A 144,179-nucleotide genomic window follows, 5' to 3' on the forward strand; every position below is an offset into this window, starting at 1 on the left:
TGAAAGTGTCTGGATTCTTCCCAGGTTTGTAGCCTCCTGCATGAAGCACGCTGGAGCACTCACCGCACCTGGTGGAAGTTTATGAACATAAAATTATGAATGCAATCAGTACAGTACATGACAGGACAGTATCAGTGAATATAGATTAAATTCTTACTTGAAACAGCTTCTGTGATAGAGCTTGCCTTCCACAAAGTGCCTCTGAACCAGATGAACGTGACTCTTGCATGCAATACATTTGCTATTGAGAGTCCCATTTTTGTTGCCGTTTTCTGCCAGAACCGCCTTCTGTGAAAGAAAACTAAAACTGAGGCAACGCTCTATCCAAAACGGTATTATACTTACCTTATTAACATTTACCTAACCCACTGAAAAAAAGGAAATTCCTCCTTGTTCTTAATATAGTAATCAAAACAGTAATAGTGTAAGACAACACAGACATAACTTCAAGTGTTTGATGATGTGTTTTGACATGAGTACTGACCTGAACAGCAGCTCTGGCCAACTTGGTCGAGGTCTGAGCAGTGAGAGTGGAGGGTAAACGATTCTCAATGGCTGTTTTGGACACAAACGTTTTGGCAACCACTGGGAGATTTTTCTTCTCTGACGGCTCTTCCTTGGAGCCCTCTGCTGGCCTTTTTACACCTCCCACTGAGGAAAAGTAAAACACCATTAGAGGCAAACATCACACTCTAGCACAGGAGAGAAGGAATATGCCTCAATCTAAACCTGAAAAAAAATATTTAAGAAAAAGCTCAGAATGAAAGAAACTCCTATTGGTTAGGAGGATGGACAACTCAATCTTAGCTATACGGTTTCTAAGGATATTTGAACTAGCCATGTTCTCACTGGGAGGCCGTCCTTTGAAGTAGTTGTAGTACTGGGAGACATAGGTAAGAATGCTCAGCCTGTCCGGGATCCTTAAAGCCACCATGTCTTCTGCATCTAACAAAGCTGGGATCCCCAACTTCTCCTCTGCGACCTGAAAAGCCTTGACAGAAAAAAAATAATACACAGTTTAACCAACAGCCATCAACTCCTGCCAAACAACATTTAAATGGTAGTGTATGATGGACCAAGTAAACAAATCCAAAGCATTTTTGCCATATAAAAACATGGTATTCACTGGGCGCAGTAATGTCAGCTCCTACAATTACAGCATGTGTAAAAATGTCAGACAATACAATCTCCTTTAAATAGACGAGCAGCAGTCTGTGGCTCGGCCCAGAGAGGTCTGAAAAGGGCTGTATAATGAATAGCGCACTTCCTGTGAGCTAGTAGGGATAAGAAAAAGGATGGAGGCAGAAGGATATCGGGGCATTGTTTCGGATCAGCCTGGACATGCTCATTAAATCTAAAGTAAAGTCTCACTGAATACCAAGTCTGTTGAAGCAAAGGAAAACCACTGAAAGCTGAAAACTAATGCTGGTTTTGCTACAAACAAACAGAGACAATTTCTTATTTAACAACTTGTGAAATAGCCACCTGTAAGAAACATGACACTATTCATGAAATATACAAGGGTGTGAATTACCACACTAGTCACATTCTCATGTTTCGGTACAGGGAGCATCTTCAACAGTTTATCACAACTAAAACTTGATCACACACATGATTCTCTGGCCACAAATCTGGTTTAAAATTATTCTTCTTGCATAACCCTGAAGAAGTATTCAACAGCAGTGGCTTTGAGCGAACCTTCATCATGGAGGATCGAGTGGCAGATGACAGCAAGCCTCATTCAAAATGAATAACCTGGAGAGCCTCTCCCCTGAGCTCAGGTTTGTTGCTGACAGGGCCAGGATCATCCAAGACAACAAGGAAGTCCTACAGAGTGCATACTGTAGCACTCTGCAGGGCCTGTAATCCTCAGAGGAAGCTGGTCAAATGGAAGAAGACTAAATAATGGAGAGGTCCCGGCTGTGCAGCTCAGGTCATGTAGGGGTTAACAAAATAAATGAGGTCAAGTGGACAGAGGCAGAGTAAAGATTCAGGATTTTTAAGTTTGAGAGGAGTCTAAAATTGGTTGTGGTTTTTGCTTTAACAGCTGTGCTGTTAAAATGTTGACACAGCTAAATATTTAACCGATCTGCTAGATAAATGTGAAGGCAAGAACAAATACTGTGTGTTGCTGGATGTGTCGTCATGTGTCTGGGGTTAATTAAGTGGATGTGTTGCTACATTTGAGTATGAAGTCAGTTCCACTTATTATGAGAAAAAGTTTGACAACTTGACATCTTACCAGTCTGTTGTTCTCAAACACATCCTCCTTTCTGAGTGAGTCATAGTCTCTGGGAAAACAGAAACACAATGAACAAAGAGAGAGAGACGTTAGACATGTAGGAGAAAACCTCATCTATCTTAGAATCAGGACTCTGAGGAGTTCAACTATAAAAAAAAATGATGTTATGTTATATTTATGAAGGCATCATCTGTCGTATTTAAGATGGATTCTCTTCCAATATTCATACATTTATAATAGCAGAACTAAACACCCCAAACTAAACTAAAAGGACCACTGAAAAAATATATCTTAAAATTAAACTCAGGTCAATCCTGAGTGTAGAAGACACAATGAAGGGACAAGCTACCCCAGGACATATCACTTTTGTCAAAGCTAATAATTTACTCAACCAAACCCCGGCAGAATTTCAGCTTCATTATAACAGATTTTTTTTCCAAAGTGAAATACTTACATCAGGTCCGGTCTATATTTGTGTATAAGCGCACAAAAAGCCAATCCGTTCCGGAATGAAGTCGTCATGTTGGTGATGGCCACATCTCGGTAGCCCTCACAGTGTGTTTTACACCACTGCTCCAAAGCCTTGATGGCAGCCATACTCCCAGCGCGACAGAGACACTGTTCACTCAGAGCAGACAAGTGTGCAACAGGCAGAGGTTTCGGTGTGGAAGAGTCGGAGGAAAGACAGATGAAAACAAAGTCTCTGCTCAGGATTTGACCGTGAACTGCGGCGCCGCAGCTGCGTCCTGTTTCCTTCTTGTACCTGAATGACCGCGAGTGTGCGGGACGAGCTGGTGGTGTGCGTTTCTCGGCTCATTACACTAATTGACACCGACTGCTGATTCGTCATTCACAACAGTTGAATAAAACTCAGCCAGAAAGGTAAATAATCGTTTTTTTCTAGCGTTTAGAGCTAAGTTGTCAATCACAGAAAGTAAATTCTTTAGTAAATTAGTGCAGAATTAGTCCCAATCAAAAAATGACCAAAAGTTACTGACCTGCATTTCAATGCAACAGAAAAAAACACAATATTTTACATTGTCGTTATTTAGTAGTCTGATCATATCCAACTGTGGTTATATTTTTGAACCATTTGACAATAACTACACTGTCTTCAAACTAAATTGTCCGCTTGTGCATCAGCTGCCAGTATGCAAGGTTCCAGTTAGTCCATCCTTTATGCTTAATCCTGCAGACAGAACCACAAATGAGTGACCAAGGCTGGGTTTGTCAGCCTTTGTCAGATGTGACTATGAAAGCCTCTTATGTTGAAAACACGGCCCTCAAATGTGACCTTTAGGCAAAAAGTTAGTTTTTGCTTCTGATTACTTTATTATTACTTACAGATCACTTCTGATCCTCCAGTCTGGAGTAGCCATCTGGATTTGGGGGAAATTAAATGCAAGCTGCAGTATTTCTATGGTTAAAGTCAAACTGAAAAGCGGCAAATGTCTCTCTGCATTTAATTTAATTTAATTATATTTTACGTTTCTCCTGGTGGGGCATAGAAACTCAAGCAGAATAGTCACTGTATTGTAATCTGACGAAGAATCCTGCTGTGCTTTTTTTATTTCTGCTGGAGACTCCTCTTGGGGCAAAAGCTTCAGCTGTCATTTCCCTATAGGTTATATGGACATTTACAATAATATTTTCATTTAATGCCTCATGAAATTAATCTTTTTTGGCGTCTCAGTAAAGGAGGAATATGCTGTAGGATTTCTGAAGTAATTAAACACCAGACTTGCTATCTCAGCCAGCATATCGGGGTCAGCGTGCAGTATGAGAACCAAGAACAGAATCTATGGTGTATACCTCAGTCATCTTTGTGTGGGGACTAATTGAGGCCAACTATTGTCATATAAGGATTCTGACCTAATTAGCCCATATTATGGTGTCCCACAAAATTTTAGGGAAAACTTGTGACTTGCTCTCTCAGCAACTTTCAAATAGTAAAGTGATTAAGAATTATAGTCATAAAGTTTGTTGGAGACATTTTACAGAAAGCTTGAAGAGTCATTCCACCTTAACAGGAAACAAAACAACACCTTCTCTGACCCATTTTGAAAAGAAGTCTCAAATTTGACCCAGACACCTCAGCAGTGAGTGTTCAAACCTCTGACATGGGAAATGTAATTAGTGAGAGTAGAGAGTCTTTGAAACGCGAGCGACCCACACTGACCTGTAAGACATAAATTGTTTATTTGTCTCAACAACAGGGTTTCCAAAGAACTAAGCAGAGTAACAGCTTTAAAAGTTTCACTATGGTCCAAACAACAAATAAGAGATGTGGCTGCAGTGAAAAGGGAAATGTATTTAAATGTATATATTTAAAAACACTTACTGCATGCCTTGTCTGAACTGCAGTATCTGTCTCAACTGTCCTGTCTGAGGACATCTTCATGTCCAGAAGGGGGCAGCGTCACACTACACTGTTAGAGGACTATCCCACCACTTCAAACTTGTGGTCAAATACATAAACAATGCATGCAAATAGACAGTGCTAGTATAATGTCAGTGCAGAAGTATGCAGCAAAACCTTGTGTAGGACTTCAACTAGAATTATGCCAGCACACAAACTATACAATGTGCCCATTCAGTACAAATATCATGAAAGATGTTATGACACCCATTACTTGTATGAGCTAATACTATCACTATTATCAGATACAAAACTGCAACCCTGGGAATGTTTAGTTGATTAGATGTTTTAAACCAGTATCCTCCTATCATGTTGTATTTTGTAAAGTATGATGTAAAACACTGTGTGCAGTAGTTGAAGACACACACATGGGATTATGAAATGCTTCCAGACTCACTGCTGTGTTTGTTTAATAAGATTAAAATGTGCAAATCACAAATAATTCACTCTCATGTCACTCAGAAACATTTTGTCTGCCGTTTGAGTTGTGATGGCTTTCATATCCTGAAACAGCGTTTGATGAAAGCTGTTTTAAGAAAAATGGTTCTGGTTAAATGGTTCTACATTATCTCACATTTTGTGACTCCATCATTTATTTATCACAGCTGTCATGAAATATTATTTCATCCTGATATCACTTTACATTTGTTGATGGTTTAACTCTGCGATTACATTTCCTTTGCTTTAGATTCGCAGCTCTTTATGGAACCGGTGTCACTATCAATGAAAACCAAAAACTCAGTATACTATGTCTTTGATGAATGTAGTTAGAAAAAAATAGACATGCATCATCTTTATAGACTCTCTTCATGATTTCATTTTTCAGCTATTTCCATTGTTTCCTTTGAGGACGTGTGGCTGCCTGCAGACATCCTGCCTGTCTGTGAAGGTAACCCGAGAGGTCAGGGATGAGCTTGTCATTTGTGAAATCATTTAGAAATGATTTGACTGTATCCCATTTCAGCTGTCCGCTGATAGACTGACATGATAAGGTGGCAGCATTTGTCATTTGTCACTGTTATCTGATAAAGACCTGGCGTGCAGTAGGTGTCATTCATTTGGTTGACAACCTAAACACTTTTAAGATGTGACAAAAATCACGTTCAGAATATAAACAGAACATGCATGTGATGTTAACTAAATAATGTAGGGTACAGAAACGTTTTACAGTTATACATTTTTTATCAAAATCGACAAAACAGAGATACATGAGATAAAGAACTTCAGTTTGAATAACAACGCCCAGAAAATGTCACAAAGATGTTAGATGTTACCATGAAGATGAAATTAAAAAATTGCGACAAGATGACAACTAGTTTATACATTTATAGAAAATTACTAACATGTTGTACTGCAAGAAATATTTAATTAATAATGGCTAAATGATAAAGCTCCTCATCCCAGAAAGGTTCAAAAAGTATGTTCCGGCGCAGTAATAGTATACACTGTTTTTTTGGTTAAGATTTTCTGTACAAACAGGAAGAAGGAAAATGATCAATCATTGTGCATGGCATCAGCTTCCTGTGTTTGTGACTGTGTGTCGCCTCCTGACATGTTTACAGTGCTGTGGATCTCGGCCTCATGCTCTCTGGCTTTGGCCCTCAGCTTGGCGATGCTGCAGGATCGGAGCTCCTCTGAGCTCGGCCCCTCCGGCCTCTCCCACTTCCCCGACCTCTGGGTCACAGGCTGCATATGCACACTCACATCTTTTGTCCATGAATAGTTTTCTCCTTCCTGTCGTCTCTCCCAGTGCTCGTTGTCTGAACTTTCTGTCTGCTGTTTTAGACTCCTGCTTGTTGTCTCAGACGTTTCATCATTGTCTCTTTTTACATAAGGCCCCGCAAGCTGGCCCTGGAGTTTCAGCTGTCGTCTCATCTTGGCACGGCGGTTTTGAAACCAAACCTAGAAACAAATTTAGGAATACTAAATATAAATAATCTGGAAATATAAATACACGTTTTGCAATAGCTACAAAAGATATTTTGCTAAAATTGTTTTGTTAGAAGAAAATAAGAAAGAGGAAAAAATCTTTCCACAATATTTAAAAAGGTAAATTCTGAATCCTGGTTTTTAGCACTTAATTAATGGATACAGTCAAATTCTTCAAGTCAACTCACATGTCTATATGTAAACTGAAAGAGTTAAGATGCTCTAGTCATCCCGCCTGTCCATAGCTGTGAAGATACCAACGTTATTTGACTGACTCAGACTGCTGAAGCCTCATATTGGTTTCAGCTGAACTTTTGAATGCATTTTTGAACAGAAGAAATACTGTAGATCTCTCACAGTATACGTAAGGAATCTCTTCACGGTCAGTATGGACAGGAGGAGCAAATACAGAAACCAGTAACTGTTTCAATGTACATATATGGTCTTCAGACAGACAAAAAATGTGAACCTATTCAAGGTATATTACATTTATATTGATAGAACCCAAGAGTACAAATAGTACCAAAATATAATGCGTTTCCCCAGAATTTATTATGACATTTTTGGTAATGTTGAAAACTTTGACATCTTGAATAGAATTGAATTAAGAAATCGGTCTGTGGGTTCAAATAATGTTGGTCAACACAGGGCTAAACAGATTAATTTGCACTGTACGGAAAAACGTATATCAGCTGAAAGAGTATGAACATATCCAGAATGAGTTCAATGTGCCAATTACCTGTACTCTGGCCTCGATGAGGTCCAGTCTGACGGCCAGGGCTTCCCTCATGAAGATGTCTGGGTAGTGGGTGGTCTCGAAGGCCTTCTCCAGCTCCTCCAGCTGCCAGCTGCTGTAGTTGGCTCGTGCACGACGCTGCTTCACTGGCCTCTGTTCATCTGGAAAGCACAGCGCAAGCACCAATTACACAATCGCCAACGGGTGACAACGAACTAATGGCTCTAGATTGGATAATTAGCGCAGCAATCATTAGGCCCACTTTCACTAACACTGCTTGATAATTGATTGTTAGTTACGAGCTGTTAGCTAATCTTTTGTAAACATTTACACTGCAATCAGATGGTGCTCACTGTCTTAGAGACTGTGGTCGTACAGTCCCAGTTTGGCTGTGCACTATCTGCACAAGTCCTGTATCATACAATCAAGCAGCTGTGGTTTGAACTCACCTATGCCCTCTGTGAGTGGCCCCATCCCGACCGCCTGTGTGGCCAGGAGCAAAGCTTCCTTGCATGTCTCTGGCTGCAGATAATTCCTCAAGGATTCATAGCTGATGAAGGGCCCCGGGATCAGGATCTGATGTTGGGAGCCCAGTCTGGTTGGGAATGCAGGGAAAAAGTGAGCTGCAGGTGAATGGAAAACTGCAGGCAGAAGAGTAGATACCAGCTGCCTTGGGCCAAACATGTCCAAGCTATTAAGTCCAATATTAAATGTCAGTCCACTGTAAAGGGCCAGGTTGAGTCCTACAGGGATCCTGGTGGATTGGTGAAATGCATCCCAATGTCCAGAGTAAAAAATAAAAAAGAATAAAGAATAAAGAATAATAAAGAAAATAAAACAGCTCTGATTGTCTACCAGATGTATCCAGTTGGTTGTTCGAGCTGCTGTATGTGGCTGAGGTGCTCAGCGCAGGTATAAGATGCTGCCTGAAGAGTAAAGGTAAGACTTGAATAGTGGAGGTGGTCTTACCTTAGCATGCTGCTCTTCTCCTCCAATCCTCTCCCCCTCCTTTCCCGGTCACATGACCTCCAAACAGACAGCAGGGCTTGGATTATAGGACGGAGGTGAAAATCCAACCTGTGATTCATCTCTCAGTGGATTATCAGCACTGCTCCATCAGTGTTTGCTGTATTCGTCATTACTTTCCCAGCCACATATTTCCTCAATCTATTTCTTACATTATATTGATAGGGTATGTTTCCCTCTCTGCCTTCCTGGGACAAGTTGCAACATCTTTGGCATGTGAAAGTTTAATCAGTGAGATGGACAGGAGCTCAGTGTGTGAAAAGTCAGTTTTGAAGATGTGTATGTTCATTTAGAAACATACCCCTCAAAGATTTGCACAACTCTTAGCTGACCAGTTTAATAGTTTTCAAAAACAATAAGAACAAATTACTGCAAAGGAGACATAATGAAAACACAAGTTGTTCAGTCCTATGGGATGAAAACAAGCACAAAGGCAGCAGACCCTGAACAGCAGGTTCCAGGATAAACACACTCTTCCTGACAACAAAGTGACAAACCTGAACGCTCATTTGCTTAATGTTTTTAATCCCTCCTAGCAACCCCGTGTTTACTCTATTGTTGATGTCATTGTATTGTTTTTTCTAAAGTTGTGATGTTTTATTTTCCACATCACCAAGAGACTGCAAAAAGGATCATGTCTGTCAGCCTTCATAGACAAATCCTTCTTTACAGGACAGCAGAAATCCACTAATGAAATATTAAACGAGGTAAACCAGGTGTAATGAAAAGTTGACACCTGTAAGAATAACTAAATTATTGTGCTTGACTACTGCAGTAGTACATAGGTGCATTTTGCATGTCATGCTTTTAATCCCTAGAAGACTTGTTATCCTTACACATTTATGTGGTGCCAAAGTGCTCGCCCCAGTTTGTGCCTCTCATGTATTTGCATGAGTGTTACATTAAAGTCACAGAGCTAAGCATTAGTTTCTTTAAGGTCGTTTAACAAGACTTACCGCTGTTCTGAAAGTATTTCCTGTCTCCTGAAAGACTGTCCTAAACATCTGAAAAATAAATCTGTCTGCTACATAAAACAAAGGTAGTAACTGGCTACCATCTTTGGGTTAGGAAACACAAATGTAACTTGAGAAATGGGTTAAAAATAATTTTTCTTGTGTAGTGTTTGGATTATTTTTCATCCACATGATCTGATTTGGTCAGACATCTTGATAAATGACCTTCTGGGTTTTTCAGACTGATATTTATCTGATTATTAGAAACTGATTTTTAGCACTGTGACTCGAATGTAACGCTAATAGATGAGAGGCACAAACTGGGGATGCCCAATTGCAAACTTAAGCTCAGACCTGAGGTAAAATGGAGACAGTCAGTTCAAACTTATTGAACTTTTAATTTGTGGCATATTTTTTTAACCAAACTTACCTGGAATACCACTTTTTGAAACTTGCTAACATGCGAACTAGTGAGATGTTGGAGGTTGGCCACATGGAGTGTCAGTGGAACAGCTGCTCCAGATAATTTGTAAAAACATTTGTCAGATGTTTGTACTTATTATTCATGTTATATCCTGGGTTTGTTAATAACTTACCATTGTTGCAAAGTATGTAGACAGTAGTCAAAGTGTTACCAAACACTTACAGAATTTTTCCATCTCAGATCAAAGCATACACATCAACACATTAGCAGCCAAGACAGGAAGATTATTAACAGTTTTTTTCTTTGAGCAAGGCAGCTGTAGCTTAGTGTTGATGGATCGCTGATGAGATGATCGCCAGCACTGTCTATGTGAATTAAACACAGGTGGGTCAATTAATCCGTAGATACATATCACCTAACAACACGTCTCGCTAACTGCTCATCAGCTCAGACGGCGGTGAAAACATTCAGCTGTCAATGTTGTCACCGCTGAACTGGCGTGCTGAGGCGGCTTTGATCAGCCTGGGACCTCTGCAGGAGGCAGCTGGTCAGAGCCGAGGTGAGTCACAGGATGGTCATTCCTCTGCAAGCAGCGAGGACTGCAACTCACTCACCTGTGGCCCTTTCATCTGCACCTGTTCAAACACAAAATTAAAGCCTTAGTGGAGGCAATACAGAGGTCAGTATTAGGGTTTGACCAGTGTGGATTTATTTAAAGCTCATGTTGAGACTGAATGCAGATATTTAGTTAGATTTATGTCTTTTTATGTCAAAAGAATTGAAGAAAGATTCACAGTTTCACTTCATAATTTGATTCCTGAAATTGTGAAAATATCTCTTTAACAGCATTGTTAACAAAACATTAGCATTAGCATCTTTTTATAAGGTAGCCATATCCCGCCCACATAATTACCTCAAAATACACTTTACTGAAGTGGTATATTGAATTAATAATATAAATAATTCAGGCTGTACATAACTTTAATGTAGGTGTAGTCAGGGAGGACCATCATCAATGGTCGACGACATTACCAGCTGATTAAAAACAACTTTTAACACTTCAGTCTGCTTGTGTGTATGCATGTGTGTGTGACAGAGGGAATGGACGGACTGAGATTGAAAGAAATAATTTCTTGGGTTTGCGAGTTCTGCGGGGAAACGCAAAACAGATTAAGAGTGTCTAGTTTGAGCTGTGGCTAAATAAACACTGTGTGTGGTGGGACTGACGACTGAATAGCCATCTCCGTTTGTCCCTGGCACACAGGTAGTTACAGGGATTTCTCGTCTGTTTGAAAGTAGACCCCCATCTCCCGCCCCCTCAAACTACTGTGTTTGTCTTTGCTTGGGTCCTTTAATGCCCATTGATCCAGATAATCAGGGACAAAAATTGGTGAAAAACCGGAGGGGGAGGTTCTGACAGTAGTTGCTCAAAGAGCTACTTGTGGATAATTGAAGGAGGCATTAAGACAACAATAGTAATGGCTAATGCCAGGCCTTATTGATCTCTCAGGTATTTCTAGCTCCCTGGATGACAAGGCAACACTGAAGATCTACATCATCAGCAGACCTTCACCTGCAGGGACAGAATGTGAATTATCCCGGGGGTTTACCAAGCCACCAATGGGATGCCCTTCGGATGGCTTAAGCCTGAAATGGACTTGTTTGAGCTTGCTTTCATTCATTGCAAAGTAGAGGGAAAGGGACATCTGAAATCCCCCTCAAATGTGTGTTTTTGGATCTCAGATAATGGAATGATTAAAACACTTAAAGTTCCCCGCCAAAAAAGGGGGTTTTTCTTATTGCTACTTCACTTCAATGTTTGACCTTCATTGTGCAGAATGATGCATGTGCAGAGTTTGACAATAGAAGGATGTTAAAGAGGGAAATTGTCGCTGTGCTTCAATCAGAGTTTAATATGGGTACATATGAGCATGATTTTGTGATATATATATATATATATATAACCAACTTACTTGTGTGGTGTGGAAACTTGAAGCCTCCCGTTCATTTCTGTAGAAAAAAACAAACAAATGGCAAATGGTCACATATTCAAAGCAGAATATTTTCATATAAACACAACACTGACATATCATCACCTTTTAAGTTGATATGTTAAACTTGTTAGCAAACAGTTGCTTATTGACACATCAGGCAGATATGGAGCAACATTATCATTAACTTGAAGTCATGTTTCTTACCTCTGCTGCTTAATGCTCCACTGTGTTCACCAGCGAGAAGCTAACTGTGTTCGTCTACCGTTTGGTGCTGAGCAGGTTGAGTACAGTGGGGTTTTAGAGCTTCAGCTCACTGAAAACAGCTGCCTGCTGCAGCTGAAAACGACTCTATAAGAGCGGTGAGAGTGAACCAAAACAGTAAAGTTGTGGGCTGGACAGCTAAACAAAGAGCTGAAACTCACTGTAAAGCTGAGGGGAACTGCAGATTTTGTTGATAATTCTCTGTAGTTTCATCACTACAAGTGGCCTCTTGACATTTGATACCTGTTATGACAAACACATTAATTATAACCCCTTAAAAGGAAAAAAAGACAAACAGAACACTCACAAATTGGTCTGAGCTCAATTTTGCAAAAGATATTCTAAATGTTTCAATTATAAATAATTTGTTGCAGAAAAACACTTTAAATTAGTTGAAATTTGAATTATGCTATTTACCCCCTTTTTGACTTGACAGACATGAATGAAGTGGATTAACTATCACACTCTGCCCTTAGTGTGATAAGATACAATCTAACATAATGGAGATCGAGAACACTGCACATTATTATTCTTTCTCATCCACTACAATGGCACTTTAGCTCATAAAACAAGAGTTCTGCCAAATGTCATGCGAAGATGGATGATTATCGTCATCTCCACTGTCATGGGAATATATCTATCTGGTGTAATTTGCAGACTGGAACAGCAACGAGCACAGATAAGATCAATATTTAATGAAAGTGTAAGTGAAGCTTAAGGGTTGTCACTTATGTCTCTGCTGTTAATGACATGTCACATTATCATACTTATCAGATTGGGTCAATCTTAACTGCAATTACTGGCCTCACTTCTTTTTAATTCATTACAAATGTTGAATCATTTCAGTCGTCCACCTCTGTGCAAACACACCGGGAATGTATTCTCTGGCTGCTTGCATATGTATTTTAGACTCAACTGCCTGCACAAACTTCAAACTAAAATCTATTAATGGGAGCGTGGATTGGTATAATTCAATCAACACACCTAAAATGTGTTTGTAACTTGGAAGGAAAGTGTATTTCATGGCTGAGGAAGCCCCTATGCTTGGTGCCTCACTCTCCTTGGTAATAGTATCCCACAGTGAGCAGGCTGATTGTTTTAGTCCCAGATCACTGGTCATGGGATAAACCTGAGAGCCCAGCCTGCTTTTCATGTCAAAACCTTCAAGGGAAAGCGGCCACAATCCAAGAGCAATCACACTTGAGACATCAAAGTGCCAGGGAGAAGAGAGGCGAGAGACGGTCCACATTTTTTCCACGCAAGCCAAGTGCAACTCAAGCGTGGAGGAAGAGGAGATGATCTAAGGCGAGGGTGCCATTGAGAGGAAGACGGAGAGCAGACAGATGTGCATGGGCAGGTAGCGGCACATCAGGGCCCCTCCTGTAGCTGAGAAGCCTCCGCTGGTCACATTCCTGCTCGCTGCTCATTCACTGTCCACTTTCACATGGGCAGGAAGACCCACTGACAACCACTTTGAAACAATATTTCACAATCTAACATTCCCATGGTGAGTGCTGGAAGAAGTATTCAAGTCCTTTACTCATAAGTTAAAGTGCAACAATGGAAAAATACTCCATTACATGTAAAAGTCTTGCATTCAACATTTTACGTAAAAGTAGGGAAACATACCAAAGTATTATCAGCCAAATATACTTAATCACAAGTGAAAGTTCTCGCTATGTACAAAAATGTCCCTTTAATGGACCAATGTTTAGAGGGGAAATCTTTGTTGGAACCGCTAAAAACTAAAAAAACAAGCCAAAAAGGATGCAAATCACTGATGCAATCTTTAACAATGTATTGTTTTTTAGATTTTTTATTAAGATTAACATTTGTTTTTTTATGTAAAATCTAAATTTGAAAAATAACTACTAACGAAAGATGTCTAATAAATGTAGTGGAGTAAAAAGTAGCATAAACAAGAAAAACTCAACCTCACAACTGTACTTGAGTAAATGTACTTATTTACTTTCTCCGACTGATCATGGTTCCTTCAATACATACAGTATGTGCTATGAAGATATTTTATTACCATGAAGCTAAATGTTCAGCGTGGACAAATGATCGGTTAGCTCTTAGCAGCTGCATTTGAGGGCATCCAGCCTGGTATGATGAATAAAGGCAGAGGTTGTTAACTTGTCAGTGGTCCGTCAGACTATTCAGCAACAGGCCCGGCACCCCCCTCTCCCTCCCACCACTTCCTCGTTAGCTGTCATTCATCTCTGTTCCGCCTCACTGCTGCCCAGCCAATAGGATGCTGGCGCCTGACCAAGAAAGCCCAGGCTGCTAAGACTTGTGCAGTAAGTTGATTGATAACCATAAACAGAGCTTTTGGCTAGTTATAGGACACCATACAGGTGCAATTAACACATCAGACAGAGCCAGCAGAGAGAGATCAGCAGGTATGAAGCATGATGGGTAGGACATGATCATGATTGGGTTTACATATGAACAAGTTAATTATAGGAATGGATGTGTGAAGACATATTCATTAAAGGGGATTTGGAGGTATCATGAGGGTTCAGAAGACAAAGGCAAATATATAATGTATTCACAATGTCTTGGGTTTGAATTCTGTACATGGCAGTTGTCACAACTCAGACTATTTATATTTATATTTTGTTGGCAAAGTAGATAGAAATCAGAATCAGAATTACTTTATTGATACCTGGGGGAAATTACACAACATGGTTTTACTTGTTTTACACAATACAATTTCCTTAATTCTGCAGTTAAGTCGGCAGTTTCTTATCAAAATTTAGAGCATTTTGACTTCTAGCCTTGCTGTTGCATCATAAAAAAAGCTGCATTAATGTAGTCTGAGACGACCTGCTTTCAGCCATCCAGCCCGTGTATCTTATTGAATGCCTGTTATTTCTGAATGACAGATTCCACTGACCCACCAGTGTGGGCATGTCTCACCCTCACTGAGGATCCTTAACCATGCTGTGGCTTCATCTTCCTCCTATGTAACAAAACACCAGCAGCAGTCTGTGTTGTAAAATGGCCTACCCACATCCCGTCTTCAAAGCACCCTTTGGTCTGTGTGATTGAACAATTACTGCCATGCTTAATTTACTATCAATAGGGACTTCCACTTTCCTAGTTTACCGGCACGACTACACAATGTTTAAGTTATCCCTTTGACTCCATCAAGAGGTTTTTAGATGAAGTCAGTGGCACCGGGCAAAACAACTCACACTTTCATGGCAAAATGGTTTCCATCACAGCATGTGCATCACGCCTTTAATTTGTCTGTTACACGCCAGTGAAGAGCAAGCATACCTATGACAGCTGTTTCCAGTTTTATCAGGATCCAAGAATTATTGGAATGAAATGAAAAGCCACAAACCTTGCGCCATTTATTTTTTCCCCTTCCATCTCGTTTGAGGTTCTAAAATATCATTCTGAAAGGTAATAACTGGTTCTTGTGAAATTTGTGTTTGTACAATTTCAACATTAAACTTTCCAATTAAAGAGTGGTAAAATGTCCCCACTGAATTTCTGAACTAGTGATTAAAACTGCTGAAATATGTTAAACTACTCACTTTTTGTCAGGTAAAGCTGAATGAAAAATAAAAAAAGGCATATTCCAAAAGTCATTTTATTAAGTTCACATCAAAGTGGCTCACAGATGGTGTTCAGGTGACAGTAAACCATTATGACTGCAAAAGAAATGACGGTTCTGTTAAGCTATTTAAGGAATTCCCAATTAATATTGTATTCATTCATTTTGGCTTCTTAGTCTTACTAATTTGAAAGTCAGTAAACAGTTACTAAATTACATCCTTTGTGTAATACAGTAAGTTGGTATCTAGTCAGATTCTACTGACTTTTAGATTTTGGACCCTGAAAATTATGGAGAAATTGCTACAATACAACACTGGATGGTGGACCACGAGCAGAAATATTTATGTCCATTAAATACAACTACTACTACAGTCAGCTTTTTAACCATACAATAATGTTGATATTTCATATTCATACAATTAAAAATATTAAGCCATAACAAATGTGTTATTTTCCAAAAATGCATTGAGCTCTGTAATTTGTAATAATGTATCTGTTAGTAATATACTAACTGTAGAAGTGCAAAAACTCCCACTAAAATGTCTGTCAATGCAATAAAAACTGTTTTAATTTCAATGTGATTAATTAGTATTGTTGACTATGACTCCAATTTCATATATTCTGTGTTGTCTTTAACTGATTATATAATAACACCACCTAATAATACTCAAATTCTTATCTTTTTTCATTATTGGTTAATGTATCATTACATCATCAGTTAAAAATGACTTACATCCCTTAAGAGGTAATAAATGCACTAATTGTGGCATTATTACAATAACAGCAATTTTATGGTTTCAATTATTACATTTTCAACTAATTTAGGGGGAATTTAAATGTATTCTTTGAAGTCACTAAATTATCCATAAGTTATTATATTACTGGTAGCTACCAGCTCACTGGAGGATCCTTTAATCTGAACCACTGAAGAGCCACAGAGTTTGTTCTCTGTCATGATGAAATTAGAGCAATGTTTGAACTAAAGGACATAAAATATAATTTTGATCTGGAATGCAGAAAATTAAAATGACACTGTTTTCAATCGGATGTGGAGTTGTACGATTGTTATGTTGTTGCTTCCATGTGAAGGACCTTCATAGACTCTGAGATCATTGAACTGGTGTCGATCTGTCCGTAGATACCCACTAAAAACGCCTTGTGGAGCAAGATGTCAGCGTGTTCTGTGAGAGGAAAAAAGCACATTACAACATGAAGCTATGGACGTGTGACTCTGACCAGGACTTTGGGTGCATGCTGCGTTAAATCACTTTTTCTTTTGATAAAAAATATTGCGCGGTCATGTGATTATAAGACAAGACAGGCACAGGAGTGACTGCTTCTTACCAGATCACTGTCAACAAGAATGTGACTAAAGAGTGTTGTCTTACCTTGACAGAGAAGCACATATTCTGGAAGATTCCTGAGAGCAGTCTGTACCACGTCGAAGTTACCACTGCCCATACAGTACATGAAGGTTGGCAGGAAGTCTGTTGCCAGGCTGCAACATAGAAAACATACACTATTACGTAAGAGAAACACTAAATGTTAACAGATAAAAGTCTGCAGAAAGATAGATTGAAGATTGATTGATAGACAGGTGGGTATTACTACACCATTATTATTTTAAAACATTGGCTTTTCTTTATTCGTCTCCACACATTTCCTCTCAGCTCCAGCTTGCTTTCTGTAGGTGGTTCGTCCCAGAGTTCTGTAAACTTACCAGGGATTATTCTGGATGCAGCGCAGGGCCAGACTGAAAGCCATGTTCCGACACAACTCCTCAGAGGAAGCCATGAGTCTCTGCAGATCATTCTACAAACAGTGACACAGGGTGGTGATTGACGTGTTACACAACGACGGGTACTACACTTGACCTTTTCTTTGTTTCTGTTGTTTATGACTCACAATGAAGTACTGGATGATCTCTGGGCTCCTCCTCGACTTCTCATCCACCTCTGTCAACACTTCCAACACATCTGTAACAGACGGGGGAAATAAAACACACATTACTCATTGTGATATAAGATTTATACATGTGAAATTGCTGCAGCAGAATGTTAGTTACCCTCGACTGCCTCTCCCCTCGACATCTTTTTCAGGTACATTGTCATGTCAGCCGCACTCAGTGAAACTGAGGCAGATATGTTGACTAGGGGCAGAGAACCAGTGGCCAAGTCGTCTGGTAAAGAGCGAAAACAATTATTTAGCAAAATTGTAGTTTGCAAGAAAAGGGTACAACAGTGGCTCTTTAGGTTTACACAAAATGTCATGGATGAAGACATACACAAATTATTGCAAGGTTTTTATGTGCAATGTTCTTCAGTCATATGTGGGCTCTGCAACAACTCTATGAACTCAGAAAATCCTCCTGTGCTTACCATCTCTATCTTCTGGCGCAACCTCTGCAGAAGAACTTCTCACTGGCAAAGTGAGTCCAGCCAGCAGAGATTTCAGTTGAACCAGGTCTGGGTTTTCTGCACACAGAACCCTGGCAGGAGAAACAGCAAAACAAATCTCTAATAAAGCCATAGTTGCTGTAAATACATGGTTTCATGGTTTGCCATTTAACTGTCACAATTTTATCATGCAAAGGATATTTTTGAGGATATGCTTACTGCAAGATGTCAGAGTGCTTCTGTAAATAGGGAATAGCGGCTGCTGCATCGTGGGTGATGTATTTCTGTGTGAACTGCAAAAACTTGTTGATGAAGACCAACGGAGAACGGGTCCTCTGAAAGTTCTACAAGAAGAAAGATGCATGTTCATACATGTAAGAACATTGTAAAACTCATTAAAACAAGTAGTGACGTCTGATCTCAATCCTAAATCCTATGGTGAAGATTTGACGGTGTATGAGCCGCCCACCTGAAGGACCTTCATAAAGGACAGAAGGCAGTCTTGAAGCGCCCTCTGGTGGTCGCTGTGGAACACAAGCGGCTGCAGCAGCTCCAGGATGGCGAGCGCATTACTAAAGAACGTCATGTGGTTTTGCTGCCGAAACTCTTGCATGTTAAGGTGAATGCGACCATGTAAGAGACCTGCAATCATAGGCAGGTGTCTGGAGAAAAAAAGAAAGGAAAAACAGGCTGAACCCTCTCTTATGGCAACAGAAAATCGAGTGTTTATAGACTACATATCAAAATACTACTGCATAGAGTATCACCTAGTTTTTTTACCTGAGCAAAAGGACGGGGTGCGACACAGCCAGCTTCCTACATGCAAGGTTGGCATCAGACACACGGCTCTCAGCAGACTTTGAGTCTCCTATATCAGCAAGCAGTGTGACCAGGCGATGCACCAGGATATCAAGCTGAGAAAAACACATAATTTAAGAATATACCATATACTGTACTGTGACATATCATGGTGAATATATGCAAATTCAATCCATAAAACAAAACCATTGTTTTCTTTGAGTTGTCAACAACAGACGAAATCCCAGATCCTAATTTTCAGCATTAAGTTCGCTTCCTGTGAAGTGTGCAGTTTATGGAACTCAGCGAAGGCTGTAGGTCATGACTTGTGATGTATTTTGTGATAAGCAATGGAATATTTAAGTGCATTTGTTTCTGTTGCTTGTCCTGTTGGTTTTAATTTTACAGCAATTACAAAATCAGTTTTTACTCTGTAATATCCAAATATATTTAAGAATCTAATCAGATATTTCACTCAATATGAAGAGCCTCTAGTCTAAGTACAGTATGACATTGCTACTATATTCACAAGAAGAATAAACAAACATATCATTATACCATGGTAGCAGGACATAGAAATTCAAATGTCACAACAAAATCACTTACATTTAGAAAACTATGTGGTCTTACCTTGCAGCTGCTGCCATATGCAGCTCCCCCACTGCTGAGGGTGCCTTCAGGCAGGGTAACATGCTGGATGACCTCAGGGAAATGCAGATAGATCTGCAGCAGCAAGTTCTGGCACCGCTTACTCATCGCACTGAAAGACAAAATAAACAAACTGGGATGTACACTGTATGCTATGGTTTAGACAGAAGGCATCAACTACAGGAATATGCCATTCACTTCAGGGAAAACACATTTTATTATTGGCTTAGGACAATTCAGCTGTCCATGGTAAACCTAGAAGCTTAGTAACATAATAATCAAGACTGTAATCCCTGATGTTATTGAGTTGTGTAGCTTGAAGCTATTTAATTGACAGTGACTGGTTGACCAATTCTGAGCAGCATAGAAAGTTTGTCACAGCTTTTCAACTCAAGTGAGTTTTACTCTATAGTGAGACTAACATCATAAAGCAAACAATATTCCCCGTTTCCCAGAAAATTTACCTTGGGTTTTGTCAAATTCACTGGATTACTTACTTCAATGGATTAGGAACAGAGCTGATATGAGATAACAGATTAGAGAGCATGATAAAGCACTCCTCTATTGTTTCTGTCAACAAGCGACAATAATTAATGTACATTAATACAAACTAGACACATGAATAACGTAATGTAATTCTGAGGCATTTGCCTTCAAGTCACTGTGGTTTCATAAAATCCTCTAAGGCTCTTGTCTCTTGTCATGTCAACTAACTGAAGAGTTTATTACAGCTACGAATTAAGCAAATCAGAGCGACCTTGACCAAGAGTAAAGACTCGCTCGTTGTTCAATGGTTGGTGTGTAATTGGAATAAACACCAGCTTATCTGACAGCGAGGTTTCACAAGAAGAATGGTCAACACACAATCAAGTGTTTATTCAACACAAGGCCAAAACCCTTTACTTTCAACATGTTTTTATCCTACCATATTTTCACTAGCAACAATTTTACCAGACAGCTTAACTGTACTTAAAATACTGTAATTCGGAAGCTAATTTTGCTTGACCTTGGCCAAAGTTTCCTCATTAAAGTGGTTTAATAACCAGAGACATATTCATGAAAGGAGGGTTTGCCTCCACAAAGAGTTGCACCCTGATCTCTGACAGCTAAGTCAGAGCAGGAATTCACAACACAGGCAAGTTTAGAGCTTCAGCCTTAATCCTCTTGGCTTCATTATAATACACTGAGCTTTTAAAGAGATCACAGTACAGACGACTTCTGCTGGTTTTAATTTCACACCAATAGACCTAATTATCGAGTTTTCCCTGGTCCACAGCATTGTGGCTGACAGAGGAAGTCTAAAAAGTTCATCTGCACTGAGAAGGAAAATCTACTGCGATTTACCCCAAGTTTATCAGCACACCCTAACAGGGAAAAAAGGGACTGGCCATAGCTGAGCTAATTAGAAAGAACAATACAATGTGTCGAAATGGATGGGCTGAGCATTTTGGTGAACCTTATACAACAAAATGTGATGAGCATATGTGTCTTCAAATATGGAGGGATAAGATGGAGGAAAGATTTGAGAATAGAAGTCAAGTTAACTCAAGTCAATCTTATTTATAAATAATATTGTAAATAATATCACAAATTTCCCTCAAGGGTCTTTACAATCTGTATATCATATGACACCCTCTGTGTTTAAACCCTTGATTGGTATAATGAACCCCCCCCCCAAAAAAAAATGGAAGAATCCTCAGAAAGAGCAACAGAGGAGAGATCCTTCTTCCAGGACGGACAGACATGCAATACAAGATGAGTGTTGAAACAATAACATGACCTTACCTGTCCTCCCATTTCTTTGTGCAGTTGATGAGATACTCTGAGACTTTCTTGATGTTTTCTAGATCTCCATTGCAGTAGGAGTGAAGGAGGGGCAGCCTGGACTGGATGAGGGAACAGGAGGCCTGGTCCAAGATGCTTTTGTCATCGCGGGGCGAGTCGCGACTGTTGAGTTCTGACTCTGACAAGATCAGGTCGACCAGGCTGATGAGCTCCTCCGAACTGAGTCGTAGCACAAACTTCTCCGTTTTCTTCTGCACAGAAAAAAAGAAAAATACACGAGTCATCAGCTTCAACAGAATGAACTCCCTCTGACCTCCGTCTCATCAAAACACAGAAAAAAAGGGTGACAACTAGGGATTTTGTATGTGGGCTTTTGATCTCACTTGAGGGATCTTCTGGTCGCGTCCTTGCCAGATACGCGGGATGTGGCTGCACGCCCACAGGAAATCCAGGGCCGATGATGGGTCAAGTCTGAAAAGTGTTACGCAGACAGTTAGAATAATCTCTCACTGTAAGAAACATCATGCTCAATAAAATTACTGTAGGTTAATCTACAAGTCATGCAAAACATAAAATGTTTTGAAAAATTGTGTACTTGTAGTCTCTGCGCTTGCTGAGAAGAGCACTGATGCACTGCAGGAGGGTGGACCAGTTTGACTGATGTGTAAGCAAAGCCAAAAGATAAGGTCTGTAGGCAGGGGTTCCGCGTGCCTGAAATAAGACAAACGGTAAGAAAGGATGCGTCAGTAACGCCAAGCAAACACTTACTCCGGTGTGATAAGACAAGAGAAGTACATTATCTGCAGGCAATGCTTATCTTACCTTGTTGAGCGCAAACAGCAGTTTCTGTTGAAGGTCTGGACACACTGAAGTGACCTCAGGGTCAAGATGCTCCAGCCAATCAACCAGCAGCCCAGAGCTCAGTCCCGACTTTGTCACCTCAGAGCTGCTGGCAAAGGTGAAACTGAAAAGTTACCTCAATGGAGATGTGATTGAACATCTATTCAATTCCTATAGCCTTAATAATCAAGACAGCAGAAAGATAATGTGTAGAATACAACAGAGCTAATACCCAATGTTCATGTGCTTCATGTAACCAACGTTCTGGTTCATTACAGCCAACAAATCCAAGTTTTTAAGAGACCTTATGTGTCAGTGAGCGACCTCTCAGTATGTACCTGCCTCACTGGCAGTGTTGCTTGAACCCAACATAGAAAAGATTGTGTAAACTGTTCTATGATTTTCACAGCGAGTGAATCTGCAAAGCCAATATAAAGCTGCAAACCCAATTAAACCTTTCCAAACCAAATCCAATAGCAGTTTCAGAGTACAAGGCCACGGACAGCAAACGCCACTTTGCCTATTTTGTCACAGGCAGCTGTGTTTGTCATCGAGCGCTGTCAAATATAAATGTTTCTTGCATGACTTGAGAGGGAAATAGAATTGCCGTGCTCACTTGTTGGAATCCACTTCCTTTTTCACAGCTCGCTCCTCACTTTCCTGAAGCAGCAAGGAAATCACCGTGGCAACGGGGCCAGCTGTCCCGTTCTGTGTACCAACAGTCATCAGCAGAGACAGCAGCTCCTCCAAATACGGCGACCTCACCTCCATCAGCCCTTGTAACACTGGAATATAATAAAAACAGCATGCTTAGCAATGGGCTTTGGATTGCCATTATGCTTCCTTGTGTAACAAAAATGTTAAATGTGGCAGCTAACTATGAGTGTAACAATATATTGTATTACATGAATCTTTTAGTACGAGGCTTTTGCTTCAGTTCATAGTCTATCAAACAATTCACCACTGGATTTGTTCTCAATTCAAGCTACTGTTTTTGTTACTACTTTTTATTGTAAAGCACTGTTTGTCTTTGAAAAATCTAAAATCCACAGATCAGTTTCTTATTACTTTTGCTGTACTGAAAAAATAACAAAACCCCTACACTGTAATGACAATAATGTATGTATCTAAGTTAAGTGGCCATTGCCAGTCACTTCTAAAAACCTTTGCAATTATGCAACAGTTGACATTTTACTTGATAAATGACAAAAAAAAGTTTTTTACCTGATAAAACAATATATCAGGTTTCAAAACTGTGACAAATTAACTCTGTCAATCAACTAATTATTTGACTAATGTTTGAAACACTAAATCTGATGCTCAGTTCGAACAAAAGCACATTCACATCCATACAATGACTCCATTAATACCTTTCCCAATGAGCTCTGCTTCTGCATTACATCTGTCTCCAGCTTTCAGCATTGCAATGATGGCTCTCAGGGGCACTTCAGTTTCTCTGTGATATGCCAAAGCCTCAGCCAGGTGGAGGAAACCTGTACGCACTGCAGGCCAGAGACACTTGTCACTCGCTGTTTATAGAACATGAATGAATCAACATTTGAAAAGATTAAGAGTTGAGGTGCTCACCATCATTGTGCCTGTGTTTGTGAGAGTTTTGACCAGCAAAGGATTTGAGCAGAGTCTTCAGTGGTCCTGCCTCCACAGTTGGGTTGTCTAACCAGATTAACATCTCAACAATGACTTTAAGGAATAGCGAGGAGAAGGCAATGTCCTGGGACACGAGACGCTGGAAGACATCAAGCAGGAGAAATAAGAAAGAATTCTTATATTCTAACGTTTTATGACTCAACATGGAATTATAAACTGATCGTCAGCAAGCCTTACCTGGTAAAGGTGAAGTTGGCGCATGAGAGGACAGGAGAGGGCATGGCTGCGGTGCATTGACATGACAACAGGCCCTGCGTGAGCAGAGGTGAGCAAGGCAGCAATAGCCTGTAGGAGCCGAAATGCCAACCCACCCTGCTGGAGTTGGCCCTGCTTGGCCCGCATCAGCTCTTTAGCCAGGGCCTGCTGCAAGGCCAGAGAGAGCTGGCTGGGAGGGGGGCCGTGCCAGCGAGGGTCCACGTTTAAGGGGAATATCTATGGAAGCAAAGGAAACAGAAACAGGTCAGTTTGACAAAGAAGTGACTCAACGCCAACTTGGAATAAACAAATGGAGGAAAAAATTGTTGTGAGGTGATTTTTTTTTACATTTAGCCCACAAAGAACTGCGTTTTAACCCCATGATATCCAAAAAGTCCAAACGGAAAACAAAACAAAACAATCATACCACAAAGAAATTAGATAAAAATAGCTGGTATATCCCACCTGGAGCAACATGCCAGTGAGATCATCGTCAGGCCCGACTGCAGGAAGCTGACTGGCTGCTCTCATCTTCACAGAGCTGTGGGGCGTTTCCACGGTAACTTTGGCCTTACTTGTTTCAGCAGAATCTGTCAGGGCATTGACTAATTTAGATTATTTTCATACATTTTTTAGTACATTTTTTGTCAGATACTTAATCGTATGTGTACCTATAACAAATCTTAATATTGTTTAACGCATTTACAATAATGTGAATAATCTAAACATTTAATAGAGACAATGACTTAAATGTAAAGTGTCATAAAATAAGCTGAAATTGCAGACAAACAACCATTTGGAGGCTAAAGTCACCAACCTGTGTCTGGAGGAAGAGAGGAGCTCAGTAATGAATGGAAAGTGTGCCCCCCAGTGGCACCTCGCTCATGCTGCACTTCAACCAGGTGTGCCATGTAGTCTATTGCAGGATAAATCGAAAATTAGATGAATCATAAATATCTTAAGACCACAAATCTCAAAATCCTAAACCACTTAAAAAGTAGGATATCTGCAGCACTCTTACGCTTGTCCATGATGTTCTCTTCCAGCGTCTGTGGATCATGGGAGACGGCCTGGTCCAAGTACTGCAGCAGTTTACTCATGCTGGATACTGGAATGCCAAAGGACTGTACAAACAACAGCAGCTGCTGAGGCTCCAGGTCTTGCAAAGCTGGGGGAAACACGTGTATTGTTCCGTTAAAAACGTAATAGAAAAACAGCAATACTTTTGTACACAACATTTTTGTGTAATATGACAAGTTGTACCTGCATCAACCAATCGAGAAACCTCTGACCGAATCATCCTCAGTTTCAACCAATCAGGCAGCAGAAGGGCCTCTTCTGAGGTGTCAACCAGGAAGGCAGTGGGTAGAGGTTTCTTGTCGGGAAACCAAATGTCCAAAAGAGCGTAGAAATCACTCTCTCCTGTAAAAATACGCAATAGTTTTATGTTCTTACAGGCCTTTTAACACTGCAAACATTGAACTGAAAAGTGAACAGGACTACCTTTGGGTGGCCCCAGAGTCAGCAGGATAACCATGGCATGGACGACAAGAATGTGCATCGTAGCGGTCTCTCCTGTGGTCCAACGCAGAAACACCTGGTCCTGAGATTCCGACTAAAACAAAACAAGACAAAAAAGTTGGTCAAGCACAAGTTTTATCATGCAGTTCCCTCCTTTTCATTACACATCCCCAACAAATGCCTACAGACATCAAACAGGTATTAATCTTCAAAAATGAAACTTCATTTCAAGGCCCAAAACATAGCTCTTACTTTTTATTGCAAGATTTTAGGGGATGTTTCACTTAAAAACTTCACTTGAGAGGATCAATAAAATGTTAGCCATAATATAAATGATGACTCAGTTAGAAACAGAACTCCTGCCAGTGCTCACCCAGCTGTACAGATCCTCTCCCTCTTTGGTTTTCCTCATCCTCTTGATGTATGTAGAGAAGATGGTGAGGAAAGCACTGAGCACAGCATCTGACTCAGGCCTGCAGGAATGTTTGGAGAACAGGCTGTTCATGATGGTGGAACGCTCGACGATTAACCGGGCAACGTCCTATAGAGGTTGAATGAGGATGAGATCCATGTCAGCACTGCTCCATGAAAACAAAACTGATTTGAGATTAAATAAAAGCATGTAATGTAAATGTAATTTAAGCAACTCGCCGTGATTACCAGAGCCAGGTCATTATGAGAAGCCTGCTCCTCCACTGGTGCATGCTGGGATAGGTAGATGAGATAGGCACTGATCGTCTGTGGATCTGTCTCCATGTGAATAGCCTTCAAGGAAGCAGACAGACAAGACATTCCCTTCAGACTCCTACTCATCTATCCTCCTAAAAAGGTTTACATTTATTCCCAGTTATTGGCAGTCGACTGTTGAGTCAGACACTGACCTGCTGCAGAGCAGTGGACGTCATGCCTCTGACGCTGTCAAACAACGGGAGCTTTGGGAGGTCTTGTAGCAGCCACTGGTACCCTGGCAAGAGCTCAGCATCTGCCGAGTCTTCTTCCATGGGCTGGTCGCGCTCCTCTCCATCCTTCAAGCCTCCTTCACTCAGCACCAATGACAAACCCTGCACACAAATATATAATGTAAATAGAATCATTCTTTAACACACAAAGCAACTAAAGATGATGTTTTCTGCTTCCAATACAATACCTTCATGGCTAGCACTCTCGATGCCACTTGAGAAGAGCTGAGACGACGCAGAAAGTAGTCCAGCACTTCACATGTCGTCTGTTCGTCAGCCTTAGGACCTAACAAAAGATCCTGGAGCCGTCCAAGTAGCTGCCTTTGCTTTTGTTGTCTCTAACAGGAAGAGAGATCATAATTCAGTATTAGTCAAAAGTCAGTACTACCAAGCTACAAGTGAGTATAAATAAGCATGAGCATAAATTTAGCATGTAGCACGTCAATTTGAGACCAAAGATGAATAAAGAGCAGTCATTAAGAACATTCAAAAACAAAAACAATGTACAAACAGGACCTTTTCAGTAATTACTGACTGCCAACAGTAAGATATGGTGTTATCAACTTACTTGTCTCTTCTTGGCTTTCTGCTCTTTGCTCTCTCCCTCTTCGTCATCCTCTATTGGCAGACTGTCATCCGCAGCATCATGCAGAAGGAATTCACACAGGCACTGCACTGGAAGCACATCCAAGGACCCCTCACTGGACTGGACCAAATCAGCCAACCACGGCATAGACTGAGAGGAAGCCTGTGAAGGATTGAAAATGCACTACAGTTACAGGATGCACACAGAACACAAAAGCACAAAAGAATCATGTGGTTTTTTTCCCTTTTAGGTCAGGCTCAATTTATGTTCTTGAACCAATGTTTTTGCTGCCAATAAATCACTCTGTCAACATTTTTCTCAAGTTGAAATCCAGCTTTGGTGGAAAAGCACAGGTTTACAATACTAGAGATTCTGGGTTCTAATCCAAAGCAAGTGCAGTGAAGTACCAAGCTGATATTTTACACAAGTGATGTGCTTGTTGAGACACAATCCCTATTTTGAAGGTAATACAGGCGTCAGCTACATCTGTAGCCTGACAAAGTCTCTGAGCTATTTTGAGACATTCATTCATTTTGTACTGTGAGCACTAGAACAATGTTACAGTACGTTTTGGGCAGTTGTGTAGTGTGTAGTAGTGTGTACATGGTATTACCTGTCTCTGGATGATATTCAGGAGGAAGTCTGGATTGCGGCTGCGGCAGAGAAGATGTCCCAGACGCAGAGACTGGTTGAGGGTTTTTACCTGCTCCTGGACCTGAGGAGGAGGTCGACGAGGAGGACCCCTGAACACAAACAAAAACCATCTTACCGTCACACAGCTGTCACAACACTTTTATCAAGTTTTTAAGTTCAAGTGCTAACTTACATTAATACAGGACTTCTTACATTATGATTACACTATATAAAAGTAGGATGGTGTAAGTTTACTGTGACCTCCCTTTGATCCAAATAAAGTTGAGGATTTGACTCTTATGGTCATGCGAAGTCTCAAGATCCAATTTGAATAACTTTTTTACTTTAGAACTGAGGCATTTCCTTTGAGAATACAATTTGTCAATCAAGGTAATTCCTCTTAGTCTCTTACTGTGGATCCAGACTGGTAAGCTGGGACAGCAGCAAGCTGTTGCTCTCTGTGATGGTCTGTTTGGTGGAGGCTGCTGCTAAGTGGCTCTCAAAGGCCAGGATCTCTTGTTTCTCTCTCTGGGAAATCTGCAGCTCCCTGTTGATCATCTCCGTCTTTGTGTCCTCATCGGCAACGGTGCACGGAGGGTAGGTATAGTTACTATGGAAACATAGAGAGATGTTTATTAGTTGTTCAGCAATATTATCTTGAAGCTACTCAATTCTAAATGATCTTCACCTACTTTGTCATAACCATCTCCATGAGCATTTTCAGTGTAGGATATCCATCCCAGGCAGCCAAACCTAAAGGAAATAAATGTCAGACAATATATTTAATAACTTAGAATATATACCATAGCTACTCTTTTGTATGCAACATAGAAAATAGTGTTCTGTACCTATTTTCTGAGGATTAAACGCAGCCACCACAAGCAGCAGCAGCCACGCCTTCCAATACAGTGTGGATATTGCCAAATTTGGCGGTTGGTACCTTAAACATTAAGAGTCGTTTGTTATTTTAAACTGTAAACTGTGTGACCTGAAACTGTTGTTAAAAGCCAGTGAAGACAGTTGAAGTACCCTGCAGGCAGCTGGATGTTCTCTGGGTGGTGGTATGTACACAGATTCAGCACTGCGTCAATGAGTTGAATCCTCTCCACTTTCAGGACCTCCAGATCTGTTTAGAGAGAAGCAGTCAGCTCTCTTCAAACAGATATGTCAAGAATCATGTCAAGAAGTATTCAAACAATTACAATGAAAACCATATTTGCTTTCCTAACGTGCAGTTTGCCGACTTGTGAGGATAAGATGTGAATATGCCCCATGGAAGAAAAGTTGGCTGCTCATTAAACTGAGGCACATGTGTTAACCAAATGCCCAAACATTCTGCCAGAGTAATATAAACAGCTTTAACTGTGATCATAAACATGAGTGACAGCCTAAGTGGAACTTCACACACCATCACCAACTCCAGCAGCCCTTTTAACCAGATGATCTGCGAGCTCCATGGCATCAGCTGGGCCCAGGGGCAAATCTCGTGACAGCCCGATCACCAGAATGCGCATCAGTGTGTCCTCCAACAGAGGCACCTCAGAGCAGAGGCGAAGGAAGAAACTGAGGAATTAAAAAAACAAACAAAAAAAAAACGCTTAGTAAGTTGACAGCGCTGGATACACTCGGATGGAAACATGATTAATTTTGAATAATGTAGGAAAACTCACTTTCTGTCACTCTCGGGAGGCCAGTTGTCCCACTTGTAATATGTCTCAGGTTGCTCTGTGAACAGCACTTTGTGAAGGCTGCAGACATAAAAGAGATCCATCGTATATAAGACAGCTGAAAACATGACTAGCTTGTGCAGTATGAACAATAAACACATCAGATATATGCAGTTACCGACCAGTGAACGTAGTCTTTTGCGCCGACTTTGCTGATGGTGGGAACCACGGTGTGAAGCCACCACACAGCGTCCCTCTGGATGGCAGCTATCTGACTCTGAAAAGCTCTCAGGACCTCCAGATCTGAAACAAACATGTCTAGGGTAAACCATAATCATGCATATTTTGGTTAATAAATACACCATTAATACAAACACACAGCACTCACTCTTCTTCTCTCCTTTGTCCCATGCAATGCCAGCTTCTTTGACCTGAGCGGTGATGCCCAACATCATGGAGACTGTCAGTAAATCTGTCACCTGGATAACAAATCGCTCCTATGGGGAAAAAAAGGATAAACAGTGTAAATACATGAAGATTAAAGCTGAAACTGACTGAGGGATTTTCATATATACTTACTTTGAACTCCATGTCCACGTAGGTGGTCTCCTTTCTCTCCTGCATTAAACCGAAGCAGAAGGACTGGAAGTTAATCTCATGCTTGGTCTGTTTGATGATTTCTCTCAGCAAGGCTCGGGAGGCACGGAGGTAGTCGTCCTTATTGGTTAGCAAGTCCTGGAACACCATCGCCAGGAACTACAGACACAAAGGAAGACAGGGAGATTTTGAGAAAACAATAGAATTTAAAAACAGATTTTAGAAGCCAAAAAATTAAAACAGAAGCAAATGAATGATTAAAATGGGAACATTATTTCCAAAGTACTATTTTGTTTAAATCTCTAATTTCACCTTTGGAGCCTGCTCTGGGCTGTGCTGCAGCACTGTGTGGAGGACTTGCATGTTGTTAGGATTCCTGGCATTGGACAGCTCATTGAAGATCACCAGCTTCACCATCGTGCCCAGGTTGTCTCTGTGTGCGTTAAGCAGCTCCCTGGAGAATCACCGCCAAAGCACCAGTTAGTGGAGGTCGCTGCGTGTAACAACAAGTTAGAAGTAAAAACTAAAGCAGACTCCACAGACCTGACACACAGCATGTAGTGGTTGAGGAGGACTTTAGGTTTGAGTCGGATCTTGATCAGGTTGGAAACCACTTCCATGTCATCTGCTCCATGGCTGTTGCAGTTCATACATAAAGACATGAGGAGGTCTTGAGCTGGTCGAGTCAGCTGTGCACACACAAAAACAAAGAAAGTGAGTTGAAACTCATTAATTACAGTAATCAACACTCGACTTTATATTCATGATGATTTCACATAAACACACAAAAAAGTGAAAATTAGAAAAATATTAGATACTGCCATTTTGCAGTATATTGTTGCTTCTCTTACATTTAATAATCAATACACTGGCACCACAGTGCAAGAGAATGTATGACTATTATAGGAAACCTTTTACCTTTCATTTAAAAAGACACTGTGACAAATGATCTGTTATTGCAGCACTGCCACTATCATCCTTCAATTCACTCACCAAATGCAGTATTTTACTACAGGTCGTGGACAGAAAATATATAGCCAATGAGACACTAGGAAATTGAGCATTGCACATGGTTTATTGCAGGATATTCGTTGCTCACCTTTGGGTTCTGGAGCCACATCTCCAGTCTCTGCACAGCCATGAGCCGAGCCTCTCTGTAACCACACGTGGCTGTGAGCAGACGCAGCAGGTTTCGGGACACATTGTCCATCGGCTGCCTGCGGTTCAACTGATCCCTGAGGACGTCAAGCACGTAGTCCTCCACGCTCTCTGCCAGTTCTTCATACCTACAGTACGCCAGAGGGTGAGACAAAAGACAAAATGGTGCAGGAAATCAGTACTTTTTTTTTTTACAAGAACAAATCAATAAAATATCAAAATCATCATCTTGTACACTGTAGCATCCCTCACATCTATGTGGGTAGTTTTCATACCTCGGCATAACCTGCCCATCATCCTCAGGGCTGAGTTTCTCCTCTGCTATCAGCAATTCAGTCTGGCTGTCGTCCTCGTCGGGGGTTGAGGGATGAGGGCTGCTACCTAAAATCAAAACGGAAAAAAAACAAACGCATCAGCACTTGTTTTCTGCATCAGCAATCCTAACACCCAACAGGCCAGTGGGTTTTCTCAATGTAGCCGTACCTGCACTGAGATCTCCACCAGAGCGGCTAGTGTCAGCCTGCAGCAGCATACTCTTAGGGGGCATCTTTGTCCCAAAAGCAGTCTGGATGTTGTCAACAAAATTCTTACAGTGAGAACTGTCCACCCAGATTCTTTCCCCCAGCGAGTCCTCAATGTACACCTGAAAAGACATTTCAGATTGACAAAATGTTCCTACTTGGCAAAACTAAAACGTTGTAAACAAAGGAATTTATAAAACTATTTTGGGTGTTTAGGAGACTCTTACTTTAACAAAGATTTCTGGCCAATTCTCATCTTCCTCGTAGGCCGCCATCAGCAGATTGCAAGCAAGAACAGACACAAGGCTGTTCCCCTTTGCTTTAAAGTTGATTGAAGCATCCCGACGCAGGAGGCTGCACAAGGCCTTGAGACAAGATGGAGACAGGTGGAAAATAATAAAATTCCAGTCAACTTCCAGACAGTCGTCACTTTCCTTATATGTATTACAGCCTTACTGTTAGAAATTTTACCTCAATAATTCCTTCAGTAGCAAAAACGTTGGGCTTGATTTTGGCCAGGAACATGAGACTGAGGTACAGTGTTATGTCAGGCTTGGCTCGGTTCATCTTGAGTTGTTTCACTGCTCCACACAGAAGTCCCTCGATGCGATCATCATTTCCTTCAGACTCTGCAGCTTCAATCTCATCCAGCAGCACTGCTGGTGACACTACAATACAAAAAAAAAAGAGTTTTAACTTTCATTGCAACTTTGACCATGTAAAATATACAGCATACATGTTGTAGCCATTTTTATGTTGTGAAAAAACAGGCACAGAGCCACTGATTTACCTTCAATAGGTACCACTGATGGCTCCTTTATTGAGGGCGATATTGCCCTCTTGTCCACAGCTGCGACATCAGCGAGTCGTCCCAGAGCACTGACCGGAGGGGTGGTGGATAGTTTGGGCCGCTTGGCGAGGCTGGACAGACCCGATGAGGAGGGCAGAGTGGAGGAAGTCTCTCTCTTACGGTCAGCAGGTAAACCTGTGGATGCTGGCTTCAGGAGGACAGCGGGGGCTTTGGGCTCTCCACCCTGACTCTTTGACCCAAGAGCAATGAAATCTCCTGGTGGAGGGTGACCTGGGAAAAGCAGGAAAAGCAGGTGTCACAGTAAGATGTGATTTTATCTTTATCTTAAAACAACACAAGGTGACTCTGGGGTTGGCATTATACCTGATGGTTTTGCAGCACTGGGGCGCCTGAGAGTTGTAGGCTTTGGTCGATTCATTTTGACCAACAGGCACAAGTAAAAACCAAATTCACAGCAGGTTAAGCGGGTGACATAACCTAGCGTGGAGTGGTCTGTGTATGAGAAAAACACGGAGAAACACGAGATTAGCACACGTAAAACACACACGTTTAGTACCGTTAGCTTAAGGAAACTTACCGGCTAGAGCTAACATCAATTAGCTATTTAAGATCCTAAATCACAATAACTAATGACTTGGCAAAGAAAACCAACATTAGCGTTACAGACCAAAAGACTGTTCAGTCTCAGTTGACAGCCTGCATGCTGTTAATAACATTTGTACTACATACTGCACAACATGCTAGGCTAACGACAATAAATAACGCTAAAGCTATATATGTGGCTGTTAGCAACCAGCTAGCTTAACGATGTCAAGCGTAGCACTGACTGGGAACTAGCGTTAATTGGCCAGCAAATTAACAAACATAAATGAAAAATGTCTCACATATTTATTCAGTCTCATTAAAATGATCGTGGTTAGTCTGACCGATGCACCTTAAAGCAAAAATGAACGTTTGCCGACTCAAAGCTATCAGACAGTCTAAGCCGTAATGGCTTCTTCTTCTCTGTATTGTGGTTGTTCGCTAACAAACATAAAAGGTCATACCGCCGCCTAGTGCCAGGAACTGTCAAGTGGTGATGTTGTTACACTGAAAGCAGTCCATTCGACACAGATCGACCTAATTTTCTCTAAATGTTTTATCATGAATTTATTCATCGTATCGTTGAGTGGATAGTTGTCATAAGTGTATACTGGTGAGTCTTCAGTGCCCAGTCACCATCGTGCGGAACTACACCTGTAAACGGAAGTATCACTATGCCTATTGTGTCCTGATTGTGTCTAACTTGGCGCTAGAGGCGTGCAGTTGTAGTTACTCACTGTTACCACCAGAGGGCAGGAAGAGAGGGCAGTGTATACAGTGTAAGTCATGCCAAGTCAATGGTGTGCCCTCTGGTGGCCACAGTGAGTAAATACAACTGCATTATAAAGTTAGACATACTAGCATAGTAAAACTTCCGGTCAACATTTTCAAAGTAAACTTTTCAAAACGACAGAGCTGTAGTTACGCACTGCGACCACTGGGTGGTACTAAAAAGTCATATTTTTCTTTTACACTGCACTATATACAAGACGTACAAACAAACACCGATAAATACCAGGGATATAACTGTAGAGTATGACAAGTAATTACTTATTTATTATTCATTTATTTATACGACCTTTAATAAGGAAACCACAGTGAAGCAGTGACTTCACCTATATTCTGACTTACAGTTTCTTCATAGGGTCTTGCATTGAATCCATGTGTACAAAGCAAGAATTGGCCAGCAGATGTGATTATTTTGACTGTATCAAATGCTTCAAAACAATGAGTCATTTTAAGCTCAATTGCTTTAATGTGGTTCAGTCAGTGCTTGGGAAAGCGTTTTCCTCATCACTAGTTTCACTGTCAGCAGATATTTTGCCATCTCATAATCATAATAAACAATCTATGAGATGTGCTACATGCACAAATCATCTACTTCTCTAATTACATTTTGTTTATATCCCACTTTGTATCCCACTGCAAGAAAAATGCAAAGCTACCTGTACCAAAATAAAATTCTAAAGACAACAAAATCACAGGTTTACCTTGAATTAATCTGATTCTGATTATCCCTGAAAAACAGCACGTGTTGTTTATTGCACAGCTTATATATAATAAGACTTCAGGATGAATCATTAAATAAAAGTACAAACAGAAGAGAAACGTGATTATGCACGAAGGCAAGTTTTGACAAAGATATTTCATTTTGGTTATATATTTTTTCCCATATTAATTAACTAGATTTACTTTCTTGCCTAGAAAAGCAAAGTAGACAACTTTACACTTGCATACTTTCTTTAAATACCACTAATTTAACACAAGGTGGCAGCAGTCTCCATTTTACTGCATTAAAATAGTAACATTTCTTCAATGTACAAATGTACAATTTTATCATTTGTGTAAATACATAAACATTAATGGAAACCTAAAAAAAACAAAACCTCAATCTAAACAGAATAATCAGCCGTCATAAAATAAGTGCATTTTGTGATGACTTAATCAAGGACCATGCACCTGAAAAGGAGCAGCACAATAACTCTTCACATTTCAATACAGACAACACAAAAGATTCAAATGCCATTCAACAACACAGCAGCCACAAAGTCCACCATCAGATCGAATACGAAAGAAAACGGGATGCAGATGTTTTTCAGTCTTAGGTCATCAAGGAAGTCGAGAAAACTAAGAACTTTGATAGTGAGTCAGACATGAAAGCAAGGTAGAGGAAGGTTTTCTGAGAAATCTCTCAAGCTGTTTTCATTCTTTAAAAATGTTCATGCCTCGAGGAAAACAAAGTCGGAGCATCAAAGCTTTACCATTTTCACATTTAGTGAGCGGCAGTGATTCTTTCATTCCTTAAACATTAATAATCACTATCAAGTATAGAAATAGGTAACTCAGCTGCTGTGTTTACAAGCTGCACTATTCTTGCTTGCTGCCCTCAAAAGTTTTACTTTGATAATCAAACAGTTTTCATTATGGTGAAGCGAAAAGAAAATATTACTGAGGCTGTAAACAGTCCACCGTGCTCCAGCTGCTGCCACCACTACTACTGTAACTTCACCGTGTTCGTTTCCATGCAGCTCTGAGCTGCCAGCTGCTTACGTAAAGTGTTTTCATATGAAACACATTTTGGTGAAGTCAGTGGAATGTGAAGTCAATGTTCCAAATTAAATCCTGTGTCAAATGGGAAGACTACAAATCTGCAAAAACAATTCTTTTACTTGTGAAATTGCGTACTGTCCGAGCTGCGCCAGAGGCAGCTGCCTCATGTGTCAGGCATTCTCAGTTATTCCTCAACAAAACACTTGGAGCAAGAAAATGTGATGTTTTTTTATCCGGAGTGATTTACTTGGCTCATTGGTAATGCTATTACTTCAGTTAAAAAAAACTCACTAATCATTTGGAGCATTTGGAAGAAAAGAAAAAAGAAAGATCCCCGTACAACAGGGGGCCTCTTTGTGCCAGATCAGATTTCTGAGTTCAACAGTCTGAGTCAGAAAGAAGGAAGATTAGTGACTCAATGTTACTTCCTGTAATCCAAACCTGCCTGTAAGACCTCAGACCCCACAGCATGTGGATCTGACGAAAACCCCGACAGGTCTGCCGCACATGGTCCCCTGTTTTTGTTTTGTCAGACACAATGGGTGTACTTCAGGTCATCTGTGGACGCTGTTGCCAGATGGACAGTATTTGGGTGGTGCGGCAGCTGGATGTCCGACTGGTCTAGAATATCAGTGTTGGTCCAGCAGAGACTCTGTCTTTCTCTTCGTCGGCTGCTGGCAGACATTATATCAACACTCAGCTTTAATGTAATGTAATATAATATCAAGTCTATTCTCAATGAATGTAATCCAGAGTTGATTCATATTTTATATTAATAATCTGACTAATAACTGATAATCTGCACAGTAACTAGTAACTAAAGCTGTCAGATACATGTGGTGAAATAGAACAAATGGAAATATTTGGGCACTTTACTGTTTAATTTTTTCTAGAAAATAAAGGAGAGCTGGTTCAACTCATTATGTTTATCTCATTACAGGAAGGCCACACAGAGGAAATGATGTGTCGCTTGTGGTGACACAAACTAACCAGAGCACATCTGAGGAAGTTTACAAGCTCCAGTTCAGATGAAAGAATCCACCATCTCTAGTAAGTAATTGATTCCTCATGGGATTCAGAGGAAGAGCTCGATCGGCTGAGTCACTAACCGTAAACTATGACAGTAACCTAAATCTACGACAGTCTGCGCATCTGGCACGAGGCTTATAAGAGATCAATTCTCAGGAGTTAGTCACTTTCTCTGGAATGTATTTTCAGAATAGTCAATATGTTTGTTGTCTAACGTCAATATTTTGGAAACACAAAAGCGTCTGTACAGTAAGAGTTCAACGTTTCTATTTCTAGTTCATCTCCAGCAACATGTCTCATGTATTCCCTCATCATGTATGAGTCACTCTTTATCTAAAGGTCAAAGTTGCATCGTGCATCAGAGACAAAGTGTGTGTCTCTGTTTCCTCTTCTGTCTGTCCAGCAGCTAAACATAGCACCATTAAACAGGAACCATCATGGAACAAAAATGATTCAATAATGAAGCTGCTTTTGGCCTCAAATGGGCAATTAAAAGGCTCGTAAAACCACAAGTCCTGTAGTCTGATGTTGGTCTGTACAGTTTATCTGTCCGTTACGATGGGATTTATACTTTTTAAAGAATGTGTTTGACAGTTTAGCATTTCATCTGCATAAATCTTGCTCAAATAGATAATAATATGGCTCTTTATGAAACTAACCAGATTCCATGTTTAATTTCATCATTTCTGCCACACAGGCTCCAGATCCAGATGCTTATGTTTCACATGTATGTGGGATGCTGATCTGAACTTTATTTCAAATGTGTTTTACATTTCTGCACATATACACTGAACATGTGTCAGTGATGGACAATATTATAATTTATATAAGCTCTGACATAAAGTTTACATTTACATTTAAAAGACCGTTTGTCCTGAAAGAAACTTTGCTGCCATGCTGGTCCAGTCAGCAGAAACAAAATGTGATGGTGCATTTTCCTGCTCTTTCTAGCCTCATTTGAACCGCTCAGCCCGCAGTGTTTATAGTGTCAACACACTGCGTCTGTGTCTAACTGAGGCTGAGGCCTTCTTATATCACATACGTGAAGAGGGAAACCTTTAGACTGCAGCCTTAAAAGGCGACTGACTTAACATATTTACATTCAGGACTTAATTACCCAGAAGAACCTGTGACGTTACTGGCAGCCGCGCAGTTAAAGGCAGAGAAATGCTGTGACTGCTGGGCTACTACAACGCATACTTTCCCCGGGACTGGAATGCAACTGCGGCTCCAGAGTCGGGCGGAGGGAGGAGGGCGCTGCTTTCTCTCCGTTAATGCACATTTTTGAAAAGCTTGTAGTGTAGAGCAGGCCATAAAGGAGGCTACTTATAGAGGGGGGGGGGGTCCGCAGACTGAGAGAGCAACGACTTCAGGACTTCCTTTCGAAACTCCCCTGAGTGCTAATATTAGCAGCACGAGCTGACTTTGTACAGATTAGTTTTGTAAAGTAAGCAAAAGCAGCCGCCAGCAGTATCTATCTTCTATTTATGGCCTCCCCCGGACCCCCCCTCCCTCCCCCCTCCCTCTCTTCCCAGACTGACGTCAGTAGAAAGTTATTTTCATGAATGGAGGGGGCGGTCACGAGGAATCAGTGACGTGAGTACTTGCGGAAGCAGCGCGTGGAATGTTGGTACATTGTTGTTGTTTTGTAGTTAATTTAGTACGAGGATACACCGCCGCCCGGTGCGGGACGCTCTACACGCACTGTGTCAGCTTACTGCGTCGCCTCGATCGGAAACCTACTCCGCCACTTTTTACACATTCCGGTCCACAGATACCCGCGTCCACAGAGGTGAGGCTGCTTTGTGTTTTGTTTTGTTTTTTTTTTTAGGGGGGGGGTGTTTTGACATTCCTTTTAAAATGTCTGAAGTTGTCACAGGGACATATCTGCGCATGCAGACAGGCTCGGGGTGGCCACCCTCGGTTTGATCCCGGTTCTGAAAGTCGATGTTGACTTTGTGGATTGTTTCAGTCGCGTGGACACGTGCTGTGTTGGAGTAACAGAATGCCCCGAAAGTGTCCCGGAGCTCGGTGTTCAGTCCGCGAGGGGGGGGGGGGGGGCAAAAACAGTCACAACAACTTGGAATAACTGCTTATTTTAGTTCTACTTTGATTATCTTTACCTTTTACAATATTTCAGCCTGTTATTTTGTTTAATTAATTGAAGTGGATTAATTGTGAAATCTGAAAGGCTTTTGACAATAACGAGCACAGAAAACGCGTCATTCAACGCATCCAATTAAGAAATATAATCAAGAAAGAAATCAAGAACAAGTACATTAAAATGAATGCTACGGTTATAATGTTACTTAATGTTGTTAACATAACTTTTATTACTGAGCGCCACTGAAGCTTTATTATAAGTTATTATAAGATAAGAAAATAGTGATTTTTGTTTGTCGGGGTTTGTTTATTTATAGCTAACCTACTTTCTGTCTGCGAATGAGCTTTTGGGGAAAATGGAAGTGAAATAAACTTGTTGAGTGTCCCGTTTTTAAAATAATTCACATCAAACATTTTCACTTCTCATATTCTGGAGCTCCTGTTCAGTTTAACGCGGGAGTTAACGTATTGCAAAAATATCAGCCTACTTTGACATTGGAAACAACACGTGGTCTGCATTTTCGACATGTGGGACAAAGGGCACTATGTGAAGTTAGACCACCAGGGCTGACTGGCCTCCACAGGAGAAACAAACAGTCACTAAACAGCAGGAGGGGCGCAAATTTCCACAAACCATGAATCACTCTGGAAGAAGAAAAGGCTTTATCTTATCTTTCTGTTCCGCCATCATACATCTTTATGACTGGGTAAAGATAGGGAAAGGTGTTTTTTGTAATTACCTCATAATAACAACACAATTTTACCTCAGACATAATACTGCTTGACTGTCTTGTATGTCCACATTTCAGTCTGTTCTTTGTCTTTTATTGTGATGAATAAATGGAAAATATTTGTCTAGTTTCACTCTGATGATCACAGGTTTGTGCTTTTCTGATTCACTGTTGTTTCTGGTGGGTGCACAGTGTGTCTGCTGCTTTCAGAGAGGCAGTGGGAGCGGGTGCACTCCTCTGTCATGAGGTTAACATGTGGTTCAATCGCCAAAGTGATGATGTCTTCTTCGGATGGAGAAGTAGCAGCAGTTGACTCATTTTATCACCACAATAGTCTGACGGTGACAAGGCACATCGGGAGAAATTCTCCTGAAAACACAGGATCTAGTTTAATTATCACCAGTTTTATACGGTTTCTCTTTTTGTTGGGCCGTGGTGACGGATGAAAGCGACACAAAATGCAAAACTTTTTTTGTGGTGGAGTGTTGTGAAAGTGAAATAGCTGTGGTTGGTGATGCGATGACTCACAGGGAACACGTTCGCTGTGATGTGTTTTGCTCCTCTGACTGGAAAAAAGAAGTCGAGTTTTGATTATTGACTCTGGAAGCCAGTGATTTTATCCACAGTTGAACATGCCAAACGGAGTGTATATAAAGGCAATAACAGATGAACGTGTGAACAGGCCTGTGGTGCATCTGTCCAAAGTGACTCCCTGACAGTTATATAGTGTCTGAGACTGCTCACTCTGCCACCCACAGTGATTTGCATCCTGTCTGTTCCTGCTTTTCTGTCAGAGTGACTGAATCTCAACCAGCTGCTTTCACCTCTCAATGCTCAGAGGTGTGTCAAGTGGCAAGTTTACTCATCTATTTATTTTGTAGGATTGTGTTATTGGGAATTCCTTGTTGGTTCTCAAAAGGGCTGACTCAATTGTTGATATTTTTCCTTCTCAACTTCCTGATTCCACCATGACTCAAATTGCATGTTCGCAGCAACACAAACAACCACTTTAAAGCTCCACAGCATTCAAATGTATGCTTGGCTGTCACATCCCGTCTGTCCTCGTGTCAGTGGCTCAGCTAACTGTTTTGAAGGAGAAGCACTGAAATCTGGATTATTGTTTTGGTATATCTTGTTGGAAAATGAGAGATGTGATAGTAAGACGTGGACAGGCATGTCCTTGTTTTTTTGCATTCTTGACATCTCTTTGAATCCCAGCGTCCCTGGTTGGGAGAATATCTTTGCTCAGATATTCGGTGAGTTCTCCTCCTTTTCCGCACAAACGTTTCGGTGGTCATGTAAATCATTTCCAAGGTTCTCTGTACTTTTCCTTCCTCCCCGTGAAACAACGGGATTTTCCAGGAAACGTCAGTTCGGGAGGGTGTGATTCCCTGCCGCTGGTCGTCGCTTTTAACAGTAAACAGCATGACTCACTGCTCAGCTATGCTCTCCATTTCCCTCACATAATATCCCACCAAATGTGCTGCGCTGGAGAAAGAGCAGAGTGCTGCGCGCCACAGTCTGTAGAGAAATCTCTCCACCCCCCTGAGAAAAATGCAAGAAAAGCAAGGAGCTTTCTTAGAGGAGTGTATCAGGCTGTCAAGGGCAGCAACAAGTCTGGTTTCTGCTTTGTGTACCCCAAAATTGAAACAAAAAGAGTAGAAAAACCAGACAAGCCAACTCTGCATTTATCACTGGAGCATGAGTGCAAGTCTTTGATATGCTGTTTATTTTAGGAGAAGGCTGGGCCCCACAGCTACCTGCTGTAACTGAAGTGCAGCCTTGAACTTGACCAGATGCCTGACTTTAAAAACATTAACATTTGGCATCAGTGAACAAATGGGTTTATTAAACTGACTTTGTCTCAAATATAGATTTAGTATACACAGTATTTTATGAATTTCCTCTTTAAGAGCGCTTTAACTTGTGCCCATGTTTTTCTTGCTTCTCTGTTTTTTAAGCATTCTCAAAAATAGTCTTGAAAGGGTCAGTTCATCTTCAAAGCAACGTGTACACCCAAAGAACAAAGTAGCATGTTTACCAGAAAACATTCTGCTTTCCACATCAAATAAGACACTGGCTTAACAAACAGCCATAGCCATAAAATGTGTGTATAGTGGTAGTAATGGACAGTTAGTTCAGGAGTTCCTCTCATGTCGGCTCTGATCTGCACTGTCGTGGCGCTCGGTCATAAACTAGAGATAACACTGTTGCTGAGTAAATAGCACATTCTTGGTTATCAGTCATCTCAGGATCATCTTGAGGGATGAAACGTTATTATCTGTTTGTATGAGAAAGTTAGGAAAGTAAAATGACAGAGAGACCTTTTCGTTTACGATCTCTCGCTCCTGACTTCCACACATCATGTGCACACAGGCTGCTTTTGATTTGTTTGGGCAAGTGAAAGATGTGAAACACTTCTGAATTCCAGACATTTTGTGAATTTTGCAGCCGTTGTTTTACAAGTGGGATTGTCTGAACTCCACCCCCATAGCTGAGTGCATCGCAGGACATATTCAGACTGAATGTTCCCCCTCCAGTTAAGAATTGCCTGCGTTGTGCATGTGAGGGTTTGCACATGTGTGTTCACTCAGGAATGTGGTTTTGTTCTTTACCCGCCATCTGTGGCTTTTCTTTGAGGCATTTTCCCAGCCTCCTTTTTCTTACTGAAAAACCTACCGGGATTTGTTTTGTTGACTATAGCGAGAAGCCATGATTTGTTGTGAACTCTTGTCTCGCCTGTGTGGCAAATTCATAAAGAGTGGCTTTGGCTGTGTAATGTAATTGCTGTTTTTCCTCTGCCATCTTGATCAGGAAAACCATGTCCCTCTGCGAGTTGCAAAAACATAAGCACATGCCTAAAGAATTTCAGGGAAACAACCTGGCCTCTTGGTTCAAGCTAGAGGCCTCTTGTGTGATGAGAGGGAGGCCCCACACCACATTTCCAAGATCTTTGCAAGGAATATACCCAGGGACCCCCTCTGACGCAATACCACTTAAATTAGGCTGTTCAGGCCAACTTGCTGTCGAGGAATGTTGTATTTTAATTCTTCATCTTTATTTGATGCTTCTGAAATCTCCATTATGCAATTTTTTGCTGCGTGTTTTGCAAAATGAATGAAGGACATCAGAGAGAGAGCAGCAGATGTTCTCTAAATCTCTAAACACAACTTTATGTGGCTCTGGGTTTTAGCTGTTTGCTTGGTACATTTATTTCTCATCTGTTTATTTTCCAAGTCAGGACTTTGAGGTTCAGCTGCTTGTGACAAAAACACAAAAGTACATTCTGTAGACAGTGATGTTGAATTTAAGCTATTATAAGAACAATGACTAATGTCCAGGTCCCATGAAAGACGGAGAGTAACAAACTTGTTTTTCATGCCGACTGTGCTGTTTCTTGCAATCAGCAACTGTAAATCAACAGTTACAAAGTCCTGAATGAACAATACAGCTATAGGGTGTGAAAACATGATAAACACCCCAAAAAGAACAGCCACACCCAGAGTACTTTCCTCCATGAAAGCTGCAGCTAACAGGACTGCAGAGAATATTTGCCCTCCTGCTGAGGTATCACTTATCGCATGCTCACTTAAATTGTTTAGTTGGCAGAAATTTGTGTCAGCACTGTGGGCTAAATATATCCGCCAGAGTTAAATAAGGGCATGGAGCAGCTCAGGAAAGCCCAGTGTAAGAGGATCTAACCAGCGAGACACAGCCCTGAATCGATAGACTACATTGTCTCACAGCAAAAATACATCAGTGACTATAAAGGAAACTATTTCTCTGTGACACTCTATCTCCAGGAATTTTTTCCACATGCGTATCTACTGCCCTGTAAAGTTCAGCATAACTGTAAATGTTATGCTGATGTGATGGTCTGTGTTAATGTCTGATGAGGAGGCAGAGTGGTGCTGACTGTGTCCCTGTAGACCCAGAGACATCAGATTGTGGGAATAAACAATCTACAAGGCTGAATTTAAGGGAAGGAACAGGATCATTTGTTTGATCTCTAGACAGATTGAAGAATTTCGTTCACAGGATGCCTTTAAGTTATCAGCACAAGTTAGAGCTTCTTATTTGTACTATGTATAGGCGGTGTTGCGGTTATGAATGAGACTTGTTTACCCTTTTGGTGACCATGTGACTCACACTCCCACGCCCATTTGCAGGGCGTTTCCATGGTAGCAGTCGAGCATGGAACAGTGCACTCGTAGTCAGGCTGGTCTGCAGGTCCTGAAATGGAGCCTTGGGGGATGTGTGCCTCTCACAGGATCACAGCCCAGCGCTCTCGCTTTTTTTGGTTATGGCAGCAGTCTGGGAAGCATGTGCCTCACTGTAATGAGTACAAAGAGGCTTTTCTCAAAAGTGCCCTGGCAAAATCGCTTAGGCGGAGAGCTTAAATGCAAAGTTCTATGAAGACAGAGGGAGAGTGGTTGCTTGTTTCTAATCTTGCTTGGTCTAGTGAACTACATTGTCAATCCTCCTTCTCCAACAAGTAAATATAGATTCTCTCCTTTGCTGGTGTTTAATGGTGTCGTGCCGCCCTCTGCTGGTCTGTGGCTCTCACAGGCAAACACAAATATTGACACATGACGTAACCCAGGAATGTTGTTGTGATGTCTTAAAGTGAATTTATGGGGAGGGTGCCAACATTATGTCGTACTCAGCATCTTCAATATACAAAGATATGTGTTAGTAGCAGAAGTACTCAGATCTGTTACTTACTACTTACGTACTAAGTATCAAATACCACATTTTAGAAATACTTCATTACTTACTGCTGTATACAAAATCCAGTTAAAAAATACGTTATGCAGCAAAATGGGCCCTGTCACTGATATACTATTACATATGACATTATTTAATTATTATTAGTGATTATCTTATTATTATCTTTATTATTATAAAGATGTAAGCAGCGTTTTAATGCTATAACTGGCCAAGAGGGAGCTAATTTAAACTACATTATAAACTTAACGTTCATCTGTAACAATGCATCATGTTTTAAAAACTGGTCAAATGTTTTATTTGTAAAATCTTAATCTGTAAGTGAAACTAGTTGCTAAAGCTGCCAAATAAATGTTGTGGATTGGATAATTGAGAACAATATTTCCTTCTTAAATGTAGTGGAGAAGTATAAAGAGGAAATGCAGCGCAAGTAGCTCTAAAGTACTTGAATAAATGTAAAACTGTAAAATAAATGTTACTTTCCACCACTGCTATATGTAGTGTTTCACTTAATTTAAGAAAACTATTCACACTATTTATTTTTTCTTTTCCTTTCTCAGTGTGTCTTCTGTGAGATTCTGGCCAGTTGTCTGCATGCAGGGAATGACGACTCATTTTAAGACGAGCAAAGCTGTAAAGGTAAGTGTGAGAAGTTTCATTGGACTTTGTCAGTATCCATACATGGTGCTGTTCTTCATCCACTGCTCATGTCCTGCAGGTCAAGAGGGAGGTGGGCGAGAATGCCCCGTCGGTCAGCGATGATGAGTTGGTGGCCATGTCCGTGCGGGAGCTCAACCAGCACCTGCGTGGTCTGACCAAGGAGGACGTCGTGCGGTTGAAGCAGCGGCGACGGACCCTGAAAAACCGGGGCTATGCCGCCAGCTGCCGCATCAAACGCGTCACCCAGAAGGAGGAGCTGGAGAGACAAAAGTCAGAGCTGCAGCACGAGGTGGACAAGCTGGCCCGCGAGAACGCCAGCATGAGGTTGGAGCTGGATGCCCTGAGAGCCAAGTATGAGGCCCTGCAGTGTTTTGCCCGGACTGTGACGCGCGGGCCCCTCTCGCCGGGCAAGGTGGCCACCACCAGTGTCATCACCATCGTCAAGTCCACCAACCACAACAACTCCAGCCCGACCCCCTTCTCAGCTCACTCCTAGTGTTGACAGGACTGGGCTCTCCTTCTCCTGCCTGGTCCTTCCCGGTTCTGACCCAGCCTGAACCCACTCATCCTGTACTGAGAGGACGCTCAGTAGTTAGACTGAGGGATTTAGTGGGGTGGCAAGCTCTATGTGATGTTATGTTGCATTCACAACTATGTCTCCCTCCTTCTGTCTCTCTTATACAATCTACATTGTCTGTGCACTGTGCAAACCCCCCTCCCCGACCCCCAGCACCGGCAGGGTATTGGGCCTCTGTGACCCTTCCTCCATGACTGATAGCAGAGGTTTGCTTTTACTCCAGTGTGAAAAAGTATTTGACATGCCTTACTGTGGCAGCACTGGCCTCGGACAGCTCTTACATGTAATGCTATTAAGCATAAAACATGAGAGATTTAAGTAGCACATATGTGACAGTAAAGCTATTTGTAAAGCCTACGCCAAATCACATTTTCTTCTTTTTCTTTCTATTGCCTTAAAAAGGATCTCCAAGTGATCTTTTAAATTATTATCTAATACCAGCATGTAATTGAACAGAAAGAGGTTTTATCGTTCCAGCTTTGAGGTCAGGTGGACACTTCTTCATAGCCACAATTACCACTGGTCTCCAACCAGTTGCCTTTAAGAGCCTGCCAAACATAGCAACAGATGTTTCCACTGATTAGTTCCTCTTCTCTTTTGGAAGGTGCTAAGCAGTAAAATCACCTGTTGGAGTGAAAAGCTGCTCTCTGTGGCCCGTTTGGAGAGCACTGCATTATGCAGTTTGATAACTGACCAATGTTTAGCTAAAGGGCTCTACTTGTGATACGTGACTGTTTATATTTCTGTCTTGGTTATGCAAAGTTTTACTCTGTGGTCAGTCACGCCCAATAGCTTATTTAGTAGTTAGGAAGTAATGCTGGAGAACAGCAGTCAGTACTCTCCAGTAAAGGCCTCCATACGTGTGCTGATGGTGGTTTAATTTGGCAGTTTTGAAGTAACATTTTTCATTTGTGTTTGAAAAGTTTGTCACTCAACCATGAGGCCAAATTTGTATGCAGGCCTTTGCTGGACTATGTTGACTTCCCTTGTAAAATATTAAAGGCCATTTGTGCCTTTTCTCTCATATTGGCAACTCATCCATGGAAGGCTTGACTTGCTATGCTAGCTGTGTTGTTGAAGACATCGGAGGGTGTTGGGAAGGTGCTGCAAGTGATTCTGTTGGTATCTTTGTGGCCCTTTGTCTAGAGAAATCACTCACAATTTCTGCTTCTAATATTTTGAGATGCCAAAGAGGGGAACACTTGTTTTCCATATTGGCAATACTATTTGCTTAAACAGGTAGATTTGGGAAGACTAACATGTAAAATTGAAAAGTGATAAAGGAGCATTTTGGGCCAAATTTGTTTAGATTCAGAGGATTTGACATTGCCCAGAGTCTATCATGATATAGCACTTAAAAGGAAACTGTTAAGATACAGTATAAAAGAAAACAATTCACAGGGCAACTGAAAATGACAGATAGAAGCCATTCTTGCATTTCTGAAGTTACTGGAGCTTAGTTGCATGATGATTAAATGTGGTGTGACCACCCAATGCAAGGTCAAGCCTAATGTAACTAAGGATGGTATACGCTGTGATATGTATGCCGCAGCACTGATGGGTGATGCCTCTTTCCTTTATATGCCACTCTTTGGTAGGTAATCCATATTGGATATAGTGATAATGAGAGAGGTCCTTACAAGTGAAATGCAGTTGAACTTACTTCCTGTATATTACAGATTACAGAAACAATAAAGCTCCCACTGCTTCCGTTGTCACTTTACATTGAGAACTCCGTCCAAATAGAAATCATTCCTACTGCTGGGTCACGAGAAGTGCTGCTGCTGCTGCTGGTGTTGGTAACTCTGAAACAGTAGCTATTTACCTTGCTTTTGACACACTCTTCTGCAAGAGAACTCCTGACACCCATCTCTAGAAACAGTGGTGTCATGACAACTAAATGCAGTAAACACCTTCCTTGTTGTACGTTTTGAGATATTTAAATATGAAATTCACTTGAAAGCAAGCCGTTCTTACCGAGGATCCATTCCTAATTTGGAGTGAAGTCAATAGAGATTGTTCATGTCAGGATTTTCTCTTGGCTAAGAGGACATGACTGTTCTTCCCCTGTTCCATAGCTGCAAAGAACAGTATGGGGAACTTTGCTGCTGTACAACCTGCTGTGATTTTTAAGCAGGGGCATTGCTGTGTTCTTACTCTCATTTTGTATTTTCACTTGGTTTCTATGTTGATACATCCTATGCCCTCTTTCTGATACTTAGTTTTATATGCATATACAGTATACATTATATATATAAACACATATATATATATGTATAAAAACATATATATATATAAACATATTTTTCTATATTTATGTCTTTTACTATCCTGGGAGTGGTGTGAATATGTAATCATTCTTTGATGTCTAATTATGTTGATGCTGACCCTTTTCTGAAAAAGTTGTATTCACATTTACAATGAGAAAACTATTCTCATAACTTAAGTCTTCTTTGTGAGTATTTATACCCCATCAATAGTTCTTCTCAGCACATTTACTTATTTGTCTAATTCACAAGTTGGGCAGACCGTGACTAGGGTTATATACAGCTGCAGCTAATTATCTGTAACAGTCAAGCATTAACTGTTTAAAAACAGGGGAATGACAGTTTGACTTCAGGTTCACACTGTTAGTAAAGAGCACATGTGCATCTGTCATTTTACTCAAATAGCTTGCAAATCTGTTATAATTACATTTGAGTGTTACAACACACACTACAAATTAAAATGTAATTAAGTGAGAGGTTGGAAGTCAAACTATCTATGCAAAAAGAACTCAAACTTAACAAATTTTAAATCATTTTTGGATCATTTAGCTGTAAATTGATGCCAAAACAATTGTACACAATTCAGCACAAGAGCACATTGGGCACATTTAAAATGAACATACTGAATGATGACGACGGTGATGCTTTTGTAACTGCTAAGAAACCTTACCAGAAAATAATCCCAAAGCTGCTAAACACTCTCCACCCAGACCGCTTATGTTTAAGGTCTGTTTTAAGCCTTATTAAAGGTCAGATGAATATATAGATACATATTACATGTTTACATGAGTCATTTTTCAGCACATTATCTTACAAGACAATACTGCTTGAAGTTTTTTTCTGACAAACATTACAGTGACCTCTTGTGGTAAAGTTTCAAAACATAATGCTGTAAAATGAGGCATTGTCTAATTTTTAGCACTTATTACTGTATTTGGATCTGCAGTGGATGCTTTATACCTTATAAATAATACAAAAAAAATGTTAAAAGTATATATTTCCGTACCATGCCATAATAAAAGACAAACCTCTCTCCAGGTGAATTAAGTACTTTGTTGTTAATCCAACATCCAGTGTGACCAAGCAGAGGTCCATTCATGCTCTCAAACACATGTTGCTCTTAAGCTAGCTTAGCACAGACAAATACCAATATAATACTATAATACCTGTGAAAGGTTTTTCAAGTAATTTTAGGGAGCGTTATAAGAAATATAGACACATAAATGGGCGAGGCATAAACATTACCTACCATGGATGTTTACTAAACTTGGTCTCAACAGCCTTCTTTCTTCCCACAGTTGAAGTGACTGAAGCTTGTTATACCAAGGAGCTGTAATGGAACCGTTTGAGATATCAGTGGTTATTTTTCGTTTTTTTTTATATGAACCATGAAAAATGCAAATGTATGTATAAAAATGATGTTGCTCGTTTATCTTGACTAGGTATTCAAGATTATTAATTTAAAGTTTCATCGTGAAAACATGTCTTTGATTCAATAAGCTTTCACACACAAGCTTTGCCAGTCCTACAAGCTGTAGTATTTAATTTTAGCCATGTAGAAAGTCAGTTTTAGTATTAATAGAAGGAATTGAGCATGTGTATGGATGATATGGTTGTGGGTGAAATACATTAAATATTAGTTCAACAGCAGCGGTTTCTATGTTAAGTTTGTACTTTACAGATAAATGGATTTCCTTGTTCTAGTCTCCTGGTAACATGGTTAGGTTGAATGAGTGACTGTCAATAAACAAGGACAGTAATGAGGCAGCATAAACTGAGTATGTACCCTTCACAACTTACTCTGCTCATATTTATTTCATTGAATTGTGTAATTTTATTAAAAACAAATACCTAAATTATTTTACATTCACTTATTTACATGTTTTCTCAATGAACTACCCTCATGTACAAATAAAATCTGTATTTGTTTCTGCTCTGATTTTAAGTATGGTAAATTATTCCTATAAATAGGTCTGCTGTGTCTGTTTTTGTACTTTCAAATAAAGCTTTTTCCTCATTGATAAGTGCAGATTTACTCAGTTCAACAAGTTACACAAGCAAAAACAATTCTTTAATTTGCATGAGTGCCAAACAGGACAAAGACATGAGTCAACTATTTTTAAATATTACTTTGTACCCAACTGTAAAGTAATTTACGCTTTCCCAGAAAGACAGCTATCATTGGCACAAGAGGGTATCAAAACTAAAACATCCTATGACTTAATGTACAAAATTGGTCTCCAATAACTAGTGAAACTAGACATTTCTAGTGAAAAACAAAGTGGGAGAAGAAACTACCAAGTCTCTGTGTTTCTCTTTTCCCCATACAGATTATGGTTTGGTTCGACTACACCTGAACTGCACACATTAAATACATAAAGATCTTCCCAATTCATAATCCAACCAGAGATTTCTTTTACACAAATAAAACATATTAAACACCACAATTTACACTAATCAAATTCTGAACATATTTCATAATCCCTGGAACATGGAATTAATGAACACGTCAAACACAAAAAGGTTCTGCCAAAAGCATTTACAATAGTGCAGAAGCTGCAAAAAGACTAATCGTTAGCGTCTGTGGAACGGTGGTGTAGTGGCACTGAATTACACTCTTTAGCATGATGGGAAAATTAATGAGAATACTACAACTCCCACCTTGTAGGAGACAGGTTTATGCAATTTGTCCATGCTACGGTAGATACAAAGGATTGCGAAGTGCTATAGTTTGCAGTTTGAAGTGCCTGCTCCAAAACGAATGTGTCTTTGAACGAATCTTTCCATTTGTCAGGAAACCATGCGGAGGAATGCTCAGCAAATACTTCAAACAAGCAGATGCGAGAGACGGTCCATGAAGTGTCATTTTCAGCCATCGCTGGCTTCCCTGCTTCACACCTGGAGTCACGTATTAATCATTTCCTTTTTGAAAGTGACATGAATCAGAGGGAACACACTTCAGACGGCCAGAGCACTGACATAATGACAGAAACAGAATCAGGATTAGGGACACTGCTGAACAATCAGCAGCTTGATTTAAAGAAAATGCATAGCTCCAGACTTCTCTGATAACAGTGAGGGTGACAATGTCATTTTCCTGTGATTGTCACTGCGGAGATGGAGACAGATCACTTCTCTGGTCATTGAGCTATCAATTCTAAAAACAATTATTCATTTCATCCTCCTCTTGGTGCTTAAATTATTCATTAAAACAGGACAGAAGTAAGCAGTCCATCTTAAATACTGGGATAATGAAAATTAAACACCTGGATTCAATCCAGCTCTGTGCGAGACGCGATACAGCGGTTTCCCCAGGGGGTCAGAGATACGGGTGGCAACACCACAAACACCTGGATCTTGCTGGAAAAACGCCTAAAACTCATCATCAGAGGTAATCAGCATGATTTTATCAGACTTGCGGCTCTTGGTGCCTGTGGCCACTTTTCCGTTCGTGCTGGGCTGGACCACCTCCTGTGTGGACTGCTGGGTGTACTGCTGGTAGGCCGGGGAGAAGTTGTGGATGGCATCCTGTACCATGTCCCCCGGGTTTATGGTCTCCTTCAGACCGCTGGAGATGCTCTGCATAGGAGGGATATTCTCTGTAGGAACAACACAGGAACAAGGACATTGGGAGATTAATGATTATCAATCATGTATGTGACTGCAATGTTATAGCTTTAAAGAAATTGACAGCATCTTCCTGGATCTCCTCTGGCTGCCTGGCAACTGCTGGTAGCCTTTACCTTAATGGCTTTTGAACAAATTAAACAACAAGATATAACTGTAATATATATATATATATAACTTAATTGGTGAGTTTTAGAGGTGCTGATAGGTCCAGACAGATCCAGGTTACATCTGTTTCCAGTCTTTATGCTAAGCTAACTGGCTGCTGAATCCAGCTACATATTTACCATAGAGATGTGAGAGTGATAGCCTATTTATCTTCTACTTTAACCTTTGGCAAGAAATGGAATAAGCGAATTTCATAAAATGTCGAACTGTTCCTTTAAATCCCAAATCAAAAGGATCAATCTGAACATCTAAATACAAATAAGAGGTGTGAATTTCCCCCCAAGGTGACATCTTTGTATTACTTGTTTTGTCCAAGAAACAGTCCAAAACCCAAATCTATTTAATTTACAATCATATAAAACAGAAATGCAGCAAATCCTCATACTCCAGAAGCCGGAACAACAAAGGGTTTTGCATTTTTGCAGAATAAATAAAATTTACTGGCTTGTCAAATATATTTTGTCTATCGATTAATTACCTACTTGTTTCCATGTTACTATAAATTATTCAACGTGAGAAAAAAAAATCACTATATTGGCATGATTTATTTCTTTCATCATGGCTTTTTCCCCCCAGGTGCAGTCTATAAATGGACTGAACAGAATTCAGTCACAGCCACCGTCTCCACTGACGGTCCCTTGGCACCCAGCTGTGAGCCAGGTTGAATTACCCCAAACTAAAAGTGTCCAAGGCAAAAAAGAAAGCCGCCAGACATCCACAGCCTCCTGTTTCAGGGTCACTAGCAATGCTATCTGGATTGGCTTATGGAGGTGGCAAAGAGAAGGGCAAGGTGGGGTGAAGGGGGGGGGGGGGGGGGTTACAGTGCAGTTAGGCACGGTCTGCTGAGTTTCTGGGCTGAAGCAGAGGAATGGTAAACCAGACATCAACACCTGAGTGTGTGGGGGGGGGGGGGCAACAGCAGAACTACAGTGGTAGTGCCACAAAGTTCAGTTGGCCAAGGCAATAAAACTAAAAAGTAAAATGTAACATTATTATTATACTTTAACTGGACAGCAAGATGAATAATGGATTTCTTTCCATACAGGTAGGAAGAATGGGTGAGGGTGAAAAACAATAATTTCACCCCATGACTTTCATTGATTTTAATCTTGATTGGAAAAAAAAAAGATCACATCAAGCTGACACAAAAATGTTTCAGTTTTCATCACTTCCAGTCCTTCTGCATGTTAAGCAGCTAAAGGGAACAGAGGGTACCCTACAGCAGGAATAAAGAGGCAAAATGATTGATATTGCTTTCCCTGGTTTCCATTTGTCTTTTACTTGCAAGCAGCATTGATATCAAAGGGGTGCCACACGCCCCCCACTAGCTATTGTACTGTGGTTGTGAATTCCACTTCATCTCCCTCTACATTGCTTTACTGGCAACTGTCCTCTGAGTTACTGGTAACAATGTGTGCCCTTGAAAGCCCCTACTGACTTCCAACATGACAGATATTCCAACGTGACACACTGATCACGGCAGCGCTACATTTAATATAAGGGCAAATTTGTAAATATGAAGACATTCCAGCTTGTGTATCAGTTAATATAGAGGGATTGAATGTCACTTTAAAAGTCAGTCTGACCGGGCTAAAGGGCTGCAAAAGGCACAGAGCAATGCAATTACTGTTACTGCAAACACTTTCAAGCCGGTGTCAGGGCAATTAGCTTCGGAACATGTCAACGTATTTCCAAGGTGAGGGCGACAAGTACTGATCAGTTCAACGGCTTACAGCTCTCACCTGGCACTTCATTTTTTTTCTCCTGATAGACGGTGCAGGTGAATGCATATCGGAGGGCAATAGCAGCAAAGAACATTTCGATGCAGATGATGAAGTTCTGCCAGCCTGCTGCCACGGTGCCGGCGCCGACTTCTTGTCCATCGATGAAGAGCGCGTTCGGTATGACTCCGCAGCGCTCCAGGATGGCAAGGACCATTCCTACAAAGCAGCAAAGATTTCATCAGCAATTTATACTTTTGTGTACTGGTACTGATACAACAAAAAGCAGAGGAGTGAACTTACCTTGCCAGAAGGATAAGAAGATGACAGATTTGATTGTGAGGAATTTGAGCACCGGTTCGTACGGCCTGAGCAGGTCACTTGTAGCGAAGAAGAAGAGGAAGAGAGCGTAGAGAGCGAGGCTGACAGAGAAGTTGTAGATGATTGTGATATATAGATATCCTCCATTTATACTGCACAGAAACAGAGTAGGAAAAGGCCCATTATTACATATTTGGTTAATTTACAACAATATGACATTTTTCTGTCTGCGTACAGCAACTTCTTTAACAATTTATTCATGTTTTGAATCCATTCATTACTTAATAACACTTTCAGCCATATTGCAAGAACCGCCAGAAATACAGACTTTTTGTCCTGTTATTTGAAGCAGTTAATAGAGCCTGTTTGTACATGGCCTTCTTATTTCAGGATGTATCCAACAGATTTGTCTATATTTCATTGTCAGACTGCCTTTACACCCTCTTTGCATTCCAGAGAGCCTCTCTAAGGAATCAGCTGTGACTACACTAATTACTCCCATGCAGTATAGAGTGCATGGTTGGCTGAAAGCGTATAAGTAAACAATCTGTGAATCATCATGGTCTTGCTACAGAGCTTAAAGAAAGACATGAAAAAAGACAGTTATTCCTGCCAGCTAATTTTGCTGTTGAAGTACATGAAGAAATAAGCAGGAATAGTTTAATCATGTCTTTTAGCTCGGCAGTAAGAGGGTGATGATATGGAGATGATCAGAAACTTCTGTCTCAAGCCCTTGTTGAACTCTGTGCATCATCTGAGTTGTTTAGAAACAAGTGTTGTCACAGCTGAATCTTCAGAAAGAGACGGAGAAGAGTACCAGAAAATAAGTCAGGCAGTGTTTATGGGCTGCAGATTTTGTAGCTTTTGATCACAAGCAAAAGACACTTTTATTGAGTGTATTACCCTCTTCATATTCTGTTGAGACCCTTATTGGCTCATCTGGTACAACTGAAAATACACTAAAATTGTCAGTCTGCAATGTATCCCCGTCTTTGTATCACTTGACATCTAAAGTGAAAGTATGAAATGAAACAATGCATTTTCCCTTATAACACTGTGTGTCACTGAGTGTAACATACAATAAGAATTAAGAGTCTTCATTTCAGAACACTTATTACATTTGGGGAAAACTAAGATATAAATTCTTTAGTCCATAATTCAAAAAGCCCTGTTATTTGCAATAAGAGAAATACCCAAAAGGCTGTGATTATGGCTGGGACAGCGACACAACTGGGACAACATGAAGTAAAGTACCTGCACTCTTTCGCAGGAAAGTTTGAACTCAACCCTTTCTGTTTGAAATGAAACCCCTTAATTCCAAACATTTTCATCGTGCCAACTGTGGAGAGGTGATATAATTATCTCCTTTTGCAAATTGTTTCCATGTGCACATAAACAGCAAACAAGCCTGCTGGCAATGACATGGATGCGTAAGATACATAAAGAATGAAATGGAAAGAGAGGTGCTGCTCACTTAAAATCTCCATCATGATATTTGCCAAAGGCCTGCAGGATGATAGTGATGACTGCCATGATGGGTTTGACAACGCAGAACTGGAGAGTCGCCTGGAGAACACATTACAATTCACAATGAGACACCCAAACAAGCAAGGACACCATGAAGGAGGAGGAGGACGAGGAAGGATGAAGAAGGACGTCAGAATCTGTTTGTACATCTAATTAGATGGAAAAGATCTGAGAACTGCTCACTGACGTTTTCAAACTTCAGCTTTTAGTGTTTTTAGCAGGGAATTAACAAACATGATATTGTTAATGGGTGAGCTTTAGAGGTGCTGGTAGGTGGATTTTGGATAGAGTGAGGCTAGATGTTTCCCCCCGTTTCCAGTCTTTGTGCTAAGCTAACTGGAGATTGGCTGTAGCCTTACACAACGTATGATCTTGTCATTTAACAAGAAAGCAAATAAGCGTATTTCATAAAATGTCAAACTATTGTTTTAATTAAAAGACTTAAAATACATAGAATGCATCCTTGTCTCTCCTTCAGTCTTAGAAAGTAAACCATACTGATGCTGATGTCTTAATGCTGATGTGGATAGGGACTGGCTGGGACAACAGAGGATGTGGTGGGGTGTAGACCTGCATGCAATATAAGACTGGAGGACAGGTGTCTTCTGTGTTGTGTATTGAAGCCTGAACCAACCAATTTGACAGAGGCTGCTTTAAACTCCCATCACTGCGGCGGCACTTGAAAGCAACAGACTGGGAGTGTTCAACTTGATTAGCCAGAGGGAGACTTTTTAGAATGGCCAGAGTCAGTGGTGGGCACAACAAAATGACATCAATAATCATTTATATTACTGATTTACTTTGAAGCTTTCAGTACTGGCAGTCTTTGGTTGCCCTATGCCTGTTCTAGTGCCAGCTTGTCACTCTGAATATTCTCAAAGCAAATATATTTTGCATGATAATTCCTGATGTGCTTGATATTCAAAACACAATGCACGTTCATAATGCAAGTGGATTAAAAGTCAACTGGGGTTTCAGCCTCAAATGAATTTAGATTGTAACTGCATCCATGCATACAGCCTCTACAGTATACAGACCTTGTTATACACGTTAACACTAAGCTACACATGAGAGTCGGTGTACACTGCGTGATACAAATGTAAGATAAGAGGATATGTTCATTCTACATACTTGTCAGTGGCTTGAATAACAGCTCTACTGCTGGTGCATCAAAGGGTTATATGAATTCAAGATAATATGCACATCTGTTACATTCACCACAAGGGGAGTGTTTTTTGTTGTCATGTTGCCTCACACTCTTCTCCCAGCCTCTGTGCTGCTGTCTACTCTTGCATCTTTAATTTCTGCAAGGAAACTCTCAGAGGCCTTTCTGATAAAACTTCTGCTCGACATCAATTTTTATATCAACTGCTTGTGTATTCTTGCTGCAGTTCTTCCCTTTAAGGAAAAAATAAAAATAAATAAAACAAAACGATCGTAAAAAAGAAGGGTAGTGAAAGAATGTACAAAAGCCAAATGTATTAAGGGTCTGATTTTCGTGGGTGCACATTCATCAGATGGCAGTCTACTTTCTTGCACTCGCACATGTTTGGTAATGTCCTGGCTTTTTTTTTTTTCCTAGCCACGGTATGAGTTCTAAATATGTAAACTAGGTTATTGTAGTTGTTGCCTCATTACAGTTGAAAGACTATTATACAAGACTATTGTAATGTATGGATGGTGATAGCATTTTCGTGTTGTATTAATTAATAATGTACAGTATGTTTTGGGTGATTCACAGAGGAGAATTTCTCTGTCGCATCTCTACACCAGGTCCATTTAATCTGCCTGCTGCTCTTGTGATTGGCCATTGTTTCAGCTCAACTCAACCTGTCGATTCTGTTTTCTTCCTACTCATAATGTATAATATAATAACTTATGTATACCAATAAATTAGCACCTGGTTTACGGCAACAAAATTGCAAAAATGAGTTGGTTACAGCCACGTGCACTTAGACTTTATTTCTTGTTTATTTATTTGGATCTCCAATGTCCCTCACCAGCACAACAGCTGCCCCTGGGGTCCACAGGATTACACTTTTGCCTAGTTTCAGGAAAATAAGACCCTAAAGTGTCCTACAATTTGATAAAGGACTTAAAACTGAAATGTCAAAAAACAGTTTAGGATGCAAGAGCAGCTTATTCTCTAACCTTATCTCCAAGAACCACCATAACTCCAGGCTGCTTTTCCATATCAGTGATTCAGTGATCATTTGTTAACCACTCTTCTAATCACACACTGAAGCTCCCCCAAAATGTGCAAAGAATTTTAATGGGTTTTTTTTACCCTCCCAACATTATGGGATCAATATAATCGAATATTTTAGTAATCCAATTAGAATAAATTAATATGTTCAATAGCAGTTAATCATTTTGAATCCAGTCTGTTTAATAATTTCTGAAGTGTTCGACATATTGATTTCTGAAATTTTCTGTTTAATGAATGTTAGTGAGGATGACTTCTTTTAAAAGCAGAAAACTCAGTGCCTAGAACTTCCTCTAGGCCAACACTTTGACAGCACTCAAACCAGCAAACCAAAAAAAAGTGATGGGAGTTTTAGCACAATGCTACAAAGTACAATACTCTAAATCTAAACTCTACTGTGCTGATATTCAATTGTCTTCTCAGAGGGAAAAATCCTTCAACTAAGATTCCTTTCAGATATGCCACCAGAGAAAACTTGCAAGTTTTGCCCTTTAAAACACTTCACGTAGGATTCCTGTGTAGGCACATTGAGCGTTTATCACTTGCTCCTCATAAAAAAAAATCATTTCACCATGTATTTTGTTTTGAAGACATAACTCTCACTTCCAATTTCCATCAGTGTTAGACTGAGAGCTTGAGCAGCATCCCAAGACACTGGGAGGGAGCTCTGCGCTGACAGCTCATATCATCTCTCTGTGTTTATTATCAAGCTGCTTTCACCTGGCCTCAACTGGTTTTGTTTTCCTTTTTTTAAGCAGTGGATGTTATCCTCCGAAACGCACAGAGCCAATTATAACAGCTGTCATTTCTAAGTAGTCTGGCGTTCTGGACAGAATGGTAATTTACAGCGCACTGATGTTTTCTTTTTCTAAAAGGAAATTTGATGCATTCTTATTTTCAACGTGTGTAAATTTATTTCAGTGGTCAAAAGGAGCATCTCTAGAGCGAAGATAAGGGGATGATTGAAGCTCACCTGTTTGCAGAATCTTAAAAAGCCGATGGAGTAGCTCATTCCAACGAGGCAGCAGGTACCATACAGACAACTTGACCTGTGAAGACAACAGGAAATAATGAGCTATTAAGTCATGTCAACACTGAAACATCATATATTTAGCATCAGATAACAGAAGAAAGTTAAAGTATACAAGCTGTATGTATTGAGTGACAAGTAAAACAGAAACACATATATACACATAAACACTATCTTGCTTAAATGTTGTTTTCTGTACATTTAGTTAGTAATGAGTTAATAACCATGAGTTGATTAAGCGTCAGGAAAATAATCCCCTCAACTAATCAACTATTTTGATAATCTATTAATCATTAGAGTAATTTTTCAAGCAAAAATGCAAAACATTTGTTTCTTCCAGCTTCTCCAGTGTCAGTGAGGATTTGCTGTTTTATATAAAACTATAACTATATATTATGATTATCTTTGCGTTTTGTACTGTTGGTCAGACATTTCAAGACGTCACCTTGGGCTCAGGGAAACGGTGATGGGCATTTTTTCCTGACATTTTATAGACAAAACAACTAACAATTAATCAAGAAAATAATCAGCAGATGAATCGATAATGAAAATAATTGCTAGTTGCAGCCCTAGTTGACATTACCGCTTTAGTTAGTTGTATGTTGATTCAGTTCTGTGGTACATTTTCTGGGTGGTGTACATGACTGCAATGTATTGAAAGGTGTTCCTAATATTTTGACCACATCATATATTTTTTTTTTATAGGAGCAAGAATATGAAAAACACAAAAGAATAAGAAAAAAACATAGGGTTCAAAATAAGTGCCAAGAATTTATAAAAAATGTTAAAAATTGAGACTATACTGTTCATGCGAAGCTGCCTAATGACAAAATCCCAGTTGGGAGTTATTTAGAGCTGTGCCCAAGCCACTCATGTAAACTGGAAGACAAGCAGCTTACACCACATTGTGTGCAGAAAATTCTTGATGCACATACAATACCTAGTTGTGATTAATTTGTAATTGAGAATACTGGTATTTGGAGGATTATTGGAAAACATAAATGTCGCTGTTATTTAACATGTCTAGAGAATAATATATGTAACATATAACATACATGTAGGTCAAGGTGTCATGTCAGACCGTGGATTTAAAGTATCTTTGGACTAAAACAACAGCATCAACAACACACTGGACTGGTCTCACAATACTGAGGAACTCGACAAAAGAAGTTAGTTCTTGAAGAAGCTCTGGTTTCAGCATATGTAATTAGATAATACTACTTTTTTTTATTGTATTGTGACTCCACATCAGTGGTGTTATGTTTAGGAAGCAGTTTATGGTGGATGGAATAAATAAACTGGTGAGAAAGACTGACTCTGCTGTAGGACTGAGCCTGGAGACAGAAGAGAGGAAGATTCAGACTCAGCCTCATCCTCAGCTCACAATCAATCTGATGCACCTACAGAGCCTCGTGCTGCTAACCATCAGACTGTGTGAATGTATTGTCCAATTTTACACATTATTTCATTACTTGTCTAATTGTTTTAATTAGCCTGTCTTTTTCCTCTTTGTAACCAATACAAATAGGTTGCAGATGCCCAAACATTCAAATGCATCCTCGTCACATGCAAATAAGAGCATGGATATTCAGTCAAATTGAATCTGAGAAACAAATTGGGATTTGCCTGCAGAGCGAAAATAGTCCAAGTATATTTATTCTCTGTGTTGATTCCCACAGAACCTGTGTACACCTGAGACGTATTCTTCAAGACGTTCACACTTAATATAGTTTAGTGGGAACATGACACATTAAACCTAATCTTATATTGATGTACAATATCAATTAGAATAGGCTTAATGTGTAGCTAAAGCGCTGTGACCATGTTTCTAACATGCAGATTGTGAGCATGGTAATGGCATATATACATAAACTATATGATGTCATTCATCTACCATGCTGCTGACTAAAACATACTCAACTTGAACTTTAACAGAATGAGTTATGCTCTTACTTCAATCAAGACTATGCCTTGTGTGAAATTATTTCTGGAGATGAAAGAATTTAAAATGATTTCTATTATTTATTTATTTATTATTATTATTATTATTATTATTATACATAATAATTTTGAGTTCTCACTGATTTAAGAAATGTATTATGTCTATGGAAATCCTAAAAGACGTGTAACAACATGCCAGAGCAGTACGTTTTCAAAAACAAGATGTAGAATGTATGCCTTGTCCCTTATAGCTGGTGTTAAGCTATGCCATCTTTATCAGGGCTCAACATATGTGTCTCCACTGTCTTAAGAAGCTGGCAAAGAGCTGCTGCCCTGTGGCTGAGTCAGCCATACAACTACAGCCAATCTAAAGCTAGTCAAAAGCTCAGAGATAAAGGATAACTGTCACAGATTAACAACGCAGCTGTTTATTGCCTGCCTTTCACTGTGTCGTTCACACTAAACGATAATTGAAGGGCAGCAAGATGCACCTTGCACCTTTTGTGATTGTAAACATGAAGACAAAATCATACCGTAGTCGAGCTGATGAGGCGGTGATGTAAATGAAACATCTCTGATGCATTTACTACTTCTGTCAACTTATTATTTGTATATATATATATATATACTATTATAGATGTAAATGTACGCCACAACTGAATGAGAATTGGAAAGAGAGCACTCACTGTATGGGCTTTCCTCGAATCTCTGACATGATTGCGCTCTCTCCTCCCAGATACTCGAAGGACAGGCTCAGAAAATTGTAAATGACAAATGCTGTAACAGAAAGAGAGGAGTAACTTCTTTTAACCCTGTCCCAAATATGTTTCATGGCATGCTTTTAACTTTAGAATAATAACTCATCACCTTCAAGTATAAATTCATTGAAAAAGGTCAAATCATTTTAGAGGAGAAAACGTCCACATGATAAAAAATAATTAGTCCTACATTTTGGAACAATAAATGTTTCAGTCCTTATATTAAGAAGCTTCTAAGGGTTCTGTGTCTTGGAAATCCCTTCCTAATCCTTTGTTGCTATTTAAGGAGGGATTAAATGAAGCTAATGCAGATGGTGTCCAGTCAAGAGAGGGTTCATTATGTTTTAGCCGTGGCCGCTGGTGGTGTTCCGGTCTCCCTGCTTTCTGATTCGCTGCACTATCAATCAGCCACAAAATTGGCCTGCAAACTGGAAACTAATCTCCTGAATAATGTATTTGCTACTTTTTGCCTTTCTCAAATTACTTGTAATCCATTCTGCATATGGTGCTTTGGTCTTTAAACGTCAGTACATACATACAGTTACAATAAGCAAAGGCAATTAAACTACAACCTACGGAACAAGGTTTATATAATATTTGAAAGTTTTAAAAAGATCAGCCTACCTAAAAGTACACTGTTCTGTTTATTTTTTTATATGATTTATTCCATTTGCAAACACATGCACAAATCAGTACACAAAAAAGGATGAACTCCTCCTAGAAATGTAACACCTCAAATAATGAAGTCTAACAACATGAGAACAATGACTGGTGAGAAAAACTAGTTTGGTCAGTTTCTTGTCTTTCCTTTCCTTTCCTGGCAGCCATCTAAAATATGAGGGCAGGGGAACAACCAAATCTGTCCAGGAAGGACGTCATCAGGAAGATCATTTGTAAAAGCTGTAATACTTACCTTCGTAGCAGTCTCGAACAGAATCAAAGTAGACATAGTACTGGTCATTGCTGATGAAAAGCAGGCTGAGCCAAGAATCAAAGGCATAAACTGGCACGATAAACAGGATGCGGATGATGTAGCGCTGCTCGTTGGGGACAGTGTAGGATCGAAGGTGCGTATAGATCTACAATGAAAATACAAAGCATATGAAAAACATTAGTAAACAAGAAAATGCAAATGCTCTCATCTTGGTGAGCATTGTTACAGATACACAGAATGCAGTTATTAAATAACTGACGTAATTAACGCTAACAGGATATCTGATCAACAGTCCAAAACCCAAACATATTCTATTTACACTGATGTAAAACAGAGCAGAGAATATTTGCCATTTTTGCCTGAAAAATTACTTAAATGATTAATTGATGTGATGTCAACCACCTGAGAGCAGACACAAAACAATCAAATATGTTCTTTACCTGGATGATATTATTTGCAGCTACATTTGTGACTGCGCTCTGTCTGTGTAAAGACTTATCACTATGAAACAGCAGCACGGTTGACTGGAATAAAGAGAGATCACCAGACTCCCATTTTAATGATCTTCCAAAACATTCTGGCTTTAAACTTACTGACCCCACTTTATATTGTGCAGCTTTAACTTCACTTACAGAAGCAGACAATAAAATCAGTAAATAAATGTTTTTCACTGAGCTGAAACACCCACCCACTCAATTTTTGAATCTCTACTGAAATGTACAACATGCCACTGCAGTGAGGCTGACGTAAGGACTGGCTTATCCATTCTGATCTCGATCTGATCTCGATCTCTGATGTCAATAGAGGGAGATGTGTTTTTTCTCAAGGCTCTCAGGTAATGCTGACAGATGACTGCAGGTTGGCTGATGTCACCAATGTTAACAAATCAAAAACAAAGCTGTCAACATAAAGCTGTGGGGAAACTGCTATAACCTGTCAACATATTTGATCCAACAAAAAAAATACGGAATGGAAATACGTCAATAGCTTATAATACTGCAAACTGAATTTATCCTCAAATAAATAAATTCTTATCTGACTAATACACATGGGTCTCTTCAACTGAGCAATTAGCAGATTTAATGGGAAAATCTGAAAATTGTATGAAAATCCAGCACTATTTTCCCTCTGCAGATGACTGCAGTCGTGCAGAAAGAGGTCTTAAAATGTAGCTTAATAAAGACCAAAGCATATTAGGGAATATTATTGTCATGCCTCAGACGTGGCAATCGCTTTCTAGTAATGACTGATGACTCCTTCTTCATAAAACAGAGATGCTTATGCCCCATTAGTTAACTAATTCAGTACAAGGGGGTAATCCTGGTAAACACATCAGGCTCAAGCCACTGCTGACTAAGAACTCTCCAAAGAGAAAGAAAACAAACACGGCATCACTACCATAATCATGTGTTACCTCAACAGACAATCAACTCATTGCTGAAACAATTAGTCAATTAATTGATTAGTATGTTGGCAGAAAATTAACTATTCTGATAATCTAACAATCACAACAAACAGTCTAAAACCCCAAATTATTTAGTTTACAACCAGATATGACAAAGGAAAGCAGCCAAACATCACATTTTTGAGGCAAATGTTTGCTTGAAAAATGACGAAAACAATTTTATCGATTAATTGGCTAATAGTTGCAGCTCTACAATAGTTTCACTCATTCTTGGGATCACTTGAAGAATATTTCCTTGGCATTATTTTGTACTATTCAAATTTTAAAAACGTACCATCAGTGGGTCTGAACATTTAAAAACCTCCATTTGTAGGCGCAAACTAACATCCAGAGTCTCACTCTGCTTGACGCATTCAGCTTGATTAAATGTCCATTAGCAGCTACACTAAAGCCTGATTACTGTGAGGGCGGGGGTGTGATTCATTTGGCCGTCTCTACATGTGAAGGGAAGCAGACTGTAGACTGATGTTCTCCATTTGCCTGAAAAGCCAGAAAACGTAAGTCCTTCCTGACCCCATAATGCTGACCTGACAGTAATTCATAGTTGTATGCTGACTAATGGCTTCAAGCCAAAGTAAAGTTCAGACTCATTTCTGTCCTGACAGTAGAGTTAGGCATAGAGGAACCACAATTTTAAAAAAACAGCTGTAAACGAAAACAGAAGTGATGTACGTATTGTAACTAAATGAGATGCTAAAATACGTGCATCCTGCTGCTCTTAATCCCAAATGGTTCAAGTTGCAAAGGGACCAATAAGCCCACCAAGAAAAATGAACCACAGTCTACCTTTCACCGGTCTGAAAAGCATTGGCAACTTTACAGCAAAGAGAATCTGAGGTCATTGTTTTACTGTGTTTAGTATTCAGAATGTGAGTTTAACAGTCTATAGCAGTCCTCTAGAGCCAAGTCCGATGAAACATCACCAGCATTGCAACACTAGTCCTGCAGACCATTTTATTCTCCCCAGGTGGCAGAAGGGATGCCTGTTGCAAACCTGCTCCATTCTCCCGGCGGTACACTTACTATTTATTTGTTCAATTAAAATGTCTTGCTGGCAAGTGTTTGGGCAAACAAGTACTTTATTAAAAAGATAGAAACCAATTTGCTGGATATTGAGTCACAAATCCCTAAGCAAGGATTGTTTTTGAATCACAGGAAGCAACATGCTGATGGTTTGTAGAGATGTTAAAAGGCCTAGAAAGCTACCCAAACAACACTTTAATTAATTACACCACTTAACAGACACAGCTATGACCATATGTGTGTTAACATAAATAGGATCCAGGCATATGACTTCGAGCCTGAGGATGTTGGATGGATGCATATTCAATCAACTAAATCTGAGAACTATTACAGCTGCGCAACAGTAAAACCACAGCGAACAAGAAAACACAATCCTTTATAATGCTGTAAATGTTATCTCAATATCAATTGATTTCCCTGCTGATAATACAGTGCACCCTGCCGCATTCTCTGCAAATTATAAAACCATAGTGATAAGCTATCATCTGCGCACAGTGGGTAACTCACCCACACAAGAGGAAACACTCATTTACAGCAGCAATGAAATGGTATCTGGGTAAAGGTGGGCTGTGTTCAGCCATTTATTCTTCCTTTCTCCCCCACATGGAGAGAGAGAGAGAGAGAGCTTCCGCTGTATTCACTGTCCTTTAACGAACTAAAGGATTTCTGTCCATTTTAATCAGATATAGTCACTGTCAACTATGAAGTAAGCAAAACATTCCCATAATGCAGTGGGGCAGTGCAATCACAAAGTAGAAAGAAAGAAAGAATTTATGACCAGATAAGACAAAGTGTCACTGTGAGGACGAAAATAAGCAATGTGAGCTGAGACACTGAATTCACTACGCTGCACTGGAAGCTAATAATCCTTCACGGATAAAAGAATGTGTTTCTGTCCTCTGGCAAGGGAGGTACAATCCGTCAGTCTCAAACAATCTCAGATTACACATTTACATCAGTGAGTGCGCAGTGCTTTGAAGCTGTATTACTCACTAGTGCTATGAGGTGCTGTGATTTAAGTTCTTCCAGCATGAGTATTTACAAATATTCTTAAACTCACCTGGTGGCATGTTATGAGCAAGGCGGACCAGACAAATATCCCTGAGAGGGCCTGAGCAGCCACTGTGTTTAAAAACATCTGGTCCTCTATGATTGACCCGTTGCTTGTTCGAATGATGGTCATATTGGAGATGTCTGACTTGTCTGGGAGAATTGGTGCATCCAGGTGAACAACAGAATTATTTTCGGTGGATGAGTCCATGTCTTCCAGAGAAATGTTCATCTGAAACAGACGGAAAACACTAAAAGTAAGTGTAGGGCTTACAGGCAAAATGTAAGAACACCTTCCCTTTGACTGAGTATTCCCCAATGATTTCATGCTGCCTGATGGGCAAACAAAACCTAGATTTTATTGTTGTTATGCTAAAATAATAAATAATTAGAAAATATACTATTGTAGAGGAAAGTGACAGACTGTCCTACTGTGTTCAATTGATCATTACCTTGATGTGCACCTGCTTTACCGTCAACAAACAGCTCACCTTGTCCCGGGGACGGTGGAAGCAGCTTTGTCCCGTTTAGATGGCAGCCTACTGTCCACAAACAGCCAAGGATTGTCACGAGCCAACGTTATAGGATCAACATTGAGAATAAGATCGCCTTCAGAATAGCCAAGCGAGCACATTTACAGCCATTTCCAAAGGGCCCGTCGATTCATCAGTGTAGGGTTCGACAGACTGGACTTCCTTGTTTGAGACAGGTACCTGACCGAGGTCGAAGTCCACACAGCCGGCGACTAAAATATCAAACAAACCCGGTAACAAAAAACATACAAATGCTGCTGTAGCCTGAAGCGTTTACTCCGCGAAAACTCAAACTTTCCGTTTAAACGACGGAGATTTATATTTATCCTTGGCGGCGAGTCAGAGGAGCAGCAGAGATAAACAGGTTGGGCACAGGTGAACGGATCACGTGTCCTTAGCCCCACGTATGTCGTCATCACGTTGCCCTTATGTTAGTGAGATTATCTTTTAGCCAAAGGTACAGTACAACTAAGATTATAATGTTGTATATCTAACTGTTAAACGTTAGTAATGAATGTTTCCATATACTTAACATTTATGGGCTACTGAAATCCAAGATAATGTATAAATGTATGCAGGTTACACTGAATATCCAGGCTTTAATAGCTTGATGTTGCAAGAACAAATAAGGTACAAAATCTACACTCCAAAGTTAAGGCCCTTGTTATAACCAAACTCACATAAATGATTCCAGTCCCATATACTACAAATTAATTTAATTTATTACATCTTACGAAGTTACAAAATTCTGAGGATGCTAAAAAATAAAGAAATATTCATCACAGCTGATAATTCTGAAATAATAGTGCAACTCTGCTTTTTGTTATGATCTGCATTAAAATACTGCTTGCACAGAATGCATTGCTTTGAAATATGTTGAAAAGGACTCTAAATGACTGCTTAACAGCATGTTCCCCAGTGTAACACAGCTATAATTGATTAAAAAAAAAGAAAGATTAGGAAAGGCCTAGCCTAATTTTCCAGTTTGATGGGCATATTTGTTATGCTTATATTTAATATTTATCCAGTACTAAGCCAGGGGCTGATTGAGTTGAATTTATTTCAAAGACAGAAAAAAGACTTTTAGAAGTGACCCATTTTATTGCTAAATTCTCTTCGTGGAACAATTCAGAATATTTGTGTCGTAAAATATGAAAATAACAAATGGTATAAAGTATTACAAATGAATAAACAAAAACAGTAAGGTCAATACATATTTCATACAGTGATGAAACTGGAGCTATTGGCCAAAATTTTGCAAACTATAACTTAAATCAATGCACATTCCTCCGCTGTTGAGAGCACAGCGGCTTGCAGGAAATCCTTATTTACAACCAGATAAACTCTAAATTATGTTTTCAAGAAGACATTCTTTACTGACTCAACAAATCAAAAAGGATCAGAGTAATTGAAATTGGAATCATACATTTCTGTTTGGAGCATTTAGTAAAATCCTTTCAGTTTAAAAAGATGCAGAAGAAAAATGTGACATTGGGGGCATCCAGTCTGTATTTTATAGCCTTCATGTTCATTTTGTTGACTTCCTACCAAACTTGACAACTTTTGATGATCTCTTTCATTTGTTTTATTGCCTCTATGGAGGAATCCTTGAGTGCCAGTCCCAGTAAGACGGGCCTGTTGCCGGCTTCTTGTGACACAAACGTTGCCAGGTTTTTGGCACAAACATGCATCAGCGGCTGAAAATAGGAAGACAAATTAGTTTGATTATTACATACAGAAATTCTGCAATATAACATGTTTATGTCAAGAAAGAAAAGGAATGAAAATGAATGACTTCTACAATCCTTTTCAAATGGTCTGGTCTGTGAAACTTCACTAATAAAATGATATTACACCTGTGGTATTTTTCTCACCCATACTCCTTTACTCTATCATGTTCATCAATAATCTTATTTTCTAATTAACTCACAAACCCTTTATTTTTTTTCTTGTATAGCAAATAATTGTTCCATATCTTCAGACATTGAGGTTTTACATGTATCAGCTCACTTTCCAAATCATTTCACACTGTGAAGAAGTTGGCCAGAAAAAAATACTTTTCCAATCACATTCTGTGCTGTTTCCTTCGCATATGTGCTAAGTAGTTATTATGTGCCTTTACTGCCATGCAGCATTATTGATTGGCCTATATTCCACACACATCATGAGAAAAGTAATTCATTTTTGGAAAGTTCTCCCAAAGTAAGCAGCGTTTGCACGTCTTACAATATGACTTGATTCTTTTTTAAAGAAACACCTGATGTGGTTTTACAGGTTCGGTCTGCTGTGTAAATAATCCATTAAACTTGACAGTAGCAGAGTTGAAGACTCGGCTGTTGACATAACACTTAATTACAATACATGATAGTATTCAATCACAGTCATTCATTCAGTCTGTGTGAGAGAGTTTCAACACTGGGTCCCTCCATGACTCTAAGGCCACACACTTTACAAGAAAGTGCAAGTATTGTATTTTTAAAATGAGCAGAAGAGTAAATAAAACAAACCCCCCCCCAAAAAACAATAGTATGTTTTGTCAACTCCAGAATATAATCCATTCCTCTATTAATGATCCATGTCTAGCACTTTATGCCAGTGAGAAAATGACCTGCTCATGCAGAGCTGAAATAGGTTTCCTTGTGTAAATTTGAACAGACCACTGAACTCCATGCCTGCACAGATCTAATTACTCCCCATCTGCCACAGCAGTTCAGAACCAATCTCATCTGCCCTTTCACAGCATGAAATGAGTTACCCTGTGTTGCAACAAGTCTGCCTGATGTCCTGTGAACAAGTCCATATCACACTGACACAATATTTATCTGAACAATTTCTTCCAGCGTACCTCGTCTTTGCCCAGCAGTACTTTGGTGGAGAACATTGGGGTGCTGATATCATTAGATCTGGAGTCAGGTGTGACAGACATCAATGTCCCGATTTTGCCGTACTGAGTGAGAACTACGAAAATGTAATTGCTGAACTCTGTACAGACGACCTGTGTTGAGATTCCATTGACTTCTTTCTCGGTCTGTCTCGATCTGATTATGGGCTCAGTAGAGGACATTTTGTTAATACCTGGGGAAGAAAAAGAAATAGAAAATGGTACATGAGGATTATTTGTAAGGCTGACGCTAAAGAGCATTTTCATTATTATTCTACCAATTACTTTCTCGATTAATCAATTATCTGATTCATAATATTGTAAAATGGTGACCCCAAGACGATAACCACAACCTCAAAATGAACTATTATATGACTTTACTATTATATATGACAAGGGAAAGCATCTAAAGCACACTTTTGAGAAGATTCAAAACAGCCAAATAATTTTCTGTCAAATGATTAGGCTATTTGACAAGATAATAAAAACCAGTTACATATGTGTTTTCTCTAACTGTGGAAGTAATGACAATACAAATACTGCAAATGAAAAGCCTATCCAGCTAGCTATCTAATCTATAATATTCAACAGACTGCTCTGTGTTTTTACACATAAAACAACCCACTTATTTATACACGTGGACATAATCTGACAGTTACGATTCAAACAAGTTGTTCAGACTCTGATACAGCACATTGTTAGCGGCTAGGTAAAGAAAGCCAGCCCAGAAGTATTTAAGATTCGTGTCCTCACTTAAGTCACATCCCACCACATGCAGAGAGAAGTTAAGACCGATTAATCTGTTACTTTCCAGCGGGATAGTTAAAGAAAAGCCCCGCAGAGGCGATGCTCGGCTACGGGGAAGTACTGACATGCAGAGGCTAACGTTAGCTACGCAGCTACAGTTAGCTCCAGCTGTAATCTTCACAGTTGACATTACAGTGAACAGATGTTTCAGCCTCTGTGTAACATGTAACATCCTCACCTTGTTCCTTCGTCTGTGCACAGTGTAAACCTTCCTCTGCACCGACACACTCCACTTTCAGCAACTTCAGTAGCGCTCTGTCATTCACCCTCCACCACAAACAAACGTGCCTGGTTTGCTTGGCCGTCAACGCAGCTATCTTTGCGTGATGACGTCAGCTGAAGTCCCGCCTGGCTTCCGGCTTAGTTTTTTTTTATAGATCACTTAATCATTCTTTCATCATGAAAAGCTGAAATAAGACATTTTCGGGTTGGCAAATAACTTGATTCTGATTCTTTTGTTAGAATCCATAAACTACAGCTCCCATGAGGCTTTTTGATTTAGCAATTATTATTTCTAGACTTTTGTTATGTATGTACAAAGGCTTTTGTGATGTATCATTTATACACTCACAGTGGCTCTTTTTGTAGGAATATATAAGTTATGTCTCATTGAATACACAACTGAGAATATGGAATTAAAGTATAACAATACTGAATGAAACTTTGAGTAATATGTATTCCTTTCTCTGCAGAATACACAGTTAACTGTATTTTGTCCACTTGTGTTGGCCTTCCAAAATCAATCAACTGTTGCTATTTTCATGATGATCTATTTTAAAAGTCCTGCACACATTTCATGTCAAGAATAAAATGAGGGGAACCTGCAGCAGAGCGGGTAAATATAGAACAAAATATATCATTAAGGTACTTGGTATTATTTCATAATATCTTTTTTTGTCCTTGGCATTGTCCTCACAATAAACCTTCCTTGCAGGTTCGCCGCAAATTCACAGTAATACAATTAATTTGTTGTTGAATTTGTTGTTTTTGCCTGAAGTTTGCTGGAGACTAGAACAATAACAGACTTAAGTGCAGTTTGTGTTTCTCTTTGTTTTTCTCATTAATAATATTCAAGGCTCCAGCATTGTTCACCGTGCATGATGAAACTTACTCTGCATGGTAATTTTCCGAGAAAAGACTGTGATGAAGTGGGGATGATTTCACTGAACTTTAATAAAGTATTTTCAAGAGTAAACTTCTTTATATTTAAAAATAAGCCGATCCTCTGCCCTGGTACATTTCAATCAATATTAAGTAACAGAAACAACTCTTCCAGAGCAGGAGACTGCAGAAGCAAGATGCTTTTTTAATTAACTGTAAATGGAGCTTTAATTTTAGGAGCAGATAAAGTCTTGCTTTTTTATTTCTATTCTTATTCTTTTTATTTTTAGCAGTGAGTTTTATTTAAAAGAGGCACTTTACAACCCACGGGGAATATACCCTTTGTTTACTGGGAGAGATGTAAAATGTTCATGGTGCTATGACATGAGGGACAAACAATAGATAGAGGGGACAGGAGAATTTTCTCCTGACTGCTTGTATCTGGTGGTGCAAAGCCTTTTATGATTGGTGGAAGAATAAATCGCTCATGAAATCTTTAATGTTTGTGTAGCAAATGTAGCACATTTGAACATTCAAATACTATATGTAGGCTATGCAAGGGACAATTTAGTAGGACTTTTCCATTTTGGCTACAGATTACAGCAGTCACATCTGCTTTTACAGCTGCAGGAGAGGTGAGCAGTTGAGAAATGTTCACTGTTAGCAAAAGTGCCTGCATTACTTTTTCTTTTTTCAGATGGATGTGAAGCTCCACTGAAGTCTGCCAGTGCTGCATCAGGCTGATCCAAAAGGAGCCATCCCTATGAACATGACACATTCACAATGTCAAATAGAGCCGGCTCAGCGGAATTGTTATGCACTCTGAGTAGGCAGCAGTAGGTATGAAATTGGTTGGACCGCTCCTTATACTCTCTGGCTGACCATCTGTGTCCTTGACTGATCATTTTGATCTAAACAAAATTGTAATGCAAATATCAATATGCAATATTTCAGCAGTGCTTGTAACGCAGCGTAATGCAGCTAGAGCTAACGATGGGGAAATCTTCAAGAGCACAGAATAAAACTACATTCAGAACTGATAGTGCCATTTTAATATAAAGATTAATATGGCGGGTGTACAAATTCTGATTATACCAAGCAGCCTCAGATTATTCCATCACTGTGTGTCATCTTTCTGAGATTATAATCTCTGTTCGAGCTATTGGCCAAGAGGGCTTTTCTTTTCTTATTCACAAAAAGTGTTTTTGTTTAGGTCTGTCATTCTTTAAACAGTAAGACAACACCTCTGTTGGATCGCTCTGTGAGAAATCCCGTCATGTTCTTCTCTTTAATCAAAGGTCACACTTTATGTGGTTGTGTTTCAAAGGTGAAATTTCAGATTTCTGAAAATGGCAAGAGTATATGGCAGAAAACATGTTCATGTGAACTATCAATGAACAAAAATGCTTTTGAACATCAGGCCAATTTAATTTAATGATGACATACTATACAGCAATAACTGGAATTACTTTTATGAGGCATGTCATTCAGTCTTGAGAGTAGAAATTTCCACAAACAATCATGTCCCTCTTGGCACTTCTTATACATCAAAACGCACCAGAACAGCTTCATAAAGCTACACCATATATTCATGAAGATTTAGTTCATATCAGTTTGAATCTTGTTGTTTTAATAAACATCAGCTATAGCATGAAACTGATACTAATGTGTTGTGAAGCTGATTCTAATGTGTTGTATACTGTTTTCTTTCCCTCATTTTCCATAGGTCATATATCCAGTGGAGGGTCAGAAACAGGTTTTTATGATAGCAAATAGCACAGAGGCTTTGTAATGAGTTCTACTTTCATATTACTCATTCTATGAAATATTTCTTTGTGAATTACTAAGACCTTGCTTTGCATGTTGCACTACAGTAGACTCACATTAATGGTTACAGTGGCTGTTTCAGGGGCTCAAGGGTCCTTGAGCTGAAAAATGAGGAGTAGTTAATTCATTATAATGTGATACATGTGAAGATAGTACTGGTTGAGAATAATTACATGGAGGTTTTTCAAATCAGAGGCTTTGTACTCTTTCTATTCCTCTGCTTGCCCATGACCCCAACATTTTCCAAATCATCTGACATCAGATGTACACATACAAAGACTTAATTAAAAGTAAACACATAACTATTAAGTACATACAAGTAGGTAAAAAAAGATGTGTATATAAATATATATAAAAAGCAATGAACAGCAACATATAATGTCTATACACAACTCAAACAAGAATGAGATGGTACAAGCAGAGTATAAAGAGTGCTAGAATAAATATTAAATGAATGACATGTTAACAATAGTAGCCTTGAGCTATAGTAAATGCACATGCATTGGAGGGCCTTGATCTTTGGGTTACGTATCAAAGGGGAGCAGGTGTATTTAGACGGTGGTAGAGTAAATAGATTAGTACTCATCAACATGTACTTTGGATGACACTTTGACGTGTCAAATTTCGGAACCAGATGCACTTTTAAACTGTCTTGAAGACATCGTTGAAAGGTGCCGTTTCATGATCTTCCTTTGGGCAATAAAAATGGCTACAAACGGCAGCTGTATCCCAAAAGTTGAGCGTTGGCGTCACACAGAGAAAAAGAAAGTTTGACTGTCACACATTTCCAAAAGAGTTGATGGTGCTTAAGGGTTCTCAATTTTACAAACACATCCCATCTCTGTGTCTGTGTGACTAGTCAAGCATTTTCTCTGTCTCTGTCTGTCTCACACTCAGACTCTCTGTGTCAAAATGTCATCCCAGATGAAAATACCTTATTTGCTGGATGAGGAAGTTCCTGCCCATCAACACCCTGCATTTCATCTTCACATTCAAATTTGTTGCGTGCATTTGTCTCTTCAAGTCTCTTTGGTACAGACTGAATACATATCATGCAGACTCATTTTTCTCTCTTTATTCTCGTTCTCTCAGTCATCAGTTATTTCAATATATCAGCCAAAGTGGAATTGAAACATTTTCCTCACACCTGCCGTGTAAAATCAGAGAAACTCATAGAGGTGGATGAGGGCAAAAAGGCACCTTCATGCTTCAGTATATTCCATAGTCACAAATTCTCGCACTCACACACACACATACACACACAAGTATTACCCTTGTGGCCACTAGAGTGCTGTGCTGTATTACAGATAGACCTCAAAAGCGACTTAACCATGACATTTGAAATCCCACTCATGCCACTTGGGATTAACCACTGGGGCTAGTTTCCATTAAATGTTTTTAAAATACAGGCAAAGACAAACCAAAGGGCAAAAAACAACATATTCAGGGCATTTGTTAGAAAGCCTTAGCAGAGTGTGATTTACTGTAGCTTTTCTGCCTGCAGACCACCCAATTACAACCATTTTGGTTTCATTATGGTTGTATGATTTCTTTAGGTTAGTCATGTTTTTTCTTTGAGATAAGTTAAAATAGGTGTGAATAATTTTTAAGCTTTGTATTATCCAGTAGCAGAAGCTGACTTCACTGCCTGTTGACATCCCATGCTTGACCATTCCCCCATCCACTTTCCATTTATTTTCTTCTCAACAGTGGAGGACATTAAAACAAGCAAGTGTTGAGCAATGCAAAGCATTTAATTCTCAAGCCTAGTCAGTCAATGGCACCATGTTTCTATGTTTCTATAGTTTGTCTGTTGGCTTGTGACTGACAGAAGGCAGCTCCAAATATTTTGGAGAGGAAAACAGAAATCCAACACCTCCCACCCTGTCTCATCTCAGCTCTTCAGTGTTCCAGAAATGAACACATTAAATCGTGACTGAAACATCTTTCACTCTGTACGTTTTTGATTTAATGTCTGAATGCTTTATTACATTACTCCTCAAATCATATCACACAAAAGCAGAGGTGACATGAGAAACTTGCTGTAAATTCTACATAACTAATAACTTCTAACAACTGCATAGCAACATTTATCCTGGCTGATTCAAGTGCCTTTGCAGTGTTGATGTTCATCTGTCGCACACAAGTCTGAAGTTTAGAATATTAGTGTCTTTCCATGTCTATAGACGAAGATCATCTGCTCTCCTTTTCAGTGTGGCAGTGGGTAGTGGCCCTGCACTTATGAATGCACAAACCAGTAGCCAGTTTGTGAAAGCTTCCCCCAAAGCGGATGCAGAGGCAGCCATTAATATGTCAAGGTGTAATAAAGTTAATACTTTGGAAGAAACAAACGTAGCATGCTGAGGTAATCTTTTAATCCAAATATGATCCGATTAGGCTATCTGTCAAATAACATAACCTTCAGCCGAAAGTTTCTCTACCTAACTCATAAATAATATCTGTCACTGAATGTTGGAGAGTTTGTATTTATCGCCATCAAATGTTTGTTTTAATTATTTTGTGATTTTTGTTTCATTTAAAGACATTGCATGAACAGACAAATTGTCTTACTGGCACCATAATGGCCTCATTTCATGCAGATTCTGGTAACGCTTCATGTTCTGAGACGGTACACAGTACACATGGTAGGAAGTACCAGCTCATTTATTTGAAAGAAAGAATCAGAAAATTATAATACATCATTGTGTGGAGTTTATAGGCAGTTTAAAAGAACTGCTTAAATTTTAATGACGTATTCCACATATTTGTTTAATTCTATGCTTATCTGTAATTACAAACACACAAAAAGACAAATTTGACATTTTTGCATGTTCAGCTGACCTGCTGTCTACTGATTAAAAGGCTATTGAGGTACAATCAATGTCATTGTCATTGTAGTTTTGTTTTGAGTATATGTCTTTGTAAATGTACAATGTTGTAAATGTTGTAAATTTACAAAGACATATATAGTATATTGTAAAAAAGTGTCTCAAGTAATTTGCTATGAAGCTGCTGCTAACATTTATCTTTTAACAAAACATAGAGGTAAAACAAGGGAAGCATCACATTGATTGTAATTTAGTTTTTATGTAAAATGCATCTTTTGTATTCACCAAATAGCTTTGTAGTTGCACTGTGTAATGCAGATGTGGAAGTGGTGGCCTATTATTGTCCTGTTAGTGTCATGACATACACAGTAAAAACAAAAGGGACCCTGATGTTGGAAAAAAAAATACTACCTTGCATGTTTAAAAAAAGGATTCATTCAAAATAATAACTAAATCATATCAGTGTAAACGTTTGTGTGAATCAATTGAAATGAAATATCCATAGTGACATAAAGGGTGAATATATCCATAGACAGGAGTGGAGGTGGGAAATCTGTGCACTATTAATATTTCCATCATGTTGAAAGTGAAACCTTGTCTTTTGGTGGCAAGTTGCAAGGTGTTATATAACTGGTGTTAGCACATTCAGATTCCTCAGTATTCAGGTCAGCAGTGGATGTATTCTTTTGCCTGTCGTTGTTTGTAGATTACACTTAGAAACATCCTTGTTAGTCTGTTTTTATATTTAGAGTGGAAAGACCTGATCTTCACCTTTTGAGCAGGAATATTTGAATAATTAGTAGCAAAGAAGACTTGCTTTAAACAAATTGCTCTCATCTCAGGGGTACTTAAGATATTAAGTGCTTCACATTTTCATTGTGATCTCACATTAAGCAACAGTATTTGGTCCTTAATCTCGTATTTGTGATCATTAATCATTACTAATGACCTTCATTAGGTCTTAACTTAGTTTATCTCTGTCCATACATGTTTGCTGTGGCTTGCTGTGCTGAATATAATAGTTAATACAAGATGGAATTAATGTCCTCGAAGACAGGAGATATTGATGGGTTTCACTGACGCCATCTAAATAGTTGAGCATATTTGGTTGATGAGTTCATTAACGGTAATCAGTTTCAACTGCCTCTTGACACGTGCATGTAAATGAAACATAAGTAGCGTGCCCTTTAGTGTTGTTTAAATTTTCACTCAAATGTATCACCTGATTAATTCAAATAACTTTGTTAATTTGTGCCACTGATTATCTGCCTGGTCTGTGATGCAGCACCTCATTAGATCAGGACAGCCAGAAGGCATTCATAGCAGTCTAGCTGAGAAATTAGATATTCCAAACAATTAATATTGATATTCAGCACCATGATGTGCAGCAATATAATTCCTAATTGAATTATTAAGTGTACACTAAAACCTATTTGAAACTTCAGTACACTTCTTGAATGAAAATGGTGACGCTGAGAAGAAGAATTCAAGGTATAATTTTACGCCAGCAATGCACTCCAATGCAGTCATCACAACTGAAATGATAAAGTGCCCTTTACTTATTCTGGAGGACAACAGAAAAAAAGTGCAGAGGAGAAACTATAAAAAGTATATCCCATGTATTTTCACAGATGGTAATGGGGAAGAGTCATTTTTTTTTCTTGACGCCTCAGGAACTGGACTCAAATGGCATCCATTCGTTTTCTACACTGTCGCTGAGTAGTCCCATGGAGAATTAACCCCACACCTTCAAACTCCGTTGATACCAGGACACTTGAGGCCTCCTGGAAAAACAGTTGGCATGCACACACACCGTCCACATCATGTCCGAGGGTTAAAAAGCAAATTGCACATTGTGAGAATGTGTACACTGCAAACTCTCCACAACTGGCATCAGGGATGGTCAGCAGCAGGCATCCACTAGAAATTTTATTTGAAGGGCATAATGGTTAAATATTATAATGTTATAATAGGATTGTTGGCTCTGTGTGGAGCATGAACAATAATTATGTTACATGATTATTTCTCTCGTTAGATGTTCAACTTGATTCATATTCTAATTGGAATGACTGAGTTGTACGTGTGAAAGGAAATCACATCCACTGATGTTTTTATACTCTTACATGTTATATGATGGATTTTTTCTGATTCAATGATCGACTTTTTTGGTGCACCCACTCACATTCCCTCTTTAGAAAAGGGAAGTGACCAAAGTGACAAAATTTTCTTCATTTTCCAGGATGACTTCCAACAGCCCTCAGGGGAACGGACATAAATTGCGTGGGTGTATGGTCATGTAAATACAGCTGGTCAGTCGACTAGTTTGTAAAGATTGCAGCAAATCTATTGTATGTGACAGTTGGTTAAAATAGGCTTTTATGTGGCTTCTGCTGGAGAAAAACTGTTGCTCTGGCTCTTCAACAATGGACTCTCCCCTGTATAAATATTCTCTTTGATGCCAAAACTGTGATGGTTACCACTGAAACTTTTGCAGATCATTCCAATAAATGTCTGCACTGGAGACATTTCAATGTGACTCTACATTGTTGTGTGTCTCGCTGAACAAGAACAATTCACACTACACTACATTCACACAATTTCTAGTACTTGAAAGAGTTTTAGGTGATACTTAAAAGTCTCTGTGATTTTCTCACCTTCAATGGAGGTGATTTGCACATTTCAGAATGTGCTGTACCTTTATCACCAGGGCTTTTTTTCTACCATGTTTCAATGCTCAGAGCAGTGAAGAGTGAAAGCTTCATATCACTTCATTCACAATAGTCTTATATTTATACTGCTTTGTTAGAATCATCCTTCAGGTTGCTTTTGTTTTGGTTATGACTGTTATTATGTCCTAATTGGTCTGCATTTGCTTGCAGGACAAGCACAAACACGCAAAGGCTAATTGTTCTTGGAAGAATTATTTTAACCTGGACAAGTAAAGAACTATGTACTTTTATTTGTGTATGGAAACATCAGGCGAATCCAAAGCAGCTCACTAGTGCAAAGATGACTACATGTTTAATTACTTGGTTGTCAAACTAAAAAAAGCAGAATTATGCAGGTTAATAAGACAAGATACTGTAGCTTGTCAGATCTCTCACATCCAGGCAGTGGAAGGGGTGATATTTCATGTTGGATCAAAACATATATGATATGCATATTTTAGAGAGTTCTCACCCATGCATTACTGTTGAGAGGCGATTCACACCTGTGTGTGACGAAGTGATCCCATTTGTGAGTCCGCTGCATGTTTGGCTTGATGCAGCCCGAAGGTTCAGCCGGCATGAGGTGAACCTAAAAACAATCATTGAATAAAAAATATTGGTGGCATCTGAATCAGAATGGGTGATTTTAATTTTCCTGCCCAGATCAGCCTCTGCACAGCAGTCAGTTTTTCAGTAGTCTATCAGAATTGCCGCCTGGGAAGAGGCTTGTCACAGGGAGCTCTGTTGTCTGTTACCTGTCTTTGTGTGCAATGGGAGAGCAACTGAGGAAGGTTTTGTCAGCAGACAAAGAAACCTTTTAATCACAGATGTGGTTTCAAAAGAGAGCAGCAGGTTCATAACATTTAGGTTGCTGCAGGTAATCATGTAATACTCTTAAAGGTGGAAAACATTGTGAATAGATTTTGGGCTGAGCAGGCGAAATTGAATCAGTCTCAACAAGCAGCATCATGGCACAGACCTTGTGAGAGCTGGTTTGCCTTTTTGTAGTTGTGGTGGGTGTTTCAGTGCTGCTGTTGTGTGTCATTTTGCATGATTTATCACCAGTGTGATGACTGCTCACACACATTGAGAATGGTGTCAGGACTTGACTGAAAAAATGCAAAAGAAAAATGAACCGAAATGGGCTTACTTCTTCAAAATATGACATTTATGCTAATTTGAAATGAAGATGCTCATTTTGAAATACCAGCCTTTATTAAGGCTTTTACATTTTGCCCACCATCGTAGATTTTAGTTGCAGTATTAATTTCACATTTGGCTGGTATTCAGTTTGTTGTTCGACGAACACATGAACCGTTTGGGTATTGTTTTTCATGAGACATAATGGGCACAATATTTTACAGTGACATGGCAATGTCTTTGTGAGCGGACCACCCCTAATTCATTCATCAATCTGGGTCCCTGTGTTTGATGACTGGGTGGCATTTTGTGAAGACTGAATTCAGGTACGGTGGCAGGTCTGTGATTCTGCCTTGGCATTATTTAGAACAGCAGGAGGCACACAAATGCATTGCGCACACCTGAGAAAAGGTCACAGAGAAAAATGGAGAACAGCGGCAAATTGCCTCTCCATCCCATTACTGGTCTTTCTTACCACAATATGTTACCCAGTCTGCCACACTGGAGGGCCGATGTGAACTATGGGCTCTGACTTAGGATGAGAACTTTGACTGTTACATTAGAATCAGAATCAGAATCAGAATCAGAATCAGAAACTGTTTATTGCCAAGTAACATACATTACAAGGAATTTGCTGTGGTCTGAAGGTGCTATTGTTTTGATAACAAATAAGTAGAATATAAAAGCTAAAATAAGAATAATAAAAATAAAAATAAAAAAAAAAAATAAAAAAAATAAGATAAGATAAATAACAACAGTGCAGTGACCAGAATAAAGTAAAGTGTCCAGATAAAGTGTCCAGTAGGGGGTGGGTGCGTTAATGTAACGCAGTGGGGACAGGGGTGATGTACGTTAATATAACGTATAGCTTGTGTTTGTGTTCTGGGGGGGGGTCAGTGAGAGTTTGTCAGGTTGACTGCAGAGGGGAAGAAACTGTTTTTGTGGCGGGAGGTTTTGGTCCTGATGGACCGCAGCCTCCTGCCAGAGGGGAGGGGGTCGAACAGATGGTGTCCGGGGTGGGAGGGGTCGGCAGCGATCTTCCCTGCTCTCCTCAGGGTTCTGGAGGAGTACAGGTCCTGAAGAGATGGAAGGTTGCAGCCGATCACCCTCTCTGCAGTGCGGATGATACGCTGCAGTCTGCGTCTGTCCTTGGTGGAGGCAGCAGCGTACCAGACGGTGATGGAGGAGGTGAGGATGGACTCTATGATGGCAGTGTAGAAGTGAACCAGCATTTTTTGTGGCAGGTTAAACTTCCTCAGCTGCCTCAGGAAGTACATCCTCTGTTGGGCTTTCTTGATGACGGAGCTGATGTTCAGCTCCCACCGGAGGTCCTGGCTGATGATGGAGCCCAGGAAACGGAAGGACTCCACAGTGTCCACTGCAGAGTCACACAGGGTGATGGGGGCGGGTGGGGCTGCGCTCTTCCTGAAGTCAACAACCATCTCCACTGTCTTTGAAGCGTTAAGCTCCAGGTTGTTGCTGTTGCACCAGGTCACCAGATGGTCAATCTCCCACCTGTAGGCAGACTCATCCTCTCCAGAGATGAGTCCGATGAGGGTGGTGTCGTCCGCGAACTTCAGGAGCTTGACAGACTGGTGACTGGAGGTGCAGCTGTTGGTGTACAGGGAGAAGAGTAGAGGAGAAAGAACGCAGCCTTGAGGGGAGCCGGTGCTGATCGTCCGTGAGTCTGAGACGTGTTTCCCCAGCTTCACGTGCTGCTTCCTGTCAGACAGGAAATCTGTGATCCACCTGCAGGTGGGGTCAGGCACGTTGAGCTGGGAGAGCTTGTCCTGAAGAAGAGCCGGGACGATCGTGTTGAAGGCAGAGCTGAAGTCCACAAACAGGATCCTGGCATAGGATCCTGCGGAGTCCAGGTGCTGGAGGATGTAGTGTAGAGCCAGGTTGACGGCGTCGTCTACAGACCTGTTGGCTCTGTAGGCGAACTGCAGGGGGTCCAGCAGAGAGTCTGTGATGGATTTGAGGTGGGACAAAACCAGGCGTTCAAATGATTTCATGACCACAGAGGTCAGGGCGACGGGTCTGTAGTCATTTAATCCAGTGGGCCCTGGTTTTTTGGGGACGGGGATGATGGTGGAGGCCTTGAAGCAGGCTGGCACGTGGCATGTCTCCAGTGAGGTGTTGAAGATGTCCGTGAACACCGGAGACAGCTGATCGGCGCAGCGCTTCAGGCAGGATGGGGAGATGGAGTCTGGTCCAGCAGCTTTACGCGGGTTTTGTCTCTTGAAGAGCCTGTTCACATCTCTTTCAAGGACAGACAGAGGTGTCGATGCTGGAGGAGTGGGGGGCGCTGTGGGGGGCAGCTGCAGTGGTAGGAGGTGTGAGAGTTCAGCCCCAGGTGTGATGAGGGGGTTGGGGCTGTTGGGCTGGAGCTGGTGGGTGATGGTGTGGGGGATGGTGTCAGGACTGTCCCATTGTCTTTCAAAACGACAGTAGAAGTCGTTGAGGCTGTTGGCGAGGCGTCGGTCGTTAGCAGAGTTGGGGGCTCTTGGCTTGTAGTTGGTGATCTGCCTGAGCCCCCTCCACACAGAAGCAGAGTCGTTGGAGGAGAACTGGTTTTGTAGTCTCTCTGAGTACAGTCGTTTAGCTTCCCTCACCGCCTTGCTAAACTTGTACTTGGCTTCCTTAAACTCCGCTCTGTTGCCACTCTTAAACGCCTCTTCCTTTTCCAACCTCAGCTGTCGCAGTCTTGCTGTGAACCAGGGTTTGTCGTTGTTGTAACTCACCCTGGTCCGAGTTGGTACGCAGCAGTCCTCACAGAAGCTGATATATGAAGTCACAGCCTCTGTGTACTCATCCAGACTGTTGGTAGCAGTCCTGAAAACATCCCAGTCAGTACAGTCCAAACACGCCTTCAGGTCCTCTGCAGCTTCACTAGTCCACTTCTTCGAAGTTCTCACAACAGGCTTAGAAAGTTTTAATTTCTGCCTGTATGTGGGAATCAGGTGGACCATGTCGTGGTCAGAGTGTCCCAGTGCAGCGCGGGTGACGGCGTGAAAAGCGTTACTGACTGTGGTGTAACAGTGATCCAGAGTGTTCCCCTCCCTGGTGGGGCATTTAATAAACTGTTTGTATTTTGGGAGTTCGTGTCTGAGATTACCTTTGTTAAAGTCACCGAGGACAATAACTAAGGAGTCCGGGTTGGTCTGCTCCGTTTCCAGTATCTGGTCGGCGAGTGCGCGCTGTGCGTCCTGCACGTTGGCCTCCGGTGGAATGTAAACACCGACCAGAATGAATGAAGCGAACTCACGGGGGGAGTAGTAAGGTTTACAGTTTATGAAAAAGGTTTCCAGGGAAGGAGAGCAATGCCGTCGGATCACTGTCACGTCGTTACACCAGCTGCTGTTGATGTAGAAACAAATACCTCCACCCTTTGTTTTGCCGGAGAGGTGCGCGTCGCGGTCCGCTCGGAGTAGCTGGAATCCGTCCAGCTGCAGCGCCGCGTCGGGAGTTCTTTCCCCCAGCCATGTCTCCGTGAAGCACAAAACAGCAGATGAATAAAAGTCCTTGTTTCTCCTCATCAGCAGCTGGAGTTCGTCCATCTTATTCCCCAGTGAGCGCACGTTAGAGAGAAATATTCCGGGCAGCGGTGTGCGTTGTCCTCGCCGGCGAAGACGCACGAGCGCACCGGCACGTTTCCCTCTACGTCGGCGTTGAGCTGCAAAGGTGAGAGCACCTTTGACCAGAATGTCCCATAAAGCAGTTAAAGGTGCCAGAAATTCGGGAAACAAATCCACTGGAGATGTTCCCCTGATGTTCATGAGCTCTTCTCTGGTGAAAGAGCTCCGTGAACCAAAACAAAAAACACTGTTTACAAACAAAACAAGGCAAAACAATGCGCTCCAACAGACCGAGGCAGCCATCCGCGGCGCCATCTTGGACCTATTAATCTGGTCTGGGTGTTTTTCACTTGTCAACAAATTCTTTGTTTCGCCTCCTCAGGGGAAGCAGGACTAATAGAAAGCTGATGAAACTATTTATTACCACTTGTGTTTATTTTTGACTTTGTGGTTACTTAACATCAAGGTTTGACTATATTGACCATTGTGGGTTTATAATGTTTGAGGCGACATTTATGAATATGAGTGAGACTTCGTATTTATCATATTTAATACATTGAACAATTGTGCTGTAGATTAAAGATGCAGTTTGCAATACATACATATATATACATACATACATTGCTATTGTATTGTATCTTTTTTTACTTTTATTTTTCACTTAAATATTGTAAATGTGTATATTTTTATTTTCTATTTTTTACATTTTGTACATACTTTTATTTCTAATTTATGCTACTTTCTACTCTTGAATGAGAGCATCAGTACTGTACAATTTCCACCCAGGGATCAATAAAGTATTTCTGATTCTGATTCAGTTTGTATATTGCAAAAAAAACATGTCATAAATTATGTTTTGAAACCTAAAATGGAGCTGCTCAGTGGCTGAGATCAGAATGTACTACATGTTTGTATTTAATTAATTTGGTTATTCTGTTTCTGTATAGACATCTGAAGTCCTGAGGTCACCTTCAGACTAGCTTCTGTAACTCGATGCAATGTCTAACTGAATGTTTCTTTCATTGGTCTTTCTGAAATAATGAGGCGTGTTCCTCGGGTTTACTTTCCATATCACAAGACAGATTGGCATTACAGCACTTGCTATTAGAAGTTGAAACCTTTGTGATTTTAAGTTTCTTATGGGGAACAGACAACATACAACTGAACAGGGTCCGCATCCTGAGTCCCATCTGTGGTTCGGTTTTGCAAACAAAAGCACTTTGGTTAAGGTTACAGAAAGATTGATGTGATTTTGGTTGAATGTTGATAATCCTGTTGTGTTTCGTGATTCAAGTGACTGTGAACTTTTTTCTGTATTAAACCAAGACCATGATCTTTCCTTAACCCCAACCCGAGTGCTGTGAGTGCCAAACATAATCATAAAATACTTCAATAATGCTGTAGTTGTTACAAGTCAGTATTAGTTAGTAAGTAGGGCTGCATCTAACGATTATTGTCATTATCAATTAATCATTTTCTCATTTAATCGATTACACATTTTCTTTATAAAATGTCAGAAAATAGTAGAAAAGGCCTGTTATGATATCCCACAGCCCAAAGTGGCGTATTCAGATGTCTTGTTTTTGTCTGACCAATAGTCAAAAAGTGATTAATTTTCTGTTGATTGACTAATTAATTAATTAACTTATTGTTACAGCTCTAATTGTAAATACATTACATCAATCATCATTTTACTGTAATTAACAACATTTCTCATTATGTTACAAGAAAACGTAATCTGGGCAGAACGATTTTCCGATTTTAAAAGGCACTTTTCAGCCTGTTATCTGCCCTCTGGACTTTTAAGATCGTCCACACTCATCTTCTACACTCCGAGGTCTTCAATTACTCAATGTCCCTTTTAACTTTCATCTAAAATGCTCAGTGTTTTATGTGCAACCATTAATGAAATACAGTCACATGCCCATGGCACATTTCCATTCATGAACTTCTTGAATAAGCACTAACCTACATTCATGTTATCCTTTGGGATGCTGTGATTTTGTGTTACTCAGCAAATCAGGCTTCAAACCAGCCTGTTTTTAATTCACCTTTAGCGCTACACTAAATTAACAATATGGCAGGAGCTATTCAGAATGGGAGTGCACTGCCTGTCATCATTCACAAAGGCATCAGAGCATCAATGTGTGTTTGTGTGAGCATTTGGGGTGTAAAGAGTGAGAGGGTAGTGGCTGATGAGGTTAGGGAGGTGTGAACCTCTGTGGGTCTCTGTGGTGTTTGCTTTGGTTTACAATCTGTTTTGAAAAGACTCCCAGCAAATCCTCACATGTTCAAGGCAGTGTTTCTTCGAGTGGACCCAGTGTCCAGGGCTCGTCAGACACACACAGCAAAAACTGCCAGTTTAATGTGCTCACTGAACGAGAACATTGTGTTTGACTTCGGCTGTTCTTATCTGCCCCTTGGTAGTATCCTTCTCACATTCTAATTTACTTTCCACTGAAAGGCATTTTTTGTTATTAAATTATTCAAATGAAGACACAGTATATGAAATAAACTTAGAAAGAATGGGTTAAGATTCCAATGTAGGCAATAATGGTCTAAAATAATTTAAACCAATAGCCCTCAAACCATGAAGGAGACAAACAAAAAGCAATCAGACCCATTCTGTGGTCATGTGGATACTTTCCCACACAACAGGAACTGATTAATTAAAACTTTAAACCCTACATGAAGAACATTTCCCTCAGTATATCACTGTTTAATTAGTGTTGACAGAAACTGAGATAATGCTATAGTAAATTACTGTATTCCACACGTTACTATGCAGTATTTCATTATTGTGTTGGTTCCATTGTATTGGTGAATGAGCAGTAACTGGACAGTTACCACAAACAGAAATCAAACCAAGAGGACGACAAAAAAACAGTTCACCAGTTTCCCCACTGTACAGAAGTAAGCAGCCCTGCTTTAAAACGACGCAACGGGCTGCGTTGGTGGGGGTGTGTTGTTTAAGGTACTGGTGAGGCAAGAAATACGATCCAAGATCTGTGAATTTAGAGGCAGTGCAACAGTTTATAATACTCTAGCACACAATTATGCAACTCTGGAAAGTTAGCACGGCAGTGGATTCAAAGTTTCTAAGGAAGAATTAATACACTTTTCATTCCTTGAAACTAACTTGCTACCATTGATGCACATTGTCACTGACATGAAATAAGGCTTTCAAGCCTATTTGTGAGGTCAGTATTTGATACTAAAACAATACATTTTGAGTCAACTATCAGTTTAAAGGACACATTGTTATCCTTTTGTTCATTTGGAGGACCAGACAGCTTAATCTGCATTACATTTTGTTCAACAAAAACGTTTGAGTTGCCTGACACTAGCTTCTGTGTTGGGCCAACTGTGTGAATTTCACTCCTTTTGTAGAAAATTACATGACAGACCATCACATCATATGATTTGTAGGTACCCCACTTCAGGTGAACAGTCACCTGTTGCTGCCATTTGGATCTCTGAAGTTTGTGTGGTGAGCCAAAAACATAAAAGCGTGACAACAAAGCAGATAATATGAGGTTATTGCAACATCTGTGCTGTGCAAAAAGACAAAAACGGCTGTTTAAGCTGGTCAGACTGATGAAACAATCCCAATGAAGCTATTGGATCAGCATTGTGAAAAAGTCAAATACACCCCAGTCCTGGGGGCTTCACATTGGATGACATAGTGTGAAGTAAGACAGTGGAGGGTGGTGGACGGGTTCGTCACACCTTCAAGTTTGGGAGTAACAGGTGGTTTGCGTCCTGTTGCAGACTAGTAATTACTTATGAGGACAACCTTTCCCTGAGCTAAACAGTCTTTAGTTGCCTACCTTAACCACACCCTAACTCAACTGTAGTTGCCACATGTCAGAAAAAGTTGGCATCGAATATAAATCAAGATTTTGCATAATTGTCATCATCAATGTTTTGTTTGTCAAGAGGGTTGACAACTCCCATCACAATAAAACCAGTGTTACACAGTATTACTGTTGCAGTATATTTGGGAATATATATATATATATATATATATATATATATATATATCTTACCTATTAAAAGTCTCTTTTGGACACCTTCAACAAAATGGCTGGAGAATGACCAAAGGCAAATGCCAACAATTTCTGTAACTACTTTTTACAACACTTCATCCCTGGGAAGCTGCAGAAAACTGTTAACTTTGCTCCAGCTGAAAGTGAGTTCAGGCCCCGGAGCTCTTCAACAATTAATTAGAAATTTCTAATGATGGAACCATAGTTATGAATAATCCATGTGTCAAACTGCAGGAGTTAGCGTAGCCTTGAGGGAGATCAACAAGCAGGCTTACTGTAATTATTATCATTCTTATTTCATTTATTTATTTTGCAGCCAAGGCATATTAACCTTTGCTATCTACCCTCTGAAAAGAACGGGTTTGTATTGGGCCGATTTCAAGGCTCAAGCTGCGCATAAACAAACAGTTCAGCCAACAGTTGCTTGTCATTACTAATCAGTGAGGTATGATAAAACTCTTGTCTCTTGATTAATTCTTGATTGCTGAATGATTATCCTGTGTTTACAAATTTATTTTATTTTTTTAAATTTTATATTGATTTTAAATTGCTCCAAATGCATTTGGTCAGTTTTCACCTATTTTTGGATCTGAAGGTTAATTTATTATCACAATAGGACTTGAGTTCTAGCATGAGGTCGTCAATGTCAGTTTAGTGAAACATTACATAGAACAATCCCTACCAGGAACTGCACCTTTCTTATTTTTATCCATTTCTCCATTTCGTTTCTCACATTAGGAGCTCTTTGAGAATTTTATAGCATTATGGAGTGTTTTCATATTAACATCACAGGAAGGATTACTGTTGTGGATTAGAGGGACTGAGTCATGTGTGGGTAGAACAGGTAAGCAGAAGCAGAAGTGTTGCTATGGTGTTGGACTTGAAAGTACTCTTTATGTTTCAAGATATCAGACTTGCGTGGGCAAAGTCTGTGCAGTTGTCATCCAGCCGACCTCCAAGCTCATGTCACATTTTTCCGTGCAGCATTTGATCTCAAATGTCTGAAGAGAAATCATAACAGTGTTTGCAGTAACAGTGAAAATCAATGTTTCTTTTCTGTAGAAACTAAGGTACAGTAACAAACAGTGAAAAATTATATGAATTATAATTAACAAGGTCTTTGTTACAAATGACAGAAACCTTAATGCAAAGAATGGAGTTCTAAGTGCTTCACTGTCAGAAGAAGCAAGAAAAACACAAGAGGAAATTGTTAAGTACAAAGAACCACAGGCAATATCAGTAAAATGACCATGATCCAACAGAAAAAAAATTTTTTAAACTTGTATTGCATTTCATATTGTGCTGTCTTTCATTAAATGTTCATATAACAACTGTCATCTAGTTGAATCTTTAAGATTGCATACTCACTCGTTTAAATTTGATGAACACTGACCTCAAATTGCAGTGAAAATGCATTGTAACAAATTTACTGTTTTAATTTAGTCTCTTTTACATTACTATTGTTATAATTGCACATTTTGACAATATTTCTTAATAAGAAAGTCTCATTCCAGTTTAGTTTATTGTGAATATTCCTGAACATCATTTATTTAGTAGCAAAAGACAGACAGCAAACGTTTTGTTGAACATCATGTGTGATGTGGATCTCAGCTGCAAGTAAACAAATGATGTGGAGATCCAAGCTTTGCCACATAATTTATCCTTTGCAGAAATCTTTGTTTTTATTTGAGTAAAAACTCAAAGATTCAAAGCTCTTGTCAACGCTGCAATCTGGAAGTTTTTATGCTAAAATACACCCATGCGGCTTTCAAGACCGAGAGCTGCCAAACCAGAGTCAGGGAATACAGAAATGTCAACAAAAATCACAATCTACCAAAAATGACATTAACTTTTTGGGTAGTTAATAAATTCAGGAAGCACATAATTGCTGAAGTACATATGGTATCATATTACTTTCTGACTCCTGCAGACATCTGAAGTGAGCAACACAACCCCCATAGTTTAACTCACACACACACACACACACACACACACACACACACACACACACACACACACACGTGTGAATACACCTCACAGACAGTTCAGCTTTCCTTGTTTTCATCAGAACGGCAACTCAGTGGGCTGAACATAGTGGCTGATATCAAGCATGTGTACAAAAACGTTCCATCCAAACCACTTTCAAAGCAAAATTTGAACCAACTCAGTTCACAAATTGTTTGCCCTCTCTGCCTCGAACCCTGTGTGTTGTGTGACTGCAAATAATATTTTTAAAAACCAATACCTGAGAATGTACCCACCAGATATCTGGACTCAGTCCTCTCTTCTGACCAGAGTCAACAGTTTGGTCGATGCAGAGTAGAAGTTCCAAAAAGGATGTGATAAAGAAAATGTGAGTTGTAACTAAGAGTAGGGACCATGTTTGAAAAAAGTGCAGTGGTCTACTGTAAAGTGATGAAAAGTGTGATGGTTTGCTAGTGACTAAATAAATGGTAACATCCTGTTGCTCTACAAAAATGAAAGTTAATGCATATTTAGAGTAAGTTGTTTTTGTTCTGCTGGTTATCTTCCTTATATTCATTATGGATATACTGTATATGTTAACAATATATACAAATTATTTAATATAATTCGTTGTACTATGCCTATTGGATTCCTGTGTATGTGAGGTGAGTGTTATACATAGTGTATTATTAAATCATATAAAGTATAATTTATGTATTACAGGGCACATGCTGTAGGCTGTTCTGCTTGTGTGGAGCAGAGGAAAGAAAGCCAGTGCTTCACTGTGAGATGTGAAATCTATTGTGTGAGCATATGTGAACATATGTATGCAATAACAGAAGTGCATACACTGCAGCACAATACTGTAGATTTCCTCTCATTTAATTGATTTGAGTGATAGGACTTGTCCCTCAAAGTCTGATAGGATCTTAACATAGTCTAAATTAAAATCATTTTCATCTGTCTTTAAACTCCTGCCACTATCCAGAGTCATTACTTTACTCATGCACCTTTTCAGTATGAAATGTCACTTGGCCGAAGTGCTGTCGCTTTGAAATTTTCTCTAAAACCTTACATTGTCTGACTTATCTCTGAACGTACTTTAGCTTTTAATGAATGTGACATTTATTACATTACCGCCTGTATATGACCCCTGTAACAAGGATTTAATTCATAGAAGTACTATTAAGCTGTTGTATGTAGATGTTCTGACATGACGAGTGTGTTATTAACCAGACTTCATCATCAAACTTCATCAAAGATGGCACCAAAGATTAACACCTGTAAAAAGGGCTGGAACTGCTGGTAAACCAGCCGTGCACATCAGTGTGGCCCTGTCATGTTATTCTAAGTATGGAAGCATCCTGATAAACTCTTAAGCACTCAGAATGATTAGCTATTGCATAACATGAAACAGTGCCAAAGGGTTGAAGCCCAGTTTTAATATAGTTCAGACATTACTGGGCTTCAGTATTGGGCCATGTTCCAAAAAGACAATTTAAGAGAATTACTGGAGGCACATTAAGTTGTCAAGATACCCATTCCATCAATGAAAGCCTAAAGAAACATTGTGTTGCTGGAGAGAAATGCATCCCACACATGTGGGCTTTGTTAATTTGCCGCATGCATATCCTAAATGAACTCTCTTCAGCTAAACCATGGCAGCTAAATTACTGTCACAGCTAAACGTTCTTCTAAGGTAGACCACTGCATGAGGCTACATACTGAGTGTTTCTGAACAGTGAACTGTACACTGAGGGGGCTGATGTTCAGAAATTCACCATGACATAGTAACAACAGCCTCTTGATTTGATTTGAGTACATTTATAAAGAGCACAATTATTTTTGTTTGGAAGAGGTGAGAAGAATGTGTTATTAGTTAGGGTTACTAGTTGTATTTATATTGCAGAGTACCCAGGCAGAGGTCATGTGAAGAGACACATCTGATATCCATTTTATGGAGTTTTTTTGGCCGCTGATGTACAGTCGCTAATTCACAGTTACAGTTTGATCAGACCTACGTCCCCCTTTGGTCCCTGTGGATCGTCCTCAGAGCTCAGAGAAGGACTAGCTAACTGTAGCACAAGAATATCTGCAATTCATATTGTTCCATATGTAGCATTTAAATGATCAATAAATGTATTGCACTTTACAGGTGGTATTTGAATTGTTTTAGCATAATCGTCTACAGTACATTTAAAGGGGAACTGCGTTTACAGGTCTTGGGGGTACAACTGCATATGTGAAAATAGTTGTATAAAGCCTTTTGGGACTCCAGAAGGAGCTCTGCGAAATCTGATAAAATAAAGCAACGTCTGTTTTGGAAGTTGGTAAGTTTAAAGTGACGTTACCAGACCTAATTTCTGTGTAAGGCTTGTGGCTCGAGGCTACATTAGCTGCTACTAGCATAAAAAAACAGAATCTCTGGGCAAAGAAGTTGCATTGTGGGTAATGTAGGTGCCAGGTTTTGACAAGGAAGGGGAATGTGTGAAATGTGTGAGTTTGACAGTATTATAGGAGTTCAATGCTAGATCGGTGGAGTACTATTTTTTTGCTTTTTATTTTAATGTAATTTATATCTTTACATGCAAAAATCCAAATAAATGTCCACAATACATATAACATGTTGGGAGAAAGTTTAGGTTGCTGTCTTCCTCTAAAAGGTTCCTCATTTCCTGCCAAAAACAGCACACACAAAGAGCCAGGTTACGGCTATACAGAAAGCCAAATATCAGAAAAAGGTGAGAAAAAAGGTCACTCTTTTTATTATACGAATCACTGTTCCCGACCTCTGTGCTGTGTTCAAGATTATGTAACTGCTACAAGAGGTGATACTGTCAGATTTGACACTCTGACTCTGGGCCAGTCTCACTCTTTCTCTCTTTCCCTCAGGTCCATTGTTACATGTAGACTGGATTTTAGGATTCAGTAAAAAGCAATCAGTAATACATGGGACCTCTGCATTTGCTTGCATTACTGTGTGGCTCTTCATTGGAAAGCCCAGCGTGACCTGGTCTGCTTTCTGAAATTCTGGCCTGAGTTGATGGACACTGAGCATAAATATTCAAGCTCTGTGGCACCATCTGTGCTGCCACATTAAAAACAGCATTATCATTTCACAAAACAAAAGCTTTCATGCCACACCTACTTGTGGAAGAATTATATATATATATTCAGCTTCAACAACACAATGACATTTTTAAAAGAGCACCTTTATTCAAACACTACACATTTTAAAAAATTATGATTTACATAATCAGAAAGGTAGAGTCTTGCATTGACGATGAATATATATTATTATTTTCTAAATGATCACTGACATGGAGACTCAACAGATGAACACCCCAGAAACTGAAAATATGAAATATAAACATCCCACAATTTCAACAAAAGAGACATTATCGTATTTTACCGAAGATACAAGGTTTAATTTCCTTTCTGTTTTCATGTTAAACACTGTTTCATCTTTGCCCTTCTGTGTTGTGAATATGCAGAATATGCAAAGAGTATTTGTACATGTACTGTATTCGCTATTGAGTATTCCTAATGTGGTCTAGTGTGGTTACTAAAGCAGCTTAGTTCTTTTGACTGCCACTGAATAAAATCATCTGTGGAAAAACTGCACATAAGTGTTTTTTAATTAAAGTCTCTTGCTTAGAAATGCCAGAGGCAGCCTCTAATCTCAAAGCAGCATGTTTTTGAGAACATGGATATATTATTTTCAGGTCAAAATTAAATTCTCTCTCTCCTATCAGAATCAAAGACCTGTAAAATGGGGGTTACTTCTTCATGTTTCCAATTTGGGTTTTTGTTTCTCAGATGTAAGAAAAAAATGTTGTCTGATGTCTGTAGTACGGAACTCTTTAGCCTTTTATGTTAACTGCTGTTTTCAGGCCTGCCTCACTTACTGAACAGTATTCACCTTTCTGTTACAACCTGTTTTACTTGGAGAGTAAAAAGTAAAAAGGAAATACTGTAATACAGGAGAACAGTGAGAGAGAGCAATGTCTACATGTAACACTTCGTGAAAAATGTAGTTTAACAAACTCTTGATTTAGGATTTAGTTAAATATTTAGTTTAGCCAACCCTTAATTTAGGATTTGGTCATTTCTATGTGAAGGATATAGTTCTATATTAATTCAGTGAAACTTAACATTTCACATTTACTGAAAGATTTAGCTTGAGATCAACTTCTGTCATGTCAAAAATGCATTTTTGTAAAGTCGGCTTAAAACAAGTACGAGAGACAAATTAGAGACTTGACTTACACTTGTCATCTGAGGCACTCACTCGAGACTGTGTGGAGATATGATTTCATCTGAAAGCAAATCTTGAGACTTGACAGCATTAACAGCTGTCCCTGCAACAAAGGGCCCAAATATATAGTATGGCCAGGTGAACTGGATAATGCATGTCCCTTCTCTTCATAAACAAAACCCTCAAATGAACACCAAAAAAGGTTTAAAAGCTTCAAAAGATAGGCGTAATGTGAGCTTTAATAGAGCTTTTAAATGAAGTAAGTAAGATTGTGACCCTCCAGGTCCAGGAGCAGGATTCAACAGCTGGAGTCTGTAACCTTAAAAGCCCTGTGACCAAACCGGAGCAGAGTTTATCAGGGAGGACAATGAGCAGGAGGGTGTAGGAGGAGTGATGTGCAGGGTTGGATGAGGTCAGTGAATCCAGGACGTTCAAGGCCATGGATGAATTTGAAGACGACCTGGAAAATCATGTTCTCTATGCGATATTGGACAGGGAGTCGGTGTCAGTGCTGCGGAGTGTGGGAGATATGTTCACAGGGTCAGAGTGTACAGACGAACACTCTTACATTCTGAGCAAACTACTACCTGAGTAGATACTTTAAAGAGAACAGTATAGTGGTATGAATGCACTGGAAGCCTGGATGTTACAAAACCCAACACATGAGTCTCAGCTACAGAGAGATTTGGGGAAAGAAAGGAGTACATCATGTGCCCTTAATTCACAAAAGTCTGCTTTGTTGATCTTGCATTCAGAGATAAGGAAGGTTATATTCTTTTAACTGTAAGGCTTGACAGTTTTAACAAATGCCAAAAAATCAAGCCTATTCTGAGCATCAGCTAGCAGATAGACCTTCAGTATTGTGAAGGCTATGATTCACAATACTTTAGAAACCACAAGGGAAGAATGAAACACATTTTCTTCTATCATCACTCACAAAAGGTGTCCACTGCTTGAAAGCCACAAAACTTTTAAAGACAGCGGTATTTCAGTAGAATATCCCTGAATTCTCTATGTTGGCTTTTTGGCTGTTTACCAACTGCAAAGCTTGTGGTATTTTTCTCCCACAATTGCACAAAGTGACACCATTAATGTCACTAATTATACGTTAGACAGACAAATATTTGGGCAAGTGTGTGCTTTACAGACACTGGGAGCTATAAGGCAATCTAATTTAAATAAAGTTTCCACAACTGCAGTGGCCAGGGACACATGTAACGTGATTAACAGCCAATAGAGATGAGGAGAGAAAAACACAGTTCTGGCAGAGGCACACACACAAATGTGCTCATTGTTTCCTATTGCAGAAGGAACAACCTATCAACAATGTGATGGGTAACATGCAGGAGGAACGATTTCACAATATGATATTGTGGCACACTAAAAATGTACTGTTACCGGAAACAATTTAAGTTTTGATGTATCAACATTTTTTTCAACATCAAAAGCTGAAAACAATTCACAAAATGGTTCCCATTTTTACCCATGATGGCAATCTACCCAGCAAACAAAAACAAGCTAGTTTTGAATGTTCAGTGCCAAAATCCTGAGAATTAAAGGAATAGCTTGACATTTTGGAAATACGCTCAGCCAAAACCACAACAAGTCGTTTTTACCCTTTCAACAAACAAGATATAGTATCTTAATTAGTGAGCCTTAGAGGTGCTTGTAGGTAGATTTTGTAATGTTTCCCAGTTTCTAGTCTTTATGCTAAGCAAAGCTAACAAACTGCTGGCTGTAGCTTCATATTTACCGTAATGAAAGTGGTATCAATCTTCCCCCGAACTCTCCCATAATGTCAAACTATAGCAAGCTAGAAAAGAAATATGAGTAACAAACTAAAGACCAAGATGCATTTCTGTAAAATGTTTTTTCTGCCACATTGTGGTGAAAAATCGCTAAATGTATCATTAGGATACGAGGATGAAGCAGCTGCCACTGTGACAATAACCAAAACACATTAAAAACCAGAGGCAGAAAAACACGTGAATCCAAAAATAGAATAAAATACACTCGAATTCCACAGGGCCACAGGAGATCCTCTTACCATCATAAATAATTAAATGGTGTTTACAAAAGTAGAATTACTGCAGTATCAATTTTTATCTTTTCAGCTAAGTTTTTGCTCAGTATCCCAGCTCAGCTTCAAAAAGGTCAGGCTTCCCAAAGAGGTTGAGGACTAACAAAAGGATTCCACTGCATGTTTGCATGTTCCATTTTGTCTGACTGATCATCTGATTAGGAATCCGCACAATGAAAAGCTCATTTTGACACATGAAAGATGTTGAAAAATATGCATATCAATTAGTAACGCAGGGTGAATGTTAATTCAGCAAAGTTTATCATGATGTGGAATTTAAATAACAATATTTTTTAGCAGATAAAATTATCATTTCAAATGCCTTCCTATTCAGTACCCATCTCACCTTCATGACCTCCCCCCAAAGAGTGAAAACGTCCTCTGAATTTTAAATCAGCAAAATGAAGATCCTTGTTGTGGAAAGGTCACAAGGTCTCCTTTCTCATTTAGCCTTTGAGACTGTCACTGACTACCATGTTATTATTAGCAAACTAACTTTCAAGGTTTAGTAGTTCAGTCCAGAAGCCTCGACATGCATTTGATGACATTAAACTTTCGGTGCATTCATTGAAATTTATGATCTAATTTGAATGGAATGAAAATGCCATCTGTGCAACAAAACCTTCATGATTTATTGATTCAAAAAACTGGATAAAAAGCAGACCTGAGCCTTTGAAGAGTGCAATCACATATTTTTCACTTCATCTGCCATGTTGATTTGCCAGCTTTTGTACACTGACTTGTTTTTCTGCATACATGTTATTTTGCAGTTCCAAACTTTTGCCAAAGTAATATCTTTTTGAGGTACAAAGTAGACGAGGAAGCCTGTCGAAAGCCAATTTTCTTTCTGTACTCATGCGCAAAAAAAAACCTCTGCCAGCAGCAAATTTCACTAATAATGTAAATTCAGCGCCTAATTGGCAGCACACCAGCTGTTTCTCATCAAAATAATGAGTCTGTTTTTTCTTTTATGAGAATATTATCTATCTTCTTTAGACACTGAAAGCTCAGCTTCAGTTTCCGTGTCTTTCCTTTGAAGCAGTGTGTCCTGACTACACTGCTACAGCCTGAGGTTTCCAGATAGAGATCCAGTCTGAACCTGCCTAATGTTGCCAGCAGCCAGAAAAGAGAGGGGGAGGCTTTTACCACCAACAGGCAGCTCCCTTCTGCTGAAGACTGACTGATTAATTTCCTGCCTTTGTTGGTCAAGACAATATAGAACCCTTCATAAGTCTTCCACCTAGTCTTCATCCTCCTTAATGGCTCACTGCACAGTTTGATTGTATGCAGATGAGGGAACCTGATGAAGTCAGTTTTTGTGCACATGCATAACTGCAGGGTCTCAAGATCCGAGTCTGCCACTTGAGTGCGACATATTAATGATTTCTGGGACTCCAACTCTTACATATGCACTGAGCAATATGAAAGGTTAATAGGTATTTTATTTTCTCAGTCTAAGGGAAGGCAGATGCTAGTTGTCAGATTGCAATTCTTGCTGGGTATTAAATAAAAGAGCCTTCTGGCATCATGCTTTTGAGATTGAATGATAGCCACTCAGTAGCATTAATGAATTGCTGATGGCTGAATTGCTGATGGCTGATTTAATGAGACTTGTTGTTTTTTTATTTGAAAGTAAAGATATCCAGGTTGTAATTAAGTTCTTGTTTTATTTTAATGAGTAAACATAAGTGTCACGGATCAATATCTGTTTGCTAAGACTAAGAGTCTACAGCCTTGCTAGCAGCTCTTTGAGGCTGTACTCAGACACAGCTGTGATTTGAGCGAAATGCTAATGTCAGTATGCTCACAATGACACGGAATCAAGGCAATTTATTTGTCATTTTATAACACAGGGTTGTACAATGAAATGTAAGTTGTAGCCCCTTTACGCCTCACACACACACACACATAGAACATAAAAAATTTAATTTAGAATATAATAAAATAAAACAAAACAATATGTAAAGTTATTTACATATATATCTACCAGTACACATATACACCCAGAAAATAGCTTAAATAATTCTGTAGTGCACTTTTTGAATTTGTGTCTGGGGGAATAAACAGTCGGAACAAGATAGATAATATGGTCGGCATCTTAACATAAAAAAAAAATTGACAGTGGGGAAACATTGTCTATTAACTACTTTTGAGCACCAAGCTAAAACACATTTACCATGATCACCAACTTTCTTTAGTATATTAGCATGCTAACATCTGCTGATTGGCACTAAGCACAAAGTACAGCCGAGGCTGATGGGATTGTAGTTTTGCAAGTATTTGCTTATAAACCAAAGTATTGGAAAGATTCACCAGTTATTAAAATAAGTCCTGAGGTGCACAAGAATGTGTGTAGCACATTTCATGGCAATCCATCCAATAGCTCCTGAGATGTTTCACTACAGAACCACGAATATCGACCTCATGGTGTAGAAAGGGAAAAAATCAGTAAGATTCATCCTGTGCACAATGACTGTACAAAATTGCATGGTAATCCATCCAATGGTTGTTGAGATACTTCAGTCTGGACCAAAGTGGTGGGATGACCATCATTGCTATCTTTAAAGCCTTTTGACACTTGCAGTGTAGTGCACTAGCATGTAAACTTTACCGCCATCCCCGGTGAGTTTTCAAGTGAGATTAGATACATTTCAAGACTCCATTAGGAGCACTAATGGGTAATTTTCTTCCACAGCATGAGAAACATTGCTAAGTGATTGCATGGTTTGGATGCAATGATGTAGATGGAAAGAAGCGACGCAGACGGTTCACAGCTTGTAATGTGATTAAGTGTCATAGCATATGTTGCTCAATTCTTTCCGTTTTTGCCTCCCTTTAGTTTCTAAATAGTCATTTACACATATTTACATGTGAACAACAGACATGTAAGTCACTGCCTCTCCTACAATTACACTCATATTTCCAATCATTATTGACAGTTACTCAATAAGTTAATGAAACTGATTACCTGGTGAACATGCTAATGTATAACACTTGCTTAATTAATTATAATTTGTCCTACTGACTCTTCCAATTACAACATGTTTGTAAAAGTGATTGTCCTATCACTTTTACAAAATGAATCTCAAAAAGTGTTGTGAAGCGTGGAAATAAGAAGTTTAAACTTTTAACATGACAAAGTAGGCGAATTGTTTATCTGGACTGCACAATGTGACAAACTGTCAGCCACAGTAGCCTTACAGTATTGGTTTATTTTCACAAAAACAATACTGCTACTTCCTCATGACATGATCTCAGTCATGATAAGTAAGCCGCCATGCATGTTGCTGTCACGATTCTCTAACAGGACAGCCTACTGTGTAGGTTTATAGCCCTCATGAAAACAGATATGGTTAAGAGTTTTTTTCTGGTATTTCTAGAGGGACAAGAATGTGATTCATTCATTCATTCAAGTTGCCCTTTCATTGTTGCAATAATGTATTATTCCCTCATAAGACCATAACATCTGCAGTGCACTGTGCACTTCTCTGACTTCCTTGTCTGTGCATGCCAATGTGGTAGAAGATGTCATCCATCCTCAAGACTGAATAGATCAGCCCCAAGGACTATAATTCAACTTCTACAACTTCTACATTTACATCACGCCTCTTTATCATAATTGCAGACATGATGGTTGATGGTAAAAGTGAAGGCAAATTTCTGAGTACAATCTACCAAGGTGTGTTGCATTTACATCTCAGTAATAGGAACTCACAACACATGTTGGATATGTAGGCAACCTTGAGTTGACCTGCATAATGTCTCCTAGCTAGGTTGTTCAAATTCTACTGGGCCGTACGGTAAGACTCATAAATCACTATACTGAATATTGAAGTGAAGGTGACCCCAACCTCAATGCAGTCATAATACATTGATTCCTGCATTTTAAGATAGAAATAAGTGAATGATGATTGTATTGAATACTGCCTTAAGCATTTATTACTTGTTAATCAATTCTGATGGTTTGACTTTTGTAGACACAATGCCAAGAAGAATGTTTATATACTATATAATGTGTATTATATAGTCTAAAAAAGTACAATCATGCTTAATTAATGCTGCATTTAGTTTTAAGATGTATATGTTAGTTTGATGCAGTTTGTCTCAACATTACAACACTATAGGAAAATTTTAAAGGCAGCAGCAAAGTTATGACATTATTTTTTTCTCTATTTTTGTCACGGTTAAGCCGTCCCACATGCCTAAGTAGTTTGACACACAGTAACGCAATAAATATTAATGCAAGCTGCAACCACATTTGCCAGGAGACGGAGACAAAATTCTGTTTGGAATAATGATCTTGGCACTTTTTGTAAAGTCAGCTAACTAAATAGTTGTGTTTACCTTATTCACAGATAATGTCAATGGTAGTGACCGTCAGGTTTGGTTTGGTGTTGGTGCTAATTCTGAGATGGAAGTGACTATATATATATATTTGTTCCCAGACGAAGGACTTTTTAGCAAATTGAACGAACTCAAATCATGCCTGTTAGTTAAGGAAGATTTTACATTGTAAATAAAATCCAAAGGAGAGACATCCATGTGAAGCAACCAGCAGCATTCTCATTCGCACTCAGGTTTTATGAATTCTTTAATGAGAATTTGTTCATTTGATGTGACATAGCATAACCAAATACTCTAAGGCATCCTCTGAAACTTCCATTTGGACTTTAATTTAATGCCCAGGCTGTTACGACAACAATGAAAGAGGGAAGAAAACACAAGGTGACAGAGAAAACTGTATAATTGAAAATGGAATCATGGAACCCCTAAAGAGACTGTACTAATTTGCATAATAATGAATACTCATGTGTTATTGTGTAGTCCAGTACATGCTGTTTAACTACGCTAAGACTTTGAATTGGTTTGTTCCTGGGCTTTGAACCTCTCGCTGTACAGCTGATGACTTTGTACTGAGCAGAATGACAGGAAAATAATGAAAAGCCATCTCTCTCACATCAGAGCTCTCTGTAAATTCATTTGAACACATCTGTTCCCCTGGAGTGTCATTGAGTGATGCAGCTGTAAAATATGTGGGAGCGACAATCGTTAATGGGGAAGAGCACAAATGGCTAACATTACCCATCAGCCACCATTTATTTAGAAATAAAATAGGCTTATTTCTATACTCATTCGCTTTTCTCTGCTCAGGGGACAACTGAAATGATATCCTAGCAGCGGAAACAATAAATTGAAAATGTACCTAAATGTTGAATAGCTGAATAAAAACCACTCATCGAATTTATTAATTAAAAAACATGCTTTGCCTGCCCATATGCCTGCCATTAGCAGGTCTGTGTTGATGAACAAATGTTTTTTCCCCTTGACCTGAATGAAATATTAAATAAGGAGCCACACACACCAAGCTGGCAGAAGACATGCAGGTGTTAGCTTTGGGTGGGCAGCAAGCAGACGTCTTCATCTCCAGAGATCAGAGTCATCGGGGTCGTCATTGTTCTGCTTTGACCCTCTCCAAGCGGCAGAGACACCTGAATCATTTTAATGGTTTCGTCGTATGGAGCCTCAGACATACAAGGGAGGATTACTGTGATTGCATCTGTCCCGCTCCAGCGATATCTGTCTGTGTGGTAGCACCACAGGGTCACGGAAGTCTGTGATTGAAGAAGCCACTGTTTAACAAAACCTATAAAAAACAAAACTAATCCAGAGAGAGAAAAGTCTCTTTGGCATTCACAAAGTAATTTCAGATTTTTTGTCTCCTCTGATAATCCAAGTTGAAAAGCAATTTGACGGTTTGAGATAATATCTCACTTGAATCATATTTAGGTCAAAGATGGTGTGGGAAAAGAAGATCTGAAACATTTAAAACTGGGTTTTATAGGAGTTCAGAATGTCCGTTCAATACAGAATCTAAAAAGTCAAAACCAGGTCTGTACTCCTTGATTAAAGGAATGTTTCGACATTTTGGGAAATACCCTAATTTGCTTTCTTGCTTTGAGTTTGATGAGAAAATTGATACCGCTCCCATGTCTGTACATTAAATATGAAGCTATCTAGAAGTTGACACAAGGAGTGGAAACAGGGGGAAACAGCTATCCTGGCTCTGTCCAAATAACCTCCCATAACACTGCCATGTGACGTCTTCACACTCCGGGTTCTGTACGGATTAAAACGGATTAAACAAATGAGATTTAATTGGAAAAACTACCAGAAGTAAGAAATAGTCTGACACATAACCCCTCATAAAACCATAATGTGCCGTCACATTTTGGTTTCTATAGGGATTAAACAAATGAGAAATAATGTGTTATTGATTTTGGTACATTTGGACAGAGCCAGTCTAACTGTTATCCCCTGTTTCTAGTCTTTATGCTAAGCTAAGCTAACCAGCCGCTGGCTCCAGCTACATATTTAAGGGACAGATATGAGAGTGGTATCTATCTTCTCATCTAACTCTCGGCAGGAAAGTGAATAAGCTTATTTCCCAAAATGTCAAACTTTTAAATGATCTTACACCAGGATTAAAGTAAAAAGGTATGGTGACATACATGCAGAGCAAAACAGTGCTTTACGTTGTATTCGCTGAAGGAGCCGGTGGGATTTCCACCTGAATGCCTCCATATGCTGCATGCTTTACACATGAGAGCTGCAGGCCGGAAACAAGGCAGGAGCTGTCCTCAGCGGTCCTTCCTACATGCTGCTTCTGTCTCTGGGGCTCTTTGGTTTGCATGTGTGAGACCAAACTCATTCAGCATTAAAGCCCTTCCTCTGTTTCACATAAGCTCCCTCGTTTACTCAAGCCACTTTCTACGACTAAACAATGCTTTAACGTCTTGTGTGTCTTAATTGCTTTCTGAAACTATAAGTAAAAACCTCTCACTGGGGAAAATATGTAACTATGTATTTCACTGTGATGTAACACGCAACTAGCTTTTGCCAACAGCAGGTTATTCATTGGATCACTGTAGCAATACCAGCTGCTGCCCTCATAGTTGCTTATTTGCATATTCGACACCTTTGTAAATACTGCATGTGGTAGTATTCATAACTCTTCCTGGCACACTCAATAGTACCACAGAGTTACAGCAGTCTTTAAAATGTACAGTAATTATTAGAAACCCTGCTTTTGCAAGCCTACAGTAGCTGCTTTTTGATTCATCGACATTAAGCCTTTCATAAAGCCAGAAGAGACTTTCTGATTAAATTTTCCTTTGGCTTCTCCTTTAAGGGACCCCCCAGTGATGTAGTCACTTGATTCAAAGTGTTTTCCTCTGAGAGAAGCTCTTTCAGAAAATGATGTGTGATTATCTCCGCTTGTCACAATCCTAATCAAAATAAAGTTCAGGCGTAGTGCGGTGAGAGCATTATGGGGGATGCACAGATGGTTCAGATGGCAAGAATCAGGTGTTACTCTTATCCTGCCACGAACAAACGACGTGATGTGCAAGAAGTGAAGGAAACATTTAAAATTGTATGTGGGGTATAAGGCCTGAGAGTGCTTCTCTTGGATTTTATTTAAACTTTTAGTAGCAACATACAACTATTGGTCCAAGTGCTGCTGTGTTTTAACACTGTTGAGTGTCTCTGTGCAGGTTTTCAGGAATACCAATGGAGCACCAGTGATAGCGGCTGTCAGGCAGTAAATAGAGTTAAACAAGTTAGATTTGAGGGGTGATCAATATTTCATGATACTGTCAACAAAATATTAACACAGTGGAGCTACTGTATAGTCAAACACAAGCACAAACACACACACACCATCTTCTGTGTCAATACATGACTACAGTGAAGAAGGTTGAGTCTCATCAGACGAATAAACTTTACAGACTAGCCAACATTTATACATTGAACAAGGTTCACATACAGTAAGTGCATGACCTAAACAGGGAGAGTGGTCTGTTTAAATCCATGATCACTGGACTCATATTTGGGCACATTATGGGGCAACAGCTGAAATCTCAAAAACTCACTATTCTTTATGACTGAAACAGCCTTCATGCTAATGTCACAGATCAGTAACTGGAACCATCTAGAAACCCTGCAGAGCTTCCTGTGCCAGCTCAATATGTCCCTGTGGTGACTCAGGCCAGAGGGGCCAGATGACAATTCAAGAAGCAGTTAGTGTTGTGCAAGGCTTATGCATGACTTCACTACTTTCATGACCATATTTGATTGTAACTGTATCATATTTGCTCACAGGACAGGGAGAAAAAAACTTAGTTGGAGTTTTGGTGTGACAAAAGTTAACATTCGCTGCAATAATTTTATTGCACAATAAATCATTTATTTATAAAAACAAGTTTCTTGAATTCTGTATTCTAGTTTAATTAATCATCCCCTCCGGCCTTAAGCCATATGATTTCTTCAAATTTTAAGCAAAGGGCTTTTTTGAAAGGGCTACATACAGAATATTGAAAAGCCATTTCTCCAAAAACCCTCTAGTGTAAAAACTTGGCAACCCAGGTGGAAGGCACAGCAAATTGTTTTTTTCAATATTTTGGAGGATCTGGCCAGTATGAGAGTTATGCACAGCATAAGACTGAATGCAGATGGGTTCAGCAATGCTCTAGTGTTGCTAACTAATTTACTTTTTTGCACATCCAATCAAAACCAGCCGTAGCGCTCTTGTGGATGTTGATGGTTTAACGGTCACGAAATCATGCAAGTGTGAATACTAATAATAAGCAGTGTTCTGCTGAGAAGATATTTTTAACAGCATATTACAAATAATGTACAATCTCATATGAGTTCATGAATAAATTCCTGTATTAATGAACAGTAATTAATATGTCAAACTAATAAGCGTATGAGAGATTTTGGGGTGCATCAAAACCTTGAAAATGAAATTTTCAGCTGAGATGGAAGCCGCGCACGATCGTCAACTTGTGGTTATGTGTATGTTCATGCATCCCTGTGTGTGAGTGTCATGCTTTTATTGCTTTATAGCTTCAATAATACCACCTGCAATAATAGCTGAACATGTGCCTGCTGTGTGTGAGTGCACTTCACTTGCCCTCTTCTCACCTTCACAGGTGCAATGGCGTTCAAAAGAATGGAGCACTTTTAGCCTGAGTTTATAAAAACAAACCCTTTGCCTGCACCATCTGTCAGAAATCATACCAGCTTACAACCTTTGACCCTCCTCTTTTTATTTAAGCAACTCTGCAGTGCACTAATGAAAAGTTTTACAGGAACTGAGGCAAGTATTTCTCTAAACACTTTCCAACCTCCACTGATCATACACTTCACAATCTGCTCTGCTTTTTTCACCGTTACGTGAGCTAGGGAATCATTTAGACAACACAGTGTAGGCGGATGTCCTTTTGTCGGTATGCACAGCATCTGTGTGGGCTGCCTGCTGGGCTCAGCTCTCTTATGGATAGGGCACTGGAAGGCCCAGGCTCCCTGGCTGCAGTCAGACAGATGCAGACTGGTGGGCGCCTCATTGCTAACTGCCTGCAGACAGACACACAAGCAGCAGCTTTAGTGGACCAACACTGGGTTTGAAATGACTGCGAGAGTGATGCGGATATACAGCACAAGTGTGCCTGAGTCCGCTTCCCTGGACTCTGACCTGCCATCAGTCTGTTTACATCCTGTATCATGAGTCAGATGTTGTGAATGAGAAAACAGTACTGTGTAGGATGAGGAATGTTTCATCAGCATGTATGCATATATTAATGCCATAATGGTTTTACTTGTTGTTTTTACTGATGTAGTTTAATTAAATAACATGTACTAAAATGAATGCGGGTTAAAAGAAAATTTTAGGAAACACGCTTATTTGTGTTCTTGGCAAGAGTTAGATGATGAAATTGAGACCACTTCCATATCCGTTCGGTAAATATGAAGCTACCACCAGCAGCTGGTGAGCTTAGCTTAGCATAAAGGCTGGAAAAAGAGAAAACAGCTGCCAGAGACACATAACACCTTGTAAAGCCACAATGTTTTATTTTTACACTTTAGTTATAATGTGTTAATTAGTGATCTTTGGATCTTTGGCTCGAGCTACATATTTAGCATATATGAAGGTGGTATCTTCTCATCTAACTCTCGGCAAGAAAGTAAATAACTGTTTTCCCTAAAATGTCAAACTACTATGAAATAAGTAATAAGATACAACTACTTGATAAGATCTTTGCTGACATGCTTTCTTACTGCGATTGCTTTTGAAAATCTCAACATTTTTGAATTTTTGAAACACAGACCAAACTTATCACAAATGCAGTGGTTAATGTATATACAGACACAAGGTGTGATTTTGTATCTTAAAACTAAATATAAAAGCAGAGATTTCATTTAAACCAAATCTTTTCAGCATGAACACCTAATGATGGCTGAATCAGTATTGATGAATGAGCCATATAGTTGTTCTACGAATATTAATCATCTGTTATGAAAGTATTTTAAACTTAATATGAAGGTGTCAGCAGTATTTTCCTGTGCAAAGGCAGAATTTTCCTAGAGACTATGGGTCTGACATGAAGAATCATCTAATATTAGCAGGGTTGTCTTTATATTAGCTCACATAATTACTACAAAAGAAGATTATGAAGAACCTGAATGGGCAGGCATCTTTCATGACTGAGATATTTTTCCCTCTGCTACATCTCTGCAGGTATACTGTATGTCTGTACTGTCGTAGTTGAGATGTTTCTTGAGACATTTCAGATGATGAAAGACGGCATCAGTTCCACAAGATGAATAATTAACTAGTTATTTTTACCCCTCTGGGGCATGAAGCGGCTGCCAGTATGTGTGCAGACAGGTGAGAGGATTGCTGACTGTATAAACGATGGCATTGAGTCAGAGGATCTCATGGTTTCACAGGCGTGCAGCCAAGCTTGTTAATAAAAGGCCCGAGCAGGGGATTGCTCTGCATTCAGAGTACTCTCAAATTTAAATAATTCAAATACAGCGGTATTGTAAAGTTTATGCTACATCCTGAGTTGCTGGAGAAATCTAAGAAAATGTTCAACATTGTAGGGTTCTTAATGAAGCAGTCAGTATCTCAGATATTGTCACCAACTTGATGGAAAAGGACACGCAAAGTAAGCACTTTCCTTTTGACTATAATGTCAAATTGTTGTGATTTTCAGATTAAATCAATCTGTCACATAACCTCAAACCTGAGCCAGTCATTTTGCTTGTTGACGATGGATAAATTGAGCCTACAAGGTTGAACAAGCCTCTGAATCATGCATGTCGTGCAATTTTCCGAGCTATGTGTAAAATGTAGGTATAGCCCTATTTCCCCTCTTGCCTCCAAGCAAATAGATAGAGAAGGAGAAGTAAAAAATGACCAAAGCAGGTACACAGGCACTTAGCTGTTTTTAATTATATATGTCTTGCATCTCCTGTTAAAATAATCCCACTGTGCATTCCCTGTAAGTGTATCAATATGAGCTGGACACTATATTTACAGACATAGAGCACCATTCCCTTGACTGGGGGGAGGGCAGCCAACCCCAAACCTAAATCACAGTAGCTCAGCTGGTAGAGCTGAAGGTGTCAACATCAGGTATTTTCATCCTTTCTTCCATCTAAACCATAAATAAACCTCGTTCATTCCAGAGTCACAGGGTACATGCTGCATGTCACAGCTGTTGGAATAGCCATGTCTCTTTTGTAAGGCTTTTAGTGTAGGTGGTGTGTTTATCCCACCGGTCACGCTGAGGCAGCCACCATGGGGCCTCAGCCCTCCTCGCTGAGTGTTGGCTGAGTTTGCCCACGCTCTGCTCTCCACTGTGAGCTGTCTGTCTCTCCCGGTACCCAAGCTGTCAAATATCTTCACAGGAAACATACAGCAGGAGGGGCGCCGAGAGGGGACATTATTTCACTAAATTACACAGCAAGTATGACCCTCACACTAATTTCTTTTTCTGGCTCTCGGGGAAATTATGAGGTAAATCTGACACCTTGACTGCTGGATGATGAGCGTAGACACATGAAAAGCAGAGAGACAATAAACTTCACCGAGAGTAATACCTTGGCTTAAGCGACATTTCACTTCCCCTGCAGAGCCACTGATAAGAGGATAAAATCTCAAATTGGTCTCGTTGTCTTAGTCGACGGGTGATTGATATTTCAGCAGAACAAAAGAAGTTTCTAACCAGCTCAACACAAATCTGTGTATCCAGGCAAAATGAAAATCTCCTTTGCTCAGTGACAACTGCAGGTCCCGTCCAGATGCAATTTAAAACTTTTTGGAGACCAATAGTGGGAAATATGAGGATTATTATCTCAAACAGTTTATCTGTGCTGACTAAATATTTAAATGAATGCAAATGGTACTCCCACAAAGGCTCATGGCTTGGGATCTGTGTCGTAACCTAGTCCCACTCAGTCCTGTACCTAGTGTTTATGCAAATTATTGTTCAGAGTTAGTTTGCTCATTGCAATTCTTCGGTTAGTGCAGCGCAGGTCAAACTGGTGCCTGTATACATATTTCTCCTTCCTTTTATCGCTCCTTATTGTCCTTATAAAATTTCCGATGACGCCATTAAAGAGCAAATGCAAAGGTTTTCACTGTTTGCATATTGCTGTGCAAATATTCAATGGTGGAATGCAACTAAGTATATTTATACTATATGTAGTGCATATCTGAGGGACCTGTACATTACTTCACACTTTGTATTAAATTTGAAGACATCACTTGGAGCTCTGGGTAATTATGACGGGCATTTCCCACTATTTTCTAATAAACAATTAATTGACTGGTCAAGAAAATAACCAGAAGATGAATCTAGAATGAAAATACTCATCAGTTGCAACTCTGTATAAAATATCTCCACCTCAACCAAGATTACTTAATTACATTAATGCATCAGTACTAGTAATCTAAAGATATACTATATAATAGTACACTGTGTGTAGAATATTATTAGATATACTACATACACTCAAAGGACAATTTCTCTGCCTTGACTATAATAATACTTTTTGAATTAAGGACTTCTACTTGAGTATTTGTACAGTGTGGTGCTGCTACTTATACTTAAGTAAAGGATCTAAATACCTATTAATATGTATTTGTATTTGTTTGAATACCAGTATTCCTGTATGACCACATCATTTATATGGTTTATTCAAAAAAACGTATATCACCATTCATTTCTGTAAATAATAAGTAGGTACATGGTCACCATTACTGCCACTGGGTCAGTTATTCTTATTTTACCAGGATCAGCTGAATGTTCTTAACTATATTTTTTTGTTCTTTCTTTGGTTTCATTTTATTTATCTATGTGCTATCTGTAAACTGGGGCGTTTGACAGAGAAGACTGGAACAATAGCAGAGAGACATTAATGCCATGTCATGTGCAATCACTTCACACCGCTGCCTTTCCAAGGTGCAACACTCCATCTGTTTACTGTGTTTGTGTGTTGCTGTGAGGACAATAACAAGGTATGTAAGTAGAGCTGTTAAGCGTCAACAAGCACCTTTGAGTGCAGCTTCCTATTTCTCCCACCTAACATTATCATTGGTGAAGCAGCTGTAGATGTCGGCCCCACTGCTTAGCCAGTAAGATGGATCTCCTGCACTTCACTGACAGCAGAAATTCCATTATATCAACCAGCAGTCACCGTCTCCTCCCCTGAATTATTGCCTGCCCTGTTACTTGCCTCAGCACCAAATTGGCTTAGCCAGTAAATGAAGGATTTGAATAATACATCCCACCTACCTGCCTCCTTTTCTTCTCCACCCGGACCGCCTGGACTTCATTTAGTGACATCATAATCTTTTCATTTGTAGCAGTTGCTAACAATTTACATGAAGCATTACCACCCTCTCCAACAAGTCTGATATTGAAAGCAGTATTGTTTTCATTTTTATCTTAGCTTTCAATTCTGTATTAGAATTAAGGATGCTTTTAACTTGATTGAAATTTTTCTTCTCAAACCTGTGTTGATGAAAACAATACCTGGTGAGTCCTGAGAAGCTAAAATTTCATGTGCAGTTGTGTTTTAGCAAAAATCCAAGTTGGAAAACAGAAACAGAATGATTGAGACCAATTTTTGATTTTACCATTTGCTAGAGGGAGTCTTCAAATTTAGCTTAAAGTATGCATAGACTGTTATCAAATGACAGTTTCATTGCCGTGCTTGCTTGTTTTGAAAGGACAATCAGGTTGAACATGATGTGCAACTTAACCTTTTTTTCTAGATTTTCTAAAAACCAACAAATCCACTTTGTCAATAAATCCAGTAGCAGGGTGACAAGACGCCGTAGCATTACACATTTGGATTCATAACAAGAAATATATTCGCTTATACATACTTACCCTCCACTGTCCATTATAAATAATTTCTATGTTACGAACAGAGACAGTACTATCCATTGGGAATCAAAGCTCATACCTGGACGACATTAAAACGATCGTGCCCTCAAGGTAAATTCAGCTGGGAAGGTTCATTATGAAGGCCATCAAGCCCACCCCATCTGTTGCATTCTGAAAGGTGGAGGAGCCCTGGTGTCGTATCTGAATGAGAAATAAAGAGACAATGAAAAAAAGATTACTTTTTGTTAAATGTATAAGAAATATTTAGCATGCTAGGAATCAGAATTGAGGCAGAAATACTGGCATTTGTCAGAATTTTTGTAGCTGTACCAGCTCAAAAGAAGAATAAGACCTTTGGTGGGTGACCTGTTCTTCTGTATTCTGCCAGCTGCGGGTCCTGATATCTTTCAACCTTTATTTTTTGAATTCAGGGTGGTGTGCATTGGCAGCACCGGGCTCAAAGGCGACAGTGTCTGTATGGGGTCACGTATCAGGCTTGCCCCGGGGTCGTGAAGATATTAGGGAGCATGATACAGTGTGTCTGTCATTCCGAGTACTGCAGCTGCACTGCTGTGACTTCCTGGGCTGGGCTGTCCATATCCACATTTCACAGCTCCAATGTGACTGCTGCAATGAGACAAGACATTGCAGCGTCTGTGCCAAGTCCTCACACAACCACTTGCTCCCTCTCAGAGAAAAGCATCTGCAGCCTGGCTGCCGTTTCCCAACTTGCTCGGGTCATCCCCCAGACTACGTCATTACAGAGGACATCAGGCTGCACTCTCCATAAATTAAATCTGGGACTGCATTTACACAGGGACAGACAATGTGGGTTTAACCCTTGAGGCGCAGATCATATTTTTGTCACAGCTATATCTTAGCATGGAAATGTAATATTTTCTGCTGTTTTGTTTATTTTTTCAGTTCCTTTTGCATTAACCCTATTCAAGTAGGGTCTCGATCAATGTTGCCATAACTTCCACAGCAGGTTTGACCTTATTGTGGTTACATCTGTGTATCATCCTTTGCTTAATTTGGATTTTGTTTATGTGTGAACCCAAAGGGAGTGCGATGAAACTGTTGGGTATCCACAAATACAAGTACAAACCTAAATTTTATCATGTTATCTGCTAGTTCTTGTAAGCACCATCCTGCATCACACTGCGAGGGGGAAGGTTCATATGGGTGGGAATTTGTATTCTGCAGGTTCTTGCATTCAATAATTTATCATTGATGTGCATTGATTTGCTATCACAGGGACCAAGGCTTGACCTCTTTGGTGAAGTATGTCCACTTCAATAGCTGCCCTGACTCCTCCCTTTCTCTGCTCCCCCTCCATTTAACCCTGATATTTACAGACCACTGCCATCACAATGTGGCAGTTTTTACTTGTCTAAGGGGACTCCTTAACGGTTTCCATTTACATGAGTGTGCCTGTGCACTGTCATGACACAAACAGCCTGTAATCCCATACATTTAGAAAGATGTACAAATATAACATTAGGTCCATGTTAATATTAGAAAAAAAATATTCAGGTGATATTAAACGGAATACAGTAGAAAAACTCCAGATTTCCAGACATAGTCAAGCTCCTTCATATTACATCTTTTAGGAATCACAGTCACCCAATAGTAGCCTATTAAATTGACATAATCACTTCTTTTGATTATTAAGGGGCCCCCTGCTGGTAGGACCAATAGACCTTTGTGTGGGGAAAAAATCATCTCCTTTCATGCAATATCAAATTAAACATACCCCCAACCAGACTGTGAAATTGAGCAATTCAATACCATTTCCAGCGCGGTGGTGCAGCCCATATAAAAAAAAGGAGGAAAAGTTTGCTCATAGATAGGCTGCTCGAGCCCAACAGCTCATGTGACGTAGCTGACACTTTTCACTCCGACTGTCTTCATTAACTTCAAACTATTCACTTTTTATTATACACCGGCTATCATGCGTTCTCCCTTCAGCCGGATGAGTTGTCATAACCCTCCCGGCATCCGTGATGAACCCGCCACCATTTATAGCCTCGCGGTGACAAACAATCTTATTATGAGATTTAAACTTTGCCTCGGCTAGACTGGAGGATCAACACGCGCTCCTCTCGCACTTATTCCCCGCAGTTTCCCAACTGATACAGTACCACCCGCCTCCTGTGATTGTGGTTAAACGCCGGTGTCAGCTCTCGGTGTAATAGAAAAGCCCAGGCAGGGCTCCGGGTCTGTTCAGCATACATAAAGGCGAGCGGTGAGAGGAGCTCAGCCCCGAATTAAATCACTCACCGCTAAACGGATCTTTGAGACTCTCCCTTGACGCAGTCAGCCGCCGCTTTGAGCGTCTTCAACCCGAAAACAGAAAACTGGGATTCTTTTTTTATTTTTATTTTTTATTCTCGTAAAGAAATATCTAATGTCTCTTTGAAAATGTCTTGTGTTCGTGGTGACATACAGTAAGCTGCCAGTTTGTATCGGGAAGAGGCTCCTGCTCCGCGACCGTCAAGCAGGTAAGCTGTTTCAGTGCTGCTAGATTTCACACTTTAATATCGCAGTTTACACAAGACTCGCTGCACTTATGTCTTCTCAGGGGACATGAGGGAGCGCTGGATATTTAAGGTTGGATTGCAATGCTTTAAAGAACATTGGTGTTAGCGTTTGAATAGTATTGTTCGGCTGTTGTGTGCAGATCGAGAACAGTAACTCTTCTATTACGAAGTGCATACACACCGTGCAAAATGCACAGCCGAACTTGTGCACCATCGTGCCGGACATTCAGGAGAGGAAGTCGCATTTTGCGTCCGTTTCTGTGAGACCTTAGCAAGCTGACATCTGCTGTGACCGGGACATGGGGGCACTTTTTCCGCCTTGACTGCGATTCATGTATGTTGCAAATAGTCTTTTAAGTTTCTTTTTTTTTAAAGTTTTATCTATCTGAATATGCATTTACCTAAATAGTGGTGCATTTTACGACACAATAGATTTGCAATCGTTTTGCAAACACTCCGCCTGATACAGCTCCAGTGAAAGTAGTAGGCACTTTGCAACTGTAAACCTCCAGTAACACCGCCCGCTTGAGGTGTCGCTTTAGCACCACGGACAGCTCCCCGGTCCTTTACATAACTAGTAAAGGCTCAACTTTATTTCAGAGATTCACACAAAGAAACTGATTCTATTCAGGTGAGAACTCGTGCTAATGTGAAATGATAATTATTTAAAATGAATAAATAAAAAGCCTTTCCTGCCACAGCATTAGGCCTACTTAACCTACACGACACGAATCTGCACATAAAGCTCACACGGAGCTTTATCATATAAAACCCTGTATTAAGTCATGACAAACGGTATGATTCTGAAAATCTCAAACACAAATTATAAATGATCAGTGCATTGCACAGCCTGAACCTATTATGTTGTCAGTACACAGTCTTGTACTAAGTAAAGTAGTCCTGTGCAGTCTCACTCAGATTAGCTGAGGATTTTGCTGCGTCTCTGCCATCTGTCTGGGAAATGCATACTATATACTGCAGGCTGGACGTGTTGATTTATTTGAATAGCACAAGGCTTCATATGGATTGATTTCTGTATTTCAGTCAGCATAGGCCTAATTTCCAAAGATGTTTAGCCAGCTCTGAAGTCTTTCACACAAATGAAGACTCCCTGAATTCTCTGTCAGGGGACGCATAGGGGTTCAAAAATGCTGAAACAATGCCAGGTTTAATATAACCTACACTTGCGGTCACACGTCGGCCGAAGAAATGACAAGCCTATAGGAACAATTCTCTGGCTTTCCACTCAGCTGCACTATAGACGTAGGTGTAGGAGTGCTGTATCATCTCTGTTCTGGTTAAATAATGTGTTGATGACATTTAAAGCCAGGAAAGCATTTAAGATACAAAGCTTAAGCAATCTGTTTTATGCCACTGAACTGCAGGCATTGTATTAATTGTCCTCGTTCCAGTCATTTCATACAGAAGATCAGCTTCAGCTTAGCCTTTACCATCAGTATGAATCACTATCTTACTTCTTCCAACTTTTAATGTCTAGAGTTACGACTATTTCAAAACATCTTAGTTTTGCTGCTGTTGCTAAAGCTGTCTCTTGCATTAGCCTTCACATCTCCCTTTTCCTGTCCCCGTCTCCCTTATCTTGATTATGCAGCTGGATGATTGAGTCAGCTATTTTGTATGCAAGTTGCCTTAGCTTGGTTCATTGTGGAGGAGAGGGAGGGAGATCGTGCTGAGGATACTGAGAGAGAATTACAGCTTCTCATGACGGTGAGGAGTGGAAAAGACGAGGCTGCCCCGTTCGATAAATTGCTGTTTGAGAGAGACAGATATCCTAGGGGGACAGCGGTTTTGGAAATGTGACCAACCTTTCTAAATGGAAATGGCAGCGCACATTACAGTTTTCCCCGGCTCTATACTGTGGACGACGAAGCATCAAAAAAAACTCTTTGTTACCAAGTTAGTCTGATATAAACCCCTTTCTCTGAATTGAGAAAGATTTTAGAGGCAAGTCATTTTGTACTGCGAGTGTACACAAATGTTTATGGAGTGCTGGTGGGGTGGGGGGGGGGTGGGGGGGGGGGGGGGGGGTATTTCAAGCCCATAGAAATCTTAAATCTAAACACATGACATCTTATCATTATTCATTACTGATCCTGTTGATAGTTAATGTATAGCACTGATGATGTTGGTGTGTTTATGTGTATGTGCTGAGGTCTAGTGGTGCCTCGCATTGTGATAATAAAGATGCAGTTTACTGGACATTGAAAGTATCAGCAGAAAAAGAGAAAAACAGCATATTCTTACTTTTTCACACTGACGTCATATTGTAGAAAAGTTACCGATGCGTGGCCGACTGCATGTTCAAGCAGTGATGCTCTGGTTATATGGTTAACAATGTGTAAAGTGTAATCAAAGGGACCAGTCAGGGTGTGTAGACAGAGCTGTGAAACATATGGTACAACAGCATGGCATATTTCACTTCCACAGCTCTCCACAACCGTAACATTTAAACAGCAACTTCCTGTGCGTGCCATTTTACAAGAGCTGTTGCACCACCTCCGTCTCAAGTGTCCCATGTGACACTCAGCTGTTTTATAAAAGGAAGAATGAGCTCTTTTTCCTCAGTAGAGAAAAATGGTAAGGCCATGACATTTTACCACAGAGGGAAAACAAAAAAAAGAAAGAAAAAAAAATGAATTTCTTCTTCAGTAAGTGTTAAATGTCTGGATTAGGTGCATAGTTATGCTTGAACAGGCAAAAGCTCATGTACAGTAGTTACGATACATTGAACCAAACAAAACTTTGTACATTATAGTTATAATCATCAAGATTTAAATGAAATCAAACCCAGTTTTAATACTATTTATGGTATGTATTTTTTCAGCAATAGTCATTCAATGTTTTTAAATTCTGTAATCACCTCTCTATAGATTAGTTTTCACTGTTAGTGATGGAGTCTGCCATTCCTGCTAACCACAGGCGTCACCAAATCAACCAGGACAGAAATCTTAAGATCTCACAGAACTGATGCAGTATATCATTAAATTGTAATAAGAAATAACATTGGCTCCTAAAATACAAAATGTTGGTTTGTTTGTTTGAGCTATCAGCGCCTCATTATCTTAGCTTTGACAACATATGGCAATGAATACATTATGAAGAGAACTGTATAAACTTTGAATCTTTACTTCTCAGCATTTCAAATTCAGTTTTTTCAGTGGCCACACTTGTGAAGAGTTCTTTGTTGTGAAGGACAGGACCATCAATGACACTGTCAGAGTTGTGCCTCAGGACAACAGACATGAAAAGTAAACGTTATTGACAGTAACTTAACATTCAGGAAAGGAAGGCAATTGGTTGAGAATTTCCAATATCTAATAAAGGCTGTAACTAGCAGATAAGGCTGAAAATACAAAAACTGCTGCCCCTTAAATGCAGCTGCCCTTGGGCACATTTTATTTAGCCAGTGCAAAACAAAGATGCACCTTTGCTGAGATGATATCTCAGAGAAAGCATGCAAAAAACTATTAGCAAACGTCACCTTGAATCAGCAGCTCGTGAGTCACATACTGCACATTGCGTTCACAGAGCTGTGGCCAGGTCTCATCTCGGGATAGAATGTATTTGAGTGTACTTAGTGGGGTTTATTGAAAGTGGCAGCGATGGCCCTTTGGATTCCAGGCACATTTCAGAAAAAAACATAGCAGGTGTAACCATTATCGCTGGGTACTTTCATTTCCTCTACTTACTAGCATCTTATGTGCTGATTACAGATTAGGAGAAAACTAGATGATTGCCATTTATGGTGATTTTTACATACGGCCTGACAACCGATCAGCCCACAGAGCTAAGGGGTGTATACTGTAGGTACATGAGAAGAAAGCTAGAGACAGTCGAGTTGAAATGAGCTACTGTACCATTGACAGACTGTGGGGATCAAGCCGGAGATGTAGGGATTCACTCAAGGGTGTGAATCAGTCATAATTAATTTAGGAGTGCACAAAAATTAATCCACCCGAGAGTGCCAGAAACATTTCTGTGTAGTTTCCCCAGCCACCTGCTGGCTGCCTTATGATAGATGAAACCCTTTAGTAAACAAGCATCACGAAATGGCAGAGTGAGGCGTATTGAACGTTGCTCTGTCTCTTCCTTGCCATCTTCTCAGCAAAGTAATTAGATGCTGGAATGCAAAACACCATGGCAGTGTATCTGCAGGCACCTGCTCTGCTTGATGAATCTCCTGTACATGAGAGTCCATTAAAGCTGGCCGTACATAACAGTTCTGTCGAAGATCACAAGATCGTCTTCGCTAAATTCAAGCTTTTTGTAACATCAGATTATGCAAACAATGATGAACACAGCAGACTGTGCTGTGCCTTATGGTGTGTGGGTTACCTTTTCATTATAGACCAAGAGCAGGGGGCAGGCAGGACTTTTAACATTAAAACTCACACCAAAGTAGAGTTTGTGTATACTCTTCACTCAAACATTGAGCTGGTTCACAATATGTAGGGATGTTGGAGCTCTGTGAGGCCAGTATGCAACATATTTTCTCTGTGCATTTCACACCGCACAAACCAATACCCTGTACAAAACACACCCACAAAAGGCTATGCCACATCATTTTTAAAAGCCTGCCAAATAGTATATCACACAGTAATATGCACTACATATATATCTTTGCATAGCTAAAACAAAACCCTGAAAGATAAGGGTCATGACATGGGACTAATGGACTAAGGAGTTCGGCCTCCTCCTGGTAGCCACGACAGGACTGAAAGTAGCCCATTGGGTGGCTTATGGGAAATGCTATTGGAAGGAAACATTTCTTCTCTCTGTCGTCAAATATGTACCGGATCTTTTGAAACTCTAACGAAAGAATGCCCTCGCCATTCTCACCCTGTTGGTCAGAACAAGAGAAAGAAAGTAAATTTAAATTCCAGTATTCATTAAAGAAAGGCCAATTAGTATTTCTTCAGATTTTCCCTGAACACAAGATATTGTCAGGGATTGTGTCTTAAAACAAGTCAAATCACAAATGAGAATAGAAAACAGTGAGAGTTTTACAGTATGCCTTGACAGAAGTGACTGAGCTGATGTGGATTTCAAACAACTGGCAAGATAAAATGACGTGTCAAAACAGAGAATGTGAGATCTGGGTAATTTTTCAAATTAAGACAACTTGGAGCATCCTGAGAGTAAATGTGTGAACTGACCTGGTCCCTCTGTAGTGCCACAAGCTCAGCAAAACCGTTGTTGGGGGTGGGTATGACCTTTGCCAGTATAGCCTTGTTTGGGTCCGGTTCCTGTGTTAATTAATTGCTAAGCTTTAAAAGACAATAGATGTGTTGTTTTGTTTTGTTTTCCCCCTGCCCCACAGCTGATCAAAACATCTCCACTGGGGGTTAATATGTTCAAGTAACATTTGACTCCAAATTATGATATCTTAATGCCTAAATAACGTGGAATTACATTATATTTACATTAAGGGTGTAACACAAGAATACTATCTGTCTCAGTTTATGTTACAAAAATATCTGTATTCAGATTTATACTTGGAGCAGGTGTGTAATTTAAACTCCTCATGCATATATATATATATATATATATATATATATATATACATGCATGAGGAGTATAGTAGTATACTAGTATATAGTATATATATATATATATATAAAGTTTAGCTGAAAATGTCTGTGCATATCCAAATAATGTATTTTAAAGAAAGAGTCGGTCTAGACCTGCTCTATTTGTAAAGTGTCATGAGATGACTTTGATGATTTGGCGCTATATAAATAAAATTGAATTGAATTGAATTGAATTTATTACCGCAAATCATTTGCCATGTGGGCCTTTGATTCTATTTTTGAATTACAGCTCTGTGAAACATTAACATACTATACAATGTCACATACTGTAAGCTGTCGATCATAAAGTAATAGCAGTTATTAATGCCATATTTTACTGTCATTAAAGCACTTATGTGGGTTGCAATTATGCAACCCACATAATTATCTTCTTTGGTCCAAACTATGCCAGAAAAGTATCAAAACAAAGTGTGATCTGGTGACTTTGCTCAAAGGCTTTACCTTTTGTTGTCGTCAGACAGACAAAGAGATGATGAATGAATAATTGGATATGAGAATTAGTCTCATACGCTGTATAGTCCAGACTGCAACTGTTCTTCATCGATCATAGAAGAGATGCTATAAAAATAAAGGGCCAACACATACTGCAGCTTGATGAGGGAAAATGATGAATCATAATACAGTGTCCTCTCAATTGAGTGCTACACAAAGTAGCTGCAACTAAGTGGTCTGAGGCCTGTATTTTTTCATGCAGTCTTTATGCAGTTTTTGGTGCACACAGTTTGACTGGCACTGATATCACCTGCTTAATCAAAGAACACTTAAGGATAAAATGTTGAAGGGGTTTTGATGAATTAAATCTAACAAACTCAGTGTGAACGTGTCGTCAGGTGTGAAAAAACAAAGATGACGATGTCCCACGATGGCAATTTTTTCCTTTATAGGATATAGCTGATTATCTTGAGTGGAAATGCTGTTTTTACATTTTATATAGATTAGAGCTCAGCAACATCTTAAGGGTCCTAAAAATGATCAGATGGTGTAATACTCCATTTACTATCAATCATTTTAATGACTGACGACTACTATAACAAAGTTCTGGTACTCTGTCTCTGAGAAGACACACAAATGGGCATACATGTACTTGCAAAACACACACACTCTCTCTCTCTATCTAATACTCTCTCTCTCTTTCTCTCTCTCACTGAAAAGACAGGACACCAATCACATTAATTGGTTCCTTGGGGAAGTATAAAACCCAAGGAGTAGGTCTGCAAAGTCCAAGACATTCAAAGTCCACCAAAGAAGAAATATATTTAAGATTGTGAGCTGTCAGTCTATCAAATGAAAGCCATTTTATACAGCAGACTTTGTATCTTGTGTTTCACTGCGAGCTGCACATCTTTTGTTTAGATAATTATATTAGATTTCAGTGCAGTTACAAATAGTGTTAGAAGATGGAGCTGATTAGATCCCTGATTGGTAATGCAGCATGATTAGGCAGTTTGCAGTTTCCTACCAATTATGAAATTTAAACCAACAGCCTCTAAAGATGACAGATGCTCCGTGAATAAAGCCGCTCCCACATGCCACACTGAAGGCAAATGCTTTTCATCAAACGGTGAGAAAATTCTTTGAGGTCAATAGGTGCCAAAAGTTGCATAATGATATTCAATACACTTCCCTCCTCCCTATGAATGTTAAGTAACCCCAGTCTGTGCTTGTAAACAGCTGATACACTAATGATGCACTGAGGAAATTAACCTGTTCAATGATTTCTGAAAACATTTGCAAATAGGAAGCACTGAATGTGTTTTCTTTACTTTCTCTTCAACATTGCCAACAACAGTCTTGGTCTAAATGCTTTCACCCTGTCCTTCACCCTTTGATGAAGACGTGAAGTGCCACCAGCTATTCTTCCGCCTCTGCATAGCAAAAATGTCCTTCATCTCCAAATGCTGTTAAATAGTAATCTTTTTCTTTAACCGTTTTTCATCCTTTTAACGTTGATTCATAGTTTATCCTTACATGCACCACAATAAGATTGTTTTTGGAACCATTTTGCCCACCCTCTCAGTCATTCATTCAACTCCTAATGCAAAGAAAACATCTTCTAATTCAGTTAGGTAACTCATCTCTCTAAGTAAGAAGCTCAAACTGTTCACCACTTCATATGAATTCACGCACAACATGAGAGAAAAGAGGAGACAGGAGGGGGGCGTTTTACTTCTGTTTTCTGCTTGTAAACAGTCACACTGCTTCCAGGTATGTGTCCCATTTTTGTGTCTTTGTCTCCAAAATGAAGCGTTCAACCAACACCTCAGGTTGTTTGTGATTATGTTTGAGAGGCCTCCTGTCAATCACAATCAATTCAAACCAACAACAATAGACTAACTTTTTGGTTTGTTGACGAGACTATTTCGCCTGCTACAGTCTGTAAAATTGAGCAGTGAATATAGCTTGGTTTTACACAATCACAGCATGAAGTTGCTGCACTTTTCTTCAGTAGAAGTAGGTTAACGTATAACTTCTGGAGCAGGGGCGGGTTTAGAAACTTCTGAATGGGGCAGGGGGTTTCAATGATGGGGGGCACATTTGAGAAATTTGTAAAAAAAAGTGTTAAGACTCAAATTCAAAGCCCTTGTTCTTGGCAATAATGGACTGTACTTTTGTACATACATTTATAGTTGTTTTGCGTCTCTTTGTGGTTGTTTGAATGACTTTCCAGCAAGAAATGTTAACAATCAGTTTCACCTTCTTACTCTGGTAGAGGGGGCACAAGTGGTGGCCAATCAGCTTCCACCCCTCTGTCCCTGCGACTGTTTCCAACTATTTACTCTGAAAATACAAAATAGCAAGTGTGCGATAATGTGATCAAACTATTGAAAAACACTCTGCAGTGACGTAAAAAGGGACTGACTGCAGGAAATTATAAAAAACACAATGATGTCAGAATTGTCCTTTCACCGTCCAAAAACAAACTAAAGTACCTCTGCCACTCAGAGTCAACTCACAATGTGGCTGGATAATGTCTCTACCTTTTAAATCAGGGGATTGATTGTGGAGCTGTTTTTGCTCTCTTCACCCAATTGCCCCTTACCGACTGAACAAACATTTCTTTAAGTGCACAATCATTTGAAGTGAAAGCTAAGAAGGCCAGGAGCAATCAGCTGATCAGTCCAGGACTCATCTACACTTTGATGTTGTGTGAAGGTCATCCCTTAATCTCCCTTCACGCCACAGCCAACCACATTGTCGTATAAACGTCTGATGGATGATTTGAGAAAGCCAGTTGCTTCCCGCTGAGCCAATTCTATAGAAACCATACAGGGGACATACTGCAATGCTCGTGAGTGCTTGATGGCTGATGGGACACCCCCACAAATATCCAGCTGACCCAAATAACAAGGTTACCTTGGTCAACATGAGTGTTTCTCTGACTTTCTAACATTAGTAACATTGTTTGGATGGTTATCATCAACACTTTTCTTAGAAAGCAACTTGAGAAGGAACCAAGCATGTTAATCAAGAGATGGTCTGAGGAAAAAACGTCAGTCTCCTGGAAACCTCATGACATGTGAGCATGTCGCAGATAGAGCACAGATGACAGAGCATTAATATATACGACAAATTTAACGTGTTGAACGTGTTTAGATCCCCCTTTCAAAATAAATATCTTGTTAATTTTATTTAAGTTGTTTAATTTTTGGGCATTATGAGTACTTGTACTTTAGATACTTTACGCACATTTTGCTCCGGCCTACTTATAATGGAGCATTTTCACAGTATGGTATTGCTATAAGGGATATACATGGTGGCATGAAGATTTATTTCTCATTCACAATGAAGAATGATGCCACACAAGTGTTTGTGGGTGATCATTTCCACTTCCTGCAATAACAGCCTCTTGACTCAGTGTGCAGCTGCTGTAACAGAAGGCTTTTATCTCACAACAATCACAGCATCTGCTTTACTATTGAAGTTCTGTAAAAGAAACAGAATATTAATATTAAAGCAGATGCTGTGATTGTTGGCAGCAAAACAAAACTAAAATTCCCCACTTTTTATTTTCAGGACCTTTTAATGGTTCTGTTACTGTAGGACAATCACAACTCGAGTGAATGAGGCTTGAGCAAAGCTGAGGCATTTCACAGTCATTAACTGAGCTTCTAGCAGAGACAAATAGCTTACACTCTCACAGAGTACGGATTCACAAAGTCAAACTTTAGTCAATGAGAAGATGTCTGCTTTAAAGACCAGCTGAGAAGGGCAGGTTGTAAATAATAGGGTGACTGACTCATCACTAATTTCATCAGTCCCATGTCTAGCCTTTGCAACATGCAGACGACCGTGTTTGTTGTACGGTGGGGATCAAAGGTCAGTTTTGTAAAAAAAATGAAAAGTAAAGTAAAACGTCTTTTGATAGCTATGACTTACAGAGTGAGCAAGCTGCCAGAATACCTCTAATGCATCTCTACCTCTCAACATAAAAGCCTTTAAGCACTTCTGTCACAACGCTGTATAGCTTTTGAGTTCTGGCAAGCGAGCAACTTTGCTTACCTAAGCACATGTGTCTTGTCATGATTAAAGAGTGCAACATGTTTCAAAGTGTCCATGCAATGGCCGTTCTCAGACTTGCATAGTTTTACTTCATTTTTAATCAGTAAAACTGGCTAAATCTACAGATTGTCAGTGAGAAAGTGAAGATAGGACATTGTTACCATAGAAACTGCTTCCAAACTTGGATCAAATATACTAGCATCTACTGATAAAAATGTGCCAGTATTCACACCATTAGCAGGCCACAGTGTACCATAACACTCACATTGGAGAGTGTCGCTGCACACTTGACTTACTGTTCATTGACACTATTTGAGCTTTTAATATGATGCAAATTATTCAAAGAGCCTGATTTCTACACAGTCATCCAAATGAAGTCTTGAAAGGGCCTTAGTGTAAGTGCTTTACACAATTACTTGCATAAGGGACCTTGAAACAACTAACATGATAAATTAATTAAGACTCAGTGTTTGTAAAGAATCCCACTGAGTCGCTTGTGTTTCTATCTTTGTGACTGATTACACAATTCAGTTGTTTGAAAAAAAAAAGTGTCCTTCACAGAGAAGATTGATTGCAGAGCAACAAAGCGAGGCAGAACACTGGACTTTCAAAGCAATAACTGAACCGAGCCACATCAACTGGAAAAAAATCACTATATTTGGTGTGCCTAGAGCAACGAAGCCAGTGTTGCACTGTGCCAAGTTTGGAGAGCACTGTTACCAAATACTACAGATCATGATTCAGATCGGATGCAAGACCTTTCTTGGCAGCTTTCTTGCTGCTTACGGCAGCAAATCAGAAATATATCAATATTTACCTGGATAACTGCCATGCGGAGAACTGATGTCTCTGAACAACAGCCAGGTGAATAACATCTTGTGAATATAACGTATTTCTCCAACAGCTGATGAAATCACAGACAAATGTCTTGGTAGCATGAACACTTTTGCAAACATACTTTTTTAATGATTATTATCCAGGCCGACAGCTGGCAAGAAAAGTGGTCCATCCCCAGCTGCAGAGCATTAATCTGACACTCCACCTGTTGTTTCTTCACTCACGCCCTCCATTGCTCATTAAACAGCGCTGCCTTTCAGGCCGAATCAGCTCAGCCTGGTGATCACCCACTGTGAGACCAGAGCACAGAGAGAGAAGGGATCTGGGGTGCCAGATTGTCAGGCCTGTGAGGTGTTATTCCTCAAATAAATATGGAGATTATGTGTAAAGCCTGTGTGCCAATTATGCTTTCCCACTTCTTTCGTAGGACCAGTTGGAATCTGTGTGAAGCTATGCACAATGAATAAAATGTACAGTTAGGCTCCCATGTGATTTGATGAATATGTGCAATATATAATGAACAAGAACTTGAGAAAAGTGTGTGATTAAGTTCTTTCAGTGGATTCTTGTCTGCACAAAACAGGAAGTGGATTGTGCTTCCACCGTTGAAGTCTCAACAATCAAACCCACAGGGACAATACGTGTTTAGTATGTGAGTGCAGACTCTGTCCTTTCCCATGGGCATATATAATGCCCATTTCACACACGCATTCTTTGTGTGCAGTGCGGCAACATCAAGGTGGTGCTGCCTTTATAAAATAAAATGCTATTTTAACCTGGTGATTAAATAAAATAACATTTTATTTGTTGATAAGAAGTGGGTTTATGTCAGTCGGTGTTCATGGATCACATGACGCATGTCTCCCAAGAAGGAATTGGCTAGTCATCCTGACTGAGCCTGTAAAACCTTTTACTGTGTGCTACAACACTGAATAATCAAGGGATTTTACCACACATTAGGTTATTGCATATTCAAAAGTGTGTCATGTTTTTCTGCCATGGTGACTCAAAGTATCTCTGATAGGGTTAAGTTTTAAATATTTGAATAGCCAAATTCTGCAAGACACTGATATCTTTCTTCTACAAATACAAAGTTGTGTCCCCCGAATTAAGATAATGCACAGTGACGATCTAAGGAAACAACAATACAAGGACTGTCTACATGTTAGGAATTCAATTAAAAAAATGTCCTTGTTCCGACACAGAAGGTCTGTCTCCTCAGCGCAGTTTGACAAGTGTTAGCAGATTATAATGAGTAACACCAAGTGGAAAAACTTTATTTCACTGACATCTTGTGGTTGAGCATTTCATGTCTATTGACCTCTGGCTTCCCCATCATCAATGTGAGGACGGTCAAAATTGTGCTCTGTTGCAACTGTAACAGTGATGTCAGGATGTGTTGACCACACCCAGAATGCAAGGCGAGAACTTCAACCACTGTAAAATCAGCAAAAACAAGATTTTAAGTTACCCTTTAAAGGAGAATTCCTCTTTTCAAGGCAACATTAGAACTAGCCTCACTGGATTTAGACCAAACGGTCCCATCTGTCTATTTATAAAATCTTTCTACACAGGTCCATCTCAACAGTCACAAGTAAAATTCAGTAACACTGATCAAAAACTGAAGCAGGGACCATTGGAACCAAATAATTATCATTACAGCCATCTTTTGCCCAGTAATTTACGGCAGCTAAATAATAATAGAGGTGACCCCTGCGTTAGCAGTTTCAATAAATTAAATACAAAATTAGTTAACTGCTATATGAAAAAGTTTGACTGACCGAACCAACAGACAGTTCAGGTGTTGGAGCAGCAGAGCAGAGAAGGAAGAGAGTAACTTGTTTTATTTAATATTGTACTGTGCATAGAAATCTCAGTAAAACGTCAACCTCAGTAAGGATAGATAAGGATAAGTAAAGAATGTAAAAATATGAATAATATTAATGCGCAGAAAAAAACTTTTTAAGAAATTACAAGTTTAATACAAGTTCAATATATGTAATACATACTTTATAACCTTTATTTTTAGGACGGATTGTTGGATGAGGTCTGTTGTCAGCTTAGAAGTGCCTTTAAAAAAAAGAAAAATCAAAATTTGGGTGCTTTCCATAACCTGTCTGAATTTAGACTCTGTCCAACCACTTTAGGCAAAATACAGGTGCCAAGAATCTTCACATTTACAACCTGCTGCCAAAACCGCTGGCAAATTCCACATAAACCTGAAAGAAACAGAAAGCAAAACACTAAAGCATGTTTGCATCTGTTGTGCTCTGTTAAACACAGATAACACCAACTATGTAGCAGATAAACCATCAAAATCATGAGGCTCAGTAAAATCATTAAAATTATAAAACACATCATAGAAATACCTTGACAGCTGTGATGTACTGCAGTTTTTCTGCTGCTTCTGCTGGTGTGTGTACTGTTTGACTAGGATGTGTGTGTGTGATTTTCCTTTTCCATGAGCATGGTTTCGCTAACACATGTCAGAGTCAAAGTTTAAATCATAGTTTGCCACCTCCATGCTGAAGCCTATGTACAGCACATCAACCAATATACTACATCAGAGTGGAACATAAGAATCATTACAGGTCCTCGCCTCTGTATTTTTAGCTGGTTGAGTGAGTGTGATTGGAAAAGCTATTCACGGTCTACAACGTAACTGAAAAGTAAGGATCTTGCATATGAGCACTTCAACCTTAAATTCACAGGCTTTTTGAGTATTATGTCCTCCTTCTTGAGTTGTTCATTACAGTTACTACACCAAGAATCAGAGCAAATACAGACGACTCACTAGTGGTCAGAGTACTTCAGACAGCTGATGAATACCAACGCTTCATGTTGTGAGGGCAGGAAATAACCTGCAAATGACGGGTGGAGCAGAGTGCTCACCTAATAATAGAATGTATCCAGATTTCTGCTCAGTTGCCCAAGCTGTAGAGGATTTTCATCAGTGAAATATACCTAATAAAACATGTAGCCGTGCACATAAACAATCAAGGAAGAGCATGCTGTTTCTCCTTCTTCCCTTGGCTTGGAGCTTGAACTTCTTGTCACTGCTTTGATGCAGAAAGAGAAGGCACCTGGTGACCTCGGAGTGATGAATACCAGGGCAGGAGTCCTCCCTCCAGAGGACACCTCACTATGGGAATAGTAGACAGAAGCATCTCTAAAAGTAGACATAGAGTACATTGTACAGTACATTCCAGTGCAGCGCTGTAGATCAGCTCACCTCCAGGGAAAATGAGGAGTGTTTAAGGGAAATATAAGAGATGTCTTCTCTGTAGCCAACTGGGCTTCAACTAATAGTTTTACAGTATAATGTTTTACAGTCTGAATGTAAGGACTGCAAATATAACTCTCTGTACCATTAAAATAGAAGAACACCACTCAGGCCCTTCAACATCCTCAGAGAGCTCAGTGGAGTGCTGGATGAACTGCAGGAAAAAGCCTGAGCAGTGAATATTACTACAGTATATACTGTATGTTTTATTCGAGGACAGGGCGTCCCTTGAGGGCCAGAGTGCCTATTAGCCCTGCGGGTGTGCCTGCTCAGACTTCACTCCTATCTGCCGCAGGCACAGTCCCTCTGTCAATTCCTCTGTGTTGTGCCTCCAGTCCCTCCTCCAGGGAAGTTTTCAAAGAGGTACATCTGTTATGTCACAGTAATGCCAGTCATAACAAGATGATAAACTTGTTTCAAATATTTTTTCTCTCATTGCAAATTATTAAAAGCATTTTCTTGACTAGATCTTGCACATCACACTATGATGATTATCTTAATTATAATAATACAAATTTGAATTGAGCAGCTAGCGTTATTCCTGTGAGAGCTACACGGTTTCATTAATCAATAATACATTTAAATTTCCAACATTAATTATGCATTTTAGTAATAGCATCATTCATTTCATGTAATGGGAATAAACATTTTCCTGGAACTGTGTGTGAGACAACCCTTCAATACAGCATGTAATGCAAAAATTAGGTTTATTATGGTCACATTAATTACAGCATAAAAGAGGTTGAAATTTCAATTAATTTTCCTTGATAGTCCTCTAAGATATGATCCTGATTAACAAGTATAATCCATTTTGACTAGCGTATAAATCCACATCAGAGGACGTGGATATGTCCACGAGGAGAAGTGCACACTGTATTGAATGTTGGGCTCTGCACCCTGTTATTAGGTTCAGGCTTGACTAACTGTATCCTTTTCTGTCAAATCTGATTTGCACAGCTAAATGCTTATGCCTAGTGCTACGTGCCAGTGTCACTGTACTTTTAATTAAAAATGTTAGGTCTTTCACTTTTCATTATTCTTGTTGTTTAAGGATTTTCAGTATTCCCATTTGGCTGATCTGATCTGATTACAAAGATATACAGTGTAAATGGCTCTGGCTGGACTGGGGAGAGAGTACTGCATACTACTACAAAAAAGAGAACAAGCCCACACTGCACAGAACTCTTATTAATTAGAAAACGTACATTAATGTCAATATCATATTATTATTATATGTAATGTCAATTTACCCAATTGAATCCATGATTTTGTATCCAACACCTTTCTAACATTGCATAGGTAGCAGTACTATTATAGTATTGCTTGATGGAAATGAGAATAAAAACGTGTCGGGAGGCATAAATCTTTAATGTGGACCGTGTTCAAAGCTTCTATCATACGAAGAGCACAGGATGGTTCAAAATAAAATATAACAAACTATGTAATTCACTGGTAGCAGGCATGTACATCAAAGCTTTTAAAGTCTTTGTGTCTAAATGCATCAGTGAGTGAAAACTGATTTGAGTTGGGTTCTGCAGGCGATCTTGGCTGTCGTCCCTGCAGCTCGGACTGCAGCCAGGGTTTGGTCTGAGGCGGGGGCTCAAAAGTTTGATGGGACCTCCCATAAGAGAGAGACATTTGAACTTTGGCTGCCATTTCATTGATTAAAAGTGGACTTTTCTGTGAAAATGAACTCCCTGATACGAAGTGACTTATCCCAGTTTTCATCAGAAGTTTTTGTTTTTTCCCAGACTCGCACACTTACAGTCTACAGTAGAGTGAGTGACTACAGATGACTCAATAGGCTAGAGCCTCATCACGTGAGGGCTTCGTGAATATCTTCACCTCTGCGGTGTAAACAATAGTTTGAAGCACAATCAAAAGATGTAGAGAAATCATCAGTTCAGTCAGTTAGCGTCTTTGGGTCAGATACTTATTATAGAAAACTGACCCCTGCGACGTGGCTTAACTGGCCTGTTTGGGCTGTAGAGAAAATAACCAAAGATTCAGTTTCACATGCCATCTGTTTTTTGTGCTTGAATAATAATGTAGTATTAGAGAGGCCAAGGCGATGTTTTGATCATTTCAATATTTTCATCTTTTTCTAATAAATAATTGAAGGCGTCAGTTATCCCTGTGAAAGGAATTGTAATAAGATTAACCATTTTGTTAAACTATCACATAATAGCACAAAGCCCAACATTTACTATAAATGAATTAATCTGCTTAAAAATTGCAACAGGTAACCTCAGCAACGTATTTTTCTATTATCATATCTGTATATTATCTTTTTTTTTCACAAGCCCTGCAATATGAACAGTTGAAACATCCCCTAATTTAAATTAAGCATCTTTCATAACAAAATGACGTCCGTGTATCTTTTTATATAAAGCCTGCAGTCTGTGTCTGCTGTAGCCTGAACTGTCCTGCCATGATTCATTTGCATTTATATGCATCACAAGCCATGCAAGCCCTGACCACACAGGGCGTCCTGGTGACCCAGTGGTGTAAGACATGTACCATGTAACCACAATGCAGTCAGTCTGAGTCGGCTGAGGGCCTTTGTCACATGTTATGCCCCGTTCTTTCCCCACATGTTGTTCTCTCACTTTCTACTGTGAACTGTCAGAAAAATCCCACTAACTAACTTAAAATAATGATTACAATTTATTTAAAGTAATCCCACTGTGTTAAGTAATTACTATGTGTCAAGTTTGAGGTTTAAATTTAGCATCTGCTACATATGAATGAGATTAACCAATTATAGTATGATACACAGACAGCGGTCGATGTCGCTAAGTCAATGGTAGCAGAGTATATCGCTCTCTCGGTTTGGCTGCAAAAACAAACCATGTTGTTCACAACACATTGATTTTTGTGGCTGTTGCTGCATGAAACCTCTCGGGAGTGTAAATTAAAGAACAATAACATATGCAATCAAAGAAAGGATTACAGATGTGGATGTTTTCTCTGTAAACAAGAAGACATTATGGTGTGAATATTTTATGCATGGTTCTGCTATTTTCTTACTATGCACGTGTGGCCCACATTCAAAACAATGCGCTCTTGTATTTTTGTAATATTATTCAATGCAAGCACATGGCTGCTTGTGTTTGCAAAAGAGACACAGAAGATTTATGTGGATTTACATCTCACTCAACAAGTTCACATTCACAAGATTTTTACTGTTATTATGATATATTATATATTTTCTTCATTCAGCTCATGGATTTTTGTGAACTGCCAGCCGTGTTGGTTTTAGCAACAGTATGAGAAAACAGCCTCTTGTGGAATTACATAACAAGTCCTCTCACAAAACTGGAGAGATGCCAATGGCAGCTTTGAGGGACCAGCTAGACCGGGCTTCTCTTCTGTCTTTAATGTGCTCTGCATCCACGGCCACAAGCCATCACACTTCCCCTGGTAGCCTACATACACTCTCTTCCATTTGTTTATCCTCTGGGTTTGGCCTCTATGTCCTGCAGTGTCTGACTTTACCCCAAAACACCAGCATTGGTTTTAAATCGGAAAGTGGGAGGACCACTCACCTTCTTATATTGTTGTTATTGACTCAGACAGTTGAAAAGCACAGAGTGAGAGACTTGCAGAGGAAACAGAGAGAGAGGTGTCAGATACTGTGCTGGAGGTACTTTGTGTTCTGAGGCTTGTCAATAGATTATGTCACAATGTACATTTGTATTGTAATGCTCTCTAGGGCAGGGTGGTATATCTGAATTCTATATCACAAAATTAAAATTCATATTTTTCTGATATCAGCATGTGTACCACAATATCACATATAACATAATCAAATTAAAGGACTATGCAAACAGGAACTTTAAATTGCATAGGACCTTTTTTTCATAAAACTGTCCTAAAACATGTATAATACTAACTATAATAACTCATATGTAAATTGATGTCATTTCTGAATAGCCCTTATTCTTATTCTGTATGTAACAATATACGACATGTAGTGACTGCTAAAAGCCTGTGAGTAAAGAGAGAAACAACCAAGCAAAGAAGCTTAGGTCAATAAATAAAATGTAATAATTTGTATATAATATAATAGGATATATATAATGGGATTATAATAAAATAATCATTTTACTTGAATAAGAAAATCTGAGGGTAGTCAGAGTCACTGAGCAACTGAGCGGTGTCACATTTTGCCTCGCCTAGGCATGAAAAGAACAAATTCTCATTCCACGGTCAAGTTAACGATAATAAATATTCAACGTCAGGTTGATCCACCCCTTCTGCACCTTCATAAGCTCAAAATACAAAACGTGACACTGACACGCTATCCTCTGGTGGATCGACGGGTCTATTACACGCTTTGGTGTGATACTGGGCTGCACTGAGAGATGGACAAATAACTTCTTGTGAATTTCAAGATTTACTTTCTTGGCTCGTCCATCATCATTAGTGCTCTGCTGAATTGGTTTTTAGCTCTTATGGAATACGTATTTATCTGGACATGCATGAGAACTGCCAAGCACTTTGATTGCATGCAGTATAGCAACCAAGGCCACACAAATGCCCTGCCACTCCTGCAAGCTGTAAGCTCTCCCATGCACTCCCCTGAATTACCTGTCAGCATCAATTACAGAGAGTCACTGTGGATAGGATCTTGGATTTTCTCTCCCTCAGAATTAAGATAAGCTCCTGCCTGCCTGTTTGAGATGCCCCTTGTTGACCCACCTGTTGAGTGTGATGTGAGATGTGTGTACCGTCGCTGTGGCCATATTATCCTCCAGCTACACGCACATGCACTCACGCTGAGCTGGCAGCAACTCACTGTCCTCATCTGTTCATTTCTCCCCATTGCCCCCATTCCTCGTCTCTCCTCTCACCTTTGTTTTCAGTCCTTGTTTTTCTCCTCTCTTCTCTAACCCCTCTTGCTAAGCTATCTGTCTGCTTTTATTCAGCCTCATCTCTCTCGCCACACCTCGTTGACAGCGAATTCCAAAGAGAATGTCCTGTTTCTGCTATTATCCAAGCAGAAAATAAAACATTCTGCTCATTTAGTTTGTGAAACTGGAAATATATAAATTCAAATAGGCCATTTCCAAATAGTTAGGGTGCACGATACTATCTACCACACCTTAAGAATACAATAAATATCTACTTGTATGTTAAAATATGTGTCTTTATCTGTTCAAATCTAATCTAAAGTCTGTCTTTTCAATATATAGTACTTCTTCTATTGACTTAAAAAGTTAATACATATAAACTAACGAAATGCCATATTTCCATCGTATTTGATGGTTGGCTGGTTCTCTTTTAATTACGTCTTTGTGCTGTGTCCTCTTCCTCTGCAATGGTTTAATGACAGTGGACTGGAGAATGAGGGCCATTGACTATTTATTTTGATGTGCCTAATATTGGCATAACATTAGTGGATCGAAACCCGCAACAAATCACATTTTCTTTGGCAGAGTTTCTGGATATTTGTGTTACCTTTGGATGAAAACTTTGTTACTATCACACTACTTCCTCTTTTGCTCATGATGGACATGAGTCATCTTACAGCAGCTCTTTGTCACTTGTGGAGCACATGTTGTTACTGGTCATTTGCTGAACCAACAGTCTCGGAGGGACTGTGGAGAAGTGGAAAACATTGCAGGAGTGTTTGAGGAAGTGGATGTTTTGATTCTTTTTACCACCGTAAATATTTGGCACTATTAAAATCTATTAGAACCGACATGAATTCAAGTTGACCACGCCACAACTTAGTACTTATTCTGTATGAAGAATGCATTACAGCCACACATGTCGAGTATGATTGTTGGCAGGAAATTAACTCGGCAGAAAGGAAATTATCAAATAAATTCCTCTCTAAAAACCTCTGTATCAGCACCACAGCAAAGCATATTCTTTTTGCTTCTAAATTTGTGCTGCAGGCTTTGGACTTTATGTCCAAATAACACTCATGCATGATGGAGTTTCAAATATTAAAACATATAACTCTGCTTGAGACAGCCAAGGATGAGAGTGCAGCTTGAAAACATTATTCCTGTTTTAGAGGACTTTGACCTGCTGACATTTTTTATTATTAATGCTAGTCAGAAGAAGATATTTCCCTGACCTCTAGTCTAATGCACAGTATGTTCTCTAATATACAGCTTGATAGTGATAGAAACTGATTAAAAGATGGAAAAAGTGACCGTGGCGGTACCTAAAATATTCTAATATTCTATTCTCACACAGATCAATTGTCTCTTTTCTTACTAGTAGAATAATGTAAAGCTCCTTGAGCTGGCTTTCAGACAAACTATTTATGAGTCATCCAAGTTCGTTTGCTATTCATTATCAATGGAGGAGCTGTGCATCAATATGACACTGCAGTTAAATATTAGTTCTCTGGCTTTGAGAGGGAGTTTTTCATCTTTATAGATTCTGATTGGACTTTCTAATTCTCAAAGAAAATGATATGTGACTTTGTGGTGCTCCCTAAACCATCGCAAAAGGTTTCATCAGGGAAGAGAGGCCGGCTCTGAAATGAATGCTTTCCATAATTTGCACAGCTTCAAGCCTAATGTTAAGTTGATGAGAGTCTCGTGGATGGGAGTCTGGAATGTAATATCATTTCGGCAGAGGGCTGATTACAGTCTAAATGGTGTACAGGCTTTTCAATATGTTGGGTTAAGTAGATACTGGGAAAATATATTTTTAGGTTTCTTCTGAGGGATTTCAATTTTACAAATACTGATAGGGGCTTTTTTGAATGCCAGAAGAAATCGGATGTTACTTTGTGGTGTTCTCCTGAACTGCTAATACAATTTCATCTGTGGAAACAGGCACATTTTTCAGTGCATTTACTTTCAATGATTAACCTGTAAAATGTCTCAAGGATTATCCGGAATTTACACACTACAAATGGCAGGTTCAAACAATGTAGCACCAACGCAATAATAGGTTGACTACCCACTTCCCATAAGTAGAAAACCACTAAAGACAAAGGGATTGTTTTGACCCAGTATTACTGTGGTGTTATTCTTTATATAACTATGATAATCTGTTATATCTCTTTTTAAACTTATATGTCAGTATTTTTTACTAATTGGTAATAATGTGTGCATCAATGTCATATGCACAACATTTTGCATAACAATACATTTGTGACAGTTTTAAAGTAGAACTTTAGCTTGTGTCAAAATAGACATATCTTAATTTGGGTAAATAATCCAACTGTAATATAAAACACTAACATTGGGTCAAAACAACCTATTAGTACTTGGTAAAGTACTAATACTAAAGTACTAATATTAGTACTTGGTAAATAAACCCAGTATTGCATCAGATTTTTAGTGAGTATGACTATTTGATGTTGGGTTAAATCATATTTTGAGTTCCACCTTCTAGTCAGCAGGCTGCAGACATTTTCAAATGTGACTCAGACCCTCACATCCACATGGTGAGCCTTTATCAGCTTGTCTCAAACATGGCAGAGTAATTGTGTCTTCGTCAAACTATTTTGTTATTGTATTTACAGTTCCTAATCCCTCAGGTAATCCCATCGACTTCACCACAGCCACAACCTCCCCGGTTGAGCTTTCCTGGACAGCTGTCACATGTTTCTATTTAACTGTCAAACTGTTGGGACAGATATGAGTTTATTAGAGAGGTGTGATGTGGTCAACAACTTTTTATCACCTTTCGCTGACTGAATAACTGTGCCCATATGAAGACATGACGACGTGTGAGGAGTGAGAATAAAAGCCCCGTAATTGGATTCATTTGGAGATGATCATTGTCCCCATTAGTGGCATTTGTGTACAGTGATGTAGACTCAATCTTTCATTGCCTCCTCCTCTCCCCTCGGAAATAAACAATTATCTTCCGTAAATTGATTTCTGCCACACACAGAGTTACACATCAAACACATGCACATAAAAGCACTCAGTCCAGCACCCCTTCTGTCTCACTTTGCGTCACGACGCATTCATAGCGGCACACTGGGCTTCATCTTCCTTTGAGAGAGCATACATCTACTGTGGGTCACAAGGAAGTTCAAAACATATGATTCTTTTCATGTTTGCTTGCCTCTAATCCCCATAATCCATTATTTGCCATGCTCAGAATATGCTCTCCATATTTGAACTTCAGTAGGATCGAGTGATGCTGGTGGAGAAAAGGACTCGAGGACTCAGCCGCTATCGTTATCAGCTGATAGTCAATGCCGCCTTGGGCACATCCCACCCTGAGGTTGACACCATTTCTTTAGTGCCATCACTGATCTAATATGTCCGGGCTCACTCTAAAGGCCAGTGCGCCAACTGTCCAGAGAGGATTTTATAGTCCATTCCCCTGGCAACAGAAGAGACCAAGATGCTCAAATCTCACTGGCTCCTAAATCAGCTAATGCCATACAGTAGTTTAATTTTCCACAGACTATTGTGTATCAAGAAAAGGTTGAGCATGACATAATAAACTTACTGTACCAGGTTTCATTATGCCACCTGGTTTCAGGCTTTGAGAGAGACTTGTGAATCCAGCTTCTTTAGATAATAAAATTGTTTGTTAAAATATTAATAATTTTAAATTCTTTGCTCCTATTTTAATCATTAGCTTTTACCTGTAAGGTAAATATGAGGCTGCAGTCAGTTAGCATAGCTTAGCATAAAGACTGGAAACAGAGAGAGACAGCCAGGCTGGATCTGTCAGCCACCTACAAGCACCTTTAAAGTTCACTAGTTATATCTAGTATAATTCGATGTTTTGAGTGGTATCAATCTTCTCATCTAATTCTCTCTAACTCGCAAATAAGCGTATTTCCCTAAATGTCAAACTTTTGCTTTAACAGATGAATCTATTGTTCCTAACTGTACTGTATGAGCACATAGTTGGGGGTGGGCAGAATAAACTCTTCTTTTTTGGCACTGAATGATACAAATGAATTTCTACAATCTTAGTTAGAATAACATGTAACCCTGAAATTCTGTGGTAAATCCCTTTTACTGTGTCTTACAGACTTGTGTAGAGGATTAGAGAGAAAATCCATAACAATGCAGAGCTCAATCTCTGTATTGTGTCTTCATGATCTTGAACGGCTTGGGATTTCTTTATATTCAGAACTTTAACCCAAAGTTGGAAAAAGAGCCAAGCAATAAAATAAAGCACTACCATAAAGGCTGATGGTTGCTGAGCCCCCAAAGAGCTCCTTATAGCACCTCTGGGTTTTGAGCCAGAGGCTGAAGGTGCTCTGTAGCTGCATAAACTCACCAGGTGTTGTCTAAGAGGCAGTTTAGACCTCAGTCTCCTCTCTGCTGCTGCCTCCAGGCTGTCCAGCCTCAGCCCTACAATACAGCCGCTCTCTCTCACAGTTTGTTTATCCTGCCTGCCTCCACAGATTCCCACCACAGACACTGGGGCACTGACCACCACTGACTGAGAGAATGTTTAATGGTCTGTTACTTGCATGCATCCTGTCTCTCAAGAAAACAGTTCATTTGTAGAACTTTTCCATTTCCACCTCCTCACACTATGTTTACAGTGCTTCCTTTCTCCTGGCAGTCCATTCCTTGTTTTTCCAGTTTAGATATGGTGTTATGTGGTATGCACATTTTGGTCCATGCCCATCAGAACAACATCAGATTTTTAATCTGACGCCACAATCGGCAGGACGACATTTGTTGCTGGCTGTTTCAAAACTAAAAGAGTTTTCTGATCTTACACTACTACGGTTAAGGTTTGGTTAAATTAGGGTTAGAGAAACATTGTGGTTTGGGTTAAAGTTACTACTTTGTTAAGGTTAGAGTCCAGTGTTTTGGTGACTCATTCATCGACCCTGACCTCCTTCCTATGTGGATTTTGTAGCTCTATAATAAAATCCCCAACATCCTGCTTTAGCCCCAACAGACAGGAGTCATAATTCCTACAGCCGCTAGAGGGCTTTGTCACTTGAACGTAAACAAATGTTGTTTTTGGGGCACTTGCTAAAATGACTGATCCTGTGCTTTTCAGTCTCCTACTAAGGTAGAGTTACAGCTGATGGAACTCTCCTCCAGAATCTTGTATATTTAATATAATAACAATCTCCTGAGTGTCCCAAACTATAGGATCCATCAGAAATTGCGGACGTTGTTTGAGTAAATTCTGAAGTCAGAGGTGTGTGCTCTGCAGGTGGACAAACTGTAGTCTGTCTGGGAGGTGGTAAATAACCTAAAAACTGACATTGTCCACTCGCACTACTCTAAATGCGATAGTGTTGAAAGTAATGGAAAATGAAGAATATGATTCTCACGAGCTTCCTGACTTTTGCAGGTAAAATAAAAGCTCTTTGTAGCAGATACATGGTGCCTGACATCTACAAGGTCGTACACAGTTTTAGTTGTTATTATTGTTATATTTTGTCCATTAGGTGTGTTAACACAGATAGTGATGTTGTAAAAAATTGTATTTGCATTATGCTACACATGTTATCTATATAGGAAAAAGAATGAGAGATGTGCCTGTGGTTGCTTTAAAAAAAGTGATAAATTAAATATTCACAGTCCATTACGTTATACATGATTACATGATTTGTGTACATGTTTATCATTCAATTGTATAAGTGGATTTGTTTTAATTTAAGGTAGACAGAAGACAAGGGGCCAAATCATTTGGGCTTGGTGAATTTTTTATGGTTGTCAGTCATGCCATGTGAAATTTCACCTGAGCCTCACATTAAGCAGCACACCTCCTCTAAGGCTCAGTACAATTTTACTGGATTTTAAGCTTCTACATGTTAAGACACGACCTGCATACAGAGATAACTTGCTTGTCCTCTGATGCTTGTTTGGGTCCACGACAGCACACAGAGTTGACAAAGCTGAGGAAGAAGACTGTGGGGGAGGGGGGGGGAGGGGGAAGCACACTGTCAGACAAAAGTGGGTTTTTTCATCCCCTGACAGACTGAGGCACTGAGGCATGAGTCAATCACAACTCTAAGCACAGGACATCTCTGCATGTCCTATCTCCCCTGAGCTCCTTCAATACATTACAGTGATGGACGTGTGTCAGGTGATGAGAAAAAGTCAAGTGACTTACACCAATCATTTGCTGCCTTACATCTTGGCATTTTAACAGGTTCATGTGAAGGGAAAGATAGACAGAAGGAAAGTGTTGCTCAGTTCTCTTGGAGAAGACAGACCTCTTCCTACAGATCAGCTGTTAAACTCACTGAACTGACAGTTTCTTTTCTTCCTCAAAGAAGCTGTAGTCTGCGTCTGCCTGGTGTGAAAACGTTCCATTTTTGAAACACTGTTTCTTGTACGATATTCCTCTGAGTTGCCTGTTTGGTCAGGGAGATGTTTTGTCTTTCATTGGTTTGTAGTAAAGGCTCCTTTTCTTAACTAGCACAGAGAAACAAGTGTTCTGACAATTTGTGCCATCATTCAGTACAATCACACACTGCACCATGGTTTCAGTTTTTAGTTGGGGCTGTGTTGGCCTCTGAGGGAGGCACCGTCAAGTTTTAACAGCCCTGTTACACAGCTTTGGATGACGTGATGATACCATGAGCCAATAAATTTTGATTTACTATTTCTACCAAGGTAGCTTTACCTGAATATCTCTGGTTGTTTCCTTTCCAGGACATATTACAAATCAGTGAAGACTGTTTTACTGGCAAAATTAGCATCAATGTAGAGCAAATCAAATGCAATATTTTGATAATCAATTGATCATTTCAGTCCTTTTTCAAGCATAGAGGCCAAATATTCTCTTTTTGGGCTATGGACAAAAAGATTAACAGACAAATTGGGACACAAATCAGCAGGTTAATCAATAATGAAAATAATCATCCATGTCATGAAGTACCTTAGGTCAGGTATTTAATTCAGTGGATTAGCCAAATGCAAACATTCAGACATCCCATTTTATCTATTGATGGTTTTTCCATTTGATTTTCAAGAAATGTTACAAATCACAATGCACATAATGTACAGTACAAGAAACTGACTTATTGAAACCATAAAATGAATACATTTGTGTGAGACAACAGAGGAGAAGTGATCTGGATTAAATCATCAGCTTGAAAATATCAAGTACAGGAGACATAAACATTAAATAAAAGATTAGGTTACATGCCAATTAATGGTATTTGTCTAACCTTCTATGTCAAACAGAGGGTGGTCACATTGGCAACAATCTGTAAAATATAATGTAATCCAGTACAGTCATACAATTAATACTGTGAAATAAATACTGCTCAACTCCTAACAATGGCAGAGATTTTCACTGTTTTTGGTGTTATTTTGTACTTTATTTTGATTGCCACACCTCAGCTGACAAAGGCTGACAAATTGGGTTTAACCTAATCCGTGCCCACGGTTTACAAATTCCCTGGAACGGATTTGCAATCCGAGAGCATGGATTTGTAAACCGAGAGTACAGATTCACACATGGCTCTCAACTGACCCCAGGAGGGCGCCGTAAAAGCACTCACCAATAATATTAAATGTTCAAGAGGATATTTACCTTAGTTGGTCAATTTCAGGCTTATTTACTGACTGCTCGAATGAGACATCGTGAAATGAAAACCACCAAATTGGCCGTCATTAGAGAAGCAAGCTCTTTGTGGAAGCATGCGTCCTGCTGGCTTTGACAGCACTTGTGGATTCATTGTTCTAAAACATCCATTAAGTACAATTCTATAGATTGAACAGACCAATTAAAAGTTGCCATGGTGACGACAGCTACGAACTGTAGCTCTAGTTTTACAGTCACAGTCAAGGTCCTTAAAATGGGCTCTTTGCCACTTATCTCTGAATCTCTGCTCAATGGAATTTGCATATGCTCAGCCTTTCAGGATGATCCAACTCAATCCCATGGGGGCTGCTTCCCATGAGCTCAACACCTCTTACGGGAGGCTTGTGTGGCAAAGTGCAATTACTGCGCCCTCTGCCCTGACACTGACACAGCACCATAATTATCTCTGAAGTTGGCCCAATGCAACTCTCATTGTTTAACCCTTGTGTAAGAGGTCATCAGGGATGGTCTGCCATTCCCCATCTATCCTGATAGCAGAGGTTTGTGTGTGTATGTGTGTGGGGGGGGGGGGGTTTCGAGTAAGTCAGTAAGGTATCAAGTCTTAGTGACAATAACAATAACAAGTCAGACAGGAACAATCCAACACATCCCACCTTTGTTAAGAAGTTGATGGGTGGCCTGACGCAACTCTCCACATGATGGTCAGGAGCCCCACACTGCAGGACAACACACAGGGAAGACAAAGAAACAGCTTCTCAAAGGAATCCACATGGCAGTGCAAGACAAGTGATTTCAATCCTAGTTTCTACAAGATAGCTACAACCCCTGGCTTTAGTTTTTCTAATATTTTAGTGAATCAAGTACCTTGTTTTTAAATGTCACCAATTGCACCTGGCAACACCTGCTGCAGCTGGAGATGCTGGCCAGATGAGTCAATGGTTTTTAAAGAAATAATTCCACCCACATTGATTTCTAACACCATGATGTGTTGTTTATGCATTTAATTTTTATTTTTAATTCCACAACAAAAATGAGCTAGAATGAGTACTTGTCTTAACTTTTGATGGAGCTAGGCTACCCTTTTCTTCCTGCCTTCAACTTTTGTGCTAAACCAACACCCGATGTCACTGTAACAGGAGGCTAACTGTACTGTTACTGTAATGCCACTAGCTTGGGTAACTATTAAAAAGAATAGGAAATAGTTTATGATGAATTCAGCAGTATGAACATTTCTAGGATCTACTTCAGCCTCTGGTTGGACTCATAAGATTTCCCCATTCAGAATTTGTGTGTTTAGAATGATAAGCCATAACCCTTTCTTGGTAAGCAATGCAATATTTTACTCAAGAGAGTGTTTACTGGTATTAATGTTTGTTAGAGTTTTAAAGACCACCCTTTTACAGATTACTCTCTCATGTAACATTGCTAAAATTGAGGTTATACAGTATCATACTGTAAATTGAACAGTGGATTCTTTACAACCCCCAAGCGAGGAAAGAAAGTTCATTACATCATGTTTTTTATCGCTTCAGTGATCCTGCATTAGTCGTCTCAAGACTTTCAACCGACCACTGAAAGAGCTTTGATACCACCTGAAACATGGAGACGTGGAAAAATGGAGGACATTTTGCCAAACATCTCTTCCCAGTAGAACGATGATGTAAGCACACAGGCTTTTAGGTGGCTGGTGTGCAGCCAGGTAGAATGACATATGGCAAGGAGGCATGAGCAATGTGCTGCAAATCACACTTAGGTGAACACAATCTCTGCCTTGACTTTCAGGTTTCATATATAATGCAGTACGGGCAAAGGAAAACATTTGGATTTCCCAGGAGAAAAGACAAATACCTTTTAAATTCCACTTTTAAGTGCACTGGTTTAAAAAAAGAAAAAAACATTTATAGCCAGAGTAGTCTGAACATGCCACTTGACTGTTTAACTCTGATCTGGAAAACACATCTTTTTTAGAACACAAATCCAACCCAAGCAGTTCCAGACATACTGGCTCAATCAGGTCTGTCCAGGTGCTCAGAGTTTAAACAGACTGTCGATGAAGCCAGAATCATTCACAATGTGTTCATCTCTGTTTAAAACCAACTCTCCATTGAGCGTTTTGTTGTAAATAATAATTTGTCACACATGCTTTGAGCTATCTATACTGATAATCTCACTACTGCAACTACGTTGAGTTTCAGGTGATACAACAGTGTGAAAAACAGTGTGAAAAGTCTGTAAAAATATTCAGTGTCTGTTATTGTTAGAGGAGAACGTTGGTGAGAGGAAGGAAAGGGCTGTCAAATAGTAAGCTACCATATGGTTTATATCATATTCCTCAAAATTGGATAATTTGGATATTATATGTGCTAATCAAAACAGCCATTTATGAAAAAAGGATGATGGTGCGCCCTCAGTTGTCAGGTTAACAGTTAAGTACAGTATTTACTGTATGTCTGTATGTGCCAGAAGAGAGAAGTATAGATGCCTCCGACACCTCCCAATCTTATCCTTCCTGGTGTCTGGCTTCAGGGCGGAAAGGAGACTTTTAAGAGCAGTGACACTGAAAGAACCCCAATAAGGCATGAGTAGGTCACAAAAGCAGGGACTCCAGTGCCAACAAATACAAGTAACAATCCAGAAAATCACAAAATAAAAACCCTGAACAACAAAATAGTTTTGGAACATTAGGAATCCTAGAAAATCGCCAGTACTGCTTTGTAGACTATGTAGTTATTCAACATCTTAACTCAAATGGGTCTGGATCAGATCTATTGGGTTTTTAGAGTAAGGTACTGTGTACACTCACACTGTAGCATTGGAAAATAGTCAATTAATAAATGAGAGTAAAAGGAAAAAGGAGAGGGAAGAGAGACAAAGAGGAAAGAGAGAGAAATCAGAAGAGAGGCTTTCCTGCCTCGGACAGCTTGTGGGCTTTTGTGTGATAGCTGGTGGCTGTAGGAGGCTGTGAAAAGATAAGGTTTACTAATGGGGTGTTCAGGAGAATGTTTCATTTATTATCATACTTTACTAATGCGACCGTGGAGTAATATTGAGCGTCGGCGCTATTCATGCGAGCTGTGAGAGGTTTACATTGTAGGGACTGTTAGTGGCGCTTCCAAAACCGTTAATCCTGGTGGAGAAGAGGCAGCTGCAGCACTGAGAGGCTGTTGTGAAGTGTGGCTTCAGAGCAGCCATGGGCAACGCTAGGTCCACAGGCCTGATACAGAACCTTTAGGCCTTCCCAAAAACATATTTCCAACACTGTCTATTCCGTCATGTTTTTATTGTTCTTAGCTCTACTTTGACCTTAATAGCCCAAAGACATAAAACATGCTTGTCTGCCTTTCAACATGCTGATTTGGCAACATACCGCTGTACATTTTCATCTCTCTTAGTAAAGACCAAACACACTAACCAAATCATGTACAATATGACATGCACACACAAATAAGATTGTAGCCTGTATTAAAAGAGTCATCCACCGCATTCCTCTTGTCCAAACCTGTCGCCTGCCTTACTCTCAATGCAACCCGACCGCCGACAGGCAGAAATTTGAGTGTGTTATGCTAGTAGTGGCTAATGTCGCCTTGAGTCGCTACCCTCAGGCAGAGATGATGAGCAGGCTTCAGAGGACTGGAAAGCTCACTTCTTTATAACTCCACACCCCCAGATTTTTTTCATTTTCCAACTTGTATTCTTCAACCCCAACGTATGCTGACTCAAGTGATCACTTGAGGCAATTTATCAGACTTTACACAGCTCCCTCTGGAGCCACAAAATATACAACTATTTTACATCTGTAGTAGTAGTACTCCCCAAGACCAAAATTGGTTCCCCTTTAGTCTTTTCAAGACCTGCAAATGTTGCGAGTTGAGGTTTTTTGGCATTTTCTAAATTTCAACTGCATTTATAGTTGTAGATGTGTTGTCGCATAATCTGACCATAATATGCCCGCAGTTTTTCTGTGTTGGATTCAATAATTACTAATAATTACTAGGCAATTATTTTTGGTTTTCAAAACTTTTTTCTTTGATATAAAAGTTCCATAGTAACGCACTGAGCAGGCCACCAACCTCCCCAGTTTTAAGCTGAAAAGTAAACGAGCAGGATTGTTACTGCAGTATTTAGCATTGTGATATATGACCTCATCACTGAACATTTCTGTTAGCTCTCCCCTGTATTTATATAGGTTACTCATTCATTACAAATGACTTTATTATTTTATCAAACTACCATCCCTGGTGTTGCCTGTGCCAGACTTTCTGTAGGAGGCATTAAGCACCACCTGCAAGACAGTTTATCACTTAAAGGCTTTAAACTACGTATGAGACAGGAAATTATCCATATAAACGGACAGAGCAAAAGTTATAGTGAAGAGCACAGTCTAACTACAAGCTACAGGTTATGTGTTCAGTTTCTCTTACTGTGCTATCTCTGTGTGTACCTTAGACCCAGTATTAGCTGTGTAGAATGATATCCCCCTGACAGTTTCAAATGAAATATACAGAGTTGCAGACTAGCCTGCATGGCAACAGAGATCAATGTCCACGAGATGGGTTGTGAATTCAACTGTTATAACTTTGAGGAACTCAAACTTATCTTGGGCATATAAAGAACAGTCGTATTTAGGACACAGCAAATAAACGATACCACACAGCAGATAATCAAGAGGAGGAGGAACATGCATCCATTGGACAGGAAATGTCTCATAGGTGACCAGCCCAGAGGAGTTTTGGGGGCAAAGAGAGAAAAGCAAAGCCCAGGAACACAGCCAGCACAAACAGATGTTAGAAAATGTGCAAGAACGTGAGAAAGAGCTCTGCCAGTCAAGTAAACAACATCGTGAGGAATTGGTACATTATGACAAAGTGAGTATAAAAGATGCAGGATGCATGTCAATTAAATTCAAAATAGAAACTTAATGCAACTAATCTTGCAGACAAACCTCATGAGTTGACTGATTTGATGAAATTATACCCTCACACAGCTCAGAGTGGTTGCTTGATCTGTCTTAGACAAGCAGCATTTCCATGGAGAGAATTTAAATGTTCCCGGCAACAAGAGGGCTCACAGCAATCAATGTGGAAAGTACAAAGTTGAGTAAGACGCACCACAAATTAAGTAGTAAAGTGTAAAGCAGGTTGTGTTGAGGACTCCACACTAAAGGCTCAATCAGTTGTGAAACAGGGAGTGGAACTACAGCGTGCATGACTACGGAAGATAAATGTAGGATTACAGACAAGGAAGTGACAAATAAAGCTATATAGCTGATGATGAACTGGTGTGCACAGATGCTTTGTGTGATGAAAGGAGATGCCAGAACTTGTGTTTAACTAACAGGAAAAGAAGCACATGATGTTTCCCACTGAGACATCAGCCCAGCTATCTGCAGCAGTCATCTCATCCCTTGATGCAGCGAGTGGATTTTGGCAAATCCCACTGCATTAAAGCAGCCTAGAGTGCAAGCTGCTCAATGATGCTGCATGGCATGTGGTATTTCTTTTATCACTGTCACGTGCACTTGTGCGATTAGCACATAGAAAAGGGTTGTTATTGAGAAGAGTAAATCAAAATGCCGCCACACAAAAAGCTTACCT

At 39.7% G+C, this 144,179-nt stretch overlaps 6 protein-coding genes across 6 annotated transcripts in view; 1 reads left to right on the forward strand and 5 right to left on the reverse strand.

Annotated features, from left to right (window-relative positions):
* The window catches only part of micall2a (mical-like 2a), a 9,625-nt gene extending 6,786 nt beyond the window's left edge, over positions 1 to 2,839 (reverse strand). Inside the window, exons 1-6 of the mRNA XM_070923746.1 lie at positions 2,697 to 2,839; positions 2,243 to 2,291; positions 850 to 991; positions 485 to 651; positions 158 to 288; positions 1 to 68 (exon numbers count right to left, since the gene is read on the reverse strand). The exon at positions 1 to 68 is cut by the window's left edge and continues 442 nt beyond it. Of these exons, the coding sequence (XP_070779847.1) occupies positions 1 to 68; positions 158 to 288; positions 485 to 651; positions 850 to 991; positions 2,243 to 2,291; positions 2,697 to 2,839 (700 nt within the window). The remainder of the gene's footprint in view (positions 69 to 157; positions 289 to 484; positions 652 to 849; positions 992 to 2,242; positions 2,292 to 2,696) is intronic.
* Positions 2,840 to 6,155: 3,316 nt separating this feature from the next.
* Positions 6,156 to 8,010, reverse strand: LOC139300016 (visual system homeobox 2). The gene is made up of 3 exons (XM_070922981.1): positions 7,776 to 8,010; positions 7,330 to 7,487; positions 6,156 to 6,563 (listed from the first exon to the last, which is right to left on the reverse strand). The coding sequence occupies exons 1-3, from the start codon at positions 8,008 to 8,010 to the stop codon at positions 6,156 to 6,158; spliced, it is 801 nt and encodes a 266-aa protein (XP_070779082.1).
* An 8,287-nt stretch (positions 8,011 to 16,297) lies between these two features.
* Positions 16,298 to 32,809, reverse strand: ints1 (integrator complex subunit 1). The gene is made up of 47 exons (XM_070922778.1): positions 32,701 to 32,809; positions 32,317 to 32,607; positions 31,998 to 32,194; positions 31,754 to 31,891; positions 31,489 to 31,648; positions 31,281 to 31,386; positions 30,947 to 31,133; positions 30,391 to 30,536; positions 30,160 to 30,301; positions 29,830 to 30,006; positions 29,639 to 29,747; positions 29,433 to 29,553; positions 29,254 to 29,331; positions 28,992 to 29,146; positions 28,613 to 28,709; positions 28,432 to 28,523; positions 28,276 to 28,336; positions 27,996 to 28,193; positions 27,564 to 27,693; positions 26,933 to 27,112; positions 26,553 to 26,702; positions 26,287 to 26,466; positions 26,066 to 26,170; positions 25,779 to 25,946; positions 25,385 to 25,499; positions 25,148 to 25,306; positions 24,906 to 25,052; positions 24,702 to 24,800; positions 24,350 to 24,474; positions 23,867 to 24,121; positions 23,609 to 23,768; positions 23,392 to 23,523; positions 22,638 to 22,806; positions 22,004 to 22,127; positions 21,777 to 21,892; positions 21,565 to 21,652; positions 21,182 to 21,432; positions 19,379 to 19,508; positions 18,731 to 18,864; positions 18,420 to 18,612; positions 18,170 to 18,294; positions 17,933 to 18,042; positions 17,620 to 17,733; positions 17,460 to 17,530; positions 17,275 to 17,366; positions 16,943 to 17,052; positions 16,298 to 16,735 (listed from the first exon to the last, which is right to left on the reverse strand). The coding sequence occupies exons 1-47, from the start codon at positions 32,753 to 32,755 to the stop codon at positions 16,620 to 16,622; spliced, it is 6,558 nt and encodes a 2,185-aa protein (XP_070778879.1). The 5' UTR covers positions 32,756 to 32,809; the 3' UTR covers positions 16,298 to 16,619.
* A 5,364-nt stretch (positions 32,810 to 38,173) lies between these two features.
* On the forward strand, positions 38,174 to 47,020 carry mafk (v-maf avian musculoaponeurotic fibrosarcoma oncogene homolog K). The gene is made up of 3 exons (XM_070922480.1): positions 38,174 to 38,290; positions 44,621 to 44,699; positions 44,779 to 47,020. The coding sequence occupies exons 2-3, from the start codon at positions 44,655 to 44,657 to the stop codon at positions 45,214 to 45,216; spliced, it is 483 nt and encodes a 160-aa protein (XP_070778581.1). The 5' UTR covers positions 38,174 to 38,290; positions 44,621 to 44,654; the 3' UTR covers positions 45,217 to 47,020.
* A 2,593-nt stretch (positions 47,021 to 49,613) lies between these two features.
* On the reverse strand, positions 49,614 to 66,189 carry tmem184a (transmembrane protein 184a). Its single transcript, XM_070922479.1, has 9 exons — positions 65,827 to 66,189; positions 65,346 to 65,567; positions 61,777 to 61,942; positions 60,792 to 60,882; positions 58,108 to 58,183; positions 54,876 to 54,967; positions 53,384 to 53,553; positions 53,102 to 53,299; positions 49,614 to 51,163 (listed from the first exon to the last, which is right to left on the reverse strand). The coding sequence occupies exons 2-9, from the start codon at positions 65,565 to 65,567 to the stop codon at positions 50,937 to 50,939; spliced, it is 1,242 nt and encodes a 413-aa protein (XP_070778580.1). The 5' UTR covers positions 65,827 to 66,189; the 3' UTR covers positions 49,614 to 50,936.
* Positions 66,190 to 66,967: 778 nt separating this feature from the next.
* On the reverse strand, positions 66,968 to 69,839 carry psmg3 (proteasome (prosome, macropain) assembly chaperone 3). Its single transcript, XM_070923707.1, has 3 exons — positions 69,735 to 69,839; positions 68,714 to 68,943; positions 66,968 to 67,565 (listed from the first exon to the last, which is right to left on the reverse strand). The coding sequence occupies exons 2-3, from the start codon at positions 68,930 to 68,932 to the stop codon at positions 67,413 to 67,415; spliced, it is 372 nt and encodes a 123-aa protein (XP_070779808.1). The 5' UTR covers positions 68,933 to 68,943; positions 69,735 to 69,839; the 3' UTR covers positions 66,968 to 67,412.
* Between the last annotated feature and the right edge of the window lie 74,340 nt (positions 69,840 to 144,179).

The sequence above is a fragment of the Enoplosus armatus genome, chromosome 17, assembly GCF_043641665.1.
Source record: "Enoplosus armatus isolate fEnoArm2 chromosome 17, fEnoArm2.hap1, whole genome shotgun sequence".
In the NCBI taxonomy this organism is placed as follows: domain Eukaryota; kingdom Metazoa; phylum Chordata; class Actinopteri; order Centrarchiformes; family Enoplosidae; genus Enoplosus; species Enoplosus armatus.

What these genes read in the sequence shown, in the direction of transcription:
- LOC139300016 (XM_070922981.1), bottom strand. Translation starts at nt 8,010, where the DNA reads ATGTTTGGCCCAAGGCAGCTGGTATCTACTCTTCTGCCTGCAGTTTTC. An exon ending in GCCACTCACAGAGGGCATAG is followed by an intron (nt 7,488 to 7,775) that starts GTGAGTTCAAAC and finishes TGTGCTTTCCAG; the next exon opens with ATGAACAGAGGCCAGTGAAG. An exon ending in TCATCGAGGCCAGAGTACAG is followed by an intron (nt 6,564 to 7,329) that starts GTAATTGGCACA and finishes ATTTGTTTCTAG; the next exon opens with GTTTGGTTTCAAAACCGCCG.
- ints1 (XM_070922778.1), bottom strand. Translation starts at nt 32,755, where the DNA reads ATGAATCGACCAAAGCCTACAACTCTCAGGCGCCCCAGTGCTGCAAAA. An exon ending in TGGTGGAGATCTCAGTGCAG is followed by an intron (nt 31,387 to 31,488) that starts GTACGGCTACAT and finishes TTTTGATTTTAG; the next exon opens with GTAGCAGCCCTCATCCCTCA. An exon ending in CAAACACAGGCACAATGATG is followed by an intron (nt 23,524 to 23,608) that starts GTGAGCACCTCA and finishes TCTGGCCTGCAG; the next exon opens with TGCGTACAGGTTTCCTCCAC.
- mafk (XM_070922480.1), top strand. Translation starts at nt 44,655, where the DNA reads ATGCAGGGAATGACGACTCATTTTAAGACGAGCAAAGCTGTAAAG. An exon ending in AGACGAGCAAAGCTGTAAAG is followed by an intron (nt 44,700 to 44,778) that starts GTAAGTGTGAGA and finishes CATGTCCTGCAG; the next exon opens with GTCAAGAGGGAGGTGGGCGA.
- tmem184a (XM_070922479.1), bottom strand. Translation starts at nt 65,567, where the DNA reads ATGAACATTTCTCTGGAAGACATGGACTCATCCACCGAAAATAATTCT. An exon ending in TGCTCATAACATGCCACCAG is followed by an intron (nt 61,943 to 65,345) that starts GTGAGTTTAAGA and finishes TTTTCATTGTAG; the next exon opens with ATCTATACGCACCTTCGATC. An exon ending in TATCATGATGGAGATTTTAA is followed by an intron (nt 53,554 to 54,875) that starts GTGAGCAGCACC and finishes GTTTCTGTGCAG; the next exon opens with TATAAATGGAGGATATCTAT.
- psmg3 (XM_070923707.1), bottom strand. Translation starts at nt 68,932, where the DNA reads ATGTCCTCTACTGAGCCCATAATCAGATCGAGACAGACCGAGAAAGAA. An exon ending in TACTGCTGGGCAAAGACGAG is followed by an intron (nt 67,566 to 68,713) that starts GTACGCTGGAAG and finishes TCCTATTTTCAG; the next exon opens with CCGCTGATGCATGTTTGTGC.